General features: G+C 39.4%; 3 protein-coding genes across 4 annotated transcripts; 2 read left to right on the top strand and 1 right to left on the bottom strand.

The window, feature by feature from the left end:
• The first annotated feature begins 40,030 nt into the window (after positions 1-40,030).
• LOC149922522 (uncharacterized) lies at positions 40,031-113,656 on the top strand. Its single transcript, XM_090163884.1, has 7 exons — positions 40,031-40,246; positions 104,022-104,062; positions 104,777-105,058; positions 108,084-108,338; positions 108,616-108,657; positions 111,602-111,683; positions 111,737-113,656. Exons 1-7 carry the CDS (start codon positions 40,177-40,179, stop codon positions 112,060-112,062), a joined length of 1,098 nt encoding a protein of 365 aa, XP_090020010.1. The 5' UTR covers positions 40,031-40,176; the 3' UTR covers positions 112,063-113,656.
• Positions 113,657-125,401: 11,745 nt separating this feature from the next.
• LOC149922521 (uncharacterized) lies at positions 125,402-127,256 on the top strand. Its single transcript, XM_090162299.1, has 3 exons — positions 125,402-125,849; positions 125,915-126,191; positions 126,620-127,256. The coding sequence occupies exons 1-3, from the start codon at positions 125,402-125,404 to the stop codon at positions 127,254-127,256; spliced, it is 1,362 nt and encodes a 453-aa protein (XP_090018425.1).
• Positions 127,257-132,967: 5,711 nt separating this feature from the next.
• LOC149922520 (speckle-type POZ protein-like) lies at positions 132,968-134,405 on the bottom strand. 2 transcript variants are annotated; one of them, XM_090163679.1, is made up of 2 exons: positions 134,252-134,405; positions 132,968-134,162 (listed from the first exon to the last, which is right to left on the bottom strand). In XM_090163679.1, the coding sequence occupies exon 2, from the start codon at positions 134,026-134,028 to the stop codon at positions 133,033-133,035; it is 996 nt and encodes a 331-aa protein (XP_090019805.1). In that variant the 5' UTR covers positions 134,029-134,162; positions 134,252-134,405; the 3' UTR covers positions 132,968-133,032. The 2 variants fall into 2 exon arrangements, with proteins under 2 accessions (XP_090019805.1, XP_090019806.1); XM_090163680.1 differs by lacking the exon at positions 134,252-134,405 and having other exon boundaries at positions 132,968-133,694; positions 133,756-133,814.
• Positions 134,406-144,179: the final 9,774 nt, after the last annotated feature.

Below are 144,179 nucleotides of genomic sequence, written 5' to 3'. Positions count from 1 at the left end.
GTCATGACGCGACTAGCGACTCTCACCTCTTTTGTAACTCAAACCTTAAGCACGTGATTATTTTGAGGTATCACAAAAAGAGCGGTCAGTTATCACAAAACCAAATAAAATTGCGTTGTTTTTTCTCTACTTTAGACTGTGAGTAGACGAATTAGCAGACGGAAATCCAGTAGTTTAGCGAACGTCTCGCGTTGGCCGAGCAGGTTCTATGGTAACCGAATGTCTTATTTTTAAAATTACAGTTTAGTAACTTGTGCAAAAATTACCAAAATTAAAATAACGTAGACGACGAATTTTTCTAGTGCACAAGATTTATTTAAAACATAAATATTTAATTTGTGTAATTAAATATTTATGTGTATGATTTGAGCGCCCCTAGCGGATTTTTTTTAAATAGTTTTTACATTGAAGCGAATATAAAAACGAGCGTGGCGCTGAACACGTTATAGTACAGTTTATAGGGGGAAAATCCTTGCTCGCGGAATTTCAACGAATGTGTTGGCCACTGTAGCGTGAACAGCGCGTGATCAAAGTTGACAATGGTTTACCAGTGCGGCGCTGATGGCGTAACTTTCGTTACCAGCCAAATGAAAAGCATGGACTAAAGGCACGGTTCTTTAAAAGTTCTAATCGGACCACACGACAAAATTTCAAAACCCGTTCTAGTTTGTTATCCGATTTCTATATTGGCTTCACGAAATGCAGTTGCAGCGTCAGCTGTCAGTTATTTCTTTGCATTATTCTAACCCATAAGTTAACTTCTATTTACATTAGAATAAGATATAACAGGTTCAAATCTTTTGTTAAAAAAATCTGAGCATGTGGGAATTTTTGTTTTAAAATTTGTACTTTAAAAATCTTCGATCAGGGGTGAAATAATTTTCGGGTTTTTGACATGGTAACGCTGCTCATGAGTCATGACTCCTGACATAAGTTAGTGTCGAAAATTTGGAGCGCTCCCGACACAAAGACGGGGCAAGCCTTGGGCATTTTGTTCCACTCTTAGGCTTAGCGAAATCATCAATTTACTCCGAAGATTATAATTATTGTTAATAGTTAGTAGTATTTATTAATTTTGATTAACATAAAAGTAGTATTAAAGGTAATATACCGTAGTGTCTGTTTTAAACGGTGTCCGTTTGAAAATAGTCCTCGGCTATTTAGGTCCGTTTGCCGATAGGCCTGGTAGCGGCTATTTTGGATCGGCAAACGGGTACGGGCTTAAATAGCCGAGGACTATTTTCGCACGGAAACGGTTCAAAAATAGACACGGCTGTAATAAATACGCGGTTATGAATGAGAACAGAAAATGTTTCGATGCGAGTTTACAAAGCCCAGAAATTCCCGCGACCTGGGGCGCCAGCAGCGTAAGTTAAAGTTATACGATTTTAATGTTCCAGTTTTGATGTTAAGGAATGTAAATAGTGACGTAGACTGGAGCTTAGGTGGTGAGGCTCTAATTTAAAACCAAGCTTAATTAATTATTATTTATTATTTTATTGAAACACCTATTGTATTAAGTAAAAACGTTGACTAAATTTTACTATATGGGAATGGTTGCAGTAGAACACGTGACGGACATAGACGCAAAGAGTGTTCAAACTATACTAAGCTTTCTGGGGACCATAGTTCGACTGTAGTAGAACTCGTGAAGATGACATTGTTTGAATTATTTCGTTTGGACTGTACTACAATAATATTGAATTATTTTCTAATATTTTAGACGTTTTTTGACAAATCATTTTCGAGTTCTTCCAACATACTTCGGGATCCGGGGAAAAAGTGGGGCTTTATTGAAAGAACAAGTGCCGTGAATTATATGAAATTATTAAGTTATTAAATTCTTCCTATATTTTAGGCTGGAACTCCTATTAGTGACATAGAAAAAAAGCTGCCGCCTCGCCCATGTCTGATAATTATAGGTAATAACAAAAGTGAGATAATTACTTAAGAGTGTGACACTCCCTGTACTTTCCTACGCTAAAGGTCTAATGAATGTTCGACTCGAGATCGACCACATCAACGGGAAATATCAAGGAAATCGGTATGAACCCTGCGTCAGTTTTAGGCAGTGATGGGCATTTTTCAAAACTTCGTGATAACTCTCACTCCACCTCATTTCCGTTTCTAAAATTTTAAACTCAAATTCATCTCCTCTAACCACCGTAAACTAATTTTGTATCTCATCTCCTCTACCGAATTTCGCTAATTAAACTAACCTCGCGCACACTCCCTTTAGTTTTATTAAAAAATCTGATCTCCTCTCTCACTCTTTTCCGTTTATGGAAGTCGTAAAATCCCTCCTTTCAATCTCCTCTCTCTGAAACGCGTACTTTGTGAAACTCCTCTCACGCTCCTCTCCTTTTGAAGTTTCGCGCATCTCACCTCCTCTCAAATTCTCGCCCTGTTCTCACAGGGGTAGAACAACGACCATCACTGGCTGGTGACCACATGCATTAGATTTACTGTCTCGAACTTCTTTATAGCCTTCTAACGTCAGCATATTATGTGCTCTTCTTCCTATTTAATTACCACTTCAAAAGAAGTTATGGTTTACCTTATAATAGTTGTAAGATTTGAACGTTATTTCATTAAAGTAGGTACATTGGTCCCAGTGGCGTAGCTAGACCTTTTGCCGCCCCCTTAATACATAGAAATAGTTTTCAAAGATAGTTTAAAATGGAGTATTGACCGTCGCTTCAGTTACCATGAAGTGAAAAGGGCCGCCCCCTTTGCTACGCTACTGATTGGTCCATGAAAATTGTGTTAGACTGTCCGGGAAAACCTGGAAAAGTCGGGGAATTTTAAAATGTAAACTTTGTGGCAACTCGGATTAACATTTTGAGGGAATAATCTTTTCTTGTATAATAAGTCCTTTCTTTGAATGCGGGCTAACTCTAATAATAATAATAAATTATTGAGGGCAAGGTTTAACTAATTTTCTTTTCAATATTATAGAAACTAAGATGCAACGCCAAGATAAATCCAGAGAATCCGAAAGAGGTTATAAACGTAAAGATCCTTGTTTTGATAAACAAAATATCCCAATATGATTGGATATGAATTAAAAATAAAATCCGGTAGTTATTTTGGGAAATTGGCTCATGAATAAATGATTTTTTCGAAATTGTATCCAATATTTTGTAATATTTGTAGAATTTAGGTTTTTTATCACAACGGAAAGTCCGTTTTTCAAAAGAAGTTTTTACATAATTAATCTGTAAGTGAAAATTTTGTTTTTATCTGTTAAAAAAACAGTTTGTTACTGTAAAACTTTATTTCGGAAATGTCTGTAAAGAAATCAAAACATTTCTGGAATGATGGTTTGCCAGATATTTTCTGTAATTCATACAACATAAATTTCTCTCAGTGCAGGTTGGTGACGGCCCATCGCAACTTATTACCCTAGGTCCTAATGTTCTTTTCCATTTCAGCGAGATAATGACCTTGAGAGCTAAGCAAAACCCCTAAATATACATATTAAGAAACGACTGACATAGGGTTATTATTGAGTTCCAGAGTAGCATCTATGGGCTCGTTAATTAACATCTGTATAGCCTCTAAAGATCATAATGTTGGATTTTTCCTTGCTAAATTCAAACCTCTATTCAGGGCAAAAGTAGAGCAAACATCCAGGATACATTGCATTTTCTTGACGGAGTTAGCCAAAAGGACTACATCATCAGCATATAGAAGGCAAGTTATTTGTATATCATTTAGGGGGAGATGAGTTCCAGGAATTTCCGCTCCAACATTCAGATTCTCAACTGCCCTCACCAAATCATCAATGAAAACAATAAACAATACAGAGGATAGAGGACAGCCTCGATGAAGTCCCCCCCTACTTAAAATGGTTTGGGATAAATAGCCATTGAAATTATACACATATACCCACAACTAAAATAAATGTTAGAGAGCTGTCCTACGAATGTTCCTGGTATTCCCTTATCCGGAAGCACCTGCCACAAACTATCACGATTCACACTATCGTATGCTTTTTTGAAGTCTAGGAATGCTATTTACAAAGTTCGCCCTATTTTCTTAGATATTTCAATAAAGCATGTAAGGATGAAGAGGTTATCTGCAATTCTACGATCTGTTCTGAAACCGCACTGAGCTTCTCTGAGTAAATTATTCGATTCAAGATAATCGACTAGACGATTTTTGAGGAGCAATGCGTAAAGTTTGTAGAGAACTGAGGTCACCGCTATGAGACGATATTAAGTGAGGTCTGTGTCATCTTTGCCTTTTCCTTTATAAAGTAGGGTCACCCGAGTATCAGACCATGAAGCTGGGATATAATCCCCTTTTCGGATTTCATTGAATATGGAGAGTAGGACACGACGGGCCCGAGGCCCCATGGCACGTAAACATTCACCGTGTATACCATCTAGCCCAGCAGATTTTCCATTTTTAATTCTTTTTAGAGACACTTCAAGTTCGCCGACTGAAAAGTCTTCTAGCAACTTGTCGTCTCCTCGCTGAGGCGTAGGTTCTTCATGAGGTACAGGTGTAGGTTTACTGCGTGTATGTGTGTGATCCACTGAGGGAGTCTGTGAAGTCGGAGGGATGGTAGGACTTATTGCAGGGTTGGAAGGGCGGTGGTACAATGAGTATAGAGGAATTCTTGTATATATTCCTCAATACGTTTCGCTACTTCCGTCTTTGCAAATAATACCGATCCGTCCATTGCTTTCACTCCTTTAAATTTTGATATTATACTCTTTCCTTCTTTTCGTAGTCTTTTTATATAATTCCAAAATTTCTTTCTTTTCTCTTTTACCGCTTCCTGGATTTCTTTCTCAATCTTTCTACTGAAAGTCTTTATTTTCCTGCTGATGATATTTTTTACCTGTATTTTGGCCTGTTTATACTTTGCTTCAACATCCTGATGAGTTGTCGATTGGCTTCTTTGCGCAGCGAAATTGCAACCGAGATTTCCTTAGGTGGGTCTGTAACTTTGCTAGTACTGTCTTGTGAGGGAGTGTTATTTCTATTCGTCGGGCTATGTTCTATGAATATTGCATGATGATCACTACCAACACTAAAATCTTCCATCTCTTCGACTTCCATACAGGCTATGTATTCAAAATATAAGTCGCTAAATAGGACATAGTCAATGGTGGTTTCTGATCGATGATCATGTCTAGTAACTACACCTTGAGAAATATTGCCAATAATCAATGAGTTCGTTTCTACAAATTCCTTAAACAGTCGTCCATTTGCATCTTCAGAGTCGAATTCGTCAAGGTGGGCATTAAAATCTCCCAATATGCAGACCTGATTACCAGCATTGATCTCAGTTAATATGCCGTGATTAAGACAATCATAAATGGCCTTATTCCATGAGATAGAAGAGGCTTTATTACCGGAGGCACAATAAACTAGTGCGTTACAAATGTGAGGCTCACTTTCTAACATGAACCATAAATGCTCCTTGCAGTGTTTGACCTTGGTATATGATTCACTCCGTGATAACATCACTCCCAAACCACCACCTTTCTTCTCTCCTTCAGTACGGTTTAGACTAATCCACTGATTTCCACAAACGATATCCGGTTCTGTACCCTCACGCAGTTTTGTTTCCAAAACACCAATAAAGCGCAACCGCTTTGTCAACATAACTTTTTCCAACTCATGCCACTTCTGCTCACTACCTCCCTGCATGTTTAGGAAGCCAAACCGAAAAAGCTGTTGCCATTGTTCCTTCAGTTTTACATTTCTGCGTTTGCCTCTTTTTCGCTTCTTCCGATTAAAACCTCTAGGGGCTTGTATAGTGCCTTTGCCAGTATGATTTTCCTCTTCGAATATCACATTCTAATGGAACCCCCCACATGGCCTACGCACTGCTTTCTAAATAAATTCATCGGTGCACTACGCGGCGATCGTCTCTATGAAACCGAAGCAAACTTTGTTAGAAATACCGAGGGACAAGCTATTTTTCCGCTTGCCGGAGCCAGCGATTCCATTGGTAGGTAACATATAATTGCATAACATTAGCTTACAAGAGTGACAGAATCAGATAGCAAAGCCTAAGCCTTCCTAAATAGCCCTAAATACAGTAAACTATTTTTTTAATAATAAAGATAAGTTACAACAATTATTCAAAAGATAATCTATCATCTCGTAAAATAACAAATAAATGCTGTATTTACCTTTCGAAAAATATGAATCCGAAAACCACATTCTGGATAGTTGCAGCCTTCTCTCGCTTTGTACTTACAGCTAAAACCGTTAAAGAAAGTGGAAAAGAATACTAATGAATCAACAACACCTGTAAATGATTATTTGCATCAGTGCCTACGCCATTCACAAAGTAGACCTGATCACTAGATAAAATAAGCTTCGTGCGCGCGTCGTAGATGGTGTTATTGTGGTTTTAACTAAGAATCTAATCGGTGGGCTGCCAGCCATTCGATTAAGCGTTCTAGTTTGTTATCCGATTTCTATGGAGGCAGTGGGCAGTTCCAGTGTTCAGCGATTTGGTATCTAGGTAAAAGATAAAAGATACTAGGTAAAAAGATATTTGTATCTAAGGTTAAAGTATCTAGCGTATCTGTTGATTGTTAGTGGAAAGATACTTTTATCTAGTTCAGCTATTATTATCTAAAGGTGCTATACTGTTTATCTTCTGATACGTATTCGAGAGTTATATTCGCGTATCGGATATTTCCTCGAACACCTATTATCTTAAAATATAGTACCCAGTAAAAAGTGATTTTTTCTAAAGGTAAAAATATCTGTATCTAGGTAATAGGTACAGTTTAGATATAAATAACGATTCCTATGTAATTTGAGTAGCGACACGAAATTTAACAGAACATTTCAAAGAAGAGCAGGCATAGACAGAATATCAACAAAGCTAACTCAAGACGTTAAATCGACCGATAGGTAGATCCCAGCTTATGGAATTGGGTGAAAACTCGGAACAACTCCTTCCGCGTATAGTTAGCAAGTTCTCTCCCCACTGGATAAAGGGGTTTTCCCCTGAGATCTTTGGTTTGCCCTTCCATAAAAACTTGTTGAGGTTAACGGTAAAAGTTAGTGTAGGGAGCTGTTGGCTCGAACGCGTGGCATGCAGGGCTTGTCACCACCCTCCTACGCATTGTAACCCGGCCACCTGAATTAATGGCTTCAAAAGTCGCTTGATGACTTAGGCCTAAGGTGGTGCCTTGGGTATTAGCTTAGCTGATTATTATTATTATTATTCAGAAAGCCAGTGGGTGAAAATTTGCGTGAAGTGAAGTCCAACTTCCCAGTGGCGTAGCTAAGGGGGGCGGTCCACCCCGGGTGCCACCCGTTTGGGCGAGATTTGGGGGTGACACCCGACCGTGAAAACACAAACTATAGAGACTAGTAAGTAGCCCACCATGATATCCGCCCCGGGTGTCACCCATGCTAGCTACGCCACTGCAACTTCCCCCCTCAGGCCCGCCATTATTGAGAGTGCGGGGCCCTAAGTAGTGAGAAGGGGCCCCTTCTCTCAACGAAATTTAAGGAAAAAAGAGGGGGCGCACCAATAAGTGCAGCTAAGTACGGGGGGAACCAAAAAACCCCGCTAAGTGCGGGATACCAAAAAGTGTAGCTAACTGCGGGATCTCAAAACATGTCGCTAAGTAAGAGCAAGTGGCGTAGACCAGGGGTGTTCCGGGTCCAGACTTCGGCCACCCCCTTTGACGGATTTACGCTGGCCCCCAATAAGTGCCGCTGAGTGCGGGGCTCTAGGTGGTCACATTTGTCGCCATTCCCTAGCGCCGACCTTTTTTCCCTACGTCATATCGTCGACTGCTTCGTCGTCTTCCTTTATGATAGGATAGCGGAAAGATGGAGAAACACTGAACTCAGCGGTAGTCACCATACTTTCCGTATTAATAGTACCGACACATTTATGCGAAATACTAATTAAATTACATTCATCACTGCAAACGACGATGTCCGTCATGTTAAGAGTAGGTGTTTCTTTTAAAGTCTGACCAGGGGTGGATTGGGCAGGTGGGCTGGTGAGCGTTATCTCACGGGGCCGCGACCAAAATTACCCTTTAGTTCGACTTGGGACCGCAAGCCTTCAGTACCCACTTCACGAAAAAGACGCCTGTCCGCCCCTGAGTCTGACTCTTGTACGCTATAAACGTTAATATTGCTCAGTGTTTCTCTCAGAAACGTTTCCTCGGGGGAAGGCAACTAGGCTCAGGGTGGTTTTTACCAGACAAACGTGTGTGTGATGTCCATTGGCAAGCTCTTAACGCCCGGGAGGTAGACATTTCCCCCGGAGAGATGCCTGAAAGAAACCCAGATAATGCTTATTCAAACTAAATACATAATTACCTTCGTTTTCACTCTTTGTACCTGGTATATCTTTTTATCGATGCTTTAAAATATAACTACCAAAACAAGAAAGATACAGATAAGGAAAGTCGCAGATATAGTCCCTCAAAAAAAAGAGATACCAAAGGGCAATAATTTAGATACATAAGATACATTATTTGCAAACAGATACGGAAAAAAAGGGTATGTGTAAGAGCCAAGGATAAATAGTTTGGGATAAAGGTACCAGAGCGCCGCACGTTTTGTGAATGACACTATTCATGAGGGTGAGCCGCCTAACACGTCTACGAGCGGCAAGGGTAGTCCAGTTGAAATTTGTCAGGACTCGAGACACGCTGATGCTCCACGAGAAGCCCACATTGGCCACAAAGCGCAGGGCACGCCGTTGAATCATTTCGATAGAATGAATGTTTCTGGTATTGTCGGAAGACCATATTGCCGAGCAGTACTCTATTATTATTAGTAAAAGTTGGGTGGTTGGGTTAGACCCAACCTAGCACTTCGACCAGAGGTCCATTGTGCAGCCCTAGCCAATTAAACATGGAAAAGCCCAGTCTTAGAAACGAAGCGCAAGATTTGCTTCGCCGGGATGTTGGAAAGATCGCTCGTTTCCAACCTATGCATACCAAGGTACTCAAACCTTTGAGCCGCGTAAGAATCACAGACACAAAGGACATGAGAGGAAGTTTCCTCCTCTGCAAGGCATGCCCTGCACATAGGACCCTCACTGATACCAATCAGATGCAGATGTCTATTAAGCTGGCACTGACCTAAACGTAGGCCCGTAACCACCCTTATACTACTCTTAGAGAGCGAAAGCAACTCTATTCATAGAAGGCCCAGGAATAAACTCCTTGGCCTGCCTCTGACCCTCCGTCTCAAGCCAAAGCCTGACCTGCCTCTCAGTCATAGCGCCATGCACATGGCTGCGAACCAGGCCATTGGGTATTGGAATAGCAGGTTCAGCACCTAAGAACCTAGCCTCCGCACCCTCCTTGGCCAGAGTGTCGGCCATCTCATTTCCATGATGCCCTTTATGACCAGGCACCCAATATAGTTGAACCCTATTATGGGTGCCCAGTGCCGAAAGGAGTTCCAAACAGCTAAGAACGAGCTTAGAAGTAATACTAAACTGATTAAGAGCCCTAAGGGCAGCCTGACTGTCCGAGAAAATCTGAATAGTCTTGCCCCGATACTTCTTTTTAAGACAGAAGTCTACACAGAAGCAGATGGCTGAAATCGCAGCCTGAAAAACCGTAGCAAAAACGCCGAGGCTCTCAGAGAAGCCAAACTTCTTGGTGTGACAATAAACTCCAGCACCCACCCCCGAGTGAGTCTCGGAGCCATCCATGAACCAAACAATTTCGCCCTTGGTTCCAAACACTGTGTCGCCAGACCAGTCTAAACGACTTGGAAAGTAAACACTAAACTGCTTTTCAAAGTGTATCTTTGTAGCCATGTTGTCAGAACCCATCAATAAGATCGGTAAGTGACCAGAATATTGCCTAAACAATTTGGTGTGGCTGAACTCCCAATAAGCAGGCCTCCACCAACCATTATGCAGTAACCGATGGGCACTCATAATTGCAGCTTCCTATATATAAAGATGAAGCGGTAGAATATTCAGGAGCACCTCCAGAGAAACGCTTGGGGCCGTTCTCATAGCTCCTGTAATGCTGACACAGGCCAGCCTTTGCACAGTGCGCAGTTCAGCCTGAACTGACTTAAGCACTACCCTCGGCCACCAAACCACAGCTGCATACGCCAGCATGGGCCTGATTATCATGGTATAGATCCAATACACAACCTTTGGGCTAAGACCCCAAGACTTGCTTATGGTACCCCTTACTCTCCAGAATAACATTTTTGCCTTCCTGATACGGAGGTCAAGATGTGGCTTCCATGTTAGTCTACTGTCGAGAATAACACCGAGGTATTTTACCTCAGTCGATTTGACCAGGATGGTCCAAAAGAAAAAAATATATAATTGAACAAGTCCTGCACCTTCCTTCGAGTGAAAGGAATCAGGCTCGTCTTGTCAGGACAACATCCCTACACCAGCATTCCACAGAGATGAGAGCTTTTCTCATCATAGTCGAAATGGTAACTGGGAACGTCCCAGTAATTATCACTGCGACATCATCAGCATAACCAAAGCCGCGACAGCCATCCCTCTTTATCCTCACCAAGAGTTCGTCCACAACCAGGCACCACAGCAGGGGTGAAAGAACACCCCCCTGAGGGCAGCCCTGGCTTGGTGGTGACCCTTAGCGATTCTCCAAGCAGGGAAGCCTTCGCGACCCGATCAGTTAACATAGAGTCGATCCAAAGACACAATGTGTCATTGATAGAAATAGTTCGGGATAAGGGTACCAGAGCGCCACACGTTTTGTGAATGACACTATTCATGAAGGTGAGCCGCCTAACACGTCTACGAGCGGCAAGGGTAGTCCAGTTGAAATTTGTCAGGACTCGAGACACGCTGTTGCTCCACGAGAAGCCCACATTGGCCACAAAGCGCAGGGCACGCAGTTGAATCATTTCGATAGAATGAATGTTTCTGGTATTGTTGGGAGACCATATTGCCGAGCAGTACTCTAAGATGGGGATAACGTAGGTTTTGACCCCTAGAGTTTTGGTGGCGAAGGAGCAATGCGCAGGGTGCCGCCGAATAAACCCAAGAGCTCTCGCAGCCTGAGAGGTAACTCGATCTATGTGAGTGCTCCATTCCAGAGTGTCAGTGATAACCACGCCGAGGTAGCCCGCTTGAGCGGGGATCCATCAAGGGTGTAAACGGAATTAGTTACAGGCCAGCCTTGTCTACGGAGAGACAGGACTGCACACTTGAAAGCATTGAGTGGAAGCATCCAAGCTATGCTCCAATTATGGATTCTATCCAGGTCGTCTTGGAGGGAAGAGCAGTCCTGCAGCGAGAAATAACCCTTGAAAGAGCCACATCATCAGCAAAGACGTACATTTTCGATACAATAGTATCACCGATATCATTGATATATATAACAAAAAGGAGTGGGCCAAGTACTGATCCCTGGGGGACGCCGGACGAAGCAGGAAGCCAAGCAGAGGCGCCACCCAGGGCCGTAGCTAGAGAAAATGGCGCCCCCTAATATAATAATATGGACCAATTTTGGTGCCCCTATACCCTATCACGCGCACGGCACCCGGGGCGGCCGCTACGGCGCTGGCGCCACCGGACAAGACGACACGGAAAGAGCGGCCCTCTAAGTAGGCAGAGAGCCAAGCAACGGTCTTCCCACGAACACCATACGAATGGAGTTTTGCCTTCAGGACTTCATGAGGCACTGAATCGAAGGCCTTAGGGAAGTCGAGGAATACTACGTCTACTCGACCGGCACTGTCGAGATCAGAGGACCAGTCCTCAATACAACAGATAATCTAAGTTTCAGAGCTGAACCCACTCCGGAAGCCATGTTGATTCGGCTGTGGTAGGGTCCTATACGCTATGATTTTCACGATTCATCTTTTCTTCCCTTGCAAACCCTTTTTTAAGAACCATGACAAAAAGGTTGACAGTATATAAAATGTTTTGTATAGCGCTTAATTGGAATGACAACGATAAGAAGTGAAAGGGTTTAAACATGACAACATGTGTTACCAGAGTGTCTTGTAGAACCAATGTATTTAGTTTTAATTTTGGATTTTAGTAGGTAAATTTAATGTTTCTAGGCTGGTCGTAGTTTAGTTTAATATGTATATGGAGTACCTTATCCAAGGTCTCTTGTTAGTTTTAATCCGCATTCGTTATATATTATTAGGTCAAAACTATTCGCTCGCTTTGGGACGAAAAGAGTACACTTTTTACCCCAGACTACCAACTTCTTCCATACAAAAACAGCCAAACTGCATTTTGAAGTTGATCGCTATTTGCTAAAAATTACTCCAAAACTAGCGAATACTTTTCGCCTAACAAAACCTTTACAAAAAAATTCAAGGTCAATCTTGAAAATGGCACCGCAAAAGTGATCGACACTGCAGTGAAGTTTTCAAATAATGTTTTACCTCTTGTGCGCGAGAAAATTTGGGTGTCTCTTTTAATTTTTAATTATATAATTATAAATAGTTTTTTGGTTAGTATAACTTCATTAGTCAGGGCGAAAATGTAGAAGAATGAGGGTTATTGACCAAATTAGGCCAACTCTAGTTTTTAAACTGTTTTAAAGGTAATTTTGCTTGAGGAATCTAAATTGGTTTGTTGCCACTCTAGCAAATGGCCAGAATCCCTTTAAAAGTAACCACCATCTTATTTGTTTAAGGTTTTCCGCTGTTATAGACGTAACTTTACGTCTGACACTGTTTTGAGTTATAGAGCTAGTCATTGCCTATCCAGGTGGCCTATCGAACCGTGTATTATACTTAATGGTGCGTTGAATACGGCTTCCTTAACGGAATATTTTTAGGCCCAAATTGTAGAGCATTGTAATATGGTTTATAATTAATTTGGTATAGAATTATCGTTGCGTCACCTAGCGGCGCAAACCCTGCTATGGCGTTTTTAAATGGTCATCCGGGATTTTTTGCAATTTTTAAATATTTACATACTCAATTTCTAATCTTTTCAATGAATAGTGTAGATTTCTGATTAATAGTCCAATTATGAGGACAGGTTTCAGTTGAGCCGATGTGATTTCTTAATTTTGTGGTTTTCCGTTTCTTATTTCTAGCTGTTTTCTGCCTGGCGTTTCCGTGACAATCACCCGGCCGCTTTAAATTAATTTACTTTATTTATTTACAAAAAAAACTTTTGGTTCTGTCCGTTGTTATATTGATTGTCTGACTTGGTATATTATCCGAACTTAAAGCTATAGTGCATGTAGTTATATTATAAGTTTTTATTACTATAGTCAATACAGGGTTAATTAATACACTCTAAAAATTGAGCGTGCTTTTTGGGTTCAAAATTAATCAAGGTCATTCATTTTTGAACAAGCCATTATCGAGTCGTTCACAATTAAATATGATCATTCAAATTTATTATCCTATAGGATATTAATGTTATAGTTTTCTTTACAAATATGTCAAATAATAAGAGCATATGTATAATTTTCGGTGTGGATGCCTCTAGTGATTTAGTGAAATCAACCGCCCAGTCATAGGATTAAAGAATTTGCTAGTTCGTGGGATAAAGTAGGAAAGATTAAAATTTTAAATGACAATATCATAGATAAATCGATATCTATCCAATATCAACATGTTTGCTATTCATCTTGGACTTATAGAAATCCCGGCCACCTGAATTAATGGCTTTAAAAGTCGCTTGATTACTTAGGCCTATGGTGGTGCCTTGGGTATTAGCCTAGCTGATTATTAGGGCGCAAAGAGATTATGAAAAAATTAAAAAGCACAGAAACGTCGTCGAGGGTTTTTTGATTCACCAATAAATTAATTGCCTTCTAGAACCCGAAAGTGCTTCGACAATAAGCTTTGGGTTTTTGTCAATTGAATATTCTGGGCACGAAACATTCAGATGTAATGGGTGATAAATTTATTAAAATTATAACGATCAGCGAATCTGCATAAGTACGAGCTCGTTTGACTATTCTTTATAATGCAAAAGACGCCTTCGTTCATGATATGAAATATCATTCGACTTTGTTTCGATCAATATCTGGGAAACTCTAAAAGATTCAAGACGCGAAAAGAGAGCTAAAAAACCAAATCTAAACTACTACCAGGGCTGCGTCAAAATTCTAAGAGGGAATTCTTCTCTTGAGAAGAGTTCTTCGTGAGAATTTTTATCCCCGTGAGAACTCGCAAAAAAGCGCCAAATGTAAAAAGATTCTTCCAAAGATGGCGGCTTACGAGAATGCCACGAACGTTGTAAACTAAGCCTTGACAATAAATATTATTTTTACACGAATTCAAAACAATATATGATGGAAGAAAACATTTTATTTATAATTTAAAAGTAAATATTTCATCGGAAAATCATTTTCTTCCACAAAAATATCATACTGTTTATTTTTTTTCAGTATCAAGTAAACTGACTAGAATATTACCGCCATTTTTATTTACAATTACCCCCTTTTTGAAAAACACAGTATTTTGGAAATAAAATATTGGATCACTACCAAGCAAGTCCAAATGGTCATTTATCATAATGTAATTTTGACTAATTGTACTTGGTCTGAAATGGTATCTTTAGCCCAAATTAAAGAAAGTAACTTACATTTCTTACTAGAGGCTGATCAATTAACTCTTCTTAATGCTTTTGATATTGGACAACGATAAAGTAGCTGCAGTCTTAGTGGTTTTGCTTCAGACACCGATATTCAACCGTTGCTGGTTTGTTTTTAAGAATCTATATCAAAATCCACCATAATAATAAAATATAATGCTGAATCTTTATCGTTTGCCGAAATATACACGCGATTAGGGAAACGTAGAGCTAATACCTTAATTGGTTGGTTAGCATTTAGAGGCACTGACAATACCGGCAGTATCGCACCCGAAGGTATAAAACAGCAATTTCACGCATTTATCAAATCCCCAAACCCCAAAACTACGATGAATAATTGGACGTCACCAAAAAAGGATTAAAGCCCGTCTATTGTTGTAACCCGCCGGCTTCTCAAGCTCTTGAATTACGAAAGTGTGGATGCAAATCTCCAACTAAGTGTTGCTCCACAATGTCGTGTTCGTGTTTTAAAAATGCAATTCAATGTACTGACATGTGTTCTCGCGGAGACAAATGACAAAACAGAGAAATTGACAAAATATATGAAATTGATGAGGAAATTTAACTTTAATGGAAAATCAATTGAAAACCACTTTAGTTACGTAATAAAATAACAGAGAGCGAAACTAGTCGTCATTTTAATAATTTTAACAAAAGTCATTTTATTACGTAGCTAAAGTGGTTTTTTTTTTGTTTATCCATTACCAAATACGTCAGAAGTCGTCCATTTTTAATCAATTTAACTTTGTAAATGGATCGAATAACCTGTTAAATGTTGAAAATTCAAATATAAACAAATGAAATTAGTTTTTATAATTCTAATAAAATTTGTAAATATTTATAGATTATAAATGCCTTTTTTATGGAAAAATCGCAAGTAGTTGTCTCAGAATTTGCACTGCTAGGTGGCGCAAAGATAAAATGTATCTATGAATAGATAATGAAATGCCGTCCAGCTTGTAAAACTAGAAATAAGTAAAGTAGAAAACTAAAATCTCAAAAAGACCGCCGTAGGGCGAATCTCACCTATAGGTGGCGCCGCGAGTATTCAACGCACCATTACGTATAACACACCGTAGCCTCCGTTATTTAAAAAAAATAAACTTTGTTCTATGTAGTATACGTTTTTTGCCAATAGTATTAAAATAATTATAAAAGACTTTCCTACTCTATGGTTTAAATATAGAACCTGCACAATTTTGGTTATGTAGACGAAATAAGAATTTCTTTGACCAATGCGAACCAAACCTGCAATTTGAACACAAGGCTAAAGCGCTCCATCTATCGGAAAATATTTGAAACTTCGAACAGGGGGGTGAGAGAGAACTCATAGTACTCTACTCAAGGTAGAGCGTACCCGGGCCTTGATAAATAACGGAGGCTGCGAATACACCGTTCGATAGGCAAGGACTCGCTCTATAACTAAAGTTCAAAACAGTAAATTTAGGTCTATAATAGCAAAATATCTTAAAACAGTAAGATGGCGGTCATTTTAAAGGGGTTCTGGTCATTTGCTAGAGCGGCAACAAACAAATTTGGATTCCTCGAAAATAAACTACCCTTTAATCAGTTTAAAAACTAGAGTTGGCGTAATTTGTTGCTTTTGGACATTTGGACCCTGACTACATGGTAGTTCGAGTGATGGAGTCGCTTTAGTAAGTTAAGGCAATAGTTGAAAATGAGTTGAAATTAAGTAATGGTTCATCTATCGGGTGCTCAAAAACGGCGGAAGAGGAAGAATCGGCTTCATTAGGAAGAGATCGAGCCAAAGAACTCAATTAAGTAGTTCTTCCGATCACCGAAAGTTCAAGAAGTCGTTTCTAATACCGATACATATCATCAATCGGAAACTATTCGTAACACCAATTCGGGAAAAGAGATAACACCAGCCATCGTCAACTTGCCAACTGATTTTGAAAGTAAAAGTGCTAACCTCCTTTCATATTCGCAAATTTTGTGTGATGTTGAAGACGGAATGGAGGATGACTCTCCTAGCGAATACCGGGCTAATCAGATATTGGGGATATTGAAGACCTGCGATTTCTATGGAGACTGGAGATCTGAAGACTGGAGATCTGAAGACTGGAGATCTGAAGACTGGAGATCCGAAGACTGGAGGCCCAACCTTCTAGTGGAGAGTGGAGGACCGAAGATTGGAGGCCCAACCTTTCAGTGGAGGCTGGAGGACCGAGGACCGAGGACCGGAGATTGGAGGCCCAACCTTCTAGTGGAGGCTGGAGGACCGGAGATTGGAGGCCCAACCTTCTAGTGGAGGCAGGGCCGGCTCAAGAAATTTTATACACCCGGGCAAGGGGGATTTTTGGCGCCCCTTTTATTTTGAGACTAAATTAAACTACCCCCCCCCCCCCGGTAAAAAAACTTAACCATGTCCATGTTATAAATTTACCGTTTTCATAAAAATAAATAATCCCTTTAATCACTTTCTCAATACTTTCTGTAAATAAGCAAAATACTAGTCTCAAATCCATGGGTTTAAAAAGAAACTTAGATCGTGAAAATATTCTTAACCCCAAACGTACTTCAATACCTAGGGTCCCTCCTACAGGCTACCACTTCTAAAAGCATATGTAACATAATTACTCATAAGTATGCCACTAGCATTATTTCTTAACTAACGGTTTGTTTCACAGATATTGCGTCATACATACCCTTCGTAATATTTGATATCATATTTTATGTCATATTTGACGTCATCGAATCTCAAATGCCGATAATACCGTCGCCCAAATAGCTTTACGTCTGATAAACCGACGGCCATTATTTTAGTAAACAAACCGGTTTGAACAACCAAGGCTTGGGAGCTAAAATATAGTGTCAAATTCTGCTAATGTAATTATTTTGCCAATTAATTAAGTTCTCGGAGACTCACGTTCTAAAATAAATTTGCATTGTCAAATAAAAGAAGCAGGTTTATTGGAAAAAATAGTTGAAATTCAGGTTGAGCTTTTCCGGGGCATCTACAAGGTTGGAGTCTTTGCAGATTTTTTTGAGCCTAGGCCTAACCGGGCCTAACTCTTCTAGGCTTGGTATGGGATTTAATAACGCTGGTGGAATATCCCACTTCGACTACTTATTTCATTTTCGGAAAGTGATCTCTGAACCGAACCGTATTGGTCATTTTCCTTTTATTTTTCTAAACTACTCAGTATTTAACTTCATCCGCACAAACCGAGCGAGTTTATAAATTTCAATAAAGCTACATTGGGCTGACTAAAATTCCGACGCAAAAAATTCCTTCTCAATTTAGAGGTTTTCCATTGGCTTAAATAAATATGTTAGTAGCCAATAGTGTGATTCCCAAAATTACTAGGATGAATAAAAAGGTTAAAATCTAACGTAGTCCACCTTTTTACTGGTTCGTGGTGAAACAAACCGTTAGTGAACATTTTTGAATGGAATAAAGGTACAGTGGCATACTACTGAGCAATTATGTTACATATGCTTAAAGGTACGTCTCTAAAATATTCATATAAAGACAGGATATAAGCCAAATTCTCTTAAACCAAAGAATAACAAACTTTGTTAGTCCTGATGAACTAGCTCTATAGTCTGTATGAAACGTTTGGCCGGTTTTGGGCCTATTTGATAGAATGCTTTATTGCTTTAACAACTTAATTAAAACAGTTTTTGGCGGGATTTTTTAAGGCTTACACTTAAGAACTTTTTTTAAGCTGTCGCTTTCTTTTCTGCTTCAACGGCTTCTCTTAATTTCCTTTTTTTATAATCTTAATTCAATTCAACGTGTCTCTAATTAATATCTATCTAACTAAAACTATTTAACTGAAACTAATAAATGGCTTTCTGCGCGTGCGCGTAAAATAGAAGTTACTAACGCTAACCACGGACACACGACAGATTAAGGGGGAAGAATACAGTAAAAGCCTCTTTTTCGTTCAACGTTTAACAATTACATAATTGAATTATATTTTTATTATTAGGCTGAACCTTCCTCTAGTGCTTAAAATAATTTTGATAATTCTGTTCCTGTTTCTCGGCCTTTTGGAGTCGCACCGGGATCTCCGGTGCCAGCTGTGCCCGTTTTATGTGGACCGCGGTGTTCCCGTCGTTCCCCTTTAGGAGCTCTCTCCAAAGGGTATGACTCTTTACCTACGTAGGTAGGGTGTCGGCTGGAGTTGCTATAGCATCCACTCTTAATGCCACGGCTGTGTGCGAAGTGAGGATTGGTCCACCCATTGCTGCACCTTCTGCTGGGTTGAGTGGTTTGCGTCAAAGGTGCAACCATCAGTAGTAGGGTACTACTACCCGGGGGGTTAACCACTTCCCGTAATCGGTGTTCACCCTACCTGTAATCTTCGGTAATCTTTTGAACTCATTTGTAATCCCGTAATCATTTGTAATTTTCGTACTCATCTGTAATCACGCGTATTAATTGGAATTGCCCCGTACTTAATTACTCATCTGTAACAATTTTAAAGATTTGGGTTGCCTGTTTACTCATCGTAATCATTATGTTCTCATCCTAATCATTCTGTACTCATCGTAATCGGTCTGTACTCATCGTAATCATGTGAACTCATTTGTACTCATTATTGATTACGTAATTGGTGTACAGGCAAGTTCTTACTGGCTAGCCCCTCGCTGGATTTGTCACCTGTCCGGGCTTGGGGACGCTGGCGTAGGGCACTATGATGATAGGCTTCCGGTGGTATGGCCCCTGTTGCTAGGTACACCGGGCTAAAAATTCTGCCACCCTTCTTTTCTTCATATTATATACCCTGGTTTATAATGAAAATACCAGGAAAATGCTTTATCCGTCAAAACTATGCACCGTAATTTTATGGTTTATTTACTATTGTAAAAAAATAGTCGCAAAAAACGTTCATCGACGATGTTGGACATTTTGGTTGGTTAAACAGTTTGTATTTCCAATTAGCTAAAGATTTTTCAAATTATGTTATGCTTTCATTAAAATTTTTATAAACAAATCCGATTCTTGGTAAACCAAAAAGGCTCACAACTCAATTTCGGCGCCCCTCTCAAACCGGCGCCCCGGGCAGTTGCCCGGGTTGCCCGGCCCTTGAGCCGCCCCTGAGTGGAGGCTGGAGGACCGGATATTGGAGACCAACATTCCAGTGGATGCTGGAGGACCGGAGACTGGAGACCAAAAGTGTTGCCGACCTATGGTGTCGGCTCGACGTCAAGTAGCTCTTTTTTGAACAGATGTCACTATCGTCGACATCAAAACATGATAGTGAAGCTACATTTTCACCCAAAATGCGATACTTATAGGTACAGTAATTTTAACAAATATTTTTTACATGAAATAGCTTGTCCTAATTGTTTTTTGATGTCTGTCGAAATTTATTACTACAAACAGAAACGGTGCATCTTGTTCCTCCGATTGGCATTTTGATAGTGTTACGTTTCCGATCTCTAGATTTGTTTTTGTTAATTTGGTAAGCTTACACATTTCAGATAATCAACACATAATTATGCTACTGATTTCCTTAATTCAATAAAGTAATTTCGTTGCACGAGACTAAAAAACAGGAAATAAGGAATTTCCTTAGAAATTTCAAATAAGCCTTAGTCCACCTTCATACAACATTTGGAAAAACATTTTCCCTGATTATTACAGTTTTTGATAGTTTTCTTTGATATTTCCAGGCTTAGGATCACAAATTTTTTATGACATATCTGTTTATTTTAATTGTCTATATCTTGAAGTAATTGCCCCTTGCATGAAGTGGCTAACTAATCTAACCTTTGCATGATCCCAGTTTAGTTGCTTTGACCCATTCCACTAACGATGTAAGAGTCAGTGAAGTGGTGTCGCGTAACTATCTCCACCCTGACAAATTTCCATGATTTATACCAAAACTTTCTAGTTTCCTTTTTTTTTTGCCTTAATCTAATTCCCTGATTTTTCAGGTTTTAAAGATGATTTATACCTCGAACCCTGGATTAAAAAATAGACAGCTTTTCTATTGCAGATTTTTGTAACTAACTAATAGAGTAGTAGCACTCCGTAGCTTTGGCCATGGCCGCCATTTTGGTCGCAAATTTTTTATCTATAGGAAAGAGCATGGGTGACGTACTAGGACGTCACAGTGCCATTACTCTATTCAGAAAACATCTTCCCTTTTGCAAAACGCGGTTTTCGTCATATTAACAATTTTGCGACGTGTAGTGAAATAGCTAACGAGCTAATCTGAGATCAGCAACTCCTCCGAAGCTGCCAGTTCATTTTCTAAATACCACTTTATCGCCCCTCTGCCCCTTTAAAGTCGGCTTATAGCAAACCGGATAAACTTTCTAATGAAACGAAGCGAGGCTCTCGTAAATTTTGCACTCTAGTTTAGATACTTTTATCATTCCAAATCAATGACAATAACGCTTCATAGTTTTATTTTAGAACTACCAGATCTACCGAAACCAATAGTTAAGCCAAAGGCAGGGGAATAATAAAGTCCTCCGAAATCAGCGCGTATTTTCATAAATGTTTAAGATTTGTTTGTAAAATAAATATGTCCGAGAATCGATATCGTACTTTCCTTGACACAAATCAAAACGATTCTATCAAAGCGCAAACGCTCCCCACAAAGAGCCAAATACGGCAGAAAACGTCTTTTGCTTTGCAGAACACACGCTTTCGTCAAGTTGACAGTTTTTTTAATAAAATAACTAACGGTCTAATCCGAAAACGGACAGCACAGACTTTAAGAACTCATAACGTACGCTTAGACAAAAAATCCTAACGACTCTGTTAAAGACCAAACGAATTTAAAATCGCAGAAAACGTCGTTTCAGAATGACGTTGACGAAAGAATAACGAACCTTATTATATAGATGTTAGCAGGAATCCATACCTCTACTTGGAATGCTTATCACGGCAGATTTTCTTCTCGATGTGGCTAACGGTTTTTTTGACGTCACTATGTTAACTTAACAAACAACAACGTGAGAGGGGAGCGCGCGCAGAGGGGATTTTTTCTCTCGAAGGCGGGGCCAAAGCCGTCAAAGTGATCTTACCATCCGCGATACGGCAGGATAAGCATTCTCGATTCTGGACCATTTTGTACCATATTGACCACTACCATCGCTAACTGACCATTTGGGACCATATTGATCACCCCCATCGCAAACTGACCATTTTTAACCATATTGACCACTCAAATCGCAAACTGACCATTTTGACCATATCGACCACTCCCATAGCAAACAGACCATTTTGACCATATTGACCACTCCCATAGCAAACTGACCATTTTGACCATATTGACCACTCCTGATCAAACTGGCCAGTTTTGGTCATTTTACCCAATTTTAACTTTGAATGACCACTTTTACGCATGTTTGACATGGGCATCACAAAAGTCAAAATTTCAAAATTTTGCAAAGGGTGCCCATGAAATTAGCATATAAAATCCCATAAAGAATTTCTGGCTCGACCAAAGTGAAAATTTCGAAAGGTCATAAAACTTGACCTTTTGACTCTGTTCAAAAATCCGCCCGGCTGATACCTTCCTGGGGCATGGTCTAAAGGTTGCCATAACTTTTTATCGGATCCCCGACTTACAGTCCAAGACCTTCCATTGTTAGCTGTGACCGGCACTTAACTCAAATGTTCCGAGTTGTCTCGCCTGGCTAATGTACCAGAAAGACAAAAGGTGCCGTTGAGCAGGAATATTTCCCACTGCCGGCTTCCACAGCACCGCTTGCTGAAAATGAGTCATTCTGCCAAGGACAGTAGATTTTAAACGTCTTCATATTCACGGGGAGTTAGATGTAAACAAACCGCGGCCATTGTTAAGACGTGGTTCACCATGGAAAGTATTATTGTAGTTAGTTTTTACCATTTTGATGTTAAATTAAAAATAAAACTATGAGCGTAAATAAAAAAATGCCAATTTGTTTTGAACACTTAAGCCTCGTTAAGAACCGCTAAAATTAGGTGACCGCCATTTTTTTGTTTACAACTAACTCTCCTTGCGCTTAGGTCGTTTTAGGTGATATATTCCAACAGAGGTCGCCAATACACTTTCTCGTCCCTGTATCTACGGTCCTTGATTCTGCTAAGTCAATCGTTTTTCGAGATTTCACCTACTACATTTACACAGCGCTTCTTCGTATTCCACAGCAGAAAGAAGGAGCGCACCATAAACCGAAATAGAAGCGCTGACTGGTGACTACAACATTCAGTGGCGCACCCAGGATTTTTTTATGTAGGGGGCCCTGATTGGTCTAGTAAACTAAGTTGAAATAATTTGAAGACATTTAATGAAAGACAAAGCCTAAAATCTTTATAAAAGTTTATTAGATGGTAAAGTCTAGTTTTCGTTTCTTTTTACAAAGTTCTTGGACAACTTCGCTGATGGAGACATTAATCTCTCTTTGTATATACAACATAGCCAATCCATTTAATCGATATTGAGTCATGGTTGATCTTAAATAAGTCTTTAAAAGATGTAACGTTGAAAATGACCTTTCACTAACGCAAGATGTTACCGGAAGTGTTACAAATATTTTAAGTAAGCTATATATGTTAGGATATATAATTTTATCGCATTTCGATAACGACTCAATAGCGTTTTTGCACGGATTGCTTGAAACAGGGTTTTCAAATTTTTTGTGCCATAATTTAATTTCTGCTATTAAAACCGCTGAATTCGTAGTAGACAAATTACGTTCGTAAAAAAACGCAAAGCTGAAGATATTTATTTATTTCACTTTCTGCTAAGATATTTCCTTTAGGGAGAAAAGTGAAAAAGTTTTTTAAAATGCTCCGGTGTCGCGTGAAACGTTCGTGGAGTTGACTTAATATTTGGTCCAAAAATGGTAAAAAAGTAGTCCCCCTAAAATATTCTTATTGTTTCGATGTAGTCCTTGGCTTTTTAATATCGAAATTGAAGTTATTAGCTTTTAAACACGCTTCATCGTAAATTTCTGTAAACGAAGATTCCGGTGATTCACGAAGAATACTTATTTGATCCACAACGTCATCAACAAAACTTAGGGCATTTAACAGGTCACTATCAGATTTTTGCATTATTTTAGACAATGGTTATGTATACGCAAATACTTTTTGTATGGTATATAAAGATATTATAAAGCTAAATTCGTACAAAGAATTAATCTAAAGTTTTGAGTTAGAGGTCGAGTCTTTATCGTCCCAAGAAGACTTTAATGCTTCAAGACTATGTATTACAGCATCATACAACTCTACCATAGTAATAATTGCTTTGTGTCTTTCTACCCACCTAGTCGGGCACACTCGACGTAGTTTCTGCCTCTTAGTTTCAGGTGTACATTTATCAATATTCCGAATAAATTTGGGGTATTAAAAAAATTGTACACCTTTTCAATTATGCCGATGCAATTTCGTATTTGGGTCACCGAAACGGCATTTCCGATTGCCAAATTGAAACTGTGGGACGCGCAGTGAACATACATGTACAACGCTTGTGGGTAAATTGCTGATATGTGAGACTGAACACCTTAAAGTGGGGTGGCGGAGTGGTTAGCACTTTCGCCTCTCAGCAACAGGAGCCGGGTTCGATCCCAGCTTGTGGCGCCGGGTGAAAACTCGGAACAACTCCTTCTGCGTTGAGTTTGCAAGTTCTCTCCCCACTGGTTTAAGGGGTTTTCCCCCGAGTTCTTCAGTTTCCCCTTCCATAAAAACTTGTCTAGGTTAACGGTAATAGTTAGTGTAGGGAGCTGTTGGCTCGATCTCGTGGCATGCAGGGCTTGCCACCACCCTCCTACGCATTGTAACCCGGCCACCTGAATTAAGGGCTTCAAAAGTCGCATGATGACTTAGGTATTAGCCTAGCTGGTTATTATTATTATTATTATTATTATTATTATTATAACTTTCCACTCATTGCCGCTGCTCAGTCGTACCCTTGGTTTTGAATGTTCCAGCTGATGTACGTTGTGTTTTTACCAAGGGGCAGATTACTTTGTTACAGGGTGTCCTAATAATCATGATTAAAAATTTAATCATGATTTAATCTTTGTACAGCCAATTCAATTTTAATCTAATCTTTATTATGATTTAATCCTACCAGGGTGTCCTAATAATCATTGGAGTGAGCTGCCCCTTGGTTTTTACCACATTACTTTAAATGTTCGATAAGGTTTTCGTCACCCGCATCGACTCTCACTCTTAACAAAGCTCGAAAATTACCTTCATTGGCAACTGGTTCGTTTTCAATTGAAAATTTACCATAATCACGATGACCTCTTAGGGAAATATTTTGCCGACCGCATAAAATTACTGTTTTAATTATCGGTTCTAATCGTTTTCTATTAGTTGCTGCTTGAGATGCACTGCTTAAATCAATTTGTCGATCAATTGAAGTACAGTGTCCTACTCGTATACCGCGAAGCTTTTCGTACGTCAAAACGGCCGTTATATGATATTGCGTGATTATTAAATTTTTCAATAGCTCTTTTCCATTTGTTATAACCTTGCGTAACTAACTGACCTGGATCTTCGGATTTGTTTTATTCCAACATGAATAAGAGCAAAAAAAAACGCAGTATCTACAATACGCATTGTTTTCAACTTTGGAATACAATAGCCATTCAAATTTTTTAAACCAACTATATTGAAAACTTCGATTATGACTCGCAGCGGACGTTTTTTTATCAGTCTTAATGATAATGATAATTTCAACTTGATTTTTCAAGCAAAAAATACCTCGGATAACAAATTTTCCTTCACGTTGAAGACTCTGAAGAGTACCAAGTCCAGGCTTGGAAATAAGGTTTATTTCTAAACTGGTCTATTTGGCCAGTGACTCCCAACTCTCGAATTATTTCAGTGGTCACGTAGACCAGTTGGTTAATAATACGGTAGATAATTTTGAATTAATAAACTGGACACTGGACCAGTAAACCCCTAGCTTTTGAATAAAAAAACTGGTCCGAACAATTAATAAACTGGTCTTTGACCCAGTGACCACCCCTTATTTCCAAGCCTTGTACCAACTACCGAACCGATAACGAGTCGAATTTCGTACTTTTTCTATAATTGTAATAAAACAGAGTACGTGACGGTGACTTTATTTTGTATTGAGTTTAAACAAAACTAACTTTTCCTTTTATTTACTTTAATGTATTGAGTAATTTCATCTTTATAACTAACAAATATTGCACTCTAGTAATTTACTAGTGCCCAATTTAAAAACAAATGAGCTAGCCATAAAACATAAGAGGTTCGGTAAATATATTATTTTGAAAAAGATAATATATTTACTGGACTTCATATGGTTTATGCTTCTTCGTTTCTTTATAATCAGTTACTAGAGTTTAATATCTGTTAGTTATAAAAATGAAATTACTCAATACATTTAAGTTAAATATAGGCTCTATCGGATAAACTCTATCCATAAATTAGTTTTGTTTAAACTCAGAATATTCTACGTCACTTTCCCTGCGTTACCACATTTTTTTAAAACAAAAGCGAAAATGTCCAGCAGGGACGGAAATAAGCGCAGAGTCCACCGGAATCGAAAAGCGTAGACGAACTCGTAGAAGAAATTCGATAATAAGGAAAAAGAAATCATAATTTTTTCGGGTAAATTTAAAAAAACGATCATTGCCCGATATCATGGTCTCACTTCGGGAGGATATCGGACAATGATCGGTATTTTTCTGAAAAATTACGAGTTTGTACTCTAACTTTCGAATTTCGTCCATATGGGAATACGACCTTTCAATTTTTTCATTTCGTTTAGGGGAGGCCTAATGTTTTATAGGCTTCTCATTTTCAAGGCCTCTCGTACTCTTTCCCTTCAGGGATTTATTGAAATGCAAAGCACCCACAAAATGTGGCCGCCTACCTCACCTTAGAAATAAATACGCCCCTTGGTGTACAGCATTTTCAGAAGTGGCTAGCCCCTCGAATCATAGGCCCTTATTGCGCTTACCATATACTGTTGCAACAATGCAATGGTAAAATGCGGGAGTTGGTCCGCTAGTTTGTTAGTTTAATTTTCTATCACAGGTTTAATCCCAAAAAGTCCTTTTCTAATGAAAGTTGGTTTGTTTTGCTTCGCATTCTTTTAATCTTCAGCTTCTCCAGAAAAAACTGCAACGTCTGTCATTGTTTTTTTCTGTTTTTAAAAATTTAACATCACAGCCAGAATCTGCGAATCTTGTCCCTCCACTTGACATTTTGGAAGTGTTACGTTTTTAATCTCTAGATTTATGATCAACTAGCAATTATGAGTTTCGACTTGCTAGTACGCTAAGCCTTATTTGTAACTCGAAGGCTTAAATGAAATCGGATTATAAACTATTTTTTTTCGCCAAATGAAGTGTCATTTTAGTTGCGTATGGCAATAAACAAAAAGCATAGGCTAATTAAAAATATATTTAACTCGGCAAAATTTAGTTTTATTTTAAATTTTCATCGGCTAGAATATTTGAAAACGTAAAGTTCGCGTTCTATCCCATTGAAAATATTCAAGTGTCGTCGTGTGATCTCAATATGTGACGTCATGGAAGGTAGTCCAACGCCGCCGTCGCCGATATTTACTATGACCAAAAGTAAATATTGAAATAAAGTCTATAATAGTGCCTTCAGATTTTACCTTCCACCATGCTTGATATCCTTTTTAAAGAGCTGTCGATCACGTGTTTTTTAAACCAATAGAAAAGCACTTTATTCGACATATTTTCCCGCGAAAAGTAGTGTATTCCGGGGAATTTTGGGATACATTGTTTCGGTCGTCGCTTTCGACGTCTCGAATCGTCCGCTTCTGTTACAGAAACGCTAGCCTAGTATTTTACTTCGCACTCGGTTTTGTTTGGACCTCGTTTAAAGATTTTAATTAAGTGATTATGCCGGGAGTAGTGGCGTACTCCTGTAATCCCAAGCGTCTGGGAGGCAGAGTTTGTGGATGGCCGTTTGAGGAAGACCACCAATCTCCCAACGGGTGGTCGGAATACTTCCGCCACGGGTGTCCTCACCCCTGTCCCCACGTATCCCCCCGTTGGCGTGGCCGTTACACATATTTCGCCCTACTTAATCAAATGGACGAGAGGACTGAATAGTTCTTTCTATAAAGTAAAATGGCCTTCTTGTTTTAATGTAGCTCTTACGTCACTCCATTTACCTTCTCCAACACTACGAGCGCGCGCTCGCATCACGAGGAGCTTCCTATTTTCTAACGCTCGTGCAAATCGCGCGTGCTAAGATAATTCCACCAAAGCTCAGTCTTGTGACGTAAGAGCAACATGTTATACTTCTACTTTTAACAAGTTGGGTAAGCGTAAAACATTTATAGAAAGAACTATTGTCCCACACGTCACAATCGACTAAAAAAAATTAAGTGATTAGTTTAATACAGTGAATAACAAGTTGGCGAGCCAAAATATACCTCTCCTCGGAAGAATGGTCCCTAGTGGTATTAATTTCTCGACACGACCCCCAAAGATATATCCGCAATTCAGAGTTATTTACGAAAAACATATTTTCGGTTCAAACCCTGCCCGGTATAAAATTTTAATTTTAATTTAAATAATTGAGATGAAACAATCGAGTTTAATTTATTCAGAATATTATAAATTAAGTAGTTACAACAGCGAGTTAGACTTACTAAAACAATGCACAATTGAATTTAACCCTTTTTACAGTACATGTTTATCAGTTGAATAGACGCTAAAAGAAATTATTCGCTCCAAAATAAAAACCGTCAAAAGGAAGGGTTTTTAAATTAAAAACGCGTGAATCTCGATGATATCGCCCATTTTTTCGTAGCACGTGTAATTATTTATTCTGATAATAAAATAGAATCACGTGGGCTTAGCAATATTTATCCGCATTTGTCTTAGCCAATAAGATTATCCCTTCCGAGCAAGCACGCGCCAATTTACACAATATAACCGTTGAATTTTTTCAAATCAATTTCTTTTAAGATCTATATAATACTAAGCAAATTTTAATGAAAGAAATATCTACAGATGGTATTTGTATTTTTCTCGCTTACGAAATACTTGCCGCATCTTTAACGCTCATTTTATTTCAACGCTCGTAGACTTCCAGTTGACGTTGTGACACATACCACATGAAAAAGACCAATGCCGTCAATTTCCAATATCATATAATGACTCGCACACCCAGGAAATCATTGACTGCGTTAGAAATCGTAGATATCCAAATATCCACACCAAATATATTTACAAGAAGCAAAAACCTTACCATCAACAAAGCACAGAGAGCCACTTGACTAACCACCAGCTCTTAAAGCAATTAACGTTAAATTATCGTCTTTGAATTAACACAACTATATATAGGTCGTTAATAATACCCGTAAATAAATAACAAAAAAACTAACAAAGTGGACCACCCACAGGGTCTACCCTTTAACCCTCTAATCTCGGCTGACTGCGCTAAAACAAGATTTAACCTTTAAAATTTCATTCGTAAAAAAACCAGATTAGGCCTTCATAAATTCATTAATAAAAAAAGACTTTATTACCTATTATGCTTACGATGCGTGTCTTAATTTCAGTGAACCTAAGCAGCTATCGGTGGTTCTGTGGTAGAGCGCTCGACTGCCAAGCCGAAGGGCCTGGGTTCGAAACCTGGGTGGCGCATTTGTTTCTAATCAATAGAGAAACGCTAAATTAGAATTTCTTCGATGCAATAATTTCAATTTCAATTCTATTTCAATTAAACCAAAATTTCGTACTCTATTAAATACGCTTCCGATAAAGCTGAAGGTCTAATTTTCAATGAAGCGTAACAAGTGTCGGTGGTTCTGTGGTAGAACGTCCGCCTGTCAAGCAGGAGGTCGCGGGTTCAAATCCCGCCCGATGCGATCGCAAATTGATACTAAGACGAATACCGTGTACAACTGGTGGAAACCCTGCCATTGGACGTTGAGAGGTAGCATTACACTCAGCACTCGGTCCGTCCCAAAGTCATTAGGAAGAAGTTGGAGAGAAAACGCCCATATAAACACAACAGACTCAAGATGCACAACCATCAGAACACAAACACAACAAACTCAACACTCACAACCTACGCATAAACATTACAAAAACGTAATACACCGAACCGTTACGACGGTGAGCGAAAAAACACCATCCAAACCAAACCGCAAATGCATCCGTTAACGCTCACCGTCACACGGTGGTTTTGCCAACCCTTCGAGAAACTGCGAACGCAGAGATCTCGAGAAACTGCGCACGCAGTGATTACACTTTGCACCGAAAATGCGAACGCGTTCGCAGGCCTGACAGACAGACAGACACGGTAATTGTATAACCCCTCCTAGGGGACATAGGAGAGGTAAAAATGCCACGTAATTAAGCAACCTTTACCGCCGATTGCAGTTTTAAACGCCCCGAAAATTCAATCTACACAGTATAATTTTTATTTGAGGGATGAATTTGAAATGATAGCAAAGGCTTCAGTCAGTAAACAAACCCAAACCGAAATTTTAGGTGTTATGTTTCCATCCTCTATTGTATTTTAAGCATAGTTTATCTAGTATTTGCTAAAGACTTTCATCCATCAACAACGACTCGCAAATAGCTTTATAGGTTACATCCAGTTCGAAAAAATCATCTTCATAATTCTCCAACAATGCTTCAATACTTAACCCTTGGCTAATCATTTTTTATGAAACCAATTAATATGTTCCTTTTCTGGCTTAGAATTCAATGTCAACTAATTAAAAACCATGAAAAAAGTCTAATTTTAATGTCATTTAAAATTCTTACCTTTTAAAGTTTTAAATCCGTTTAAATATTCGTTTTCTTGTAATATACTCCACATGACATAAATTTGTGGCTTTCGCGATATCACGTCATATTAGGCTTACTAAAAGCACTGATTAAAGTTACATGTGTATCTATTTTAAAAAATCGTATTATTGTTTTTAAAATGTCGTATTTTAGGTTCAATCATATATCTACTTTATATACTTTATTTTGGAAAATAAATTATCAAATTATCGCAAGCGAAAGTTTAATATCCGCGTATTTTAAAGCGAACTATTTTTACCGCGGCGGAGTACATCGATACACTTAATGTTCCTGAAAAGTGGCGAGGGGGAAGACATCACTAAACCCAAGAATTTTTTACCCCTCAAATAATATGACACCGAACCGCCGCCGCCGCCGATAAATTTTGTGTTTCCTCCATAGTGACGCGGATCAACAACGACGTAAGGATGTAGCTATTTCTCTTTAAATTGACAATTCGGAAGAGCGTATCGGGTCGACTTGAGTATTGTTTCTGTAGTATGTTTTAACGCTGAGTCGAATGAGATCCACCGTGGCGCGTCGCTAGGACTATTGGTTACGGAGTTATGACCAAAACTACACTCCAAACGTGGTTTTTTCGAAATTTCACTAAATATTCGGGGCAACGGCCCCCTCTGGCCCCCTTTCCCCCCAAAAATACTATGTTGTCCATCCCGCATCGCTGCGGAATCATAGGATCCTCAAAGTAGACACCAAACTGGAATTTTTAGGCCACATTGCAAGTTGAGACAAATTTTTCCGCTGAGCTACCCTTTTTTACCCGTACTAGTGGTGCCGCTACACTAACTAGACTCGTTTCGGTCAGAAATTAACTTCAAACCAAAGCCGTTTTCATTTGAAACCCGGAAAATACTTCATCCAAAGACTAAGCGAGTATTTTAAATAATAAATTTAATTGACTTTGAGATGTACGGTCAACAACGGAATAAACGTTACCTGTCAAATAAGCGAGCCCAACCTGTCATAGATAAATTGGATGTCCGAGGCTTGTTCATTCGTGGTCTCGGTAGCGCGATGGTAGTGGCTTTGGAACGGTTATCCAAAGATTGTAGGTTCGATTCCTGCCTGGCTAGGTGATGTGAGTTTTCTCAGTCGCTCACTCCTTCCCCCTAAAAAACCAAATCAACCCGGTACCTAATCGGCTCCCAAAAACTTACGTCTTCCTAGTTCCTACGCGATTGGAGAACACGCCGGTGATTTTATCATAATGCCCGCGTATCGCCCTACAGGCCACATAAGCCTTCTAATGTTGACTTGTTTTCCGAAACGGGATGGTACGCTTAAGACCTCTAACGGAAGGGGAGGAGCTACCTCAAATTCAACCCGAATTTGGCAAACGATCCTATGGCCCTTTAACTAAGTTATATATTATGATTATACCGATAAAACTAGCCGTCGAAACCTTTTCAATTTTTGGCGTAGTTAATCTGGAAATAGCGTAATTACAAATGGTTTCAAAACTCGTAATTAAAACAACTATATCCGGTAGATGTTATTCCAATATCGCCAAGAAAACGGGGTTGGTGCACCGCTCTAATTTTAGCCCGAGGATTGAGTTTACGGAGATGATTATATAGCGCAATTTCCGGAATAGTTGAAGGAGTCGGATAATTAATATTTCAGATTCCAAGCGTTCCATCCTGCCCCATTCGGAAATGAGTCGCCACTGCTCACCAACCACGAATTTCCTCTTCAAATTACCAAAAGTAAGCCTCTCATATTTATTGCCGTTTATGTCTAAACTTGGATAAACCGATCCCATCTTATAATGGCGACTAGAGCGGGATAACCTTAGATTCAATGCTGAACTATTCAATTGAAAAGATCTTAAGGAGTCAGGATTCATTCAGTTCATTTATTAGTATTTTTTAGAAATTTCATATTGAGAATTAGGGGCAGAACCGTCCCTTGGGTAGGGCGAGAGGGGCAGGGGCCCAGGGCGCCAAAATGTTAGATTCGCAAAATCGATGATTTTCATTTAAATTAGATATTGAAAATTTAAAAATTTCTACTTAAGGTTCTGGGGGCGCCATTTTGGTTTTTGGCCCAGGTTGGACTAGGTACGGCTCTGATTAGGGGGCTAAGTTATTTGACGACGTTTAAGAACTGTCACCTGCTAAATTGTGGTTCAGCAACGAATCTAGAGATGGCGGTAGTGTAATTACGAATTTTCGTCTGCTATGACAGGAATTTGCGGTATATCTGTAGTATATTTCTACCAGCCTCTAGAATTATTATATTTTTCAAACGATGCGGACATTATCTAACTTTATAGATCACTACACGCAAATAGAGACGACGTTTAAAGGTAATATAAAATAGGAATTTCGATGGCGGATCGAGGAATTTCACTATTTTGGCGATAGGAGCGCTGTTGATTGATTGTCTGAGTCTTTTCCGTGGGCATTCCTTCTACAGCTCAATGGCCAGAATAATTCGTAGAAAGAAGATTCTGCTAAGCAACAGTTACTAACTGTGTAAACTTGGCAAAAGTTCCAACCGTAATTATGGCGGTTTTGGGGGAGTGTGAAATGGGTCCAACGAAAACAATTTCTAAAATCAGTTTTCCCTAAAGTGTACGGGATTTTTACAAATGTTGGACCAAACTGCCATCCGTTACGGGCAATCCTACATCAAACTCTTTATCATGGTGAAATGGAATGTTGATATGACTTGCATCTAGCTTAGGATGTCCGACGAAACCTCAGATTTTCCGAATATACCTTTCGTGTCCATTTTCATGAGCTAAACTAAAACCGCGTTCACACTAGACACTTTGGAAACGTTTTAAAACTGTTTCGAAACATCAAATTAAACATTTTCGGTGTCAACTGTATTAATAGGCATACGATAAATACATTCGACACCAAAATTTTACAATTTGAACTTTCTCAACCGTTTTAAAACGTTTCCAAAGTCTCTAGTGTGAACGCGGCTTATTTCCATTATTTTAACAAGCAGGTCCTGGCTCTCGAAAATGTTACTTCTTGCCGATTTCTTGAGAGGATTATTTATTTAAGTGTCTGAGAAAAAACCAAGCAAGAAGTTTAGAAAATAACACACATTTCATTATTTTATTTTCAAAATTAAAACTAAATGCTTTTCATAAAATTAGAAACATGATGTATCTCCTCTGAAACTCAGCCCACTGGCGGCGCTGCTGGTTTCAGCAAGGAGCGAGTATAACAGACTAACCTTAAAAGCATAGAATTTCTTCTGCCAAAACACGCGGAAACGTACAGGGTTCATACAAACATTTAAATCAGTGAAAACCTGGAAATATCAGTGAAATTTATTTAAAGCAAAAAATAAAATTTTCCTGAAAAATCAGGGAAATCAGGGAAAATAATTATGTGAACTCCAAATTATGTGCAATTTGTTTTAGTATTACTGAAATTATTACTTAGTATTGAATTCATACGTTTAATCTTGACTATATTATATTAGAAAGTGTAACAGTAATGCTTTTAACATTTTAGAGACCTCTGTTGTTTTAAAAAATACACCTGGAAAATATTCAAAAATACTCTGGAAAACCTGGAAATATCAGGGAAAATGGTTTTTGAAATATTGTATGAACCCTGACGTCGAATAGTCCATAATGAACATAAAACAAGCCAGTCCAGCCGTAATATAAGATCCGCATCGTAGGTGTTAAGCTACTTCCGCAAGCATGTCCAAAACACTAGCTATATTCAAAATTTTATATCGCAAGGAGGAACCAAGTATCGTGTAAAAGCGCTTACAGATTCATTTAGTAGCATACTAACTTATATTATTTTACTAATGAGTGTACGTTACACAGCTTCACTTACAATTGTTATTATACTTATGGATATTTTTACTTATGATTGTACGTTAAATACACGGCTTACAGCTTTATTTAGTGTCATACTTATGGATATGGTTACTTATGATTGTACGTTAAATACACGGCTTACAGCTTTATTTAGTGTCATACTTATGGATATGGTTACTTATGATTGTACGTTAAATACACGGCTTACAGCTTTATTTAGTGTCTTACTTATGGACCAATAGTCGATATACAGGGTGTTTTTTTGCTCGAAAAAGTGATTTTGTTCAAACACTATGTTTTCTAGAAAGTTGAAATTTGTACTGTACATTATATGCCGGGGGACACTTTCTACCAAAATTGCATCTAAATCGAAAAATATTTAGATAATTAGACTCATCGGTACCGCGCAGGGAATCTGGCATGCAACTAACTAAACCGAAAATAGAAGCTAAAAATTTTAAAACTCGTTTCGTAGTAATGAAATAGGGGTTTGTGGTGCAAAAATATTATCGGAATATCGGAAATGTAACCGGAATAATAAATATTGAGAAATATCATAAATATCGAGACATATCATAAATATCGAGACATATCATAAATATCAAGAAATATCATAAATATCGAGACATATCATAAATATCGAGACATATCATAAATATCAAGAAATATCATAAATATCGAGAAATATCATAAATATCGAGAAATATCATAAATATCGAGACATATCATAAATATCGAGACATATCATAAATATCAAGAAATATCATAAATATCGAGACATATCATAAATATCGAGACATATCATAAATATCGAGACATATCATAAATATCAAGAAATATCATAAATATCGAGAAATATCATAAATATCGAGACATATCATAAATATCGAGACATATCATAAATATCGAGAAATATCATAAATATCGAGAAATATCATAAATATCGAGAAATATCGAGAAATAGCATAAATATCGAGAAATAGCATAAATATCGAAAAATATCATAAATATCGAGAAATATCCTAAATATCGAGAAATATCATAAATATCGAGAAATATCCTAAATATCGAGAAATATCATAAATATCGAGAAATATCATAAATATCGAGAAATATCATAAATATCGAGAAATATCATAAATATCGAGAAATATCATAAATATCGAGAAATATCATAAATATCGAGAAATATCATAAATATCGAGAAATATCATAAATATCGAGAAATATCATAAATATCGAGAAATATCATAAATATCGAGAAATATCATAAATATCGAGAAATATCATAAATATCGAGAAATATCATAAATATCGAGAAATATCGAGAAATAGCATAAATATCGAAAAATATCATAAATATCATAAATATCGAGAAATATCATAAATATTGAGTATATATATCTCAACTAAAAAGACATTTTACTGCTTTAATTATTCAGTGTAATTGTTATCCGCATATTAAGGCGTATTTAAGTTAACGTATCAAGAAAGTTTAAAAAAAAAATCAACTAGATAGCTACTTTTACACGACTGGTTAAATTGGTTCAATACCGTTCGCACGAGCCTTAGAAAACAGCTAGTATATTATTCAGCGGGGAAAGCGACGCCGACTTAGTAAGCGAGTACGGAATTCCTACGTCCTTTTTGCCAATGCTGTAGTATAGTCCAATAAATTTCTTCTTCTTCGTGTATCTTGGTGTATAGCGAAAGCCAACCCTATATTTCTTTGAAAGAAGCACGATATATATTTTTAAAAATTGATTTTGTCCGCGGCGCGATAAGTCAGTGTCGCTCTCCACTGGGCCGAGAAGGGAAATTTTCCCAATTGGATAGCGGGCCTGGAAGGAGAATGGGGCGCTCGAAATGGGAATGCGCCCCTTTCGGATAGGCGGCTTTTGGCCCCCAGTGAAAAATGACGCTTTCTATGGGCGAACGGCGAGAAAAGCAGGGACTGACAGCGCATTGAAATCGAAACTGCGGCGAGCTTTGCTAGAATGCGCGTCAGCTTGCGAGGAATGGACGTTCGTTGCTACGTCCGAACGCGCATACCTCCTGACACGCACGCTGGGAATTCCCAACGGTTCGATTCGACCCTTTACCGCTAGTATATAAAATACTCTCTTAACCATAAGTTTCCATCTAATGCTATTTTCTTCGTACATTTCCCGATATTTTTTTTTTAATTTTTAAAACAAGGGCCACAGAATAGTTTGAATATTGAGGGTGGAGCAATATAATCACGTGTTTTGAGAAGTGGGTACCTACGCCTGAGTCGCGTCACGGAAGGAGATTAGATTCCTGAAATTCGTCCGGAATTTTTCAAACGATTTTGTTTACCTTTAAAGGGGAACGGCCAAGCTTTTCCAAATATGGCCTTATTTCCGTATCAAAAGATTAACAAGACGTTCAATATACTAAAACGTACCTTTTTTTGTCTTGAACAAATAGCTTATGGCCCAAAAATTTTAAACTAAAAATAACGCCAGGTGTTTGGGTTTGAATTTTCGCCGCCATCTTAGGGGCTGCCGCCAGCGCCCCTAACCCCGTATGAGCGATTTGCGAACTATCCTAACTTTTAAAATCGCGCAATTTAGGCTTAAGTCTCTTACAACTGGAACGCACCGCGCGTGCAAAACATATTTTTTGCGTCTTTAGCTTTTACGTTGTTTTTCTGTTCACAGACTTCTCACCAGGTGCTGCGGCGGACGCGCGCTTTTCGATTTCCCGAAATTTCTTTACTTTATTCAAAATTAACCACTCAATATTTTTTGATGCGGTTTTCGCCATAAATTTTAGTTTTTAATGGGCTATAGGGCTATATAACTGGTTAAAGCTTGGTCATTCCCCTTTAAGAAAAATGGTGAAATGGAATGCCGTCATTATATGATATATACAATTACATATGATTCACTCTTCCTCGAAAATTAGGCGTCGAACTTCTCACCTGTATTGCGGACATAAATTCAAATTTGGTGGTCGCCATGGCGTCCGGGTGTAATTTAGAATGACTGGAAGTCGCTAGATAGTTGACAGAGAGTTTGTGCAATTCGGTAAGTACACGGTCATTCGATATATGTTTCACTTTTAAGGCCTACATAAATTCTTCGCGTGTTAAGAGTTTTCTTGTCGAGGGGCAGGTCACTTCCATTTTGGGTGCGTCTTAATCATAGTAAAATGATTAAATCAGGGTAATAGTGATTAAATCAGGGTAATCAAGATTAAAAAATCTAATGAAGATTAGAAAATCTAATCACGATTTAAACGAGATTTAATCATTCTAATCATGATCTAATCTTTTTAATCAGGATTTAATCATTTAAACGAGATTCAATCTTTTTAATCAGGATTTAATCATTTAAACGAGATTCAATCTTTTTAATTAGATTTAATCATTTTAATTAGATTTAATAATTTTAATTAGATTTAATCATTTTAATTAGATTTAATCATTTTAATTAGATTTAATCATTTTAATTAGATTTAATCATTTTAATTAGATTTAATCATTTTAATTAGATTTAATCATTTTAATTAGATTTAATCATTTTAATTAGATTTAATCATTTTAATTAGATTTAATCATTTTAATTAGATTTAATCATTTTAATTAGATTTAATCATTTAAACGAGATTCAATCTTTTTAATTAGATTTAATCATTTTAATTAGATTTAATCATTTTAATTAGATTTAATCATTTTAATTAGATTTAATCATTTTAATTAGATTTAATCATTTTAATTAGATTTAATCATTTTAATTAGATTTAATCATTTTAATTAGATTTAATCATTTTAATTAGATTTAATCATTTTAATTAGATTTAATCATTTTAATTAGATTTAATCATTTTAATTAGATTTAATCATTTTAATTATATTTAATCATTTTAATTAGATTTAATCATTTTAATTAGATTTAATCAATATAATCGGTCGAATCGATAATTTATCATTAAAATCAAAACTAAAGTACCATTTAATCATACTAATCACGATATAATTTTTTAATCAGGATTTAATCATTTTAAACAGATTTAATTATTTAATCATTTAATCATTTAATCATGATTAAATCAGATTTAAACATTCTAATCATGATTAAACGTGATTTAATCAACTTAATCGTGATTAATTGAATTTAATCAAAATAATCACGATTAAATCGGATTTAATCTTTTGAGGGGTGCGTCGTTAATCAAGGAAGTGTGATAAAATACGCGAAAAATGAGATTAGTCCATAATCAAGGAAGTGACCTCCCCTCGTTTCTTGTATATTTCCGATTTCTCAAAAGCGAATAACAAAGTGAAACACGTAATTTCGCATGCTGGAATGGGTGAGAATTTCCCGCCAAACCGCGAATGTATACACCGCATCGCGGCATAAAATATGTTAAATGATAATTAATGCTCAGTTATAAACTCCATTTCCAATGTAATAGTGAAAATCCGCGGAAAAACCACGAAGGTGGGTGTTACGAGGGATAATATAAACAGTATATGGAAATTCATACTTATCTCCTAAGAATTGTCTTATGTACTTCTGGTGTTATCATAAGCCGATAATAAGGTCCCCATAAGCAAAGGCCTAGGCCAAATATTTGACGTAGGTATTCAAAATCTGCACATCCTAGTGGCTACGTCATTTAATAAATAAATAAATTTCGCGAAATGCATGATGAATGCGCATAAGCCGTGTGCGAACGTTTTTAAACTTACGAGGAGACTATCCGAGGTGATAATCACCGATTTGTTGTAAACTAGGTGGGTATGTAGGCCTTATGGTAACATGAAATTTCACCAAGGGAAAAATTGCAATGGGCTTTAGTTTTGCCATGGCAACCGAAAATGTTTTTGACAACACAGTCTGTATATTTTCTCATTGAAAATAACATGGGAATCTGAGCACTTCTAAGGGTACCACCCCCTGTGAAAAATTTTAAAAAAATTTCAATTTTCAAAACCAAAAAAAAATGGATCAAAATTGACAAATGAAATGAATTTTATGATATTTTGATGAATTTTGGTCAATTTGATCAAAATATGTAAAAATTGATCAATTGTTATTTTCAATGGGACAATATACAGACTGTGTTGTCAAAAACATTTTCGGTTGCCATGGCAAAACTAAAGCCCATTGCAACTTTTCCCTTGGTGAAATTTCATGTTACCATGAGGTCTACATACCCACCTAGTTTACAACAAATCGGTGATTATCACCTCGGGTAGTCTCCTCGTTAGAACCACGCGGGAGAGATCTCCGCCGCGACCCCTTAGCACCGGAGCCAAGGCTTATTCCCAAATTTATCGCTTTAAAACTTAAAATTAACACTTATCTTTGCAAAATGATTCGTCAGATCCTAAAACTGGCTATTATAAATAAGAGGTATTTATTTTTAAAATTTGAGATTTATACGCGTTTTGTGTGGCATTTATCAACCCAAACGTGGCTGCTTTACCAAGTAAGATAATATTTTAGGTGTAGAAATTTGGAAAAGAAGATGTCGCTACTGCCCTATCGTTAATTTTCTTCGCGCATGGACATAGCCGTTACCATAGGGATCTATGCTAGAACTTTATTTATGGAGACCTTTAATAGGCTTATGGCGTTACTGACTGCCAAGCCGGCGACACTACGCGTTACGAGAGAATAACATAAACAGAATATGGAGATGACCACTTATCTCGAAATATATATCTTATTTACTTGTGGCGTTGCGTAATACCAAGCCGGCGGTCGGGTTATCGAGTCGCGGTGGCCCGCTACCTCCGGAGTGGGGCTTTCCAGTATAGTCCCATCAGACATTTATCCCCCCCCTTGCGCGCGCTCACTACCCCCCCCCTCCGCCCTCCTGTTATTGCGCGTTTCCCTACATTATCGATTAAAGCGCGGAATGTGTGTTGAGCTGTGCGGAGAAGCCGATTTCGGTCTCATTCGACGAGAAGCCAGTACCACGCGAAGGGGCGCGCTCAGTGATCCTCCACCAACCGACGGAGAAAGAGTTGTTTCTTCCGAAACGGACAATTACTAATTACTAGATTTAAGTCGTATAACTGAAAGACGCGAAAATGAAAGGTCGAGTCATTTGTTTGTTAACGTCGCTTCTCCTGACGCCCATAGTCCTTCCTAGTCCCATTGGTAAGTTCTCTTCTCGCTTGTTTGACTAAACGACGTATTTGAGTTGTACAGTAATCTTACGCCTGAAACACGTACCTTCGTGGGCTACCGCTCTTTTTCAAAACACGTCGGGATAAAATAGTGCGAGGCGTAATACAAACTACTTTTTACAGGATGCAAAAACTATTCGTTAGTTTTGGAGTATTTTTTAGGAAATAGCGAGCAATTTCAAAATACAGTTTGGCGGTTATTGTGTGGAAGAACTACAGAAGTTGACAGTTTGGGGTAAAAGGTGTATTCTTTTTGTCCCAAAGCGAGCGAATAGTTTTGGCCTATAGTGTTTTAAAAGGTTATGCAAACATTTGAAGGAGTTGTAGAGGGATGAGTTGAGAAGTATGCCTGTTTTTCCCCCATTTTCCAACGATGAGTTAATAGAGCGCCAAAGAGCTTCAAAGTGTGGCCTACTAGCCGCTGGAAGTAGGATGCAACCAACGCAAAACCAAGCAGCAGGGACTTTAAATAACGTTTAAGTTTACTTTTTTACGCTGGTTACCTCGATTTGTTTACCAAGTCCTTTTTTAACGATCACACGAACCCAAACCTTAATGGTCGCGTTTCTCCGCTGGTTGGTTTTGCGCTTGTTGCAGCCTACTTCCAGGGGCTAGTAGGCCACACTTTGAAGCTCTCTGGCGCTCTTTTAACTCATCGTAGGAAAATGGGGGAAAACAGGCATACTTCTCAACTCACCCCCTACAACTCCTTAAAATTTTTGCATAACCTTTTGAAACACCCTGTATAGATATTAGAACCGGAAAATATTATTTATAAATGGTTCAATATCCTTATCTAGTCGAAATTTCGAAATTTTGTTATTGTTCCCTGATTTGGCGGGAAATTCGCTTCCATTGGAAACTGCCTGGTGTTTTCACGTGTGGATGTCGGAACTTCTTTATTAAACTCTAATACCAAATAACTAAGTTGGGACTTTTACTAGTTGTTAATTTCACATACCACCAAAAGTAAATGATATTTATCTTATTAGAAGTATCCCTTTTTCAATTCCACTCTATCTATCTTTATAGCGCAGTACACTTCCTTTATTCATAGTGGGGTGGTGGCGTGGTTGGCACTTTCACCTCGCAGCACGAGGAGCCGGGTTCGATCCCAGCTTGTGGCGCTGGGTGTAAACTCCGAACCACTCCTTCCGCGTTGAGTTTGCAAGTTCTCTCCCCACTTGTTAAAAGGGGGTTTTCCCAGAGTTCTGCGGTTTCCCCTTACCATTAAAACTTGTCGTGGCTAACGGTAATAGTTAGCGTAGGGAGCTGTTGACTCGCGTGGCTTGAAGGGCTGGTCACCACCCTCCTTCGCATTGTAACCCGGCCACCTGATTTAAAGGCATTAAAAGTCTCTTGATGCCTTGGTTATAAGCCTAGCTGATTATTATGTAATGTCCTACAATTTTTTAATAATACCTTTGACAGAAGGACATAATATATCAATTACGAGAGAAGTAACGATATCCATATCCTTCTAATTTTTATACGTTTGAAACATGTACCTATGATTTTAAAAAAAAATTCGGATTAAAAAAATCAATATATTGATTTTATAAAACTATTTCATGGGGAATATGTGTTTTGTGTATGAGTAAAGATCTCTTAAAGGCCTAGGTTTTTTCTGCCTGTCCCCCTTTAAATTAACTTAGTGGAGCACAAATACCCTGGTGGTAGGCCAACCGCTGAACATGTTGGCCTAATTTAAAGGGAGACAGGCGGAAGAAAACCTAGGCCTTTTCTACGAAGGCTTCTGTGATACTTTTCACCTAAGAGTGATATTATAAACTTCTGATAACACGCTATCTTTGCCTATTACGTCTTAGGCACATTCGAAGGTACATTTATTAAAACCAGAATAGAGAGACAGAAATTATCGGCGTTTTCAGGTCATTAAATATAACTCGAATAATTTATGAGGTGTGATTTCGTTGCGTAAATAAATTAGAGACATTTCGGACTATTTACGAAAGGGTTATCTCCAGTCATAACGGCTCTCACGGGGCCCGCAATTATTGTTTTACCTTGGACCATACGGCATCTGGACACTAAGTGTACTTTTTCCGTCCTGGGGTAAACCACGGCCAACTTTGATCACGCGCTGTTCGCGCTACTACGGCCAACACATTCGTCGAAATTCCGCGAGCAAGGATTTTCCCCCTATAAACTGTACTATAATGTGTAGGAGGTCAGCGCCACGCTCGGTGGTTATATTGTCTGCAATGTAAAAACTATACTAAAAATAATAATCCGCTAGGGGCGCTGACGTCATACACATCTTTTGCTCATAGGTTAACACAGAAACGTCAAGGAATGAGATGGCCGCTGTAGCGCGAGAGATGCGCGAGAAATCAAAGTTGGCCGTGGGTAAACGAACTACTTCCCCGAACCTGGAATTTTTATCTTGAAGTACCCTTTATATTAAAAATTAACGAACACTCTTGTCAGAAGTATATAAAAGGGGGATGTATGAAAGGTCTAATACCCGCATGGAGAAACAGCAGGCCTTTCTTATGGCGCAGCGGCATTCTATAGTCTTACTACAGAAAGAAAAAAAATCTAGTTTAAAATTAAAATTAAAAATCTTTTTATCACGTTCAAATTATAAATTTAATAATGTTTAATCACAAAAATTAAGTTTAATTTTTGTTAGATTTGATGCTTTTATTTATACCAGATGGCGCCAATTTTAAAAAAGGGGAAAGCCTGTGTAACGTTTCCGGCCACTAGATGGGGTAAAGACTACCTCAGCATCGTGCTGTATTGAATAGAGTAAAGCTCAAATAACCAAAGCTAGTAAGAAACTTCACGCTTGTGAACAGCGTCTTTTATATAATTTATATCTCGGGCACTAAATGAGCACATATAAAATTAAAAGTTGAAACACGTTTAGAAGTGTTGAAACTGTAACGAAATATAAAAATGCAGAATCTATAAAGCGCTACAAATAATGAAAACCAGGGCTAAAGTGTGACTTAAAACGAAAATTTTAAATATTTATTTTATTAAATAATTTTAATGAGAAAAGTGCTCTGAACAAATTTTAAGTTATTAGGTAATCAACAAAATAATACATTTATCTTACGTCATTCTCATTAAACTTTGATTTAATAACTGACGAAATGTGTGGTTTTAGTTGGTTTCGTCATGTTTAAGATTTATTAAAGTAGTAATTATAGAGTCAAAATATTATTCGGAATAAATTTGAAGATGCATCTCATAGTTTGGCCTCCATAAACTAATCAGTAAATAAAACGAGGGGGTAGCCACTTAAGTAATCAGGTATACGAATCTTAGGTAATCACGATAATTCACTTAGAATAATCACCGGAAATCACCGAAAAATTGTGAGTTATCAGTGGAAATCACCGAGAAATTATGAGAAATCACTTGTAATCACCGATTATTTTATATCCAGACTATAAATAAAAATTCAATTCAGGAAAAAAACACAAAAAAAGAAAGAATTAATATTTATCTACATTTTTGATAATTTAACATTTCCCCTTTTCAGACTGTTAGCGCCATCTGGTAAAGCTTCGTGTATTTAATCACCGACCTCTAATGGCGTTATTCCCGTGAAAGGATCTCCTCATTTGTCAAATGTGTATTGTCCTCTTTCATTGTCCGCGGATTACGTCATCTGGACACTGAAATTTGCAAATCGATTATTAGGCCTTGTGTTTTCATTAATTTCGCTTAGATTAGGTTAGGGTGGTATTAGATTACATTAAGGAGGGTTATCACTATGGGGGAAACGCCGCGACAGCGAGTTTCGACGCAAAAATATTATATTAGGCATAAAGACTAGTTTTCACTAGGACAAAAACGCCCCGCCAAAAAAAGATTGCATTAAACCTAACGTGAATTTTTGGTGTCGACCCTCGCCGTTGTTGCCTTTTTGTCAAAATGAAAAGCAGCCGTTAGCCCTAACATGCGTTTTTTTGCGTCGACGCTCGCCGTTGTTGCGTTTTTGTCCCAATGAAAAGCAGCCGTTAGCCCTCACGTGCATTTGCGTCGATGGTCACCGTTGTTGCCTTTTGTCCCAATGAAAAGCAGCCGTTAGCATTTTTTGCGTCGATGCTCGCAGACCCTTGAAAAGCGGTGCTCGTCCGCCAAAGTCATACAGATCCACGATAGAACTCGATTTGACTAAGCTTCTCTTAAAGGGGGTCATTTTAGGCTTCTGATACCGTTGAATTAGTCTAACAATTGCAGAGTTTATTTTTCAACTTTTATCGAAGGAAACGGCAATTCAATTTAGAATTTAATCAAATAGAGAGGTGTATATTTTGCAAGGAGAATATCTTTTCTCTATCGGTAGGGGCAGTAGCTTTGCTGATGGATCTCGAGATCCTTTGTTAAGAATTTCAAAGACGTTGGCGCGCCTTTCATTTACTCGGCTATTCGTTATTGCAATACTCAAATTATTCGAGAACTTTTTTCTTATTCAAAACGCAAATACGCCTAGAGGTAAATATATATTGGCGTTGAACTGGAATTGATATGAGAGATTTCCTCAAACGTTTGTGGAATTTTATTATCGCGACACAATAGACCAATACGCATTATGAGAATGGAATGGATTCTTTCACAAGAGTAAAGCCATTAAAGGGTGGATGTTTAAATACCCGAAGTATTACTAGATGGCGCCAGCAGTCTGAAACGTTGAATTTTTAAATTATCTTAAATTATTGAAAAATTTAATTTTCTTCGTGCTTCTTTTAAGGTCGAACTTTTCACTAGTTCAACATTTTTTTTTATAGTTTTACATAAAAACTCGTTTAAAATAGTTTTAGAAGTGCTGTTTCCTCCCTAAGAAATTAGATATAATTTATTAATTTATTTCCAATACGTTTGAGTATTGAAATCGAACACGGAAATGCTCCCCCCTAAATGTTTGTTTTAGTGAATGCTGGATCGCGTGTCATGAAGGGCTTGTCACCACCCTCCTAAGCGGTGTGCTCGGCTACCCGATTTAATGGCATTAAAAGTCGCTCGATGATTTGGTCCTAGGGTATTGGCCTAGCTGATTATTATAATATAAGAGATTAATTATAAATTCTAATATTAGCCAATGAAGAAATCGCATATAGCTGTAGAGCTCGACATTGCCGGCGTTTGGGGGGGTAAGCGGGGCAAAAGTACCCCGGGCCCGGTCAGGGCCGGTCCTAGGGAAAGGCGAGTGAGGCGACTGCCTAGGGCCCCGCGCTTCGCAGTGCTTTCCGGGGGCCCCGCTTTTAGTGTAAAACTATTTTTGGGCCCCTATTTCATATCTTGCTGCCTAGGACCCCGCACAGCGTAACGCCGGGCCCAGGCCCGGGTGCCTAACTAAAATTTTCTGACTCTTTCCAAAAAACCAAATTTTGGAGTAAAAAAATTTGGGGGGCGGGCCGGGGCCTGAGAACGTTTACCTGGGGCCCGATATTCCTAGCGCCGGGCCTGGAGCTCGACCGTCTCTCATTATTGATTCTAGACGCGTGTCCCAGATAAAGAAAGCCTGTAAACATTCTTTAATTTTCGCGTCGAAAATTCAGCGGAGTTAAGCTCGCTTTCGAGACGATCCACTTAAAGAGGACAGAGCGGAAATCGTAGACAACGCTAAAACCGCTTTTAAAAGAAACACATCCGGGCTCCGGCTATTTTCGACAACAGCTTTTCGTCTTAAAATCAATGGCTATTCCTTCTGAGGGGCTGGATTAGAGAGGAGAATCAAGTGCGGAACGCTGTTCGCAGAGAAGCCTCTTGGTAGGCGATCCGTGTACTGGTACACCCGAGGAAGGTCCCAAAGCGAGAGGTCCCTTTCCCAAAATACCATTATCGACGAAACGCACCTTTCCATCGATTCCCAGAGCCGTACTTGCCGTAATCGGCGTGCACTCTTACTGAAACTACTACGGTAATCGCTCTGTAATCCTACCGTTATTATCATCGTCACTGATTCTTAAACCTTATTATTTATTGCTATTTATGATTAATTAAATTAATTAAATAACTAACACTTCTTTTATTAAAGGGCTCACTTCGCTCGATATAAATTGTTCATTGGAACTTTAATGTAATTAATTATAGACGTTTTTTGAAAGATCTAAAGAAAATCTAGACTCGTACGTTCTTTGTAACCTAAAATATTTCTTCATTTGTAGAATATCTATTTACACTTAATTTTCTACATGGGAAATGTAGGGATGTTCGAATTTTCATAGAATAAATACTGAATTTTGTAGAGATCATCTACCAAGACGAAAACTATAATTCAAGTTTATTTAGCGTTATAAACTCGTTTTAAGTTTCAAATATTATTCAAATCGATGGTTTAAAATAATTTATCATTGTTGCGTCGAATTTATTTTAACTTTTGAGAGCGTCATTTGTTACATACAACGATAGCCAAATTCGACCCTAATTATTTGGTCGATAACTTACTTCAGAGTTAATATATATTTAATAGTCTGTCATATTTGGTAGCCCAAATTCTAAATCCAAAACATAATTATTATAAATTTGGAAAACAATAATTTCAACTTTGAAGAAAGTTCATTTTAAAAACCGTCCGATTTTCTGTTTTAATGTCATATTTAGCATGTTTGGTATTGGTTGTAACAACGTTTTCCTTTATCTTTCGCTAAAAAGTCTATAAATAGTTCGATTTCACTTTTAGATCAGTTAAGGGGTTTTCCCTCGAGCTCTTCGGTTTCCCCTTCCATAAAAACTTGCTGAGGTTAACGGTAATAGTTTGTGTAGGGAGCTGTTGGCTAGCGTGGCATGCAGGGCTTGCCACCACCCTCCTACGCATTGTAACCCGGCCACCTGAATTAATGGCTTCAAAAGTCGCTTGATGACTTAGGCCTAAGGTGGTGACTTGGGTATTAGCCTGCCTAGCTGATTATTTCGTGCAGCTCTAATTAACGCTGAATTTAGCTTCTTAATTATCAATATCTATAAATCACAATTAGCAAAAACGTTCGTATATTGTATATTCTCAATTATCGTTTCAAAGATTTTTTAAACGATTTCCCCAAAGATGAGGTACATTGTTTCAATTTAAATTTCAAATTTCCATTTGGCGTAGAAAATAGTTCTTGCTTCTGTAAACGGGTAGACTCGTACGTTCTCAGTTACATAAATAATTTCTTTGTATTATGAAATAATTTTTAAAACCTGGTATGTAATTAACTAAAACACGAGCTGATTTTCAAATTAATGGAAATTCTATTGAAATTTAGTAATCGAAGCACAAAAATTAGTTTTTAGTGTGGTTATGCAAGCATACGTTTCGGGTGGCATGTGCCCCCTTTGCCCCCCCTGGCTACGCCACTGAAAGGTATATAAATTGACGTATTGCTTAACTCGCAACCTTTTTCGAAAAATCTAGCAACACGGAAAAATTAAATCTAGGCTACAAGTAGTGATCGATCACTCGTAAGTGCTTCAGGCCAAGGACTAATATTGAAAGCTTGTTTTATTAAGTTTTTGGAGCGCGAGCAATATTTTTGTCACCTTTCGTTATGCAAATAAAGCATTTAGTCCCCGGTGAGTCGGCAGCTTTTGTTTATTTGTAAATTCCAATTGAACCCCGCCGGCGGGTCACTTTCGCCGAACATCCGCCCGAATGGCGCTATTGAAATATTTGTTACAAACTTTCCGACTCTCCAAATAGGTAATTTAGAAAGGGAACGTTACTACGGCTTCTCTCTTAAGCTTTTAAGTTTAAAGTTTGGTAAAAACGCTACGACTGTCGGCGCGAAAATATTGTATTAACCTTGGTTTCCACTAGCGCGAGTAACGGCGCGGCACTTAACTTTGGAACCAGCGTTGCCAGACTTGAAAAACGAAATTATTGTATTCTTGCTTAAAAATTATTGATTCTTGGGATAAATTATTGCAATTCTCACACGGCCAATTTTAGCGTTAGCCGCGCGAAATTCAAAAATAAAATAGTGTAATTATTGGAATTTGAACTATCTACGTTATACTTATTTTACACTATAACACTGAAGTATAAGTATTGCAAAATTTATTGCACATATTTAAAAAATTACAAATTTAAATTTTTAAAATAGGAATGCGAGTCTTAGAATAAAATATCTCTACAGAATCAGATTCTTCAGACAATAATTCAACTGTAATTTGTTTTAAGAAAGAGTTTGAATACCAATTCCAAAATGAAAACTTACCGTTATTAGAAGTCGCCATTCTTTTTAGAAAATAATAATTGGTATAATGTTACCCATGTATCCCTAAACTGCTTTCAACGTGATTCTCAACCACTAACCTAAGATTACTAGACTTGTCCAAACATGGAGGAAGCAACTACTATCATGGAGAAGAATAGCAGGCGCGCGAACAGCGGCCCAATTTGTGCCTAGTAGAGTGTCGCCACCTTTTAATGAATGGAACAACTACAACTTTATAAAAATTCCGTAATGACTGTCTTAAAATAGGAGTCGCTAAAAGCCTACGAACCAGGCTGAACGCCTGCCGCCTCTAGCCGATTTTCGTGCCGCACTTCGAACAATCGGCCTGTGCTAGAGGTATCGTAGTTTCTTTCTCCATTGTCCAAAGAACTCCAAACCCAATGATAAGTGATAAGCAGATAACGATAGGATTTGGCACGGTACATAGAATATCCATGGGCGCACTGAACATGGGAACTGAGACCAGGGTGGGAAATAAGGATTCTTTTGAAAGTGAACATGTTACCATAGTCTATGGGCGAGGCCCGGGATTACGGCCGAAGCCGAAGTTCTCCGAACTGCCATAACCAAATAAAAAACTGACGAGACTGGAAAAAACCATCTTAAACTAAAATTATTGAAATTATGGTACACAACTTTAAAATTATTGTAAATAAGCGTACAATATTGTACAAGCCTAAAATTATGGTATGACCAAAATTTTGGGCTAAAATTATTGTTTTGTACAATAATTATGGTACGTCTGGCAACGCTGTTTGGAACGTACAATCGTTTTGACGCGCGTAAAAAAACTCAGTGTGACGCGCCCTAATGGAAACTTAGCATTAGGACTAACGGGATTTTTTTTTGCGTCGACGTTAATGTCGTTATTGCCAGCTTAAAGGAACTGAGACTTCACAAGATAACGGGAAGGGAAATTTCATCCTTTTTCAGAATAAAATCTATTCATAATTTCAGTTCCGTTACTCAATTATGATATTTTACCATAAATCTACAAGTATATTCCAGTGTATCAATTAGTGTGAAATAACTGATAACGATGAGTGGCGTGACGTATATTATGATGCCATACACCAATAAAAAAGAGCCCTTGGCAGAAAAATTCGCATCTTAGTTCTGAAGTCTTCCAGTAATGAGCGGTTATTCTAAAAAGGGCTCTGAAGTCCAAATATATCACATGGATCGGAAAATAATAAAATTTCCACAAATCCCAAATTCTAAAATTGATCTCTTAATCTGAAACCAAAAAAATCCAAAATATTATACGCAAAAGAGGTAAATATTCAACCCCTCGCAGTGTTGGACATGAGTCACGGAATTTGACTACTAAAATAAATGATATTTTTCCCGGACTAAATTGCCAAATTTCCCTAACCATTTTTGTAGAATAAATTTATGTTTTGAGGTAAAATCTTGAAAAATGTTAATTATGTATTTTTAATACATTTTTCAAAAATTTATTTGCCGGATTTGTTTTTGGGGTCATTTTAAAATTCCCTTACTATTTTAGACCATTTTAAATTTCCCTGACTATTTCCTGACCATTGGGAATCATTTTCAAATTCCCTGACTTTTCCCTGACCTTTTGGAAACATTTTCAAATTCCCTGACTTTTCCAGGTTTTCCAGGTATTCCAGGTCGTGTACGAACCCTGTTTTAATTCTGACGAGTAATGCAAAATGTTGGCTGCCCTTATTGTTTTTATACCACCGTTTTTACCCCCACTAGTCAGTGACTACTAAAATAAATTAAGATAGCAGGCTCACTAGTCAGGCTGACTACTAAAAAAAATATCCTTATGTCCAAGCGCCTCTACTCGAAATGGGAATCGTCTGCCATCTATCGGTGGCAATACGTACTAAAATAGGAAATATCCAAAATATTAAGGATCCAGAATTCCGTTGCAGAGTGTATTTAGACAAACTATGACTTTTATTATATTTTCCATATAAATAATAAGGTCAAAGGTTATTCTAATTTATGGTTGAAGAGCTAAACAGCGACCAAAGCATCAGATTTCACGACCAGGTGTGACTTGATCAACTTGTTTCCAAGCCCTGGATGGAGCCGACGGAGCCTGGAAAATGGCCAAATTCTATTGATCATAATTTCCCAGAAAAGGGAACGGTTACTGGAAAGTTAATAAAATTTTTAAACGTCTGTTTGATCCTTTAATACTAATATTGTTGACCAAACTTAGAGTTCAATTACCCGTTGAATATAATAACCCATCAAAGCCGGGGAATAGAGTTAGGTGCAGATTTAGAGGCTTAGAGCGGCACCAGGCCCAGTGGTGCTGTCGAATATTGAATCCCCGCAAATGATAAATATTCTAATTAGTTCTTACTTTGTTCCGTGCCTTTCTAATACCTCCCGTTTTCGTAATCGAAACATTGTTTACTTAGGACTAATAATAATAATTATAATTAAACTATTTGTTTATGTAAAAACGGCCGTTTGGGAATGAAAACGTTCGCTTAAAGGGACTGGAAAGTGGTGTATCTCCAAAAAAATCCGGACCCTGCTTTATTTTATTTTTTCACTGCTTGAGGAATTTGGCTCTGACGGAGATGTTTTGAAAATAGTGAGGAGCGACCCGAGAGAGACTAGTGAGAGGTATTCATACGCGAACTAAGATATTTCGGGCCTTCGTGGACGTGGTTTTGGTTCTAGTTAAACATTTGTTATTTTTTAAACTAAATCTCAATAAGGATTAATGAAATTTTAAAACTTCCTACGAGCTCAGCTAACACTGACCAAGACCACGCTGGATTTCGTCATACAAAAATCCCAACACAGCGGTGCCTGTTTACGTCTTCGCAAATTTCTTTGATGACGTCACGGATGACGTTATTCAAAAGTCCACTTTCCAGCCCCTTTAAGAGTGAAAATTGCCAAATTTAGAATAGCAACGACCTTTTTGATTACCGAGTACCAAAAAATTGCACATTCGGGTACACGATTATTCGAATAAGCTGCTCTCTAAACTCGTCGAGTATTATTTTATCCTCGTTTCTTCAAAGTTCAAAGAGGGGTTTTTACAACTATGGGGGGGGATAAACGGTACCTACTAAGTTGCGGAAACTGGTTCATTTAAATTAAAGGAATATTTTCCAGCATTGAAAGTTACTTTATACTCCTTTTAAATTTTAATTTCATAATTAGTTGAATAAAACCAGCTCTTAATCAAGTACTTGATAACCCGACTCCTTAAAAATATGACTCGAGGTTTTTTATAGATACTCGACTCGAATAAGAGTAAGTTTCGCCTTAATCAAGTACTCGATTACTCGACTCGACTTCAATGTTAATCGACTCGAACCCTCTATGAAAAAAATTTTATACTCCATAACCGACTTGATTGTCTTAAACCACTAATCGCACTGACCTATCTTTTTGGATTAAGAACACTCGTTTGAGATTAGAAAAGACCATTTGAAATTAGAAACGTCGGATTAAGAGTAGAAAGGCCCGTTTGAGATTGGGAAAACCTCGTTTGAATATGGGAACACCCGTTTGAGATTAGAAACGACCATTTGAAATTAGAAAAGACCCGTAGAAATTAGACACGACTATTAGAAGCGTCGTATTAAGAGTAGAAACTCCCGTTTGGGAAACACCTGTTTGAGATTGGAAAACACCCGACTGAGAGTAGAGACGATCCTTTGAGATTGGGAAACATCCATTTGAGATTAAAAACTATAGACTGAGAATAGAAACGCCCGTTTAAGAATGGTAAAACCCCGTTTGAATTTGGGAAAAAACCCGACAATTTGAAATTAGAAACGTCCGACTGAGAGTAGAAAAGATTGTTTTAAGATTGGAAAAACTCCGTTTGAGGTTAAAAAGACCATTTGAAATTAGAAACTCCAAACTGAGACTAGAAACAACCAATTTAGAAGGAGAAAACCCCGTTTGAGATTATTAAACACCCGTTTTAAATTGGGAAAAACCCATTTGAATTTGGAAATACTCGTTAATTGGAAATTAGAAACGCGCGACTGAGAGTAGAGACGATCGTTTGAGATTGGGAAACACCCGTTTGAGTCTCGGAAACGCCCTTTTAGATTAGAAAAGACCATTTGAAATTAGAAACCCCGGACTGCGACTAGAAATGCCCGTTTGGGAATGGTAAAACCCCGTTTGAGTCTCGGAAACGCCCTTTTAGATTAGAAAAGACCATTTGAAATTAGAAACCCCGGACTGCGACTAGAAATGCCCGTTTGGGAATGGTAAAACCCCGTTTGAGTCTCGGAAACGCCCTTTTAGATTAGAAAAGACCATTTGAAATTAGAAACCCCGGACTGCGACTAGAAATGCCCGTTTGGGAATGGTAAAACCCCGTTTGAGTCTCGGAAACGCCCTTTTAGATTAGAAAAGACCATTTGAAATTAGAAACCCCGGACTGCGACTAGAAATGCCCGTTTGGGAATGGTAAAACCCCGTTTGAGTCTCGGAAACGCCCTTTTAGATTAGAAAAGACCATTTGAAATTAGAAACCCCGGACTGCGACTAGAAATGCCCGTTTGGGAATGGTAAAACCCCGTTTGAGTCTCGGAAACGCCCTTTTAGATTAGAAAAGACCATTTGAAATTAGAAACCCCGGACTGCGACTAGAAATGCCCGTTTGGGAATGGTAAAACCCCGTTTGAGTCTCGGAAACGCCCTTTTAGATTAGAAAAGACCATTTGAAATTAGAAACCCCGGACTGCGACTAGAAATGCCCGTTTGGGAATGGTAAAACCCCGTTTGAGTCTCGGAAACGCCCTTTTAGATTAGAAAAGACCATTTGAAATTAGAAACCCCGGACTGCGACTAGAAATGCCCGTTTGGGAATGGTAAAACCCCGTTTGAGTCTCGGAAACGCCCTTTTAGATTAGAAAAGACCATTTGAAATTAGAAACCCCGGACTGCGACTAGAAATGCCCGTTTGGGAATGGTAAAACCCCGTTTGAGTCTCGGAAACGCCCTTTTAGATTAGAAAAGACCATTTGAAATTAGAAACCCCGGACTGCGACTAGAAATGCCCGTTTGGGAATGGTAAAACCCCGTTTGAGTCTCGGAAACGCCCTTTTAGATTAGAAAAGACCATTTGAAATTAGAAACCCCGGACTGCGACTAGAAATGCCCGTTTGGGAATGGTAAAACCCCGTTTGAGTCTCGGAAACGCCCTTTTAGATTAGAAAAGACCATTTGAAATTAGAAACCCCGGACTGCGACTAGAAATGCCCGTTTGGGAATGGTAAAACCCCGTTTGAGTCTCGGAAACGCCCTTTTAGATTAGAAAAGACCATTTGAAATTAGAAACCCCGGACTGCGACTAGAAATGCCCGTTTGGGAATGGTAAAACCCCGTTTGAGTCTCGGAAACGCCCTTTTAGATTAGAAAAGACCATTTGAAATTAGAAACCCCGGACTGCGACTAGAAATGCCCGTTTGGGAATGGTAAAACCCCGTTTGAGTCTCGGAAACGCCCTTTTAGATTAGAAAAGACCATTTGAAATTAGAAACCCCGGACTGCGACTAGAAATGCCCGTTTGGGAATGGTAAAACCCCGTTTGAGTCTCGGAAACGCCCTTTTAGATTAGAAAAGACCATTTGAAATTAGAAACCCCGGACTGCGACTAGAAATGCCCGTTTGGGAATGGTAAAACCCCGTTTGAGTCTCGGAAACGCCCTTTTAGATTAGAAAAGACCATTTGAAATTAGAAACCCCGGACTGCGACTAGAAATGCCCGTTTGGGAATGGTAAAACCCCGTTTGAGTCTCGGAAACGCCCTTTTAGATTAGAAAAGACCATTTGAAATTAGAAACCCCGGACTGCGACTAGAAATGCCCGTTTGGGAATGGTAAAACCCCGTTTGAGTCTCGGAAACGCCCTTTTAGATTAGAAAAGACCATTTGAAATTAGAAACCCCGGACTGCGACTAGAAATGCCCGTTTGGGAATGGTAAAACCCCGTTTGAGTCTCGGAAACGCCCTTTTAGATTAGAAAAGACCATTTGAAATTAGAAACCCCGGACTGCGACTAGAAATGCCCGTTTGGGAATGGTAAAACCCCGTTTGAGTCTCGGAAACGCCCTTTTAGATTAGAAAAGACCATTTGAAATTAGAAACCCCGGACTGCGACTAGAAATGCCCGTTTGGGAATGGTAAAACCCCGTTTGAGTCTCGGAAACGCCCTTTTAGATTAGAAAAGACCATTTGAAATTAGAAACCCCGGACTGCGACTAGAAATGCCCGTTTGGGAATGGTAAAACCCCGTTTGAGTCTCGGAAACGCCCTTTTAGATTAGAAAAGACCATTTGAAATTAGAAACCCCGGACTGCGACTAGAAATGCCCGTTTGGGAATGGTAAAACCCCGTTTGAGTCTCGGAAACGCCCTTTTAGATTAGAAAAGACCATTTGAAATTAGAAACCCCGGACTGCGACTAGAAATGCCCGTTTGGGAATGGTAAAACCCCGTTTGAGTCTCGGAAACGCCCTTTTAGATTAGAAAAGACCATTTGAAATTAGAAACCCCGGACTGCGACTAGAAATGCCCGTTTGGGAATGGTAAAACCCCGTTTGAGTCTCGGAAACGCCCTTTTAGATTAGAAAAGACCATTTGAAATTAGAAACCCCGGACTGCGACTAGAAATGCCCGTTTGGGAATGGTAAAACCCCGTTTGAGTCTCGGAAACGCCCTTTTAGATTAGAAAAGACCATTTGAAATTAGAAACCCCGGACTGCGACTAGAAATGCCCGTTTGGGAATGGTAAAACCCCGTTTGAGTCTCGGAAACGCCCTTTTAGATTAGAAAAGACCATTTGAAATTAGAAACCCCGGACTGCGACTAGAAATGCCCGTTTGGGAATGGTAAAACCCCGTTTGAGTCTCGGAAACGCCCTTTTAGATTAGAAAAGACCATTTGAAATTAGAAACCCCGGACTGCGACTAGAAATGCCCGTTTGGGAATGGTAAAACCCCGTTTGAGTCTCGGAAACGCCCTTTTAGATTAGAAAAGACCATTTGAAATTAGAAACCCCGGACTGCGACTAGAAATGCCCGTTTGGGAATGGTAAAACCCCGTTTGAGTCTCGGAAACGCCCTTTTAGATTAGAAAAGACCATTTGAAATTAGAAACCCCGGACTGCGACTAGAAATGCCCGTTTGGGAATGGTAAAACCCCGTTTGAGTCTCGGAAACGCCCTTTTAGATTAGAAAAGACCATTTGAAATTAGAAACCCCGGACTGCGACTAGAAATGCCCGTTTCGGAATGGTAAAACCCCGTTTGAGTCTCGGAAACGCCCTTTTAGATTAGAAAAGACCATTTGAAATTAGAAACCCCGGACTGCGACTAGAAATGCCCGTTTGGGAATGGTAAAACCCCGTTTGAGTCTCGGAAACGCCCTTTTAGATTAGAAAAGACCATTTGAAATTAGAAACCCCGGACTGCGACTAGAAATGCCCGTTTGGGAATGGTAAAACCCCGTTTGAGTCTCGGAAACGCCCTTTTAGATTAGAAAAGACCATTTGAAATTAGAAACCCCGGACTGCGACTAGAAATGCCCGTTTGGGAATGGTAAAACCCCGTTTGAGTCTCGGAAACGCCCTTTTAGATTAGAAAAGACCATTTGAAATTAGAAACCCCGGACTGCGACTAGAAATGCCCGTTTGGGAATGGTAAAACCCCGTTTGAGTCTCGGAAACGCCCTTTTAGATTAGAAAAGACCATTTGAAATTAGAAACCCCGGACTGCGACTAGAAATGCCCGTTTGGGAATGGTAAAACCCCGTTTGAGTCTCGGAAACGCCCTTTTAGATTAGAAAAGACCATTTGAAATTAGAAACCCCGGACTGCGACTAGAAATGCCCGTTTGGGAATGGTAAAACCCCGTTTGAGTCTCGGAAACGCCCTTTTAGATTAGAAAAGACCATTTGAAATTAGAAACCCCGGACTGCGACTAGAAATGCCCGTTTGGGAATGGTAAAACCCCGTTTGAGTCTCGGAAACGCCCTTTTAGATTAGAAAAGACCATTTGAAATTAGAAACCCCGGACTGCGACTAGAAATGCCCGTTTGGGAATGGTAAAACCCCGTTTGAGTCTCGGAAACGCCCTTTTAGATTAGAAAAGACCATTTGAAATTAGAAACCCCGGACTGCGACTAGAAATGCCCGTTTGGGAATGGTAAAACCCCGTTTGAGTCTCGGAAACGCCCTTTTAGATTAGAAAAGACCATTTGAAATTAGAAACCCCGGACTGCGACTAGAAATGCCCGTTTGGGAATGGTAAAACCCCGTTTGAGTCTCGGAAACGCCCTTTTAGATTAGAAAAGACCATTTGAAATTAGAAACCCCGGACTGCGACTAGAAATGCCCGTTTGGGAATGGTAAAACCCCGTTTGAGTCTCGGAAACGCCCTTTTAGATTAGAAAAGACCATTTGAAATTAGAAACCCCGGACTGCGACTAGAAATGCCCGTTTGGGAATGGTAAAACCCCGTTTGAGTCTCGGAAACGCCCTTTTAGATTAGAAAAGACCATTTGAAATTAGAAACCCCGGACTGCGACTAGAAATGCCCGTTTGGGAATGGTAAAACCCCGTTTGAGTCTCGGAAACGCCCTTTTAGATTAGAAAAGACCATTTGAAATTAGAAACCCCGGACTGCGACTAGAAATGCCCGTTTGGGAATGGTAAAACCCCGTTTGAGTCTCGGAAACGCCCTTTTAGATTAGAAAAGACCATTTGAAATTAGAAACCCCGGACTGCGACTAGAAATGCCCGTTTGGGAATGGTAAAACCCCGTTTGAGTCTCGGAAACGCCCTTTTAGATTAGAAAAGACCATTTGAAATTAGAAACCCCGGACTGCGACTAGAAATGCCCGTTTGGGAATGGTAAAACCCCGTTTGAGTCTCGGAAACGCCCTTTTAGATTAGAAAAGACCATTTGAAATTAGAAACCCCGGACTGCGACTAGAAATGCCCGTTTGGGAATGGTAAAACCCCGTTTGAGTCTCGGAAACGCCCTTTTAGATTAGAAAAGACCATTTGAAATTAGAAACCCCGGACTGCGACTAGAAATGCCCGTTTGGGAATGGTAAAACCCCGTTTGAGTCTCGGAAACGCCCTTTTAGATTAGAAAAGACCATTTGAAATTAGAAACCCCGGACTGCGACTAGAAATGCCCGTTTGGGAATGGTAAAACCCCGTTTGAGTCTCGGAAACGCCCTTTTAGATTAGAAAAGACCATTTGAAATTAGAAACCCCGGACTGCGACTAGAAATGCCCGTTTGGGAATGGTAAAACCCCGTTTGAGTCTCGGAAACGCCCTTTTAGATTAGAAAAGACCATTTGAAATTAGAAACCCCGGACTGCGACTAGAAATGCCCGTTTGGGAATGGTAAAACCCCGTTTGAGTCTCGGAAACGCCCTTTTAGATTAGAAAAGACCATTTTAAATTAGAAACCCCGGACTGCGACTAGAAATGCCCGTTTGGGAATGGTAAAACCCCGTTTGAGTCTCGGAAACGCCCTTTTAGATTAGAAAAGACCATTTGAAATTAGAAACCCCGGACTGCGACTAGAAATGCCCGTTTCGGAATGGTAAAACCCCGTTTGAGTCTCGGAAACGCCCTTTTAGATTAGAAAAGACCATTTGAAATTAGAAACCCCGGACTGCGACTAGAAATGCCCGTTTCGGAATGGTAAAACCCCGTTTGAGTCTCGGAAACGCCCTTTTAGATTAGAAAAGACCATTTGAAATTAGAAACCCCGGACTGCGACTAGAAATGCCCGTTTGGGAATGGTAAAACCCCGTTTGAGTCTCGGAAACGCCCTTTTAGATTAGAAAAGACCATTTGAAATTAGAAACCCCGGACTGCGACTAGAAATGCCCGTTTGGGAATGGTAAAACCCCGTTTGAGTCTCGGAAACGCCCTTTTAGATTAGAAAAGACCATTTGAAATTAGAAACCCCGGACTGCGACTAGAAATGCCCGTTTGGGAATGGTAAAACCCCGTTTGAGTCTCGGAAACGCCCTTTTAGATTAGAAAAGACCATTTGAAATTAGAAACCCCGGACTGCGACTAGAAATGCCCGTTTGGGAATGGTAAAACCCCGTTTGAGTCTCGGAAACGCCCTTTTAGATTAGAAAAGACCATTTGAAATTAGAAACCCCGGACTGCGACTAGAAATGCCCGTTTGGGAATGGTAAAACCCCGTTTGAGTCTCGGAAACGCCCTTTTAGATTAGAAAAGACCATTTGAAATTAGAAACCCCGGACTGCGACTAGAAATGCCCGTTTGGGAATGGTAAAACCCCGTTTGAGTCTCGGAAACGCCCTTTTAGATTAGAAAAGACCATTTGAAATTAGAAACCCCGGACTGCGACTAGAAATGCCCGTTTGGGAATGGTAAAACCCCGTTTGAGTCTCGGAAACGCCCTTTTAGATTAGAAAAGACCATTTGAAATTAGAAACCCCGGACTGCGACTAGAAATGCCCGTTTGGGAATGGTAAAACCCCGTTTGAGTCTCGGAAACGCCCTTTTAGATTAGAAAAGACCATTTGAAATTAGAAACCCCGGACTGCGACTAGAAATGCCCGTTTGGGAATGGTAAAACCCCGTTTGAGTCTCGGAAACGCCCTTTTAGATTAGAAAAGACCATTTGAAATTAGAAACCCCGGACTGCGACTAGAAATGCCCGTTTGGGAATGGTAAAACCCCGTTTGAGTCTCGGAAACGCCCTTTTAGATTAGAAAAGACCATTTGAAATTAGAAACCCCGGACTGCGACTAGAAATGCCCGTTTGGGAATGGTAAAACCCCGTTTGAGTCTCGGAAACGCCCTTTTAGATTAGAAAAGACCATTTGAAATTAGAAACCCCGGACTGCGACTAGAAATGCCCGTTTGGGAATGGTAAAACCCCGTTTGAGTCTCGGAAACGCCCTTTTAGATTAGAAAAGACCATTTGAAATTAGAAACCCCGGACTGCGACTAGAAATGCCCGTTTGGGAATGGTAAAACCCCGTTTGAGTCTCGGAAACGCCCTTTTAGATTAGAAAAGACCATTTGAAATTAGAAACCCCGGACTGCGACTAGAAATGCCCGTTTGGGAATGGTAAAACCCCGTTTGAGTCTCGGAAACGCCCTTTTAGATTAGAAAAGACCATTTGAAATTAGAAACCCCGGACTGCGACTAGAAATGCCCGTTTGGGAATGGTAAAACCCCGTTTGAGTCTCGGAAACGCCCTTTTAGATTAGAAAAGACCATTTGAAATTAGAAACCCCGGACTGCGACTAGAAATGCCCGTTTGGGAATGGTAAAACCCCGTTTGAGTCTCGGAAACGCCCTTTTAGATTAGAAAAGACCATTTGAAATTAGAAACCCCGGACTGCGACTAGAAATGCCCGTTTGGGAATGGTAAAACCCCGTTTGAGTCTCGGAAACGCCCTTTTAGATTAGAAAAGACCATTTGAAATTAGAAACCCCGGACTGCGACTAGAAATGCCCGTTTGGGAATGGTAAAACCCCGTTTGAGTCTCGGAAACGCCCTTTTAGATTAGAAAAGACCATTTGAAATTAGAAACCCCGGACTGCGACTAGAAATGCCCGTTTGGGAATGGTAAAACCCCGTTTGAGTCTCGGAAACGCCCTTTTAGATTAGAAAAGACCATTTGAAATTAGAAACCCCGGACTGCGACTAGAAATGCCCGTTTGGGAATGGTAAAACCCCGTTTGAGTCTCGGAAACGCCCTTTTAGATTAGAAAAGACCATTTGAAATTAGAAACCCCGGACTGCGACTAGAAATGCCCGTTTGGGAATGGTAAAACCCCGTTTGAGTCTCGGAAACGCCCTTTTAGATTAGAAAAGACCATTTGAAATTAGAAACCCCGGACTGCGACTAGAAATGCCCGTTTCGGAATGGTAAAACCCCGTTTGAGTCTCGGAAACGCCCTTTTAGATTAGAAAAGACCATTTGAAATTAGAAACCCCGGACTGCGACTAGAAATGCCCGTTTCGGAATGGTAAAACCCCGTTTGAGTCTCGGAAACGCCCTTTTAGATTAGAAAAGACCATTTGAAATTAGAAACCCCGGACTGCGACTAGAAATGCCCGTTTGGGAATGGTAAAACCCCGTTTGAGTCTCGGAAACGCCCTTTTAGATTAGAAAAGACCATTTGAAATTAGAAACCCCGGACTGCGACTAGAAATGCCCGTTTGGGAATGGTAAAACCCCGTTTGAGTCTCGGAAACGCCCTTTTAGATTAGAAAAGACCATTTGAAATTAGAAACCCCGGACTGCGACTAGAAATGCCCGTTTGGGAATGGTAAAACCCCGTTTGAGTCTCGGAAACGCCCTTTTAGATTAGAAAAGACCATTTGAAATTAGAAACCCCGGACTGCGACTAGAAATGCCCGTTTGGGAATGGTAAAACCCCGTTTGAGTCTCGGAAACGCCCTTTTAGATTAGAAAAGACCATTTGAAATTAGAAACCCCGGACTGCGACTAGAAATGCCCGTTTGGGAATGGTAAAACCCCGTTTGAGTCTCGGAAACGCCCTTTTAGATTAGAAAAGACCATTTGAAATTAGAAACCCCGGACTGCGACTAGAAATGCCCGTTTGGGAATGGTAAAACCCCGTTTGAGTCTCGGAAACGCCCTTTTAGATTAGAAAAGACCATTTGAAATTAGAAACCCCGGACTGCGACTAGAAATGCCCGTTTGGGAATGGTAAAACCCCGTTTGAGTCTCGGAAACGCCCTTTTAGATTAGAAAAGACCATTTGAAATTAGAAACCCCGGACTGCGACTAGAAATGCCCGTTTCGGAATGGTAAAACCCCGTTTGAGTCTCGGAAACGCCCTTTTAGATTAGAAAAGACCATTTGAAATTAGAAACCCCGGACTGCGACTAGAAATGCCCGTTTCGGAATGGTAAAACCCCGTTTGAGTCTCGGAAACGCCCTTTTAGATTAGAAAAGACCATTTGAAATTAGAAACCCCGGACTGCGACTAGAAATGCCCGTTTGGGAATGGTAAAACCCCGTTTGAGTCTCGGAAACGCCCTTTTAGATTAGAAAAGACCATTTGAAATTAGAAACCCCGGACTGCGACTAGAAATGCCCGTTTGGGAATGGTAAAACCCCGTTTGAGTCTCGGAAACGCCCTTTTAGATTAGAAAAGACCATTTGAAATTAGAAACCCCGGACTGCGACTAGAAATGCCCGTTTGGGAATGGTAAAACCCCGTTTGAGTCTCGGAAACGCCCTTTTAGATTAGAAAAGACCATTTGAAATTAGAAACCCCGGACTGCGACTAGAAATGCCCGTTTGGGAATGGTAAAACCCCGTTTGAGTCTCGGAAACGCCCTTTTAGATTAGAAAAGACCATTTGAAATTAGAAACCCCGGACTGCGACTAGAAATGCCCGTTTGGGAATGGTAAAACCCCGTTTGAGTCTCGGAAACGCCCTTTTAGATTAGAAAAGACCATTTGAAATTAGAAACCCCGGACTGCGACTAGAAATGCCCGTTTGGGAATGGTAAAACCCCGTTTGAGTCTCGGAAACGCCCTTTTAGATTAGAAAAGACCATTTGAAATTAGAAACCCCGGACTGCGACTAGAAATGCCCGTTTGGGAATGGTAAAACCCCGTTTGAGTCTCGGAAACGCCCTTTTAGATTAGAAAAGACCATTTGAAATTAGAAACCCCGGACTGCGACTAGAAATGCCCGTTTGGGAATGGTAAAACCCCGTTTGAGTCTCGGAAACGCCCTTTTAGATTAGAAAAGACCATTTGAAATTAGAAACCCCGGACTGCGACTAGAAATGCCCGTTTCGGAATGGTAAAACCCCGTTTGAGTCTCGGAAACGCCCTTTTAGATTAGAAAAGACCATTTGAAATTAGAAACCCCGGACTGCGACTAGAAATGCCCGTTTCGGAATGGTAAAACCCCGTTTGAGTCTCGGAAACGCCCTTTTAGATTAGAAAAGACCATTTGAAATTAGAAACCCCGGACTGCGACTAGAAATGCCCGTTTGGGAATGGTAAAACCCCGTTTGAGTCTCGGAAACGCCCTTTTAGATTAGAAAAGACCATTTGAAATTAGAAACCCCGGACTGCGACTAGAAATGCCCGTTTGGGAATGGTAAAACCCCGTTTGAGTCTCGGAAACGCCCTTTTAGATTAGAAAAGACCATTTGAAATTAGAAACCCCGGACTGCGACTAGAAATGCCCGTTTGGGAATGGTAAAACCCCGTTTGAGTCTCGGAAACGCCCTTTTAGATTAGAAAAGACCATTTGAAATTAGAAACCCCGGACTGCGACTAGAAATGCCCGTTTGGGAATGGTAAAACCCCGTTTGAGTCTCGGAAACGCCCTTTTAGATTAGAAAAGACCATTTGAAATTAGAAACCCCGGACTGCGACTAGAAATGCCCGTTTGGGAATGGTAAAACCCCGTTTGAGTCTCGGAAACGCCCTTTTAGATTAGAAAAGACCATTTTAAATTAGAAACCCCGGACTGCGACTAGAAATGCCCGTTTGGGAATGGTAAAACCCCGTTTGAGTCTCGGAAACGCCCTTTTAGATTAGAAAAGACCATTTGAAATTAGAAACCCCGGACTGCGACTAGAAATGCCCGTTTGGGAATGGTAAAACCCCGTTTGAGTCTCGGAAACGCCCTTTTAGATTAGAAAAGACCATTTGAAATTAGAAACCCCGGACTGCGACTAGAAATGCCCGTTTCGGAATGGTAAAACCCCGTTTGAGTCTCGGAAACGCCCTTTTAGATTAGAAAAGACCATTTGAAATTAGAAACCCCGGACTGCGACTAGAAATGCCCGTTTGGGAATGGTAAAACCCCGTTTGAGTCTCGGAAACGCCCTTTTAGATTAGAAAAGACCATTTTAAATTAGAAACCCCGGACTGCGACTAGAAATGCCCGTTTGGGAATGGTAAAACCCCGTTTGAGTCTCGGAAACGCCCTTTTAGATTAGAAAAGACCATTTTAAATTAGAAACCCCGGACTGCGACTAGAAATGCCCGTTTGGGAATGGTAAAACCCCGTTTGAGTCTCGGAAACGCCCTTTTAGATTAGAAAAGACCATTTGAAATTAGAAACCCCGGACTGCGACTAGAAATGCCCGTTTGGGAATGGTAAAACCCCGTTTGAGTCTCGGAAACGCCCTTTTAGATTAGAAAAGACCATTTGAAATTAGAAACCCCGGACTGCGACTAGAAATGCCCGTTTGGGAATGGTAAAACCCCGTTTGAGTCTCGGAAACGCCCTTTTAGATTAGAAAAGACCATTTTAAATTAGAAACCCCGGACTGCGACTAGAAATGCCCGTTTGGGAATGGTAAAACCCCGTTTGAGTCTCGGAAACGCCCTTTTAGATTAGAAAAGACCATTTGAAATTAGAAACCCCGGACTGCGACTAGAAATGCCCGTTTGGGAATGGTAAAACCCCGTTTGAGTCTCGGAAACGCCCTTTTAGATTAGAAAAGACCATTTGAAATTAGAAACCCCGGACTGCGACTAGAAATGCCCGTTTGGGAATGGTAAAACCCCGTTTGAGTCTCGGAAACGCCCTTTTAGATTAGAAAAGACCATTTGAAATTAGAAACCCCGGACTGCGACTAGAAATGCCCGTTTCGGAATGGTAAAACCCCGTTTGAGTCTCGGAAACGCCCTTTTAGATTAGAAAAGACCATTTGAAATTAGAAACCCCGGACTGCGACTAGAAATGCCCGTTTGGGAATGGTAAAACCCCGTTTGAGTCTCGGAAACGCCCTTTTAGATTAGAAAAGACCATTTTAAATTAGAAACCCCGGACTGCGACTAGAAATGCCCGTTTGGGAATGGTAAAACCCCGTTTGAGTCTCGGAAACGCCCTTTTAGATTAGAAAAGACCATTTGAAATTAGAAACCCCGGACTGCGACTAGAAATGCCCGTTTGGGAATGGTAAAACCCCGTTTGAGTCTCGGAAACGCCCTTTTAGATTAGAAAAGACCATTTGAAATTAGAAACCCCGGACTGCGACTAGAAATGCCCGTTTGGGAATGGTAAAACCCCGTTTGAGTCTCGGAAACGCCCTTTTAGATTAGAAAAGACCATTTGAAATTAGAAACCCCGGACTGCGACTAGAAATGCCCGTTTGGGAATGGTAAAACCCCGTTTGAGTCTCGGAAACGCCCTTTTAGATTAGAAAAGACCATTTTAAATTAGAAACCCCGGACTGCGACTAGAAATGCCCGTTTGGGAATGGTAAAACCCCGTTTGAGTCTCGGAAACGCCCTTTTAGATTAGAAAAGACCATTTTAAATTAGAAACCCCGGACTGCGACTAGAAATGCCCGTTTGGGAATGGTAAAACCCCGTTTGAGTCTCGGAAACGCCCTTTTAGATTAGAAAAGACCATTTGAAATTAGAAACCCCGGACTGCGACTAGAAATGCCCGTTTGGGAATGGTAAAACCCCGTTTGAGTCTCGGAAACGCCCTTTTAGATTAGAAAAGACCATTTGAAATTAGAAACCCCGGACTGCGACTAGAAATGCCCATTTGGGAATGGTAAAACCCCGTTTGAGTCTCGGAAACGCCCTTTTAGATTAGAAAAGACCATTTGAAATTAGAAACCCCGGACTGCGACTAGAAATGCCCGTTTGGGAATGGTAAAACCCCGTTTGAGTCTCGGAAACGCCCTTTTAGATTAGAAAAGACCATTTGAAATTAGAAACCCCGGACTGCGACTAGAAATGCCCGTTTGGGAATGGTAAAACCCCGTTTGAGTCTCGGAAACGCCCTTTTAGATTAGAAAAGACCATTTTAAATTAGAAACCCCGGACTGCGACTAGAAATGCCCGTTTGGGAATGGTAAAACCCCGTTTGAGTCTCGGAAACGCCCTTTTAGATTAGAAAAGACCATTTGAAATTAGAAACCCCGGACTGCGACTAGAAATGCCCGTTTGGGAATGGTAAAACCCCGTTTGAGTCTCGGAAACGCCCTTTTAGATTAGAAAAGACCATTTTAAATTAGAAACCCCGGACTGCGACTAGAAATGCCCGTTTGGGAATGGTAAAACCCCGTTTGAGTCTCGGAAACGCCCTTTTAGATTAGAAAAGACCATTTTAAATTAGAAACCCCGGACTGCGACTAGAAATGCCCGTTTGGGAATGGTAAACCCCGTTTGAGTCTCGGAAACGCCCTTTTAGATTAGAAAAGACCATTTTAAATTAGAAACCCCGGACTGCGACTATAAATGCCCGTTTGGGAATGGTAAAACCCCGTTTGAGTCTCGGAAACGCCCTTTTAGATTAGAAAAGACCATTTGAAATTAGAAACCCCGGACTGCGACTAGAAATGCCCGTTTGGGAATGGTAAAACCCCGTTTGAGTCTCGGAAACGCCCTTTTAGATTAGAAAAGACCATTTTAAATTAGAAACCCCGGACTGCGACTAGAAGTGCCCGTTTGGGAATGGTAAAACCCCGTTTGAGTCTCGGAAACGCCCTTTTAGATTAGAAAAGACCATTTTAAATTAGAAACCCCGGACTGCGACTAGAAATGCCCGTTTGGGAATGGTAAAACCCCGTTTGAGTCTCGGAAACGCCCTTTTAGATTAGAAAAGACCATTTTAAATTAGAAACCCCGGACTGCGACTAGAAATGCCCGTTTGGGAATGGTAAAACCCCGTTTGAGTCTCGGAAACGCCCTTTTAGATTAGAAAAGACCATTTTAAATTAGAAACCCCGGACTGCGACTAGAAATGCCCGTTTGGGAATGGTAAAACCCCGTTTGAGTCTCGGAAACGCCCTTTTAGATTAGAAAAGACCATTTTAAATTAGAAACCCCGGACTGCGACTAGAAATGCCCGTTTGGGAATGGTAAAACCCCGTTTGAGTCTCGGAAACGCCCTTTTAGATTAGAAAAGACCATTTGAAATTAGAAACCCCGGACTGCGACTAGAAATGCCCGTTTGGGAATGGTAAAACCCCGTTTGAGTCTCGGAAACGCCCTTTTAGATTAGAAAAGACCATTTGAAATTAGAAACCCCGGACTGCGACTAGAAATGCCCGTTTGGGAATGGTAAAACCCCGTTTGAGTCTCGGAAACGCCCTTTTAGATTAGAAAAGACCATTTGAAATTAGAAACCCCGGACTGCGACTAGAAATGCCCGTTTGGGAATGGTAAAACCCCGTTTGAGTCTCGGAAACGCCCTTTTAGATTAGAAAAGACCATTTGAAATTAGAAACCCCGGACTGCGACTAGAAATGCCCGTTTGGGAATGGTAAAACCCCGTTTGAGTCTCGGAAACGCCCTTTTAGATTAGAAAAGACCATTTTAAATTAGAAACCCCGGACTGCGACTAGAAATGCCCGTTTGGGAATGGTAAAACCCCGTTTGAGTCTCGGAAACGCCCTTTTAGATTAGAAAAGACCATTTTAAATTAGAAACCCCGGACTGCGACTAGAAATGCCCGTTTGGGAATGGTAAAACCCCGTTTGAGTCTCGGAAACGCCCTTTTAGATTAGAAAAGACCATTTTAAATTAGAAACCCCGGACTGCGACTAGAAATGCCCGTTTGGGAATGGTAAAACCCCGTTTGAGTCTCGGAAACGCCCTTTTAGATTAGAAAAGACCATTTTAAATTAGAAACCCCGGACTGCGACTAGAAATGCCCGTTTGGGAATGGTAAAACCCCGTTTGAGTCTCGGAAACGCCCTTTTAGATTAGAAAAGACCATTTTAAATTAGAAACCCCGGACTGCGACTAGAAATGCCCGTTTGGGAATGGTAAAACCCCGTTTGAGTCTCGGAAACGCCCTTTTAGATTAGAAAAGACCATTTGAAATTAGAAACCCCGGACTGCGACTAGAAATGCCCGTTTGGGAATGGTAAAACCCCGTTTGAGTCTCGGAAACGCCCTTTTAGATTAGAAAAGACCATTTTAAATTAGAAACCCCGGACTGCGACTAGAAATGCCCGTTTGGGAATGGTAAAACCCCGTTTGAGTCTCGGAAACGCCCTTTTAGATTAGAAAAGACCATTTTAAATTAGAAACCCCGGACTGCGACTAGAAATGCCCGTTTGGGAATAGTAAAACCCCGTTTGAGTCTCGGAAACGCCCTTTTAGATTAGAAAAGACCATTTGAAATTAGAAACCCCGGACTGCGACTAGAAATGCCCGTTTGGGAATGGTAAAACCCCGTTTGAGTCTCGGAAACGCCCTTTTAGATTAGAAAAGACCATTTTAAATTAGAAACCCCGGACTGCGACTAGAAATGCCCGTTTGGGAATGGTAAAACCCCGTTTGAGTCTCGGAAACGCCCTTTTAGATTAGAAAAGACCATTTTAAATTAGAAACCCCGGACTGCGACTAGAAATGCCCGTTTGGGAATGGTAAAACCCCGTTTGAGTCTCGGAAACGCCCTTTTAGATTAGAAAAGACCATTTTAAATTAGAAACCCCGGACTGCGACTAGAAATGCCCGTTTGGGAATGGTAAAACCCCGTTTGAGTCTCGGAAACGCCCTTTTAGATTAGAAAAGACCATTTTAAATTAGAAACCCCGGACTGCGACTAGAAATGCCCGTTTGGGAATGGTAAAACCCCGTTTGAGTCTCGGAAACGCCCTTTTAGATTAGAAAAGACCATTTTAAATTAGAAACCCCGGACTGCGACTAGAAATGCCCGTTTGGGAATGGTAAAACCCCGTTTGAGTCTCGGAAACGCCCTTTTAGATTAGAAAAGACCATTTGAAATTAGAAACCCCGGACTGCGACTAGAAATGCCCGTTTGGGAATGGTAAAACCCCGTTTGAGTCTCGGAAACGCCCTTTTAGATTAGAAAAGACCATTTTAAATTAGAAACCCCGGACTGCGACTAGAAATGCCCGTTTGGGAATGGTAAAACCCCGTTTGAGTCTCGGAAACGCCCTTTTAGATTAGAAAAGACCATTTTAAATTAGAAACCCCGGACTGCGACTAGAAATGCCCGTTTGGGAATGGTAAAACCCCGTTTGAGTCTCGGAAACGCCCTTTTAGATTAGAAAAGACCATTTTAAATTAGAAACCCCGGACTGCGACTAGAAATGCCCGTTTGGGAATGGTAAAACCCCGTTTGAGTCTCGGAAACGCCCTTTTAGATTAGAAAAGACCATTTTAAATTAGAAACCCCGGACTGCGACTAGAAATGCCCGTTTGGGAATGGTAAAACCCCGTTTGAGTCTCGGAAACGCCCTTTTAGATTAGAAAAGACCATTTGAAATTAGAAACCCCGGACTGCGACTAGAAATGCCCGTTTGGGAATGGTAAAACCCCGTTTGAGTCTCGGAAACGCCCTTTTAGATTAGAAAAGACCATTTTAAATTAGAAACCCCGGACTGCGACTAGAAATGCCCGTTTGGGAATGGTAAAACCCCGTTTGAGTCTCGGAAACGCCCTTTTAGATTAGAAAAGACCATTTTAAATTAGAAACCCCGGACTGCGACTAGAAATGCCCGTTTGGGAATGGTAAAACCCCGTTTGAGTCTCGGAAACGCCCTTTTAGATTAGAAAAGACCATTTTAAATTAGAAACCCCGGACTGCGACTAGAAATGCCCGTTTGGGAATGGTAAAACCCCGTTTGAGTCTCGGAAACGCCCTTTTAGATTAGAAAAGACCATTTTAAATTAGAAACCCCGGACTGCGACTAGAAATGCCCGTTTGGGAATGGTAAAACCCCGTTTGAGTCTCGGAAACGCCCTTTTAGATTAGAAAAGACCATTTTAAATTAGAAACCCCGGACTGCGACTAGAAATGCCCGTTTGGGAATGGTAAAACCCCGTTTGAGTCTCGGAAACGCCCTTTTAGATTAGAAAAGACCATTTTAAATTAGAAACCCCGGACTGCGACTAGAAATGCCCGTTTGGGAATGGTAAAACCCCGTTTGAGTCTCGGAAACGCCCTTTTAGATTAGAAAAGACCATTTTAAATTAGAAACCCCGGACTGCGACTAGAAATGCCCGTTTGGGAATGGTAAAACCCCGTTTGAGTCTCGGAAACGCCCTTTTAGATTAGAAAAGACCATTTTAAATTAGAAACCCCGGACTGCGACTAGAAATGCCCGTTTGGGAATGGTAAAACCCCGTTTGAGTCTCGGAAACGCCCTTTTAGATTAGAAAAGACCATTTTAAATTAGAAACCCCGGACTGCGACTAGAAATGCCCGTTTGGGAATGGTAAAACCCCGTTTGAGTCTCGGAAACGCCCTTTTAGATTAGAAAAGACCATTTTAAATTAGAAACCCCGGACTGCGACTAGAAATGCCCGTTTGGGAATGGTAAAACCCCGTTTGAGTCTCGGAAACGCCCTTTTAGATTAGAAAAGACCATTTTAAATTAGAAACCCCGGACTGCGACTAGAAATGCCCGTTTGGGAATGGTAAAACCCCGTTTGAGTCTCGGAAACGCCCTTTTAGATTAGAAAAGACCATTTGAAATTAGAAACCCCGGACTGCGACTAGAAATGCCCGTTTGGGAATGGTAAAACCCCGTTTGAGTCTCGGAAACGCCCTTTTAGATTAGAAAAGACCATTTGAAAAAAGAAACCCGGACTGAGAATGGGAAATCCCCGTTTGAGATTGGGAAAAACTGAGGGCTGTTCACTTTCTATAATCGGTGACTCTACTAAGGTTATTACGTAACTGATTAATAAAAGGCTGAGCTCAGTTTCTTTTGCCTGCAATCGGAGTACAGAATTTTAGGAAGCGGTTAGCTCCTCAGAAAAACTCCCTATCAAGAAACGCCGGACTGGGAGTAGAAATGCCCGTTTGATAGTAGAAATTACCATTTGAAATTAGGAAAATTTTGAGAAAGGAAACGCCGAATTCAGGTCTGATACCGAGTCACTTTTCTCACTTAAAATCCCTTTTTTTTAAATCTGTCACTAAAAGTCACTTTTCTCAAAATTAGTTACTATTTATCACTTTTTTAAAATTTTTAGATTTCCTTATAATTGAACGTTAGAAAACTATCTTACAACCCCCTTTTTTTTACAAATAATAAATCAAAATCAAACTCCGTTCGCTTTTTTTTTTAATTAGCAAATAAGCCGTTGAAAAAAGCTATTAGTGATAAAAACTTTGTAGAAGTGGAATTAGCCCAAGCCATGCTTGTAGGTGTTATGAAAGTTGAAAAGAAATCGGCTGACTCCATTCAAAAGAAAATAGATAAAACAAATAATCTAGCCTAATTTCGTCTTTTCTAAAACAAAGGTGATATAACTTCTATGGTTATATAGTAACTATTTTGGTTGTGTAACTAGTCAAAAACGCCAATAAAACAGTATTTTCTATACCATTTTTGGTAGATTTTCAGTCAATTTTTTAAAATTTTTAGTCACTAAACTAACTAAATTCTACTCGCATTGAGGGTAAAAATTCAAGTTTGAGTAGAAATCGACCTTCGAAACACCTCAGTGACTATTCCTGTCAGCCATCATAGCGCGGCTCGGTGTATATTTCCGGTTGAGAGCGCCTTTGGCCGCCGAGACAAGGGTTCCTTTAACGGTACGATGAACCCAAATAGGATCTTCCTATGCAGGTGTTGCGAAGGCCGCCGAAGGAAAACGGGAAAGGTCATCGTGTGAGTGTCCTTACGAGAGTCCGGCGCCATTCCGAAACGACCGCCACTTGAGCTCTCTCCCCCCACTACTGAGCTGCCTTCTCGCGGTACTTGCCTCGAATAGAAATTTCCAAGTAATTACTTTACAAGCACGCGTAATATATATTGAGTCTACGTACTTATATACACCCGGTGACTAGAACTGACCGAATATTTTATCACCCGAACTGAAATAGACGCTAAAATTTAAAATATTTCCCAAGACAAACTGAAATCGACTATAAAATCTCATTTGATATTTTAGCTTCGATTTCAGTTTGGGCATTGAAGTCATCTTCCAAACTGAAATCGACGCAAAAATATCAAATACTTCCTCGCCCGAACCGAAATCGAATCTTAAATCTCAAATAGTTTTAACGTCCAAAGTGAAATCAACGTTACAATATCAAAGGTCTTATGGCGCAAACTGACATCAACGCTAAAAGCTCAAATATGTTTTAAGAGGAGGTAGTCACTCGTAGCACCTAATTATTGATTTTCGAAATATTCATTGATTACTTATAATTTTTCTGTGATTGCCAGTGATTTCTCACCATATTTCGGTGTTTTCCAGTTATTTTCTTAAGGGATTATTCGTTATTACCTACTATATAAATTATTATATCCTACTCGTGGAATTTTTACTTCCAAACTGAAACCGTCGGTAAATTTTCAAATATTTTTAACGCATAAACTGAAACCGTCGGTAAACTCCCAAATATTTTTAACGCATAAACTGAAACCGTCGATAAATTCCCAAATATTTTTAACGCATAAACTGAAACCGTCGATAAATTCCCAAATATTTTTAACGCCCTAACTGAAATCTACGATAAAATATCAAATGTTTATCAAATAGTTTAACAACCAAACTGAAATCGACGTTAAATTCTAAAATATTTATCCCATCGACTTAATATGTTGATGTAAAGTGTTTTTCGCAGTCGATATTATGTTCTAATATAGACTTATTTTCATAATACACATTCAATTCTTGTTTGTTTGATTTCTTTTAAACAGAAACCAATGCACCGAAGTGATTAGAAAGCGTTATACTTCGCAAAACTGAAAACATTTTCCTTGAGATAATTATAGCCTCAATTACTATTTCTATGTCCCCAAAGGTTCCGGTTTTGGCTCTTGACATTTTCGGCGTTGTAGGCTGTATTAACATTTTAAAATTTCTTGCACTTCTAGACAGAATTAATATCCCTACTAGACCCTTCTTTAAATCAGGGTTCATTCAACTATTGGAAAACCGATTTCCCAGATATTTCCAGATTTTTCAATTGATATTTCCTTAATTTTTCCAAATGCAAAAGCACACGCTGTTTTTTCAATAACCTCAATAAAAACTAAGGTTATATTATACTATTTATTATTGTTATTACTCATGTCATGATTGACATTTAAATTCAATGGTTTCAATTTTAGTAATAAAGTAATAAAGGCCAAACTTAAATAGGAAAACAAATTGATGTTAATTTGTAATCTTTAGGACAAACTTTTAATTTCCTAGGTTTTCTAGGTCAGAATGAACCCTGAAATTCCAAGCTAAGTCGATCGGCTTATGTCCAGTTCATGTCATGTTATTAATATTATTGATTCATTGTAATAATTTCGGGATATTTAATAAGAGTAAGTTAGATATCTCCGGTTTTCAGGAGTGTTTAATTAACTCATTTGGTTTATTAGAAGTTTAATTTAGTTTTTTAAGCTATCCCACCGACCAAACAATGGATGGATTAAATATTAGATAGACTAAACAGAGCACTCTAAAAGTTTGAACAATAACGGCGGGAGTCACGTGAACATTTTAGACGTTTTACGGCCAACTTAGATCGAAGTTGGCCGTGACACGTCATAATATATTTGTAGTGTTTAAATAACAATATTGATAATTTTCCAACTCAACAAATCGAGACAGAGTTATGAGAATTTATTATTTATCCAGCAGCGTACTTGTTAAAAAGCGTAAATACTTGTTTGAATTGAAAAACGCCTTGGCCTTGTACAATTAAGACGAATTTGGCGAAATAAGTACGAGTACACAAAGAGAGAAATTAGCCGTACACCCGGGCACACGAAGAAACGAATAATTGTACTTCGACAATACTCATATATAACGCCTGTTTTAGTACTGTTCGTTCAAACGCCGTTTTAAATTCTTCGTGTACCCTGGGGCCTGGGTTAGCGAAAGGTGTGCAAAATGTTAAAATTCGACGCTGCGAAATTTTGACCGGCGGCGGCGATCCGGTGATTTCCCATCGTTGGTGCGATCGGCATGCGCCGGCTTTTTTGTCGGCGGAGGCGTAGAACCCAAATTTAACGGCGGCGTCGACGGGGCGCGGCGTTTGTATAGAATTTCGTAGAAAATAAACTGTCTTTTATTTGCACTACCAAAGTAATATTTGAAATTTGATAAAGAAATAACTACATTTTTGTTAAAGCTGCAAAGAGACTGATATTAACGGAAAATCTGGTAGCCCTGTTAGAAAACAACCATTGGCGTTGGCGGCGCGCCGGCGACTACATCGGCGGCGTCGGGGTATATTGCAAACGTACTTGATTGCGTTAGCCGGCCAACTGAAAGCTTAACCGATTTTAGAGAATGTTCCTCCTTGAACGCCGAGGCACTCCCTACCATCGATGGGCACCGCTAATCTCATTGTGAGCGCTTTTGTTATTATCAGTGAAATTGAGCGGCAAAAGGTTTTTTTGAAAGAGTGCGAAACGAAATGAGATGAGCGCCAATTTCAGAGCACAAACAAGAGCGGAAAGAGAGGAGCGCCAATTTCAGAGCACAAAAAAGAGCGGAAAGAGAGGAGCGCCAATTTCAGAGCACAAAAGAGAGCGGAAAGAGAATAGCGACAATTTCAGAGCACAAAAAAGAGCGGAAAGAGAATAGCGACAATTTCAGAGCACAAAAGAGAGCGGAAAGAGAATAGCGACAATTTCAGAGCACAAAAAAGAGCGGAAAGAGAATAGCGCCAATTTCAGAGCACAAAAGAGAGCGGAAAGAGAATAGCGACAATTTCAGAGCACAAAAAAGAGCGGAAAGAGAATAGCGACAATTTCAGAGCACAAAAGAGAGCGGAAAGAGAGGAGCGCCAATTTCAGAGCACAAAAAAGAGCGGAAAGAGAATAGCGACAATTTCAGAGCACAAAAAAGAGCGGAAAGAGAATAGCGACAATTTCAGAGCACAAAAGAGAGCGGAAAGAGAATAGCGACAATTTCAGAGCACAAAAAAGAGCGGAAAGAGAATAGCGACAATTTCAGAGCACAAAAGAGAGCGGAAAGAGAATAGCGACAATTTCAGAGCACAAAAAAGAGCGGAAAGAGAATAGCGCCAATTTCAGAGCACAAAAGAGAGCGGAAAGAGAATAGCGACAATTTCAGAGCACAAAAAAGAGCGGAAAGAGAATAGCGACAATTTCAGAGCACAAAAGAGAGCGGAAAGAGAGGAGCGCCAATTTCAGAGCACAAAAAAGAGCGGAAAGAGAATAGCGACAATTTCAGAGCACAAAAGAGAGCGGAAAGAGAGGAGCGCCAATTTCAGAGCACAAAAAAGAGCGGAAAGAGAATAGCGACAATTTCAGAGCACAAACAAGAGCGGAAAGAGAGGAGCGCCAATTTCAGAGCAAAAAAAGAGCGGAAAGAGAATAGCGACAATTTCAGAGCACAAACAAGAGCGGAAAGAGAGGAGCGCCAATTTCAGAGCACAAACAAGAGCGGAAAGAGAGGAGCGCCAATTTCAGAGCACAAAAGAGAGCGGAAAGAGAATAGCGACAATTTCAGAGCACAAAAAAGAGCGGAAAGAGAATAGCGACAATTTCAGAGCACAAAAGAGAGCGGAAAGAGAATAGCGACAATTTCAGAGCACAAAAAAGAGCGGAAAGAGAATAGCGCCAATTTCAGAGCACAAAAGAGAGCGGAAAGAGAATAGCGACAATTTCAGAGCACAAAAAAGAGCGGAAAGAGAATAGCGACAATTTCAGAGCACAAAAGAGAGCGGAAAGAGAGGAGCGCCAATTTCAGAGCACAAAAAAGAGCGGAAAGAGAATAGCGACAATTTCAGAGCACAAACAAGAGCGGAAAGAGAGGAGCGCCAATTTCAGAGCAAAAAAGAGCGGAAAGAGAATAGCGACAATTTCAGAGCACAAACAAGAGCGGAAAGAGAGGAGCGCCAATTTCAGAGCAAAAAAAAGAGCGGAAAGAGAGGAGCGCCAATTTCAGAGCACAAAAAAGAGCGGAAAGAGAGGAGCGCCAATTTCAGAGCACAAACAAGAGCGGAAAGAGAGGAGCGCCAATTTCAGAGCACAAAAGAGAGCGGAAAGAGAGGAGCGCCAATTTCAGAGCACAAAAAAGAGCGGAAAGAGAGGAGCGCCAATTTCAGAGCACAAACAAGAGCGGAAAGAGAGGAGCGCTAATTTCAGAGCACAAAAAAGAGCGGAAAGAGAGGAGCGCCAATTTCAGAGCACAAACAAGAGCGGAAAGAGAATAGCGACAATTTCAGAGCACAAACAAGAGCGGAAAGAGAATAGCGACAATTTCAGAGCACAAAAAAGAGCGGAAAGAGAGGAGCGCCAATTTCAGAGCACAAAAAAGAGCGGAAAGAGAATAGCGACAATTTCAGAGCACAAAAAAGAGCGGAAAGAGAGGAGCGCCAATTTCAGAGCAAAAAAAGAGCGGAAAGAGAATAGCGACAATTTCAGAGCACAAAAAAGCGCGGAAAGAGAATAGCGACAATTTCAGAGCACAAAAAAGAGCGGAAAGAGAATAGCGCCAATTTCAGAGCACAAAAGAGAGCGGAAAGAGAATAGCGACAATTTCAGAGTACAAAAGAGAGCGGAAAGAGAGGAGCGCCAATTTCAGAGCACAAACAAGAGCGGAAAGAGAGGAGCGCCAATTTCAGAGCACAAACAAGAGCGGAAAGAGAGGAGCGCCAATTTCAGAGCACAAAAAAGAGCGGAAAGAGAATAGCGACAATTTCAGAGCACAAAAGAGAGCGGAAAGAGAATAGCGACAATTTCAGAGCACAAAAAAGAGCGGAAAGAGAATAGCGCCAATTTCAGAGCACAAAAGAGAGCGGAAAGAGAATAGCGACAATTTCGGAGCACAAAAAAGAGCGGAAAGAGAATAGCGACAATTTCAGAGCACAAAAGAGAGCGGAAAGAGAATAGCGCCAATTTCAGAGCACAAAAAAGAGCGGAAAGAGAATAGCGCCAATTTCAGAGCACAAAAGAGAGCGGAAAGAGAATAGCGACAATTTCAGAGCACAAAAAAGAGCGGAAAGAGAATAGCGACAATTTCAGAGCACAAAAGAGAGCGGAAAGAGAGGAGCGCCAATTTCAGAGCACAAAAAAGAGCGGAAAGAGAATAGCGACAATTTCAGAGCACAAACAAGAGCGGAAAGAGAGGAGCGCCAATTTCAGAGCAAAAAAAGAGCGGAAAGAGAATAGCGACAATTTCAGAGCACAAACAAGAGCGGAAAGAGAGGAGCGCCAATTTCAGAGCAAAAAAAGAGCGGAAAGAGAGGAGCGCCAATTTCAGAGCACAAAAAAGAGCGGAAAGAGAGGAGCGCCAATTTCAGAGCACAAACAAGAGCGGAAAGAGAGGAGCGCCAATTTCAGAGCACAAAAGAGAGTGGAAAGAGAGGAGCGCCAATTTCAGAGCACAAAAAAGAGCGGAAAGAGAGGAGCGCCAATTTCAGAGCACAAACAAGAGCGGAAAGAGAGGAGCGCTAATTTCAGAGCACAAAAAAGAGCGGAAAGAGAGGAGCGCCAATTTCAGAGCACAAACAAGAGCGGAAAGAGAATAGCGACAATTTCAGAGCACAAACAAGAGCGGAAAGAGAGGAGCGCCAATTTCAGAGCACAAAAAAGAGCGGAAAGAGAATAGCGACAATTTCAGAGCACAAACAAGAGCGGAAAGAGAGGAGCGCCAATTTCAGAGCAAAAAAAAAGAGCGGAAAGAGAGGAGCGCCAATTTCAGAGCACAAAAAAGAGCGGAAAGAGAGGAGCGCCAATTTCAGAGCACAAACAAGAGCGGAAAGAGAGGAGCGACAATTTCAGAGCACAAACAAGAGCGGAAAGAGAGGAGCGCTAATTTCAGAGCACAAAAAAGAGCGGAAAGAGAGGAGCGCCAATTTCAGAGCACAAACAAGAGCGGAAAGAGAATAGCGACAATTTCAGAGCACAAAAAAGAGCGGAAAGAGAGGAGCGCCAATTTCAGAGCACAAAAAAGAGCGGAAAGAGAATAGCGACAATTTCAGAGCGCAAAAAAGAGCGGAAAGAGAGGAGCGCCAATTTCAGAGCAAAAAAAGAGCGGAAAGAGAATAGCGACAATTTCAGAGCACAAAAAAGCGCGGAAAGAGAATAGCGACAATTTCAGAGCACAAAAAAGAGCGGAAAGAGAATAGCGCCAATTTCAGAGCACAAAAGAGAGCGGAAAGAGAATAGCGACAATTTCAGAGTACAAAAGAGAGCGGAAAGAGAGGAGCGACAATTTCAGAGCACAAACAAGAGCGGAAAGAGAGGAGCGCTAATTTCAGAGCACAAAAAAGAGCGGAAAGAGAGGAGCGCCAATTTCAGAGCACAAACAAGAGCGGAAAGAGAATAGCGACAATTTCAGAGCACAAAAAAGAGCGGAAAGAGAGGAGCGCCAATTTCAGAGCACAAAAAAGAGCGGAAAGAGAATAGCGACAATTTCAGAGCGCAAAAAAGAGCGGAAAGAGAGGAGCGCCAATTTCAGAGCAAAAAAAGAGCGGAAAGAGAATAGCGACAATTTCAGAGCACAAAAAAGCGCGGAAAGAGAATAGCGACAATTTCAGAGCACAAAAAAGAGCGGAAAGAGAATAGCGCCAATTTCAGAGCACAAAAGAGAGCGGAAAGAGAATAGCGACAATTTCAGAGTACAAAAGAGAGCGGAAAGAGAGGAGCGACAATTTCAGAGCACAAAAAAGAGCGGAAAGAGAAGAGCGCTTATTCTACCGCTCAAAGAAAAACGAAAAGAGAGGAGCCCTTATTATACCGCTCGAAAAATAGCGAAAAGAGAGCAGAGCTTATTTTACCGCTCGAAAAAGAGCGAAAAGAGAGGAGCGCTTATTTTACCGCTCAAAAAAAGAGCGAAAAGAGAGAGGGCCGATTTTACCACTCAAAAAGTCGGGAGCGTGAGCGGATATTTGCTAGTGAGTGCGAGCGGTGCGTGAGCTGAGCGGCTCTTTGACGAAAATGCACTGATCCCGACGTTGTTGTTAAAACTTCTAGAGCGCCTTGCTTAACCTCTCTAATAGATTTAAGAAACCTTATTTGGTTCTCTGATGATGATCGATGTTCTTGGAAAATCGAATTAATTCACGCAAATAGATGGTAAAAAAGGAGTTAAATGAGGTACGTTGAACTAAATCTTAAAGCAAGTGTCGGCTCTCTTTTCAACAAATGTCGCGTCGACATAAAAACAAGATGCTTAAGCTACATAAAAGTACTCCTCACCTTGATTGTAAATTTGACAATAACTTAAATTATAGTAATTTTTAACAATATATTTTATGTGGAATATACAATTTAGGTTAAAGTACATTAAGTAGAGTATAAGTTGTCTAATTGTAATACTCTACAATGCTTCTCTGACAATGTTATCGTTTCGCTACTTTGAATTTTAGCTTTCTGTGCTACCATAAGTTAATGATACCTCTAAGTAGACAAATGGCTATGCTGCCTATGTCGGATATGCTTGTCCAAATCGACCTATGTCTCTCCGTTGCGCGTATCAAAGTGGCCTTAACATACACTTGGAACTGCCGAAGCTGACGTTTCTTTAATTCCGTTTGGTGCAAGGCTAGCTTGAACTTCCCCAAAAGAGATAAATTTCGGTATTCCCTTAGAAAATTCGTTCCCCCCCGCAGAGGCAAAAGAACGTTTTTTGCTATTGGTTTATTTCTCTCAGCCCAATATAGTTTCATTCTCGGCCGCACAGCGGCGCTGGGTCCGAGATATTTTTCAAATCTTTCATTTTCGCGGGAATCGGAGAGACAAGATTTGACATCACATTTTCTGGACAAAGATTCCACCTTGAAAGGGCTTATTTGTCTACTTAGAGGTATCATTAACTTATGGTGCTACGTAAAGGTCGTTTTTTTCAAAGAATCGGCTCAATTAATTGCCATTGCTAATAACAATGGCCTTATCACAATACAGGTGGCAATGATAAAGCCGACAGTTGCTTTAAGACTATCAGGTGTCTCGTGGAATGTACCTCTGTAGTCAGACTGTAAGTCCCGCTCACAAAGTTCTGCTACAAAACAATAGAATATTTATCAATGATTAGATCTGTAATTATAATTTTTTTTAAACTTTTGTTGAAGGCTACTGGTAGGGGGTAGGTACATTTGTTTGAATTTCAATCGTCCGAACGGTGGAACAAATGTTCGAATTTCATTCGTCCGAACCTCCGAAACAACAAATGTTTCAATTGTTCGAATTGGACAACTTGTTTGTTTCATTCGTCCGAATCGGTAGCATCGCTTGTCCGAATTCTGTCGCTAAATTAGTATTTCTTATTGCTGTTTTTTATAATGTCTAATCATTTTATCCTATTATGTCCATTTTTCCTTTGGCGGATATAGTAATATGGGAATTGCGTTGAATGTTGTGGATATTTTAGGTTAGGTTAGGCTTACGTTAATGTTACTATTTTCTTATATTAACAATATTTAAAAAAAAACAATTTATAATGTTCGAAAAAACGGACAAACGATTATTCGAACAAATGAAATTCGCCAGTAAAGTTAACATAAATTGAACGACTAAATCACAAACAAAAGTTGTGATAAATTTTTCGGGCAAATGAAATACGTTTTCGGACATACGATCCTGTTTTCCGGCATTTGGACAAATGATCATTCGGTTCGGACATTTGTACCACCGTTCGGACGAATGAAATTCGAACAAATGTACCCAAATTACTGGTAGACTTAAGTCTAACAATGTTTACAGAATTTTATAATCCATTGGATTTTTTCCTGGATTTGTTCATTTTGGGCTAGATTTTTAAAAAATCCACGCTTTTTTTTTAAATCAACGTATTTGTTTTTTTTGGGGGGATTGGTTTCAAGAACTGTTGGATTTGTTGGTTTTTCTCTTGGATTTTCTTCATTCGTGAATTTTATAGATAATTTAGTGAATTTGCGGATTTTTCGATGGATTTTGTAGATTTGTAAAAAAAAAAACAGGATTTAAAAAAAAAGGTATGTTTTCGGGATTTCGTTCTTCATAGACTGGTGAAGATCAAAGTGTTGTACATTTTTCCATATGTTGTTAAACGTGTCTTGTCGCCATGTATTCCATGCCCGAGTTATTCTGGTATGTAAATCTCCTGTTATATTAATTCCTACGCCACATATATATCTCCTTTACTATGACTACCGGAATCCAGGATCGGCTCAGACTACGAAATGCACAGTTAACAAAGGGATAGCTTTAACCCGTCTGTAAATTGGACGTCGGAGGCCTCGGTACTCGATTGGGTCCGAAGATCAAAGGTCGCGAGGTCAAATCCGTCCCGATGGGAATTGACTTTTCTCATGCAGTCCTTCTGGTAGGGACGCGTTGGGGTATCCTATGTAAGAAATAAATCTCTTATTGGAATAAGGTGGCGAAAATGGTTCAATCTGAAGTCGCCAGTTGAAACCATGGAAGAGAAAGAGACCCTGACAGATAGGAGCAGCCCATTCCCTCCAGGGCGCCAACGCGAAAGACATTGTCTCGCGCCCAAATGTTGCTGCTACGAGTAAAAATAGCAAAAGCTGTCTAATTTTTCCATGGCTAATTACCTCGAAGCCCGGGACGTTTAAGATTGAGTTTCCGAAATGACACTGAAGCTGGCCCAAATTAGCTCCCCCACCCCTGTTTCCCGCGTGCAAAGGGCGGCCGAGTCGCTGAAATGACATTCCCATTTTGGAAAATAGCCCATTTCCCGCGCTCAGTAATGGAGAGGAGGTGTGATCGTAGTCGGGGTAATTAATGGGTCGAATTCGTTCTACCCCTCTCACCCTCTCACCGCTCCAAGGAGTTGATTTTCAAATAAGTTCTCTCCATCTCCCCCCTCCTCCCCCGACAATCTTTGGCCTGTTTTTCTTCGGGAAAGTCTAGCAGACTGTATAGACTCACTATTAATTACTTTCGTCAAGGATGGAATGAACGAGCTTAAAGGGGGTTCGTTTGAGATTAAAAGCTTTAACAATGGTTCTTTAATTGTTCCCCAAACTTTCGATTCAACAATTTTCTATCGTTTAAAACGGGAAATACTTACACTTGGAATGTCTAAGCAACATGATTCCTGAAGAGACGGACGATTCGCCATTAACCCTTGGCTCGAATAGATGTTCGTTTCCCATATTTGATCTATTTAAATTACCCGTAACCTTCATTATGACAACGAATCGTTGTTTCTTAAAACTTTTCTAGAAAGTTTATTTTCCGAGTGAACGTCACCCATTTTTTTGCGCCGGTGCCGGTTTCTTAGCGACGGCGGCCAGCCAATGAATTTGAAAATATTTACTTAGAGATCTGAAAAAACTTGATTTGCAAAACTTCAACGGTTCATTGTATAAATTGGCGCGCTGGTTCGGAAAGGATAATCTTATTGGCTAAGACAAATGCAGATAAATCTTGCTGACGATGATAAAATACGCGAATAAGTAGGTTAGTCACTTATGGCACGACCAACTTTGATCACGCGCTGTTCACGCTACAGTGGCCAACACATTCGTCGAAATTCCGCGAGCAAGGATTTTCCCCCTATAAACTGTACTATAATGTGTAGGAGGTCAGCGTCACGCTCGGTTGATATATTGGCTTCAATGTAAAAGCTATTCTAAAAATAATAATCCGCTACGGCCTCTGACGTCATACACATCTTTTGCCCATAGGTTAACACAGAAACGTCAACGAATGAGATGGCCGCTGTAGCGCGAGAGATGCGCGAGACATCAAAGTTGGCCGTGCTTATGGAAAGGGATAAAAAAGTTAAACCCTAAACAAATTTGAAGAAATTTAAAAACTTGCAAATAGCTCATACCAATAAGTCTTCGAGCAAACATAAATACACGAAACTCGGACCAAATAGATCTTCGAGTGAAAAACTAAATGAAATTAAATAAAATACTTAACATTTCATAGCAGACGACTTTTTAATATGAATGTTTTAACTGAAACGTTCATCTTTTGTATCGAGATAATTTTGAATGAGCAGACACCTTTCACATATTACATTTAAAACTCAGTCGGTAGGCGGCGATACTTCTGACCAAAGTTTATACTACGCACGAAGTCTATCCCCTTATTCGGCTTTCCGTTGCTACTCAACTCTATTTAAAAAATTTAATGTTTAGGCTTAGTCTCTCTTTTTGGTGTAACAGACGCGAGCCAGATTTCCCGCACGGTACTGACGAGTCCCAATAGGACGAAACCGGTCTACCGTTGGAAATTCTGGCTATTTTATTTAATTTAATTTAATGGTTCACTCGAATATCTATTTGGTCCGAGTTTCACGTCTTTTTGTTTGCTCGAAGACCTATCGGTACGAGCTATTTGTAAGTTTTTAAATTTCTTCAAATTTGTTTAGGGTTTAGCTTTTTTATCCCTTTTCTTTATGAACTAATCTACTTATTAGGGTATTTTACCATCCTTTGCAATGCAGTCCATAGCCGTGGTTCCTTTTAACTTAACAGCTAAGATAACCTACGTGCAGATAGTATATTTTGAAATATATAACCTGCAAAGCAATCTTTACGGAAGAACCCTTAAATTTTTCAAATTTCCCTGTACAGTGGCGCCAAACATTTTTAAAGCCAAAGGCAAGAGCGGCCAGAGCTGCAAGCGTTGGTGTTCCCCACCAAATACCTGAGGTTATATTCCCTTTAAATATATTCGATTTTATGATCAGAAAGCGTGATATTATCGCGATTCAAGCGTTCTAAATTAAAAAACCCTTCCTTTTGACGGTTTTTATCGAATAAATTCTTTTAGCGTCTATTACGTTTTACATTCCACACAGTTAACAATAAATTTAATCGCCATAACGTATGATTAAAATTTTTAACTTTCAAATAGAAATCGAAAGCCACCAACGCAACGGTCAAAATATTAAAAGAAAATGGACAAAAATTAAATTTGAAAAAAAAAACGCGGTACTTCGACACAAATGCCTTCGAGATGAAGAAGAAACAAACTTTCTAACACAGGGTCGCCATTCCGACTCAAAATAGTCGAAATAACGATGTTCGGGGTTTTTGAAATGTTTCAGCCTTTGAGTCGGCTTTTGGTCGTGAGGCTGAAATCGACTTTTCGCTCACAATTCGATCCTTAAATATTTATCGTTGGGTAATTTAAGCCTCGTATTTTGAAATGTATATTAACCCTTAGCTTTAGAATCAACGAGGTACATTTTAAAACCGAAAGGTAAGACACTCTTCGAACTCGGTGTACACTGCCGTACCTTTGACAGTGCTAAATGGAACTCGCGAACTCTTGAAAATATGTACCTTTAACAGTGCTAAATGCATGAACATGGTGTACAGATTATCTGAGACTCTTACCCCTCGTTTAAAACCTTGGCAAAGCTATAGTTTCTATTCCTTTTCTACATTTTCTATAGCGCTAAATTGGAGATGATTCGATACAATGAGAATCGACGTCATTCGTCAATGAAACCCGTTTGCCATTCCTTCCGGAATAGTTTCCTTACGTTTATAGCTAATTTTTGACCTTATCGGTAATGGTCTAGTTGAGTGGTTTCATTAATTCTTCGATGGATACAATGTGGAAGACTATAAATCTATAATTATGTCTCATAAATGGGTCACTCAGTTCAAATAAATAGTTAAAGACTATAGCTACGTGTCGAATTGACGTCATACCCAAAGAGATAAGCGTCTCTAGCGAGATAACTACCCAACTTAAAAGCTAATTATAACACAGCCTCATAAAAATTTAACTCGTGGAAGAAATTTTACGTGAAAATGTAGATAATAGACAGGTAAAGCGAGCACCCGAAAGCGTAAGTAGGGGAACTGTAGGTCGTGCAGGATGTACAGACACGTTTACACTTCTACAAGTTCACTCTACGCGTTTTTAGGTGCTGGCTTAAAGGGAATATAGTCTCAGATATTTGGTGTGGAACGCCAATATTTGCAGCTCTGGCCGCTCTTGCTGTAAAAATGTTTGGCGCCACTGTACAGTGCACACGATAATTTAAAAAATTGAAGGGGTCTTCCACAAAAATTGCTTTGCAGGTTATATTCCCTTTAAACTCTCTATTCTAGGTACAGTCTACAGATGTGTAAATTGTTTAGTAACGCTCGCGGTTGCTTATCCTAGTGCCTCTCTTGCAACACATTTAAACAACATTATTTTGATCAAAAAGCGCTGACTTATAAGGTGGAAAAGTCTGAAGAAGCCTTTATAGATTAGTGGAAGATGATGCATTCGTAGAAAATTCTGCTGTAAAATTTCTTTTTTTATCGGTTCGTGGTCATAATAAAAGGTAGTTCTATGGAATTTGGGAGTACAGTGACCCTCGTAACACCAGCAAAATACCAGGATAATTGAGCAACATAGTGGATTAGATAGTCAAATATTTTTTTCAGTATTTATATAGGCAATTTCTGAAAGCTCTTGGCTCAAAATAGACTATAAAATATTTGGGTTTATGGCGAACATTGCACGACACAATCGATAAAAATTGTACGTCTTAGTCACGCGGAAATTCTTCTATACGTTTCACTCGGATGTATAAATTATGCATTATACATGTTATTATCAAGGATCTGTTTAGGTAACTAAGAATGAACGAGTCTCTCAAACGGTAACTTTCTATTTTCACAATTGCATCGCGCCATCTAGTATACAGGTCCTTTTATCTTTCCAGAAGATGTCCATAATTAGTTGCGGAAAGTTCGATTTAACTTTCATTTTAGTTTGTACAAACTTTAATTAAAGCTCAATTTAACTAAATAGCAAAACAGTTGGCATATTATCAATTATATATTATATAATTATATTATAAATCATATAAATTCTTCTATTGAAAGGGCTTTGAAATTTCTGTTTTGGTCTATACATAGTTTGCACCATGGAAACCGAGAGGGGATATCAAAAATTTAAACCATTTCGCGCGTAGCTACTAAAAAGATAGCCATTTTGTTGGTCACAACGAAGCGATAAAACGTACGTAAATTAGATTTATGCTTAAATTTTTTTAAATTAATATTGCTATGGGCCCTAAATAAAAACAGACGAGATTTTAAACCCGGGTTATTTAAACGAAAAAGCAAATGGCGACTGGAATATCTATGAAAAGAAGTTGGCAAAGTTAATCAAATTAGGCCTTGGTGATGATCGAATAAAATAACAATTTTCGATCTCCCTTACTAATTGAACTACTCGAACAATTTATAACAAGATAACCAATTTTAACGTGAATCTAAATTCTTTGTCATTTTAAAATAATTAAAATCCGCAAATAGACGATTGAAACTGTTAACCATCGCGTTTTACTGATAAATCTACACCAGCAAAATGGCGGCATTGTACGGTTCATTCTTGCTTAAATAACATATTTATTCTTGGTGCATATATCTATACTTGCAACTGGGTCATTGGTGACGTAGGGATGCAATCTATGTATAGTATTCCAATTGCAGTGCTATAGAATTTTCATAGTGTTTTTTGGTACTTAAGGGAAAATATAAAAAACAAATGGGGTTAGTTTGTATATTTTAAAAACTACATAATGTGTATGGTTTTCCCCAAGAGTACTCTATAATTCATTTTACAGAAAAAACCGTTAACTTAGAGGTTTTTTTCTATACTATTGCGATAGAAAGTCTAAGGTTCTCATCATCCTAATAGAGTTATTTTTAAATATTTCTATATTAAAGGCGATGAAAGTTTTGGGTTATTTTATAGGCCTTGTTTTGTAAGTGCCGTACGGGCAAACGAACGTGATTGCATTGGGGTTCAATAAACTTATGTTTGTAAAAATAATTTATTTATTGCGGAAACACTGATAGAGCAGAGTAGAGACCGATTTTCTCTATGGTAAAACAGGGCCGTACGTAGAAAAAATTGTTCCCGGGGCGAGTGAAAATTTGGCGCGCCTAGACCCAAACGAGCCAGTGGTACCCTGCCTAGCTACGACCCTGAGTAAAAACGCCGCGAGGGTGAGTCTCGACGACGAAAATTTATTAGGTCTAAGGGCTGATTTTCAATAGGGCAAAAAAGGCCGTGAGAGTAAGCCTTGACGCAAAAAATGTATTAGGCCTACGGACATGATTTTCACACTGGCAAAAAGGCCGTGAGTGAGCCTTTACGCAAAAAATGTATTAGGCCTAAGGGCATGATTTTCACTATGGCAAAAAGGCCGTGAGAGTGAGCCTTGACGCAAAAAAATGTATTAGGCCTACGGGCTGATTTTCACTAAGGCAAAAAGGCCTTGAGAGTGAGCCTTGACGCAAAAAAATGTATTAGGCCTAAGGGCTGATTATCACTAAGGCAAAAAAGGCCGTGAGAGTGAGACTTGACGCAAAAAAATTATTAGGCCTAAGGGCTGATTATCATTAAGGCAAAAAGGCCGTGAGTGAGCCTTTACGCAAAAAAATGTATTAGGCCTAAAGGCATGATTTTCACTAAGGCAAAAAGGCCGTGAGTGAGCCTTGACGCAAAAAATGTCTTAGGCCTATGGGCTGATTTTCACTAAGGCAAAAAGGCCGTGACTGAGCCTTTACGCAAAAAATTTATTAGGCCTATGGGCAGATTTTCACTAAGGCCGTGAGAGTGAGCCTTGACGCAAAAAAGTTATTAGGCCTAAGGTCTGATTTTAACTAAGGCAAAAAGGCCGTGAGAGTGAGCCTTGACGCAAAAAAATATTAGGCCTAGCGGGAATTTTTTACGTCAACGCTCGCGTTTTCGACCCAGTGAAAACCAGCCTTAAAGGGGTATTTTCTGCATCTGCGCTCACCGTAACGGTGTTTTTATCATAATGAAAACCAGCCTTAAATGAATATCTTAAAAGTAGGATTGATAACTACACGGGCGTATATGGACTAGACGGCGAGCCTTTATAATTGAATGGAAGTTCCTCTGAACGCGATCTCTTTTAAATAGAACTAGGCGCGATAGAAGCGACCTCTAGTTGGGGAACGTGTAATTAGCAAAGGCGCTTACATATTAGACGAGTAGATAAATGGATCGAGGTCGAACAATACGTGTTCGAAGCCGGAGTCTGTCGCTACCGCGTCGCGGCGAACGTTAAGCCTTCCACTTGACAATTCAAGGCTTCGTGTGTGCGCGTGTAGAAGTCGCCACTAGCGTTTTCTTTAACGGACCGAGAAAACTTTCCGAGTCGGGTCACGAACGGAAGAGCCCGGTAGGGGGCGTGACAGTAGCTCCGCCGTCGTGTTAGAGCAGGGAAATTAAAAAAATTTAAAAATACGTTAGAATTTCCTATTTCTATGCTTGCTCTCCTGTAAGCGTGTAAAGTGAGTGTAACGGTTTTTTTTACTTTCCTGGACATTTTTTATTGGCTAGAAAACGACCGCACCCATCTTCCGACGACAAAGTGTCTTTTTTCTGTTTAGTTATAACGTTCAATTGACCTTTCGGAAAATACAACCGCCTTCCGAATTTGGCCATGTATTTCGTTGGTTTGCATTATATTCAAACATTACGTTGAACAAGTCTCGACGGTTACATAAAAAAATAAAAAAACTAAGCGAAAAGCGACTCGTCATGACTTCTTCCGCCATCTATTGGTGGCAACGCGTACTAAAAAAGAGAATATTCAAAGTAATAAAGTCGTCAGAAAACGTTGTGGAGTATAATAATGAGGTATATTGATTGGACTTTTATCTGAATTATAATGCCCATATTAAATTAGAGACAAAGGTTACTGTAATATTTGTAACTACGTCGACATTTCCAAGGAGCGAAACAACAAAAAAACCTCTGATTTGAGTAGCGAATAGACGCTGGCATAAACTCTAATTATGTCTTATTCAACTTGTTAAAAGGTCCCACGTGCCTCTTGATATGTTAGTATAAAATGGCTCGAGCGATTTCGCGCGACCTCCCTAAAATAATAAAAATGCGCGTGACTTTTAGGCTAAAATATCAAGGAGCGCGTGGAACTTTTTAACAAGTTGAACAAGACATATTTAATTTATGCTAGCGCCTATTAGCGATTGGCGGATTTTGAAAAAACGTTTTAGCCCGAGACACTACACCTACATTTATTATTCATTTATTTATCCGCTTTTTAACAAAAATAAGGCGGGATATTTTCACCCACAAGATTAATTTTAAAGGGCGGCTATTGAAGCATCAGCGACCTGTTTCCAAGGCTATTCGCGACCCTAAACGAGTCTAGGTGGCGTAACGGCGCTAGCTTCTCCGAGGTTGCGCCTAAGATCTAGCGTCTGCTACAGACAAATTAAAAAGTCATCAGGTTTTTTTCTTAAAAGAACTTAGCAAAATATAAGCAAACGATGCAAAAATTATATTAAAAATAACGATGAGGAAAAACTAATAGCGTCTGCTTTAGCCGCTACCTATCTACATGTCTACATGTAGCTTTCAATGGTGAACCAAAGGGGGCGTAGCGATAGTTTTCAGGCACTTCCCTCCTAGGAAAAAGGGATCGTGTAACAGGGTTGGACATAAGTCATGGCATTTGACTACTAAATTTAAATAAAATCTGCGGGCTCACTAGTCAAGGGCGTATTTAAGGGGGGTTTGGGGGTTCTAAACCCCCCTCCCGAAATGCTGATGACTGGGGGGGTGCCTAATAAAAATCAGTGAAACTTCCGTCAGCACCCCCCCCCCTTGAAATTTTCCCTCAAAACCCCCCCTGAAATAAAATCCTGGATACGCCCTTGTCACTAGTCAATTTGACTAGTGAAAAATTTACCTAAATATTCATAAATAATGGCGAATATGGCGTATCATAAATTCATCATTCATCAATCCCATTTTATTTTTAAAAAATTACAACATACTTGTAGAGCTTGTAGAAAATGAAGAGTCCAGACAGTCCACTGCACCTCATACAAGTTTTGATTCAGAAACTATATCTCAAATTAATGCGTCATTTGATGATATTATCAATGAAAATATTTTAAACTAGTCAAAGATTAGAAAATCGAGAAAAAATTGTGATCGGCCAAAGTCATGTAACTCAACTGGAGTTACTCAAGTGATAATAAACTCCTAAATTAATTCTGACGGGTAAAGCAAAATGTTTTTCCCTTCGATGCTCACCATCTCAACGTTTTTGTCCTTTTAAAATTAGAATAACTTGCACCTCCAGGTTCTACGTATTAATACTTCCCAGATAATCGCTGAATGGACTTTATTGAAGCGCCTATTGTGTCTTGGATCAAGGTTATTATATTATACGCTATAAATGGCTTTGGATGGAACGGACACTGGCTTTAAAGTGGCTTCAAACCTCGTTGGCGTTTGAAAAATGTATTGACTGGATTATGAATTCCGAAACTCCGCGGAAAACTAAATTGAGTGTGTGTGTAGCTAGGCGAGGAATTTTCAGCGATAGTTAATTTTAGCTTGAGATCAAGGCCAAATGAAAACTAAAACACTTTCGTAACTAAAGCTGACTTTACTTCGGCGAAATAATGACAAATTATTGAAGCGGAATGTAAAATTGACTCCCCAATGCTTTTTCCTACATATAAAAAATAATTGGTGCCCAAAATGGCGACCATGGCTCAAGGTTAGGAGTGCTACTACTCAGTATATCACCATTAAGGTAACTTGATAGCAAAAGCGACATAATACCCAAACGTGTGTCAACTCTACCATGGCGCGCTTTAAAATATTTACTGAGAGCTAGTCTCACAATAGACTGCATAACCTACAAGTAGGAATAGTACTAGCAACAATAAATTTAGTCAGGAACAGGGCCGTATTTCCGCCTAGGCACACCTAGGCCTAGGCCGAGGGGCCCATCCTTGGAAGGGACCCCTCAGTGACCTTAAGTACCCTTAACGAAGGCATGAACCTATAATATCAATCTTAGTTAAGATTTTAGAAATTGCTATAGGTTGAACTGCGTTGAAGATTTGGTTTTACAATTACCAAAATTTACTATATTTCTAAAAAGTGGCCCAGACTCCTTATCTGCCTAGGGGCCCAGGATCTCTGGTCAGGAATCCATACCTTTACTTGGAATGCTTTTTGCGGCAGATTTTCGTCTCGATGTGACTGATAGTTTTTTTGACGTCACTATGTTTACTTAACAAACAACAACGTGAGAGGTGAGCGCGCGCAAAGGGGTTTTTTTTAACGTAGGCGGGGCCAAGGCCGTCACAGTGATCTTACCATACGCGATACGGCAGGATAAGCATTCCAAGTAGAGGTATGGATTCCTGATATAGTCTATGGTCCCTGGCGCGATTTTATCTCTTCGATTTACTCGCCCGTAGACGTATGATCTAAAACGCCTCACTCGGCGGCGCTGCAGTGGAGGAAATTTCAAATTTCGTTAACGTATTTTTGACCCCCACGCCCACTCCCTTTCCTCATTTCGCGACAAACTCTCATTAAATATCATAACGGACTGACACACTTTTGGGTATATGTTGCTTTTCATTCTACCAACAAAGAGATAAAAACATCAAGCTTGCAATTGAAGAATAGGCAATTTCTTATTCGTAGAAGTTTAATTATCCTGTTAATCATCTTAATTATGGATTTGGGTACATTTGTTCGAATTTCATTCGTCCGAACGGTGGTACAAATGTCCGAATGATCATTTGTCCGAATGCCGGAAAACAGGATCGTATGTCCGAAAACGTATTTGATTTGCCCGAAAAATTTATCACAACTTTTGTTGGTGATTTAGTCGTTCAATTTATGTTAACTTTACTGGTGAATTTCATTTGTTCGAATAATCGTTTGTCCGTTAATATAAGAAAATAGTAACATTAACGTGAACCTAACCTAACCTAAAACAGCAATAAGAAATACTAATTTAGCGACAGAATTCGGACAAGTGATGCTACCGATTCGGACAAATGAAACAAACAAGTTGTCCAATTCGAACAATTGAAACATTTGTTATTTCGGCGGTTCGGACGAATGAAATTTGAACATTTGTTCCACCGTTCGGACGATTGAAATTCGAACAAATGTACCTACCCCTAATTATATAGTGTCTTATTTTATCAAGTTTGTATCATACAGAAAAAAATTTGGCTTAAAAATATCTGCATCGCGAGATCAGTTCAACAGACGCTTCCATAGATGGTGTCAGTAGGCGAAAACTCGTCCCGGTACACATGTGCACTGCGTGTCGAACACTTTTTACAGGCGTTAGTAGGTCAAATTTCCCAATTTTAAGGGATGACCCAAATTTAGATAATTTTCCAGCTCTATTTTCAGCCGAATAAATGAATATTTAATTGAAATTCAATCCTGTCGGCGATAATCTCCACGTTGAAGATCAAAACTAACGCTCCGGCATATTGACATAAGAGAGTGTATTTGTGTGTTTAAATCATAAGGCTCAATCTAGGACGTCGCGAACAAAACATTTTTGCTATTTCACTCTTATCGCGCCCAAGGGGGGAGTCACGATAAGAATCAGCTCCTCCCCCCTCTCCCCAAAAAAAGGAAGAAAGAAAGGAGAGCTTCCCTTTTATACACGCTCTGAGGAGCAGCCTACGTTTAAGGAGAGGAAAAGCGTCATATTTTCTGGCTGTGGGCCAAAGCAAAGCAAAGCCCTTTTAAGAACGAGAAGACCCCGGAGGAACGGATCAAGAGAAAGGCTGGCCTGTATACGGGCCCCGAATTAGGCTCTTGTTTCTTTTGTGCCTCGCAGTGAAAAGATACGGCAAGGGGCATTGCGTCAAGCTAGCGTTTTCTCTCGTTGCGTAATCTCGGGCCGTGGATCTCTTTTTCATGTCGGAGACTTAGAAGCCGGCTTTCCTAATCTCTAGATGAAACAGAGTCCGTCATCTGTTGTCGTTAACGTTTCACTATTCAAGGGACACAAAAAAGTTGGCCTTTCATTTTAGACGACCCCAATTGTTATTGCTTTTTTTCCTCGATACCGTTAATTTGCCATTGAATTAAGCCCTATTGAATGAGGCTAAGATCGCTGGAACGGATAAAACATTGCGATATCGCGTTTAAACTTAGCTAATGAAAAAGATTTAGATCTTTGTTTATTCAAATTGGTTCCACGAGCATTATACCAGCGTTAATTTTCCATTGAATTAATTAAGCTTTGGTGAATGAAAAAATAGGTTTGAATAATGACAGAATTTGATTGAACGTGTCTATTATCACGAGGTACTTTGGGAAGAACAATTTTCAAGTGATTCTGTGGCTTTTTAAGCTACGACCTGCTAAATGCCCAGGTCAATAGTGTGTTTAAAACTAGATTGTTGAAACTCGGGGGTTAGGTACATGTAGACCTTATAGTAGTATGAAAATTACCAAAGAGAAAAGTTGCAATGGGCTTTAGTTTTCACATGGCAACCGAAAATGTTTTTGATCTCTCAAAACGAAAAATCTCCATTTAAAAAGCATGGCATTTTCTCGGTTTCACAGGGTACTTGCTTACTTAAAAATTTTGAAAAAATTAAATTTTCAAAACTTACCCAAAAAGATGAATTTGACCTATTTTGGGTAAAATTGATCAAGAATTTTGGGTAAAATTGATAAATTTTTGTTAAATTTTAACAAAATTTGGGTAACCGAGAAAATATCATGCTTTTTTAAATGGAGAGGTCAAAAACATTTTCGGTTGCCATGGGAAAACTAAAGCCCATTGCAACTTTTCCCTTTGGCAATTTTCATACTACCATAAGGTCTACCGAACCCTCGAGTTTCAACAAAATCCGTGATAATCACCTCGGGTAGTCTCCTTGTAAGTATTCTTTAAGATTGACTTCTAAACTAAAATTTTTATAAATATTTCTAGATTTTTTAATGATTATAAAAATTAAAAACTAAGTCATATTGCTTTAGATCTATAGAAAATTACATTATTCTGTATAATAGACGCTTCAATAAATCATCCTCCAAGGAAATCGCCAAGAAGTAATATTTCCGAGATCCAGGACCTACAAGTCACTGTTTATATAGTGCTTGTTAAAATAATGTACATTTTTCACCTTGATACGGCAGCCACAAGCGTTCCCTTTTAACCAGGCTGTTGTTTTGACAAATTAACGCTTGGCCAAAACAGGACGTTCAGTTTAAAGGTGAAAAGTTTCCATTATTTCAACAAGCACTATATAAACAATTCCTTGCCGGTCCTGAATATCGGAAATGTTACTTCTTGGTGATTTCCTTGGAGGATGTTTTATTTAAGCGCCCATTCTATTGATTTGCTTTAGAAATATTTCGTGAGGATACAAAAGGTTAAAGAGTGATTAAAACTCCCGTTTTACTAAATCTATTTAGAGCTCCAAGCCTGGGCTCTGTCTATTTAACATTCTATAGATTCCATAGAAATGTTGGTAATTTTTCTAAAGAATTTTGATTTCAATAGAATTTCTATAGAAATTTTGTGTAAGAGCAGGTACAGAAAATTTCTTATGAGTCTTTTTACTACAGTTATTTATAACTCCAAGCCTGGGCTCTGTCAATTTGGACATTTGTTTTTTTTTATTTCTATAGTTTCCATAGAAATGTGCTTAATTTTTCTATATAATTCGGAATTTCGGATTCAATAGAATTTCTATAGAAATTTTGTGTAAGAGCAGGTACAGAAAATTTCTTATGAGTCTTTTTACTACAGTTATTTATAACTCCAAGCCTGGGCTCTGTCAATTTGGACATTTGTTTTTTTTTTATTTCTATAGATTCCATAGAAATGTGCTTAATTTTTCTATATAATTCGGAATTTCTGATTCAATAGAATTTCTATAGAAATTTTGTGTAAGAGCAAGTACAGAAATTTTCTTACGAGTCTTTTTATTACATATAGCCTATTTAGAATTCCAAGCCTGGGCTCTGTCAGTTAGGACGACTTTTCAACATTTCTATAGATTCCATAGAAAAATGGGTAGTTTTTCTATAGAATTCTGATTCAATAGAATTTCTATAGAAATTTTGTGTAAGAGCAAGTACAGAAATTTTCTTACGAGTCTTTTTATTACATATAGCCTATTTAGAATTCCAAGCCTGGGCTCTGTCAGTTAGGACGACTTTTCAACATTTCTATAGATTCTATAGAAAAATGGGAAGTTTTTCTATAGAATTCTGATTCAATAGAATTTCTATAGAAATTTTGTGTAAGAGCAGGTAGAGAAAAGTTCTCTTTTCAACTAAATCTATTTAGAATTCCAAGTCTGAGCTATCTCTATTTCAGCAGCGTTTTCCTTTTCTACGCGTAACAGTCGATGGTTCGACTTTAAGGCGCATCGATTTCGGCTTAATTTGCTGACTGCGGTGGAGCGAGCGTTAAGATAACCACACTTCTTCTTTCTTCCGCGAGCAAGGTCGCCATTAATGGCCACCGCTGTCTCCGTCCATTCTCAGATAACCACGCTAATGGTCCAAGAGTTTGGTCAAGTCTAAAGCCTGACCGCTTTCGAAAGAAACTAATTTAAACTAATGAGCGAATTATTTTAGAGAACGAATTTATTTTGAATCTTTTTCCAAGCAATACGCGTCTATACCAGGGCTGGGGAAAAACCGGCTTTTCCTAAAAATCAAAAAGCCAGCATGGTTTTTAACCCGATAAAACCTTGGATTTAACCCGATAAAACCTTGGTTTTAACATGTTAAAACCAGGATGAAAACAGCGGTAAAGCAATCTTATATCAGGCAATAATGAAAAATTTTCCCCAGTGTATATGTATAAAGCAGACAACGGATGATAAAATTGGCGAATAAGTAGATAAGTCCATTATGAAAAGGGATAATAAAGCTAGACCCTAAATAAATTTGAAGAAATTAAAAAACTTACTAATAGCTTGTACCGATAGGTCTTCGAGCGAACAAAAAACGCGAAACTCGGACCAAATAGATCTTCGAGTGAATAATTAAATTAAATTAAATTAAATTAAATAGCCAGAAAATCCAACGGTAGACCGGTTTCGTCCTATTTGGGACTCGTCAGTACCGTGCGGGAAATCTGGCTCGCGACTATAACACCGAATAGAGAAACTAAGCCTAAATATAAAAAATTTCAAAACGAGTTGCGTAGCAACGGAAAGCCGAATAGGGGGAGAGTGGTGGAGATTAGTATATACGTAAAGTTAAGTTAAAAGGAACCACCTATGGACTGCATTGTAAAGGATGATCCTTTACAATGCAGTCCATAGGTGGTTCCTTTTAACTTAAAGCAGACAACGCCAATTAGAAAATAGTAAACAAAATCTTATATCAAGCCTTAATTTGTATTTCTCGTGTTGATGCTTTCAGCAGACGATTCAAAATTCAAATTTGAAAGTTTTAGTTTCGTACTTTCGTTTTTGAATGACTTTTGTTATTTATATTTAATTCGAAATAAAAGCACTGTATCGTCGTAGTTTGTCAATAGTCAGTATTTTTAATTTGCACCTAATTACGGCAAAAATACCGGTAATCAAACTGTTATTATTAATTGGGCACTTATTACTTAATTTTAATCGTAATTATTTTTAATTAAACCAAAGAATATATTAAGCATTTTGAAATCTGGGACACAAATTATTAATTGATTTGGGAATATCCTTACGTAAGTTACCTTACTATAAATACTTTATAATCGCCCAACAACTGGAAAGTACCAAACGAATGTAGAATGCAGGTAGGATTTCAGGATTATTAAATTAAAAAAATGCTTTGATATGAAATCATCTATTTCGTAAAAACAAAATATTTTAATAAATGTTTCATGTTTTTATGTAGTTATTTATATACTTAAAATACGCGGGAATTACGGTTGATTTTTGCCCGGTGGTGTGCTTTTCAATCGCATCGGTAGACGTAACCCAAAAATGGGTGCTGGATTTTGATTTCCGGGATTTCACGCTGGATTTCGGATTTCCTCACTTTTGCCCCGGATATCGCGATTTCACTTCGGATTTCGAGATTTCTCGACTGATTTCGGGATTTCACGTCGGATTTCGAGATTTCTCGACTGATTTCGGGATTTCACGTCGGATTTCGAGATTTCTCGACTGATTTCGGGATTTCACTTCGGATTTCGAGATTTCTCGACTGATTTCGGGATTTCACGTCGGATTTCGAGATTTCTCGACTGATTTCGGGATTTCACTTCGGATTTCGAGATTTCTCGACTGATTTCGGGATTTCACGTCGGATTTTGGGATTTCACTTCGGATTTCAAGATTTCTCGACTGATTTTGGGATTTCACTTCAGATTTCGAGACTTCTCGAGTGATTTAGCGATTTTGTTAATTTTCGATTATTTGTCGGATTTCCGGATTTCTTGCATAATTTCGAGATTATGAAGAAATCCAGGTGGATTTAGGTTTCTGTTATTCAGCTAGGCTAATACCCATGGCACCACCTTAGGCCCAAGTCATCAAGTGACTTTTGAAGCCTTTAATTCAGGTAGCCGGGTTACAATGCGTAGGAGGGTGGTGGCAAGCCCTGCATGCCACGCGAGCCAACAGCTGCCTACACTAACTATTACCGTTATTTCGAGATTTTGAAGAAATCGCCAGATTTTAAGAAATCCGGGTCGTATTTCTTAGAAAGTGTCCGACTACTCGGACGTACTGCCCTACGTTTCAGAAACGCATTATCTCAAAAAATAACATTTCGAGATAAATTTATTATTTTAATTCTTATTAAAAATAACCATACGAGAGTGTTTAATTAACTGAAAACTAGCTGTTAGAGGTTTCTTTTAATCTGAAATCTAAATATGACAACGACTATCGCCAAAGTTAAGTAAATCTCAGAATAATTTGACATAATGCGTTTTGTACGTTTATATTTGGCAGAAACGCATTATGTGGTATAATAATACTAAGTAACGGCCATTGTAACTGTTACCCTGGGACTGCAGCTGAAGAAATTAGAGTAGACGAGATTATACGAAATGAAGACTCCTATTGGTCAATAACGACATAATGCGTTTCTGCAATTTTCCGACGGTCTTTAATGCGTTTCTGCGGAGTATTTTCGAAACTTTAATGCGTTTTTGCATTTTTACATCTCGGAAACTAGACAGGATAGGATAAAACGGACTTCATATTTAGGATCAGCGCCCTAAAATTAGTATGAAGAGCATTCAAAGTCAAAAAAGGCCGATAATGCGTTTCTGAAACGTATGAAGCACAAACATATTAGGTATCTTTTACTTCGGAAGTAGGCTAGTAGTCATGGGCAAATATCCCGCGAAACTACGGAAGCATATGCCGAATCGCGGCTCAAAAAAAGTGTTTCACTCCGCCTGAAGGCGAAAATTTTTAAAATAGCGCTGCTTATTTATAAAGTATATTTTTCCTAATGCAAAAGTTTTAGTAAGTCGCCCCGGGCTATTGTACTTTGAAAAATCAGCTTGAACTGGAGAAGGTACCCTTTTCAAGCGAATAAGACTCTTATTCGAGATGGGTTTTGACTGTTTTGTAAGAAGCGAGTTAATAAAGGTTTCCATAAGTGCGGCAGCCAGGAGCAACAAACACAAGGAGAACGCTAGCTAGCCTTTAAACACGCTAACGAAGGGTTGTGTACAAATTTCATTGGACGAACCATTACACCGAACGTTTTACTGGCGGGGGGAAGGCAATTTGTGAAATTTCCCCTTCCGACGGCAGCAGGCGCTAAAGAGTCTAACCAATGAAAAATGTACGCGAGAAAATCCACGACTTTTGACGGGTTGCGTTCTCCTTGTGCGGGGTGCTGTGTTTGTTGCTCCTAGCTGACTGTTTACTATCTTGTTAAATTGTGACTGAGCGCCATTTCAAGAATGACCACGTATTTTTAGGCCTAATAACCGCTCTTTGTGAGCGCGTGCAGGTTGCCGTGTCACGCGGTAATTGGTTTTCAAGTCGCCTATTTCTCTCTCTAGACGCGCTTCACTTTCTGGGTACGACGTCAATTCTACGTCACTCTACACGTAGGTTTCAGTAATCATTTTGACTTACTGACGCGGCTATGAAATATAATCATGGCTGGCAGGGGCAAAAATGAATAAAAGACTCTACAGGAAGATGAACACTCGTCTATAAAATATGTATTACATACTTTTGTACACGCGATATTAAAGTTTCAGACTATTTGAGCTAAAAAGCGAATGAAATAAGGTGGCGTCTCTAAGTCATTTATCCTAATTATAGAAGCTGAAATAAACGGCGACCCTATAAGCCCGGGCAGGAGGGACTTCACAAAAGCCCTTTTCAAAGCGACGAAGCGTTCTTCCGTTTACCCTGGAGCGAAGCCTTCGGGGAAATACAGAATGATGTACGTTCTAGCTCGCGTTTAGGCTATTTTCGAGTCTATCTCGTTTCTGAAGACCTCAATGGATATAAATAAATTCTTGGTGTAGTTGGAAAGGTGCTTCAATAGTTGATTTTATAAAATAAAAAGTGGTCTTGCCCAACTTGTTAACATGTTGCTCTTACGTCACAAGACACAGCTTTATTAGTATATTTTGCGCACGAGCAATTTGCAGCGGCGGCGATCGGAAAACATTTCTGTGGGGGCACGGACCAGTATTTTTTTATCCAAAAATGCATATACTTAAAACTTAAGCAAGAAAATGTACAGCTCTAAATTTTTAAGAGTATGTATATTTTTTTAAAAGTGTTCTTTCTCATCCGTCATTGAATACATTGATAATAAAAGTTACGTCGATATCTTTAGAAAAATATCTGTGTACATGGATAGATAATTAAGCCTTTCTTGGCCACATACTTTACGAAGGTATTTTAGGTAAAATAGGGTACACGATGCGGCGATTTTCTGTTTGGACGAGTCTATCGAAATCAATTTTACGGTTATATCATCTTAATGCTACTCGCGTCTAATATCCAAGGCATCACCTTAGGCCTAAGTCATCAAGCGTTTTTTAAAGCCATTAAAAAGACTGAATTCGGACCTAAATAAAGGCAGTGAGATTATAAATATTCCCTGATTACTATTTTTCCTCAATTTTATTTCTGTGGGGGCTCTGTCCTCGTTTGTTTTTCCCTGTGGGTCCTAGAGCCCCAGAGTCCACACGGGATCGCCGTCACTGATAATAATCAGCTAGGCTAATACCCCAGGCAACACCTTAGGCCCAAGTTTCGATTAATTAATTGAGCATTAATAAATAGTGCATTAATTAATAAGGCATTAATTAATACTTTTGATTTTTAGTTGAACTCACCCTGAAACACTATCAAAAATGGTTTACATAACTATAAATCGAGTGCGTTTTTTATGTAAACTTAAATATTTTTTCCCAAATAACCGCTTACTAAAATAAAATTGGATTAATTAACGAATCAAAAAAATTCAAACGCGTTCCACAACTGTTTACATTATAGTTTCTTGATTGTATGAAAGGTGGCGCTGCATCTTGAATTCCATTTCCGTTTTCCACTTTAAGAGGAGGGTAAAAAGGGGGTTGATGATTACAAGTTCGGAACAATACCTCTGCTGTATATCCTTAGCGCGATATTAATTAGTCCGAGGACTACTAATCGGAAACTTTTAGTTTTCGCTTTATATTTGTCAACAATCGCAGTTGAGCTTCGGAAGGACGGGCGAGCTCTATTTGCCGCGACATAGCGGGCCATTGTTGTCCACCAAGAAGGGCAGACCAAGAATAGGTATATGTTAAATATTTGTACAGGCTAATACTGCAAGTTGTAGATCCCACTTAGCTAGTTCCGAGGGGCTAACCACTCTTAGAAAATCTGTACACCGGATTACGCTTAGATTAGCACTGCCAAAGGCAGGGACTTCAAAGATTACGCGTAATCCCATTAGTACAGTCAAAGGTACGGCTCTGTACACCGATTACGCGGAGTGATCAGCCCCTCGGCTAGTTCTAGCACATCGCATATCGCGATGGTAGCTCCGACCTGGATTCAAAAGAAGGAAGCTCTACTTGGCTTTTAAAAAAAAATGCCCTTGACAGTGTGCCTTTAAAGGAGGTGGCCGGCTAGGCTGAGTTACAAAGGACTGTGGTAATAAGCCCTTCATGCCACGCGAGCCAACACTAACTATTACCATAGCTATAACCGATGTGGTTGACGCGAATGCCTGTGAGGTTTTTCATTCCCCCAGTTTCTTGTTTAGAAGTATTTGCGGTTGTCTGTGACATATTTGACCGAGCGAGAACACAAAATCTTTTTCGTGTGTTTTGTATTGAGGTTACATTTTAGTAGTACCAGAAGTAAATGAAACGAAGTTATCAGACCGTTATATCTCTCATACTAAGTGAATTTTCCATATGGGATCTCCAATTAATCGACGTTTTCAAGTTTCGCGACTTCATAGCTAAAGTATCACCATCTAGCGACTAGTAGGTGTTAAAGTGGATACCCTCAATTCTTTGGTGAAATTTTTGGCTGGAACTGAAGCGGGTGGGCTGCCCCACGCTCACGAAAATGTCTTTTAAAATTTTGGCCATCTCCAGTTTTGTGGTGTAATATTGAAACATACGTTTTGAAAAATGTAAAATAAGAATGTATAGATAGGTACCTCTAAAATATATTGCATTTTACAAAATAGATGACTTAAAAGGAGACATCGATTTTTCAAACTCGGGGGTTCAGTAGACCTTCATGTTCCTTGAAAGCTCATAATGGAAAAGTTTCAATGGCCATTCGTTTTGCCATAGCAACCAGCAATTTTTTCCCATGCAATTTTACTTAGATAATGTTTAAATTTGAATAGTGAAAAACTTTTTGGTTGCCATTGCAAAACGAATGGCTATTGAAACTATTCCCTTTAGGAGCTTTCAAGGTATATGAAAGTCTACTTAACCCCGAGTTTGAAAACATTCGGGGAGAAACAACTCGGGATGTCTCCTTGTTAGTATAAAATCCTTTTTTTTAAATTTGATAATAATATATTCCCTCGATTGCCTAATGAATCAATGTTTTTGAAAGCATTTTCGTTATGACCATATATTAAAATCCGAGCCTGTGAAGAACAGGAAGCATTTTCGAAGGTCATCGATAGAGGGCGTTGCGATAGATTTCGGTCTCGAATGAATCAGTGTACATTAAATTCCAGAAGCGTATAATATACCTCTTACGATAGTAGAATTAATTTTCGTCGTAAAAGTAAAACAGTAAAAAAAACGTCAAACCGCGAAAGTATACACGTCACGTTTCAAACAAATATAACAGGATAGGAAGCTGGATACTTTTATCGTACGACGTACATTATATACTTTTGAAAATACTCATTTATGTAACTGGGATAAATATAATCTAAACAATCAAAATTCGTTCTTTAACCGAAATAGGCTTTTTAGTTCTAGACTTTTCCACAACTCTACTTTTGTAGTTGAATATATAAGTCGATTTCGAATCTGTTCTGTTCGTATAATGGTAAGGTCTATTGAACAATAAAAAATATATAATCCTGCTTCCAGGAAACTAGATTTGCATCAAGGATCAATAGTGCGTTTTGCAGTTTATGTATCTGAAAACTCTGAATATCTCCTTTGATATAGTGATGACGACTGCAGAATACAGATAGGAGAGCTATTCCCAGATAGCGCGTATGAAAAACCGATTCGCAAAACGAAATAAATAAGCCGATAACAGAGAAAATTTCCCAATATCTTCCAACATCCTATACGGACCTAGCTGCTCTCTGATAACGTTTTTTGGACAGCCAAAAAAGCCGTATATTTAACTTGTTAGGCGTTTTGGTGAAGATTTTACACGTGGTTAAAGATAATAAGAATAAAAATATACACAGGTGTCTTCAATTTTGTATTTTTATCATGGTTAAAGATATAATTTATACGGAAATGTAGTTGATCTTAGTAAATTTAAAGTATAATTTGAAACAGGACTTGGGCCTAGGGTGGTGCCTTGGTATTAGCCTAGCTGATTATTATTATTATTTTTGTTATATTAGCATTCTTATAATCCTTCTGCTATTGAAAAGTTAACAAAATTTCATGATCACGTGACACGAGCTAAACTATAGATTATAAAAGTCAGATACGCTCTAGGAATTATCCCAGCTTAGTGCTCGGATTTCGATTAATGAATAAAATAAGCTCGGCGATATTTAAATAATATTTATTTAAATAACCAATAGTTGAATAAAAATTGTAAAATGTTTAAATAATCGAAAGTGAATAAGCCTATTATTTATATAAAACAAACAATTATTTAAATAAATACCACTTTTATTCAAATAAATGCTTGGTTGCGTAAAAAACATAATTAAATAAGTTAAAATGATATTCTTTTTACCAACATTTTTTAAATAAATCGGAAAATTTGTGTATAATGAATAAACAATTCCGAGCACTAGCCCAGCTGATATTATTATTATTCCCCCATCATCCTAATGTTAGTCTTATTGAGAGTCATTTCTAGAAGTGTCGTAGGATAATTTGTTTTTAAGGTGGGTATTTTTGTAGAGGCGGATATCTCTTCGAGTATAACGTAAAATTACTTAACTCCACACGAATCTACTAGTAATTGATTAGGACTAATTTGTGTTGTTAATTTTCGGGAAAAATTAAATGCGGAAATATTCCGCCAATCGGAAAAATAAAAAATTGAAACATAAATTATGTTTTAAGGGTTTTTATTTTTTTAACTTTTTATCGATATAAAATGTCTAATAACAGTAAACATACTACAAAACATTTATAGTGTTACATTGTTAATTAGATTAAAGCTAGTGTAGGGATTTAGTTTTACTTCTAGATTCGAAAAAATGAGGCAAAAATTCCGCTTTACTTAAATTTGCAAATAATATTAGACCAATTATGGAATGAAAACTTTTTTTATTATCTTCGGAAAATTTTCCGACTTTCAACACTACTTATGGGTAAAATCTATATTGAAACGATCCGCGGGCAACATGGCCGAATATCCTCTGACAAGAGATGGGGAGGGAAAAACGTCACCGGCGAGCGCTTCAATATATTAAGTCGTTGGTTTTAGGGAACCAATCAGATACAGGACTGATTTAAAAGATTAACAAGACGTTCAATATACTAACACGTACCTTTTTTTTTGTCTTGAAAAAATAGCTTTTGGCCCAAAAAGTTGAAACGCAAAATAACGCCAGGTGTTTGGGTTTGAATTTTCGCCGCCATCTTAGGGGCTGCCGCCAGCGCCCCTAACCCCGTATGAGCGATTTGCGAACTATCCTAACTTTTAAAATCGCGCGATTTAGGCTTAAGTCTCTTATAACTGGAACGAGCCGCGCGTGCAAAACTTTTTTGCGTCTTCAGCAGCGCCCGCTTTTACGTTGTTTTTCTGTCTCACCGACTTCTCACCAGGTGTCGCGGAGGACGCGCGCTTTTCGATTTCCCCAAATTTCTTTATTTTATTAAAAATTAACCACTCAATATTTTTTGATGCGGTTTTCGCCATAAATTTTAGTTTTTAATGGGCTATAGGGCTATCTAACTGGTTTAAGCTTGACCGTTGCCGGGAGTAGTGGCTCACTCCTGTAATCCCAGGCGTCCGGGAGGCAGAGTTTGTGGATGGCCGTGTGAGGACGACCACCAATCCCCCAACGGGTGGTCGGAATACTTCCGCCACGGGTGTCCCCACCCCTGTCCCCACGTAGCCCCCCGTTGGCGTGGCCGTTACACATATCTCGCCCTGATTAATCAGATGGTGTCTTCGCCGGGCTCGCGGTCTTCTCAGACTCACATCAGCCCTTTCTTCTTTGAATAAAAAAAAAGCTTGACAACTACAAACTTGGTTACTAACATTTATTTTTATTTTTTTTAGAAATCACGGAACAATTTGAGGAAAGGAAGTCAACAGATGAGGTATGTACCCGTAGACCTAATGGACGCTTCAATAAAAGATCCTCGGTTTCTACTCCCCTCTCCAAATTCATCTGGGAAGGAGCTATTTCCGGTCGGTCGGTTAAACGGTTAGAATGGCTAGCCAAAAAGTCATATTTAAGCTAATTGGAGACGCGTTTTTGCCCTCATGAGAATTTTGCGTCAGATAAGAAACGCGTCGGCTCACGTGTATAAGGAACCTACTATGTTAATTTTCGATCATATATTTTAAGGTAAAATATATAATGTTACTAAAACTAAGTATAAGAAGATAATATTGTTATTATTATCATCCTCTTATGGTATAAATAATTAAAATTATATGTAATATTTTTATAATAACGGGCAATATTAAAGCTTCTCATGTAGGCAGAGTTAATTCATTTCGTATAAAATTATCTTTTGGAAAAAGATGAAAACTCATTAATTTATAACTAAACATATTACTTTTGCAGTACGGTATGCAACAAGCGTTTCCTTTTAACCAGGTAACTTTTTTGGCATGTTAAGGCTTAGCAAAAAACCGATGTTACGTTCGAGAAAGTTTCCAGCTTTCTAATATTTCAACAAGCACTATATAAATAATAACTGGCTGTCGGAAATATTACTTCTTGGCAATTTCTGGGAAGATGTTTTATTTAAGCGCCTATTTCCTCGTCACTTTCATTATGTATTGATCGTTGGATTTAATCGTAGGGATCGGACGTTCAAGCCGCGGCTTCGGAGCGCACGGGCTACCCTCAACTCTTTACCAAAAAGACGACGCGTCTGCTGTCGGAAGCCTTACACATGCTGAACCGGGTCAAGGACGTCAAGGAGCGCCGATGGCTGGAGTCCTTCGTCCACCGTCTCAGCAACCTGGCCTCGGAGCTAGACAGGAAGGCCGCGTCAAAGGTGGACAGTAACGGCACGACCAAAGACCTGGTAGCCTTCAGCAAAAGTCTGGCCGATAACACCAACCAGCTGAAGGACTTCGCGGTAAGACGCACTCGCTATTCATTATTAATTATAATAATTTCTGGGATAATTATTAATTAATAAGTGGAAGTTAGATATATCTGGTTTTTGGGAGGGTTTCATTAACTTCGGGTCATTTACCTTTGGTTTATAAGAAGTTTAATTTAGTTTTTTAAGCTATCCCACCGACAAAACAATGGATGGATTAAATATTAGAGACTAAACAGAGCACTCTAGAAGTTTGAACAATAACGTCGGGAGTCACGTGAACATTTTAGACGATTTACTTTCCCGTTTGCACTTTGGAGCAGTGTGAGAAATAAGGCACTATCACAAGCCAATCGCCAGTTTAAAAATTAGCTGGGCCAGTTTAAAAATTAAATGCTTGGGGTGTTAGTGGCCCTGATAACCACTTAATTAATTCAAAGTTTTTTCCCTTCAAGATTTTAGTTCATTAAAAACCATACTATATTAATCCCTAAAATTGTTTGGTCTTTGCTTCTATGTTGTGTGCTTGGCAAGCACACAGCATAGAAGCAAAGACCAAAAAATTTGAAATACCTATAATAACTAACCTACTAAGCCTATGCCCTAGCACATATTGTCAAGAATATATAATTTGACCATAATTTATAAAAGCCTGATTTCGAAGATTAAAAATGGCAAGTGGCCAGTGGATAGTTTTTTAATTAAACTACCTAGGCTCTACTGGCCACAGGTTCAATTTAAAAAAATCCTTATTTCTCAGCCTGCTTTGAAGTCCAATATTTAACCACTTCAAGACGACTCCATATCAGTGTAGCCAGATTGTGGGAAATTTCCCATATTGTGGGAATTTGTGGGGTTCATTTTAGCTCTTTGGGGAAAAGGAAATTTTTTTTCAAAAACGTTGATTTTGTGGGAATTTTCATGTCTGCGGGTATTTAACCTAGGTTTTTTAAATCTGACTATGAATAGAACGCTGAAAATAATCTAGAGCTGTGCATTTTCGTGTATCTTGGGATTTTATAAATAGTATAAAGGAGGCGTCTGCTAATACTTCAATCAAATATTCTAGGACTAAGAATCAAAATGTTTAAAAATTTAATTTTAAAAAGTTCATTTCCCAAAATTTTAACAGTTTTCATTTGGGGCCCGGGGCGGGGCTCAATAGGGGTGTGGTAATTCGTGGGAAATTTACTATCCAACAATGAAAATTTAGATTTTCGAACATTGGCAACACTGCGCCATATTTCTGTCGAACTTACGTGACACGTCATATATTTGTAGTGTTTAAATAAAAAAATTTCAACTCAACAAATCGAGACAGAGTTATGAGAATTTATTAATTATCTAGCAGCGTACTTGTTAAAAAGCGTAAATACTTGTTTGAATTGAAAAACGCCTTGGCCTTGTACAATTAAGACGAATTTGGCGAAATAAGTACGAGTATACAAAGAGAGACATTAGCCGTACACCCGGGCACATGAAGAAACGAATAATTGTACTTCGACAACACTCATACATAACGCAGATTTTAGTATTGCTCAAACGACGTTTTTAATTCTTCATGTACCCTGGCCCCCTGTGTTAGCGACAGGTGTGCAATTTGTTAAAATTCGATTTCAAACGTACTTGATCGCATTAGCCAGCGAACCGAAAGCGGGCTTAACTGATTTTAAAGAATGTTCCTCCCGAAATTGTTGTTTAAACTTCTAGAGCGCTTTGCTTAACGGCACTACCTACGTACATGTAATTAATCAAAGACCGTGCATGCTCGGAAAAAATAAATTTTCGGGTCTTTCGAATTCGCCTCAAATTCCCGCTAGGTACGCATATACGTCGAATCTACTGCTCCGGCCTTGTCTATAATAGCAACGCAATGTTAACTACCACTTTAATTAGTCAAAAAATGAACTTGTAAGTTTTTACGCAGTTATTTCTTCTAATATATCAGGTTTAATTATAACTAATCAAAATGTAATAGTTGGTTACTGGGCATTATCAAATAGGTCTCTTACTATTAACTCGCGTAACCCCTGTCATAATATTTTCGACCTTCTTTCCATAAGCGCCCAATGCCCATACTCCTAGCGCCAGAGATGGATAGCGGACGGCTCTAGAATTACAGTCCCGCGGCGGATAAATGTAATTTTCTAAAATTAATAAAATTAAATAACAGTTATTTTTAATCTTTTTTTTGGCTCGGGCTCGTCTTTTTTATATGCTGTACAACTTTTAAATGTTTTTGCCAATTAAATTATAATATTATTTAAGAAAAGGGCTCGAGTTTGCAGCTACTCTATAAAATTAATAATAATCAGTTAGGCTAATAGCCAAGGCACCACCATATGTCCAAGTCATAGAGTGACTTCTAATGCCTTACAATGACTGTGTAACAATGTCTAGGATGGTGGTGGCAAGCCCTTCATGCCGCACTTGCCAACAGCTCCCTACATTTAGTATTACCTAAACCCCTTAAACCAGAAAGAAGAAAACTAATCTTCTCAACGTCGAAGGAGTTGTTCACTCAGACTCAGTGCCACCTAGGAGCAACAAACACAACACCCCACACAAGGAGAACGCAACCCGTCAAAAGTCGTGGATTTTCTTGTGTACGTTTTTCATTGGCTAGACGCTTTAGCGCCTGCTGCCGTCGGAAGGGGAAAATTCGGAAATTTTCTTCCCCCCCCCCGCCCGTAAAACGTTCAGCGTAAAGGCTCGTGACGCTCGTCCAATGAAATTCGTACACAACCCGGCGTTAGCGTGTATAAAGGCTAGCTGCGTTCTCCTTGTGTTTGTTGCTCCTGGCTGCCACAAGCTGAGATCGAACCCGGCTCCTCTTGCTAACCACTCCACCTTCCCATCTGGGCTCGTTGAGTCGCGTGGTCTCCATCGCATTTAAGAACGTGTCAACCACCAAGGGATATGGAATACTGGGCCAGTCCAAGACTCTCTCTCTCTCTATACATTCTATACATTAGCACAATGGGGAGGCGGACACTTCTCTCGTTAGAGATATCTTATATACTTATGTAAACCAATCGTACGGCGTTCCATCCATCAGGTGCACGACGCGGAAGAGGCTGAGAAAGCGGGATATTTGAACAAGGAAGTGAGCGTAGGGGTCGCCTTGAAGGCGTCCGAACAACAGACTCGAGACGAGCTCGAGAGTCAACTTCGTAGCCAACCATCTTCCGAAGAACAGCGGCAAAAGCAACGGCTTCGAGAGAGCCTGAAGAGCAACAAAACCCCGAAAGGGGACGGCGACGATTCTTTATCCGAGCATCGAGAAACGAAACTGAAACAAGAGAAGGCGAAGGTGAGTCCTTACCTTTCAATCTAAGTTATTAAGCGACCTCTATGTACTTGAGCCGGAAGTTTATGGGCGATAAGATTTTTAGTAAACGGCGGAATCGTGCGTTTTCCGTTAACGGGGGATATTTTTCACGCGAATGTCCTACTTTATTTGTGACCTTGAGGAGCCCTCCCTTCCCGGATAAATAAATTGAGACGATTTTTCTAGTGACCGGATAAATAGTTTGTTTAATAATCATATTTTAAAAACTTATTAATATGTTGTATTTCTATCTTTATAGGAAGCCGAAAGAAAAAAGATTTTAAAAGAAATATATTCTTTGGTAAGATACCGTTTAACCATAAGCCTATAGCTGGAGTTCATAAGTGTGTTCGGTACCCGACCATGGACGCATTGACTTGTTTCTTTGCTTCTGATTGACGAAAGATTGCTCTCGGATCTGGACCGAATAAGGGGTTTTAAAAGACGTTAGGCTTAGCCTTTTCCGTTCAGATAAAAACAAATTCTATAAAGACCATTTAAATTAATGAAATGGTATGTTTCCATTTCTCCCAATCGCTTTTTATTAATTTCAAAATTAATTTATCCCATTTCTCCAAATGTAGTTTTCACAATTCCCATTTATCCCACGTCCGTATATACATTTATTTGTTCGAAACTTACCACGCTATTTAAAATTTCTGTGTCCAATTTATTTTGTTGGAATGATAAATCGTGGAGATATTAATTTTTAAAAATTAACGTTTTTATTTTCCGTTTGTGGTACAGTGGGGTACACGAAATTTAAATTTGTACCATTTCAGCTGATGGGATTTTTTACGATGGGATTGGGTAGCCTGCTGTGGGGCGGCGGGCCTCCGTATAAGGGCACGGCGGTCCTGTTTCCCGGCCTTTTGGAGTCACACTGGGATCTCCGGTGCCAGCTGTGCCGGGTTACTTGGACTGCTGTGTGCTCGTCGTTCCCCTTTAGGAGCTCTCTCCAAAGGGTTTGACTCTTTACCTACGTAGGTAGGGTGTCGGCTGGAGTTGCTATAGCATCCACTCTTAAACCCACTGCTGTGTGCGAAGTGGGAAATGGTCCACCCATTGCTGCACTTTCTGCTGGGTCGAGTGGCTTGCGTCAAAGGTGCGACCATCAGTAGTAGGGTACTGCTACCCACGCTGGATTTGTCACCTGTCCGGGCTAGGTGGACGCTGGCGTAGGGCACTATGATGATAGGCCTCCGGTGGTATGGTCTCTGCTACTAGGTACACTGGGCTATAAATTCTGACACACTGATGGGATTTCACTAGATACAATTAGATATGGCCCAGTGGTGGTTAATTAGAAAGAGGGGTGCCCGGCGCCTGAGCGAGGGGCAGTTCACTCCCATGATTAAATCTGCACTCTTGGTTGATTAAATCTGATTAAATTTTATGTCTGTAGCTTTGGCTGTATTAAATTTAATCCGATTAAATTTTTAACCTTGATTACTTCTGAACTGCCCCTCGCGCCTGGCAATTTATCGCGGTTGTTTAAATATCCAACGAATTTCAATTTTAAAATAACAAGAAAGGGAACCCCAAGTTTGTGGTTGGGGTACGTTCAAACAGGATAAATTCGGTGTAATAAATAAACATTTGAAGCATATTTAAAAGGGCTTGTTTTTGGTGAAATGGGATGGGAGGAAATGGCAATTGGGAGAACAATTTTGGATACAATGGGGGTAATCAATGAAATATGTGTTATCATCTTTGTTTTTCTTAATTTCTGGAAATTAAACGGCTCTAAAGAAGTAAACTTCATCCCAATTTTTTATAATGCAACAGTTTGCACTTTAGAATGCCGTATTATTTAATTTATTTCTGGAAAATTAAAAACTAGTGGAACAAAAATGCCAGAAATCATCACGGGCCTTTCGAAAGTTGAAATTTTTCCGTTGCCGAGGCAACGGGGTCCAGAACGTAGTGCATATAGAACTGTAGAACTAAAATGTCAGATATTAATTGAAATAATTATCCATGTACGGGGTTTTATTACTGGTAGCTATGTGTGGAGTGACGTAGAATTAACGTCATAGGCAAAAGATAAGCGAATCTAGCGAGATAAATACGAAACTTACAAGCAACTTATCAAGCGTCGGTCCTAATTAATCCTCTGCGCATACATCTCTTTGCATGCGGTCACTATGACGACGAGGAAAAGATAGCGTATTAGGCTCAATTCCTATTCTAAAAATCACCAAAATGTATGGTCAACATAATTTTAAACTATAAAACAAGTTGGCAAGCCAAAATATACCTCTCCTCGTAAGAGTTTCTAATTTTCAGTGAAGCGAAACATCCGTGGCTCTGTTCACCTGTCGTGCAGGAGGGCTCGGGTTCGAATCCCGCCCGATACTAACGCAAATACAAAACAATTTATACTACACCCAATGACAAAAAGAGGGCTCTTTTGGAAAAAGCTTTTCCCTAATTCCAAGAAACTGCGAACGCAGTGATTACACTTTGCTCCGAAAATGCGTTCGCGTTCGCAGCCCAGACAGACAGACAGACCCACAGACAGACAGACACGGTGATTGTAAAACCCCTCCTAGGAGACATAGTCCCCTCGGAGAGGTAATTATGGTTTAATCTTGAACAAATAACCGACTGGACCCGAATCTAGATTGGACACTTGGTTCTTTTAGAGCAGCGCCGCTAGTAGCGCCACGGGTCCGATTTTGGAAAGATTTCCAACCAAATAGTAAAACCTCGAAATAAGCCACCAACGTTGGCACGCAATCTAACGGTTTTACTCGCGTGTTATGTATTTGGATGGAAACATTTCGCGGTTCTCTCTGTAGGAGCGCTGGTGGGCGATGCCATTTAAAAAATTGATTTGTTTATGATTCGAATCGAGTAGTTTATTTGCTCAAGGTTTAATGAAATTAATGAATTTCAAACTATTACCAGAGATCCTGGCAGTTATAGAAATGCGAAACTCCGCCGAAAACCTGACAAAAAAATGCAAGCATCAGCGCCGCCCTTCGGCCGGAAGGAAGCGCCCGTTTCAAGCCGAGAGACGCAAAAATTGTAAACAACGGTAACAATCCTAGGATCTCTGCGATTACTCCCCACGTACAGGCGTCGCTGCGATCGGCAAAAATTGGAAAAAAAACTGGTTTGCTTAGGGTATAGGGAGTTTCGCATCTCTATAACTGCCAGGATCTCTGCTATTTCATTCCTACAATTGAGTTCATGCCAAGTTATTATTTTTAATTCTTGATTTAATTTTGTTTCATCAGTCGCAGAAGCTAAAAGAACTGGGAGGCGAAACCAAGTCAGTTTTGGACGTCATCAAAAGGTCGAAAAGTGGCGGAGTGCAAAGTAAGACGGCACTAAAGCAGATTGCGCTTTTATTAAAAAAATTAAAATGCTAGTTGGTACCGGCCATCATTTCTGGGACCAAGTCCACAAGGACGGCGCGGCCAAACGGAAGTGGTCGGATGAGTCGAGCACTTTGGCCCCTTCGAACAGCCAGCTGAGGGAAGCGGACGTGGTCCCGGCGACCAAAACGACCGTTTCTCTGACCGTCAACTCGAAAGAGTCTCAATCGGACGAGGACAGCGACGAATCCGTGGCCGACTCCGCCGCCGAGGACAACAGCGACGACCTCGAAAAGCAGCTGCAGGACGAGAAGCTCATCTTGGACACGGTCAAGGAGACTTCGCAACAGGCTCGTTACCGAGCGAAACCCGAAGAGTGACGGCCGTGAAGAGGCCGCGATTAAAACCGCGTTTTTGTCCCCCGAGAACTTCGTTAAGAGAACTTTCTATAGAAAGTATATATAAATAAATATATAACAAATATTATATAAATTCGGATAAATACATTCCCATCTCTTCGGGTACTCTACCGGGGATGTAAATAATAGTACCTTTAGTAAGGAATGATTGATATAATATATAAATTATTATAAATTATAATTATATAGTAAACCACGCGATTCGTGTGTCCAAAAAAATATTTCGACGTGAAAAGTATATTTAAAAAATTTTAGCACGATTCGAAATTTTTTGTCGCGTACGAAGACTTGACGATATTTAAGCAAAATACTTCTTTATCGTATTAATCGTATATCTACCGACTAGGTATGCGTAGCCACGTTATTTATATACGTAGATGTTTGGGTGTTATAAATACCTCTTTTACATTATATCACGCGTGAATGGAAAAGTATATTTTATTCTAAGACAGTTCTATCTGTATTACTTTTCGAGTGGAGTATGTATTCAGTTTAGAGATAATGAACCCTTCTTTTGACACCTTCCCAAACCGGAAAAATCCTTCGAAAAAACCATATAAATCTACTTTAATGGGACTTATATCAAAGATCATTCTTTGGTTGTTTTGCTTATTTTAAGTTACCTTTCAGTTGCTAGGCAGTATATCAATTTTGGGTGTCTAGCTAAGGTAACCTACGTGTGCATAGTATATTTAAAAATATAGAAATATTAAAAATATGAATATTTAGAGAATTAATGAGATATCGTTATTGCACTGTATATGATGGTTTGTTTACAAATTTAACAGATAAATGAGTAAGTGTTCTCACTAATTAAAAGTCGCTAGATGACTTGGGCCTAAGGTGGATATTAGCCTAGCTGATTATTATTATTATTATTATATCTCCTTAATATTCATTTTAAACCAAGGAACTACAGGTTTGCAGGTTTGCCACATAAGGTTCAAGAAATATCTAGCTAAAAATAGAAGGGTCTATTCGGATTATTTTAAAGAAGTTCAACCAAAACAGACTTACGCTTAATTTTATTAGCAGAATGTTGACGTTATCGACAGGAATTTAAGCTTAGCCCCAACTGAAAATCGTTTTTGAACTTTCCAGTTTTTTTCAGTTGATATTTTGACGTCAGTAAAACCATTGGCTGGACATAACCGATACAAAGGCTTCTAACTTAGTTTCACTATTATGAACTTATGATATTTTTTGGTTATTTAGCTTAAGGGAACCACATTGATTCTTCACCGTGCAGTTGATATTTTGAATTTGACTCGCTGTTTGCACACAAAACAAATTTAAAGCTGGTAAAAACGGCCAGTCAATTTAAATTATTTGGAAATCGCCTTGTCCCGTGTGTAATTGCTGGCAAATGCACTGTATAACTGTATAGCAATAAGATATAGGCTTACAATCCCAACCTAACAAATATCGATCTTTGGAAATCTGGTCATGTAATAATTTCGTACACATTACATATTTTGAGGAACTCTACACCGTGAACTGCGTATCATTTATCAAAGATTATGTAAATATCGAATAAAAACGATTGTAAAAGCTGTTCGAAAAGTCTATTGTATATTGACCCATTAGTATATTACCGTTCTTTACGCGAAGCGTTGCCAGATCCTGAATATCAAATTATAGTACCAAAGCTAGAAAATTATCGACTTCATAAAAAAACATCTTGAAGAATTGGCGAAATATTTTAGTTTTGTCGAAATATTGCTCTTAAACTAGGTCGATTTTATATTATGAAAAAACGCTTAAATCAAATTGAACCTGTTGAAAAGATTTAGTTAAACCAAAATAAAACTAATAGAACGCCAGTGAAATGATCGTACGACCCAAAAGTCATTGACAACGCCTCGTTATGGGATAAGCAATTTGCGTTAGTATCGTGTACAACACTAGAAAAGCAATAAATAACTGGAACCGCACTTTACGATAGACTAGACTTAATAGCGCCCACTATCTGCCAAAAGCTCTCAGTAAAATATTTTCCCAAAAAGGACATACTTAAAGAAATATCAAAGACTTATGTTCAAACGTTTTATAGGTTATGAAATTGCAAAAGGGCCGATAAAGGACCTTCATTACGCTTTGCCGAAATCGACTTTTCCGGTGCAGAAACCATTTTTGGAGATGAAAATGTCTCAGCTAGGTCTTTAAGAGTCATTAACTCTATTTCCAGGCGCATTAATCTCTATTTGATTCGGTAGGAGGAACTCCTTTTCAATAATGACTTTTGCTTCTTGCCGTTCACAAAGTGCGCCCGTCCATTCATTTTCTCAATTCAAGGATATTTCGCCAAGTTTTCTTAATTTTAAGAGATCGTAAATAATTTTCCAAGCAAAAATCAACACTGATACCAGAAGTGCATAGTGAAGACTACTAGTGGACTCGATAACTAACAATAAGTTTTTCCTAAAATAAATTAGCAATACGTCTATTGATATACTTTTCTTTTGTTGTGTACGATCTCATAAGAAGTACACATTGTAACTAAAATATATTTATTGATAAAATATCATATTAAGAAAGGTTACACACTGCGTGCCTGTCAATAGGTTGCCGGTGTTTATATACCGTTAGATTGTCACGTTTGTTTTTTATACGAAATATACACAACATCACTTCCTTCTTTTCGTATCGTTCGGGCACTTTACGGTGCCGTTGTGGCCTTGTTACTACGGTGGATTGAGCGTCGTTCATGGTCGTAATGTTTTGTGGTGCAGCCGTGGGAAGCCATACGAAGTCATCAGTTGGTACAAGTCCACTTGATCGCGAAGATGAATCGGCTCCCAATTGTCGTTTGCGTAGCTGATTTTGGTGTCTGCGCAAGAGGTGATCGCCGCTGGCTACCTGGAACGTGGCACGTCCGATGAATTTTGTAATCGTGCCCGAAATCCACTTAGGGCCGCGAGAATAGTTGCGAATGTGGACCTTGTCTCCCACCTGAAATTTGCGCCGGTGTGGTTCTGGCGCTTCGGAAGCATTGGATTGAAGACAAGGATTGCAAAGGTCCAGACGAGACGTTATGTTTCTTCCCATCATCAGCTCAGCTGGAATCTTGCCCAATAAATACGGAGCTCTTCTGTGAGCCATCAGGATCCGCTGGATTCTCTGTTCAAGCGTGCCCAGGCTGTACCTTTGCAGTCCCACGTTCAGGATATCGGTTTCTTCGCCACTTCCGCCCGACAGTTTTCTTATTTGCTGTTTTACCGTACTCACTGTCCACTCTGCTTGGCCGTTTGATTGAGGGTGATACGGCGCTATGGTGATGTGGCGTATTCCATTTCTCCGAACGAACTCCCCGAACTTTTCGCTGGTGAAGTAAGTCGCGTTGTCAGATACGAGAGTTCTTGGTATTCCAAATCAAGCCGTCATGGGTCTAAGTGAACGAATGGCACACTCGGTTGACGTGGTGGAAACGATATTCACCTCCATCCATTTTGAGTACGCGTCTACGACGATGAATATCAGCTTCCCTTCAATAGGCCCGGCGAAATCGCAATGCACTCTGGTCCATGGTTTCGTGGCTGCGGGCCATGGTGATAATTTCTTGGCTGGTTCGGCTGCTGTGGACTGACAAGAGTTGCATTGTGCGCAGAGTTGGGAGATGTCATTGTCCATTCCTGGCCACCAGAACGTGGATCTTCCTAAAGACTTCATTCTCACGATACCTTGATGCGGATTATGTAGCTGGTGAAGTATATCCTGTCTTAACGTTTCGAGTACAACGACTCTCTGACCAGACATGAAGACGCCATTCATAGTCGACAGTTAATAATAAGGCTTCATTTTTTCTTCCTTGCCCTCAGAGTGTCTCCATCCGTGAATGGTGAATGATAATACTCTTCTCAGAATGTGGTCGCTTTCCGTGGCCATCTTCATATCGCTGACAGTAAGTGGTCCACTATTGATCTTCTCGGTCAGAAGAACGTATTCGGTCGGTAGTGGTGTTGTGCTCAGTTCGTTCGGCAGCGGCAAGCGGCTCATTGCATCTGCGTTCGAGTGAAGGCTTCCTCGTTTGTATACGATTTGATAATCATATGCCGCCCACAGAAGTGTCCATCTCGGTATTCGTGCGTCCACTGTTTGTGGCACAGGTTTCTTTTCCGAAAGCAGACTGACCAGTGGCTGGTGATCCGGCAATAGTTTAAATCGCCTTCCGAGCAAGTAATCGCGAAATTTTACCACTCCGTATACCAGAGATAGGGCCTCCTTTTCAAGTTGGGAAACGTTTTTCTCGGCCGGTGTGAAGAAAAGGTTTTTCTACTGGGTGGGAGAGGGTTGATCTAAATTTGGAAGAGCTGATTTAAAATCCTAACGCCGACTGAAAAAACGTTAGAATTATTTTGATCAATTAACGAGACTCTTTTTTTAAAACGATAACAACTAAGTTTATTTCTTTACTACGACACAATACTTCGTGTCTTAAATTCCTCTAAACTTGCACTATACGGCGTGCTACAAACTTTTTTTTACTGAAAGCGCGGTCTATGCGTCGACCTACGCTCCTTAAATCTTTTCGTACATACTGTCACTGTGTATTCTTTTTCTTTTCTTAGGGGTCTCTTCGCTGAACACCTTTCTTACAATAAATTTTTGAAACTTTCCGTTGTACGGTGTTTTATTTTGGGGATTTTACCCAAACGCTTACTCTCGGCCCAGAGATCGGCGGGCTCTGGGCTCTAAAGAGTCCGAGATCTATTTTTGGGCGCGAGCTCGACTCTTCGGGAAAAAAAGAGAAGAGCGCGAGCGTGGGCTCCACTCTTCCGGAGAAAAGAGAAGAGCGCGAGCGTGGGCTCCATCCTTTGGGGAAAAAAGAGAAGAGCGCGAGCGCGGGCTCCATCCTTTGGGGAAAAAGAGAAGAGCGCGAGCGCGGGCTCCCCCTTTTAAACTAAAGGAGAAGAGCGTGAGCGCGGGCTCACCCTCTTGTACTAAAAGAGAAGATCGTGAGCGCAGGCTAACCCCTCTTGTACTAAAAGAGAAGAGCGCGAGCGTGGGCTCCATCCTTTGGGGGAAAAAGAGAAGAGCGCGAGCGCGGGCTCCATCCTTTGAGAAAAAAGAGAAGAGCGCGAGCGCGGGCTCCCCTTTTAAACTAAAGGAGAAGAGCGTGAGCGCGGGCTCACCCTCTTGTACTAAAAGAGAAGATCGTGAGCGCAGGCTCACCCTCTTGTACTAAAAGAGAAGATCGTGAGCGCGGGCTCACCCTCTTGTACTAAAAGAGAAGATCGTGAGCGCGGGCTCACCCTCTTGTACTAAAAGAGAAGATCGTGAGCGCGGGCTCGCCCTCTTGTACTAAAAGAGAAGATCGTGAGCGCGGGCTCACCCTCTTGTACTAAAAGAGAAGATCGTGAGCGCAGGCTCACCCTCTTGTACTAAAAGAGAAGATCGTGAGCGCGGGCTCACCCTCTTGTACTAAAAGAGAAGATCGTGAGCGCGGGCTCACCCTCTTGTACTAAAAGAGAAGATCGTGAGCGCGGGCTCACCCTCTTGTACTAAAAGAGAAGATCGTGAGCGCGGGCTCACCCTCTTGTACTAAAAGAGAAGATCGTGAGCGCGGGCTCACCCTCTTGTACTAAAAGAGAAGATCGTGAGCGCGGGCTCACCCTCTTGTACTAAAAGAGAAGATCGTGAGCGCGGGCTCACCCTCTTGTACTAAAAGAGAAGATCGTGAGCGCGGGCTCACCCTCTTGTACTAAAAGAGAAGATCGTGAGCGCGGGCTCACCCTCTTGTGCTAAAAGAGAAGATCGTGAGCGCGGGCTCACCCTCTTGTACTAAAAGAGAAGATCGTGAGCGCGGGCTCACCCTCTTGTACTAAAAGAGAAGATCGTGAGCGCGGGCTCACCCTCTTGTACTAAAAGAGAAGATCGTGAGCGCGGGCTCACCCTCTTGTACTAAAAGAGAAGATCGTGAGCGCGGGCTCACCCTCTTGTACTAAAAGAGAAGATCGTGAGCGCGGGCTCACCCTCTTGTACTAAAAGAGAAGATCGTGAGCGCGGGCTCACCCTCTTGTACTAAAAGAGAAGATCGTGAGCGCGGGCTCACCCTCTTGTACTAAAAGAGAAGATCGTGAGCGCGGGCTCACCCTCTTGTACTAAAAGAGAAGATCGTGAGCGCGGGCTCACCCTCTTGTACTAAAAGAGAAGATCGTGAGCGCGGGCTCACCCTCTTGTACTAAAAGAGAAGATCGTGAGCGCGGGCTCACCCTCTTGTGCTAAAAGAGAAGATCGTGAGCGCGGGCTCACCCTCTTGTACTAAAAGAGAAGATCGTGAGCGCGGGCTCACCCTCTTGTACTAAAAGAGAAGATCGTGAGCGCGGGCTCACCCTCTTGTACTAAAAGAGAAGATCGTGAGCGCGGGCTCACCCTCTTGTACTAAAAGAGAAGATCGTGAGCGCGGGCTCACCCTCTTGTACTAAAAGAGAAGATCGTGAGCGCGGGCTCACCCTCTTGTACTAAAAGAGAAGATCGTGAGCGCGGGCTCACCCTCTTGTACTAAAAGAGAAGATCGTGAGCGCGGGCTCGCCCTCTTGTACTAAAAGAGAAGATCGTGAGCGCGGGCTCGCCCTCTTGTACTAAAAGAGAAGATCGTGAGCGCGGGCTCGCCCTCTTGTACTAAAAGAGAAGAGTGCGAGCGCGGGCTCCCCCTCTTGTATTTAAAGAGAAGAGCGCGAGCGCGGGCTCGCCCTCTTGTACTAAAAGAGAAGAGCCCGAGCGCGGGCTCGAACTACTCACTGTGAAAGAGAAGAGCGCGAGCTCGGAAATTTAGTTTTGGACTATCTCTGTCTCGGCCTAGCTCTCTCCGATACAATGGAGAGAAACTGCGAGCTCGCATCTGCAAGGGGAGTTGAACCACAATATCCTGTTTTACCATCTTTCGCGGTGTTTACAACAAGGGTTGAAATGCAATACATTAAACTATTTCCTACCCTAGATACATTTAGGGGTTTACAAAGTTAAAATTTCGCTACACTGAATACAAACACTATCAAAGGTAATTCATCAGAAATATACATGCTCAAAAAATACCACAAAAGATATACAAACCCAAATCTTCTAATACATTAGAAAATCACAAACCAAATCAATACAATTTCGATTACAGTGAATAATAAGACATTCAAAATAACAAACAACATAATACACTCAAAACAAACACTAATGAAATTGAGGCCACTTAGACATATTTATTGATAAAATATCATATTAAGAAAGGTTATACACACTGCGTGCCTGTCAAAAGTTGCCGGTGTTTATATACCGTTAGACTGTCACGGGATACGTTAATCATGATAAGAAGTTTGTTTTTTATACGAAATATACACAACAGATATACTTTTCTCGCTGTATTTGTGTGTTTTACTCTTAGGTGGATAACTAACGCTAGATTACTCCAAATAAGGTTGACATTTTAGTACTACATTAATTCGTTTCTTTGCTGTTCAGTTTTTGTGTAATACCGAAACATAATTTTTCAACAATTGCAATTATTGAAAACACTTTACTCTAGATCGTTTCGAGTGATGTACGGAAATTCTAAAATCATCATCTGATATTTTTAACCATTCATCTTTCAACATTTCAAGTTATTGCCGATTAACTTTAATAACTAAATCATTAAGTTAAAAGATACCAAAATAATTTGAGTGCCTGTAAACTTCTTCGGCTCTTAGGAAGGCAATTGTAGCCAGACAACGACGGGCAGCAGACAGAAATATATCAAAATAATACATACGTTCGCCTTTAAATCTTTCGGTATAGCTATTAGCTATTTACCTCAGGGAAATTAATTTCCGATCAGGTTCGTCGTCAGGTGCAGTAACACAAGCGGGAAATTTTGAGCCGTAATAAGAAATGTTTTTTAGCATATTGTTAATAATAGCTTTTCAAGTTACAGACTATTTCGTAGATTTTATCGCCGTTTTGAGTTCGGTGGCTCTTGGGCCTTTCGTAGCTTATGGCAGCACCTTGCTAGATGGCAATTTAACTTACTGGCAGGGCCGTTTTAAGGCATGGGCTAAATGGGCTACAGCCCAGGGCCCCCAGCCAGTTTTGGGGCCCCGGAAAGACCAGCCATACAGCTTCTACTCTAGGGATAAGGGAAGGGTTTAGTTGGTTAAATATTATTTATGCTCATTTAATATTATGTATCTTTAAGTTACGTATAAAGTAATTTGACTCATCGCCACATCGCGTAACATACGGTACCTACAATATCTAAAACCTAACAGCGAGTCACTGTCAGTAAAAATCTTATTTGGAAATTAAAAGTTTTGGTTGATTATTGTGTAGTTGAATTTAGACAACGGACATACAAAGGCTGACCGTTGGGGATCGTAAAGGTCTTAAGAAATAATTTAGCCCAGGGCCACAAAAGCTCTTAAGGCGGGCCTGCTTACTGGATTACGTAACTCTACGAATAGTAAAATATTTTCCACTGAACTATACTTATGGAACAACAATGGTCACGTAAGTGCTGGAAAAGAAAACATTCAAAGGGTATATGACCATATAAGAAACCAATAATAGACTGAGCGTTTGAATTTGTGTCTCTTTATTTTTGTGATACCATCTGCGGTAGGTTTTTGAAAACAGATACGATTGAAAATTTGTAGAAACTGAAGAAATGGAAATTACATACTAAACAAGTTCACAAGTCAAAATATACCTAAGAGTTTGCCTGTGATATTTTTTATTTTCAATATAGTGACGTGGAAGTTAATGGCTCAGCGGTAAACAATACTCCTGCTAAACATATGACCCGGGATCGGTTACTGGCCACGACTTTATTATTCATTAAAATAATTATTAAATCTAATTTAATTTATAAATAATAAAACTATTATAGAATAAATTGACGTTAATACGTTTATAAAAACGTAAAGGAAAATGGACTTTCGCCAAATCTGATTTTCTAAATATCGTCGTATAGGAATATGTTTCGGTAGTTCTATGGTAGAACACTCGCCTGTCAAACAGGAGTGGCTTTGTTCTAATTCCGGGATCCGTATTTGTTTTTATTCAATAGACAAGCCGCAACATTTGAATTTCTTCTACGCAATAATTTAAATTGAGCACTAAATCTCGTTATCTTGAAATAAGAACCAAAATGTAAAACTCTATTAACTATTAAAAATTTCCTGACTTCCGGTAGGAGTAATACCCCTCAAAAATGAACGCCACTTGGGAAAATTTGGTTAATTTTGTGAAATAAAGGCCGTAATTATCTCTGTACGTTATACCGTTCAAAAGTTTCCTTCATTTGATGTTTAAAATATTGGTTTTCTATGGGGTTTTTGCCAGGCCCGGACTGGCCCTGGTGGCTAACCGGCGATCGCCGGTCAGATCGGGGCTAACTCAAATTGGGGGCCAAAGAGGAAGAATTTGACATTAATGGGAAATGGGGCCAACACGATTACATAGCCGGTGGGGCCAACTACTAGCTAGTCCGGCCCTGGTTTTTGCTGGAAAAAAATTCGAAACTTTACCAAGGTTTAATATTTTTAATATAGCATTTTATTCACCAAAATAATCCATTTTTACAGTAGTTTAAACATGATATACAGTTACATTCTCCGCACATAGCCGTATACTTCATTCCATTTTTCGGCGCGAGCATGCCTTATCACAGTTACTCGCCTTACAACACAAAGAAAATCAGTTTTAAAATATGATTGAGAGCAGGGCAGCAGGTGGAATATTGCAAAAATAAACTAATTGAAGTTTTGAAATTTCAATTTTCCAAACCCCATTCTTCAGCGCTTAATTAGTTCCCAACCATTCCTGGGTTTGTAAATACGAACCTAGTATATGCTGTTGCGCGGCTGATATTGTTGGTGGTAAAGCTTTTTAATCAAACTCGCTTTGTAAAATTTGTTTTGACACTAATTTAATGTATAAAACCTTGGTTTGTACAGTTTTAGAAAAAGTTCCTCGCCAGTTTTGAATATAGCGTTTCATAGGATAACCATGCAGCACTTTTTAACTAAATCTGGATTGTCCTTAAAAAATTTCAGGACTGGCAGTGTAACTGTTTTATAAATGCACGAAGTCGTATGGCAACCAGAATCACAAGTAACAAAACCATGCTTGTTTAATCCAATGTATGGATTCAATGAAATATGTATTTTTTAGCTCGAATTTAAAGAGCGCGCGCGATAATGTAACGCTTTTTCACGTATTTATTTTTAAGCGCTTTTAACTTTAATATTCTCCAACGGTTAGATTTGTCTTGGTTTTAAATGATAGTGGTTTAACTGATTTTTGAGCTCTCCTTTGTAAAACCCGCATTTGCATCCGCAAATGTAGGCTTTTTCCCTAACAGTCTTTCCCTTTACTTCAGAGAGTTATCTCGTTGTTTTGGGCCATCGCTGCTGGGGAAGGTAGGGATGACTCATCCTCGCTCGTGTCGTCCATCTTCGGAATTCTCCGAAAGTGGCGACCTCTGACCCGAAGGGTTAAGAGCGGGGTAAAGTTACCGGTGACGCTTACTATTGCACCACAGTGAGTCCGCAAATATTTCTTGGCGGGCTTTCTTCTCCAGCCAATTAGGTGGGAGAGTGGTAAAGTCATCAGAGGGGACAGCTATATAAGGGACGTCGGGACAATGGACTAGCTCTCTGGGTTACGGACTCCAACCTAACCAGTCAAATCTTTTCTATTCTCTCTTCTAGAGAAAGTTTAGTTGCCATGCTTTGTTATAGTTGGTAAATATATATATATATATATTATTAATAAAGGGTATTTTACAGTTTGACTCTCGTACATGGTTTAGACATAAGCCGACAATTTCCTGGCTTCACACCTTCAAATAAATGAAGTTTTATGGTCCGTCGAGCCTGATTTCGTCAACGTAATTACTTTTCCTAACTAATCGTTCGAACCGGCATTATATATTACCGTGAGCTACAGTGAATTTGACGAAGATTGCGGTATAGCAAGTATTCTACAGTGGCAACCCCTTTTTCAACCAGTAGCGGCGCTAAGGGTGGGCTGAAGTGGGCTTTAGCCCCCCTGCATTTCTGAGAGGGGCCACATATTTATATTAAAAGGGCCACATATTTATAATTAAGAGGCCACATATTTGAATTTATGAATTTTCTTTATCTCTAGAAATTTGTTTTATTGCCAAGAAAAATATTTCTGGAAAAAACTTTCAAAATCAATTTGTTTACTCAATAAGATAGTAGACCATAAACAGATAGATCCGGGAGGAAGGGAGCGGAAATTAAGATAAACTTGAATGGACAATAGAAAGAATAGAAAGGGAATTTAGGGAAATACCCCGGGCGTTCACGTGTCCCCTCCAGGTCGGACACAAGGTCATAGGGGGTCCAGTTAACGCGACGAGAGCCGCAACAATAAAACGACCTTGCTCCTCTCGCTTCCTGAAAAATTTATAAGGGGTCACTAAATTTGTAAAATGGAGTGTAGCTACACTCCATGGTTGTAAGGGCCACAAAATTCTTAGGGGCCACAAAATAATTAGCCCACCTGTGAAAAAACCTTAGCGCCGCTACGGTTTTCAACCCCATAATCGAAGAGAATTCGAGGTATCTACATCATGGATATCCTTGTAAACAGACGAAGAGCTCTCAAGGGACAACTGACCAGGATTGAAAGTGCATTAGGTCAAGCTGCCAACATTCTATCTGATGTCGCCTTGAGGTTGTACGTGGAAAAAGCATAAAAATTATCTAAGGATTTGCATGAAATTCATGAGGTTATATAGTCGCTAGTCTCGCTCCAGCTGGGGACTTTAACGTGCACGAAACTAAATACAATCCACTCATTGCCCGAAGTGAAGCTCTGAACATATTGCTCGTTACTGAATCTAATCAAAGAGCACCAAACGTCCCAGTTGGACCGGCCAGACCCTTCAGTGACGATCGATTAGCCAAATTAGAACTTCCAACATTTGGTGGAGGGTACATCGACTGGCTACCTTTCCATGATCTTTCCACGGCAACAGTCCATAAAAACGAATTGCTAACAGGAGCTCAGTAATTGAAGTATTTGAAGTCATCGTTACGAAATGAAACTGCGCTCCTTATACAATCCATTCCGGCTACCGATGCTAACTATTTGGAAGCTTTTGTAATCTTGACCAATCGCTTTCACAACACTCGAGAAATCATCGATGCACACGTTAAACGGCTTTTCAATAAACCTAAAGTAACCCAAGAATCATCAACGGCTTTGAGAACACTCATCGATACTACAGACGAATGTATAAGAGCGCTCAAGGTTCTTGAAGAACCAGTACGTCATTGGGATGCTATATTACTACATCTTGTCAAAGAAAAGTTAGATCAAGAGTCTCGCCGACAATGGGAGCTATCCCTGAGGGGGGTGGAAAGACCCACTTTCGAAGAATATTGAGAATTTTCCTCGAGCAACGGGGTAGAGCCTTAGCTACAGCTCCACCTACGAATACAACAACAAAAGCAAAGGTTCCTATTCCAGAGGGTCATCATGGTACTCAGCGAGATACTTATACGTTCTGCAGTGAAGGACATACAATCTACAGATGTCCCAAATTTTTGAACGAACGTTGGAACATGGCGAAGAAGAGTTCATTGTGTTTTAGTTGTTTACGAGCTGAACCTCAAAGCAAAAAATGCAAATCTGGTCATTGCAGAAAGGCATAACGCACTTCTTCATCCAGATTCTCAAGAGAGGAAATATCGAAGACAAAAGCAATATCCGGAATTGTTTCATGCTCTTCTCGTCAGACACGTGGAACATCTCCAGTTATTTTGGCGACAGCAATGGTTCAAGTCAAATTAACAGATGAACAACTTTATCCGGCCAGTGCGGTATTGCACTCGGGATCTCAAGCCAGTTTTATTAAGGAACAATTCACTCAGCAATTGAAGTTCAAAAAAACGCGCTTTAACGTTTCAGTTGGCGGAATTGACGTATATATATCACATATCAATAACTCATCGGAGGTGATGGTCGAATCCATAATTCTGAAGAAGGTCACGGACAAGCTACCGAACAATTCGTTTGACCCGGGAAATTTTCTGCATTTTAAAGGACTGAAACTCGCAGATCCAACATTTCACATCCCAGGACCAGTGGATATTTTACTAGGTACCTAGATACTTTGCAAGATGGCATTTGCAAAGGAAAAGAAGGTCTACCAGGCGCCTTTAACCCTTGTTTTGGCTGGGCAATTTCCAGTTCACTACTCGGAAGAAATCCGAACATAAAGGTTCACCATTGTACATTGGATAACCAATTAAAGCGACTTTGGTAGCGGTAGCTCGAAGACATCCATCCTCGTAGGATGTTGACTCCAACTGAAGTTCCATGTAAAGAACACTTCGAAGAAACTCATACACGTGATTCAACTGGAAGATTCACCGTACGACTGCCAATAAAAGACAACGCGTCAACTCTCGATGAATCCAAACAAATGGCTATTCGTCGTTTCTGGCTAATAGAGCGACGTTTTCGAACCAACTCTCATCTCTATGATGAATACCGAAAGTTGATGGATGAATACCTAGCATTTGGGTACATGAAACTCATACCAGTGAAGGATCGTAACAAGGACTCAAACCAAACGCATTATGTGCCTCATTACGCTGTTTTTAAAGAAGATAGTACGACTAAGAAGATTCGAGTAGTTTTTGACGGCACCGCAAAGTCTTCGACTGGTGTTTCTCTGAACGATACGGTCCTTGTGGGACCTAAACTAAAAGATGGTTTAGTCAACCTTCTGATTCGCTTTCGTCAGCATCGTATTGTTTTGAAGGCGGATATTGCAAAAAGTTCCGTCAAATTTGGGTACACCCAGAAGACGCGGATCTTCACCGAATTGTTCGGCGAGCCGATTCGAACGAACCATTGCAAGACTATCGATTGCTAACCGTAACATATGGAACGGCATCAGCACCATATTTAGCAACCAAAGTCTTGCAACAACTAGTTCAAGAAGTTAGGGAAGAACTACCGTTAGCTTCTGCGGCGTTGCAGAATGATTTCTACATGAACGATCTAATGTCTGGCGCAGAACCAACGGTAAACGCTTTAAAACTACAAGCGGAAATCATTGACGCAACCTCGCAAGCAGGGTTTGAGATTAGAAAGTGGGGGTCCAATGATGAATCATTATTGAACGTATTACCTGACAGCATTAAGGAAATTCAAAAGCCTTTAAGTATCGAAAATGACAAATCAATTACAACCCTTGGTCTTTATTGAACTCCATCAGCTGATCACCTTTCGTTCATCGTTACGTCACCAGATTCAAGATGTTTGATCACGAAACGAACAATCCTATCAGACACAGCGAAGATTTTCGATCCTTTAGGACTTCTGGCTCCCGTAACGATTCAAGCTAAATAATGCTATAAGAAATGTGGAAAATAAATTTAAATTGGAACGAACCACTTCCCCGATCACTCGAGGCAAAATGGAAATCGTTTCGAACCGATCTACCGGAAATCGAAAACATTATGGTTTAACGACACGTTGCTCAAGCTAATACAACTGAAATTAGTTTTCATGAATTTGGTGACGCTTCCGAGAATGCCTTTTCAGCTGCTTTATACATGAGGACAGTCAATAAAGATGGACTTATCAAAAGTCAATTGATCGCCACAAAAACTAGAGTACCTCCGTTAAATCAGATAACACTCCCGAGGTTGGAACTTTGTGGAGCACTACTTCTCGCTTCTCTGATAGAGCTTATCAGGGGGTCCTTGAAAACAGAAATAACAGACCACGTTCCAACGAAAGTAGTGGAAGGCTTGCCTGTACCAAATGAATGTTTAATTGGAGAAAAACGAGTATTTTCTTTGATTATTCGTTGCCAATCTACCCTACTGATGAAATACTCTTCACTAACCAAACTCATTCACGTTACTGAATATATTCTGCGCTTCATTTTCAATTTCTGTAAAGTGAAAGAGTCATGGGATACTGATCCACTTTCAAAAAAAGAAAACGAAAAGGCCTTATCTCATTGGATTCAAATCGCTCAAAATGAGAGCTTCAACGAGGAGATAAGTTGCCTGAAACGAAACGAGGAAATATCTTCGAAAATCAAAATAGTAACGTTGCGTCCATACCTTGATCAAGATGGAATCTTACGTGTTGGTGGTCAACTATGCCATTCGAATCTACCATACGATTAAATGCATTCAGCAATACTTGCAAGGAAAAGCAAACTCCTCACAGACCTCTTAATTCAACACGAACATGAAAAACATTTTCAAGGAGGAGCTCAATTACTAGCATCTGTTTTACAAAAACGCTATTGGATTCTTGGCATGCGCGATGCCATACGTTTCCATATCCGAAGATGCGGTTAAGCAGTTAATGGGAGATCTACCTTCAGCGAGAGTTATTCCAAGTCGAGCTTTTTTAAAGTGCGGCGTTGATTACGCAGGCCCATTTACTCTTAAAGCTATGAAGGGGCAAAGTCACAAAAGATTCAAGAGCTATATCGCTGCTTTACAACCAGAGCTGTTCATTTGGAACTTGTCAGCGACAAGACAACCCAAGCGTCCCTGGCCGCTCTGAAACGCTTTATCGCTCGACGTGGAAAATGCACTGACATTTACAGCGACTGTGGAACAAATTTCGTGGGAGCTGATAAGGAAATGAAATACTTAATCAAATTCACGGTGTCCACAAATAACAACCAAAAAGTGTCTCGATGGTTCGCTGATGAGGGAATTAATTGGCACTTTAACCCACCTGCCGCTCCACATTTTGGAGGCCTTTGGGAAGCAGGGGTGAAATCAATGAAATTTCATTTAAAACGAGTTCTTGGGAGAACCATTCTCATCTACGAAGATATGCAAACGCTTCTCTGTCAAATAGAAGCTTGTTTAAATTAACGGCCACTGACGGCTTTAAGTTCGGATCCGCATTTACACCGGGACATTTTTTAATCGGACAAGCGCTCACCACTACACCCGAACCAGATTTATCTTCAGAAAAGGTTGGCCGTCTTTCGCAGATTCCAAGCTCTCGGACGACGATAGCACGTATAGTGGTGAGACAGAAGTGTACGACTATTCCGATCCTGTCAGTGTTGGCACTGAAAAACGGACAGCCGAGGAGACGGAAATGGTTCCCGAGAAGAGGGTCCGTAGGGTGCCGGAACGATATGGCGAGTATGTCACCCATGATTAACCAGACAAACATTTATATATATTCCAAGTGTCGACTTAACTTCTTGGTTTGTTTAATTGATTGTTTAGTATTCTAGTTTGCTTTAATCTCTTTGTATACAAAAAACGCAGATCAAAACCCGAAATGAAATAGAAATGTATAATTATTATATACAAATAACGGAACTAACAGAGGATCGGGGTTCATATGCTTATGGTGTTAGGCGCAACCATCCTTTACCTTAAAGTATCAAAGTACAGTCATCCAAATGGCGTAAACTGTATCATTCTGAAAGATAACCCATCTTTAGAGGGGGCTCTAAACTTTTGTCAGGAAGGACCGAAAATGTGACGGAATGTCTTTTGCTTTTGGGCCTTAAGGGAAAGCCCCTTAATGGTAGCCCAAACGTGGTCTATATTGCCGCTGGGGCGCGATAGTAAAAAGGAAAAAGGAGCGGATATAAAAAGTGGCATTCGGGTTTTGGTTCGCGAACGATACGCGCGAACAAGAATAAAAAAAATTTGTAACAATCGGAGTAAAAATAAAAGTTGATTTGGAAAACCGTTCCTTTATTTATCCTTAATCTTTCTCAGTAAATAGAACCCGCGCTACAATACTCTTTATTCCCTGCGTTTTAAGGCGGAAGTAAGAGGTTTTGTGTTTCGAGAAAAATATACTAGATGGCATTAAAACTCGTCTCTTGGCAGTGTTGCCGAAATATATTTTCGGTCAAATATTACGCGCGAAACTTTGGAATTTACAACTTGAAATATTGATTGACAGGTGGGTGACAATATAGTCGATCTTTATCGACTAGCCAGAGCGACGGAGGGGCTTTTAGCGTGGAAGGGAAAACGATCGCATGTGGAGTTTGGGGATTGTAAGTAGACAAAATATACTGCTCAACGAACTTTCATGGGAGCCTTCTCGCGTATTATATTGTAGTATAAGCCGTTTCAAAACGGGCCCTCAGTGTTTATTCTCGACACGGGTCAAGTTTAAAAAAAATGACATTTTAAATAAAACTGAAATTAATAAAATAACTAAAATATTGAAAATATTTAAGATTATGATTTTATTCCACGTCTTAAGGGGCTGTTAATGTTATTGAAACCATATAAATAAAGTTTTAATATATTTAATGCAGATTAAATAAACAACTTTCTATCACTATTTCTAAAAAAACACAATTCCAAGCTAATTATTTAAGAATTAAACTTGACCGAATAATTTGTAAGCTTTATCTTAATTTAAATATTAGACCAGGTTTTAAATTTTGGTTCATTTTACACCCGAATTAGGGTATAAATATATTTTAACAAAAAGGTATATTAAAAAACGGTTGCTTCATATTTTACTGAAATCGTTTAAATTTTAAATCCACATATTTTTACCAATATTGTTTGAAATACACAAAAGTGACCACGATATATCAAGTAAACCAGAAATATAAATATAATGAAAACAAACATAGTCCGTTGATACCAATAGCTATAATTTAGTCCAAAGACAAAATATTCTACCTTAATTTTTTTAAACAATAACGGTACAAGAATGACAAAAAATCGACTTTTCTCTACAGAATAAGTTTTGGTGTGATATCACCATAGACAATAACACGCGCCAAAATATCTCGTTTCAATTTGTTTAGCTCCCTTGTTTCGTCCAACTGCCATTTAACGAAGCTTGGCGCCTAGTTACTTCTGCTGTGCTGTGGCCACGGAGTTGTGGAAAAAAAATCCTCCATTTCGGGGAAATCGATTGAAAGGGGATTTTCTTTTGTTATAATAATAATAATAATAATAATAAATAATATTTAACGGTAGCGACATCTTTGATCTTTCGATATAAACCACGAAAAAGCGGTGGGGTTACAGAAAAACATTACTTTTTAATAGTAAAATTTATATGAAAACTTTGATAAAGATTCAGTAAATACCCTGTTGGTTTCTCTTCTTTTCGAAGGTTCAACCATAGTAATCCGACCAGCAGTATTTGAGTTATTGTGACAAAAAGAAAGTTACGTTTAGTCATTTGTAATTAATTCATTTTTAGTATTAGCTTTATGTAATTGATTCCTGAAATACTTCAAACCTTTTACTTCAAAACACCGCAAACCGTTTATTTTTATCAGTTTTAATTGTTCTGTAACTAGTTCAAGAAAAAACCATGTTTTTCTGAACTTACCTCAGACTTCCCCCTTAACAATAAAATTTTTCCCGCTCGATAAGAGGCCGTCACAAGTACAGCATGTTGTGGTATCCATATCGCGTTCCTTTCGCGAGAGACAACGGAATGCTAAGTAGTTGTCATCGCCGGTGCTTTGTCAACGAGTCGATGTACATGTACATAAACGGAAGAGCCGATGACATCATTTTCGTCACTGACACTCTAAATATAACAAACTAAAACGATATTCGAATCCACCAATTTGCTGGTTGTGAAAAGCTAGCTTCCATAAAAATACTACATAGGGGACTCGGAGACTAGCCACTTTGTGAAATACGAGCTGGCGAGCTTGCCAGGGGACTGTTAAAGTTCGGGGTATTGTTATCGTATTTTATAATCCTCGACCTTTATAGTTGGTACTGTCTTTTTCAGCTTAAAGGGAGTGTAACTCTGGTTTTGAAAAAGGTTATACTCCCTTTAATTGCGGATTTTTCATTTATTACGTAAAATAGTGAGAAAAAATAAAAGGAATTTAATTGTTAACAGGAAACAGGCTCATTGGCGCATTTACCTTTCGAGATTTATTCGATTTAACTTAAAAATCTGATAAAATATCATTTCTTACTCAAGTAAAAACCAATATTTTAAACATCAGATGAAGGAAATGCACGTAAATTTTTAACGGTACAGTGCACAGAGATGATTCAAACACCATTAGATAGATAATTGTACGGCACGAAAGTCAATACAATACAATTAAATCACGACAGTAAATATTACGAATGAAACTGTAAATTTGACTGTTTCTATAAAAATTACAGTACTATTTTCGTAATCTGTGATATAGTGTTTTATTCTGTTAATCTCCCAGATATGCTTTACTGATAAATTGTTTTTTTAAGATAAACTTAAAATTTTACAGATCAGCAACACAGATTACCATTCGTAAAAAACTTAAATGAAAATATTTCCCAAAAGTGGTTTGAAATATTTATACCAATAATAATTGATTAATCTATATAACGATAACTAATTTCTCAATCCTACAAGCAGCGTTAAGTGTTAAAAGTTAATTTGATACAGTAAACGAAAGATTTATATGATAAAGTAAAATTCCTTTTATTTTCCTTTTGGAATTATAATTTTGTTATATTTATATATGCTTTCATCAATATGTAGAACATATATATAACTATATTGCCCTAGCTGTGAGCGGTCCATTGAAATTATAGTGAAATTCTTCACAGTTATTGCATGGCGTTTCGATATGCATCGAACATATTTTATACTCGAAAATCCGTCGAAACGACGTTCGGATAAATATTGCAAAGTCTTTCCTTCGCATTTTTTGGAATTGTGGAAAAGGTGTTGTCCAAAAACTGTTCTTTCTTCCATATAGTATGTGGGTTTGTATTGTGTGTTGACGTATGTTGGAGTGTTTGTAAGTGTGGTTTGTATGTGTCTTTCCTCCGGGGGGGGGGGTCGACGCTCCGAGCTCCATGTAATCGTAGTCTTGGTGTGTTAGCAAGTGTTCTTTTAGGGCGTATGTTCGGGTTTTTGAATTTCTACTCTCCGTCAGCTACTATAGTTATTGACTTTTGGGACTGAGCGAGCGCTAAGGGTTACGTCAAACGTATTAGCATCCAAAAGGCAGGGTTTCCACCAATTGTTCACGGTATAGGTCTTAATGTCAATTTGCGAAAGCGTCGGGTGGAAACTCGGGCCCTCCTGCTAGACAGGCGAGTGATCTACCATAGAACCACCGACGCTTACTTTATTTTTTGATTTTTTCAAATACCTTAGGACAAGTGTTCTTTGCGGAGTGCACAAGTACATAGGCATGGAATGGAGCAATAGCTCCAACTTCCACCAATTTGTTCTCACTGAAGTCCAACAGATCCTCCTCGTTCTCCTTTGGGTGTCCAAACATGGGAGATGATACGGAAATAATGCACTGTCCGAGACCTTCAACCTAACGTCGAGGCATCTATTCTTCCGGTAGAAGAATTTGACGTGATCAGTCCGTCAGATTCCGTCTGAATTCTGACTAAAGAAATGGTCTTGATAAATTCGAGGAGTGCGTCCCCAAGTCGGGCACAGGGAGGGGCCAAATGTGGTATTTGGGAGAAATTTACTGTGAATGGAATGATTATCGAAATCACGCTAGCCTGCTCCTTCCGTGTCGTGGGGAAAGACACGAACAGAAAAAAATAAACTTTTTGGGGCCGTTGTTGGAGGTGAAATTATCAAATCATAAACTATGGAAGCCACTTGTCACTGAATTAGCTGCGGCGAACATTTTACCCGCCATGTTGCCCTTTCATTTCACTTTTTTGCTGAGTTGGCAATTTCAGTTCCTCCTTACGAGACAAGTATTTTACAAAATTGGCAATATGCGGCAAACAAAATAGTTTTGCGGGTTAAATTTGGAAAGAAGTGTAATATCAACGCTAATTAGATTCTAAATGTGAGGTTTCAATTTCTTTAAGTTCTTACATGTATTGTGTGCCAATTTAAAACGCTTCATTCATGAAAATGAAATTCAACTTTACTAGCATCAAAACAAAAACCCAATCCAAACTACATAAAGTATATATAAAATAATGAAAATAAAGTGGTGATTCATTTTTCGAAATCGACAACTCGCAAAGCGGCGGATGTTCTTAAGAATTTGGCGTTGTGTTGGTTGGCGAATATCAGCAAGTCCAGAGCGTTTTCGTCGGTGAGTTGACCAATCAATGTTCGCTCGCTGAGCCGCTTCAGGCCTGGGATGCCTTGCATTTCTCCGATCTGAATCATTTTGCGAGCGGTGTCGCCGAGATTGGCCGGTGGGTTGTTCAAATAGATGTAATTGAGCAACGCCTCCAATTCCTGTCCATTCATGTCTTCACTAAGATCCACCAGGCCCTCTTCGTTCTCCTTCATTGGGTGTCCAAACATGGCCTTGAAATAGGGGGATCTGACGGACAGGATACACTTGTGGGCGTCAAACAAGCCGCCATCCGAGGCCTTCAACTTGACGTCGGGGCAGATCTTCTCTTCGTAGACCATCTTTACAATCTCCAATGCCGTTTCTGATGAGGTCATTCCGCTAGCTTCCGGCTGAATCCTTACTTTAGAAACCGGGCTTTTTAATTCGAAGTGAGCAGTGACCCTGCATTCCAAATTGAGATGTCCGTCCAACAACCATTCTTTGGCATTCCTAAGAAGAACTTCACGACTGGCAAATTTATCCCATCCTTGACCCTTTATCATGTCGGCGAAAAGTAAATGTTGGGAAGCCCCTGTGCACTTGGTGAGCACTTTCTTGCTACGCACATTAAGCAGTGATACATCAAAACTAACCTTTACATCCTTCACAACTTCGGTTAAATTATCAATATACAGAAATGCGCTGACAAATTCCTTTCTTAATTCAGTCTCACCCCGCGGAAAGATTTTCAAATGAAATTCGACCCCGTAATCTGTTCCCTTGGTGCAGATGAAATTTGGACTGCGAATGTAACTCCCGATCTTCGCGGGATAATCGAGAAAATTCTCGATCGTCCAAACCGCTCTGAAGTGAGTCGGTTCATTCTTAGTGCGAAGGAAGCATCCATGTTCGCTATTCGAAGCCATTTGCTCTCGATTCTCAGTTAAAAAAAGGCAATTTAATTTGCAGGCCGAGAAAGTCAGAAAAACAGGAACACAATTTCAAGCGCAAAAACCTCTTCTTTTCGATTAGATCAGTGTTCAGCGGTGGATACAATTATCTATACGAGTTGAAAAGATAAAAATAAAAAGCGTGAGTGAAAATACCTTGAATGACGAACTATTTCCTCTGATAACGATTATTACACACAATTCCTAAGGGAAGACGACCATTTTCCCGCCGAATTCTACATAACTCTATAACAGTTAGGTTAGAAGGGTCCATGATGTGTCAGTCGTAGAGGAAATGATGCCCTTGTTGGCCCATTGTGCATTTTGGTGATCGGGAAAATTCACGATTTGTTTCCGTCTTTTGGTTTTATTCCATAAATTACACCATAAATAATTTAATTATAAATAGTGAAACTAAACTCACTATTCGCTAAAGTTTCAATTTACTTCTTAATCAGTACGCTAGCCGAGCTCAAAAACTCGCTCGAAATAAATAGTTCGTAGCAGAATATTCTAAAATCTAAATCGTGTACATTTCAGCGATCTATCCCTAGAAAAGATAAGCAAGACAGTTTCTGATTACGATCATCTCAGTTTGCGCGGTTCGTTTCGATTATTAAAAATTTCGCGAAGGATAGCTGAACCCCCAGGGATTCGAATCACGCTCGAGATCCGATCTGGGGTTTTTATTAGTGATTGAACTAATTGCGTAGAATTGTAGCGAGTGTTTAAACTAGCGATATTTATATAATTTTATACCGATTCCCACGGTTATGTTTTTGTATGGATAATACAATATTTTTTGCCTGATTTGCTTATATTTTGATTAGTTTATTTAAAAAATTAGATGTCACGGACATTTAAGTACATACAATCCCCCCGGTGTACTAACTATATTTTATATATTAAATTTAAATTTGAACAAGTTTCCAATCATGCATTAACTTAACAATAATTTTTCGAGTTACCTGGTTTTGGAAATAAGGTAGCGAAAGGCGAACACGTTAATTTTAATTAATTTGGTCGAAAAATGAATTGTTCGAGTTACCTGGTTTTGGAAATAAGGTAGCGAAAGGCGAACACGTTCATTTAAATTACTTTTTAGACACGCCGAATTATTCGAGTTACCTGGTTTTGGAAATAAGGTAGCGAAAGGCGAACAAGTTAATTTGAATTAATTTTATCGAAAAATGAGTTGTTCGAGTTACCTGGTTTTGGAAATAAGGTAGCGAAAGGCGAACACGTTAATTTTAATTAATTTGGTCGAAAAATGAATTGTTCGAGTTACCTGGTTTTGGAAATAAGGTAGCGAAAGGCGAACACGTTCATTTAAATTACTTTTTAGACACGCCGAATTATTCGAGTTACCTGGTATTTGGAAATAAGGTAGCGAAACGCGAACGAGTTAATTTTAATTAGTTTTATCGAAAAATTCATTTTTGGAAATAAGGTAGCGACACGCAAACGAATTTTTTAGGGGTTAGATGGCGCCTGGGTCAATTGGCACGAAAATCAAATATCACAATGGCTGTGGGGTCCCGCGAATCACACTTAAAATTAAAATTTGTTAATGCAACCGAAAACCTAGTTCACAAATAATCAGAATATAATTTACAACAAAGTCGGTCTTAATTTAAAAAAGTTATTTTATGCTTATGGCTATTTAACGTTTAGCGTAGTGTTATAGTGTATAGTCTGTGTTCGCTGACGGATTCGCTGGAGTTGCCTGGCTCAGACTTGGAAATAGTGATATTTTTAACGGGGGCCGCTTAAAGCTGGTTTCACACTCGACGGAAAATATGCCGGAAAGACGATAATAAACGCCGAGCTGAAAATTGATTCCCATTCGATATACCGCTAACGTTCAACTTTACGCTGCTAATTTTCCGTCGAGTGTGAAACCAGCTTAAAGCTGGTTTCCCACTCGACGGAAAGTATGCCGGAAAGACGATAATAAACGCCGAGCTGATAATTGATTCCTATTGGATATACCGCTAACGTTCAACTTTACGCTGCTAATTTTCCGTCAAGTGTGAAACCAGCTTTAGTGTATTTTTATTGACTTTAACGCTAGATTTCGCTATCGACTAGATCGACTATGGTAGTAAAACAGTGTTTCTGAGACGGCGTAAAAAGAATTTTTCCGGATATTTTTATAAAATTTGGGGTCCAGGTGGCCCGCAACCCCCTTTCAAATGATTCATTTTAAGGGCCCCCAGATTTTTTTAAGAGCCATTGGCCCCAGGACTCCCACTATTTCCAAGTCTGTTTGAAACTCTTAAAGCAAGTGGCGGCTCGACGTGAAGTAGCTCTTTTTTCAATAGATGTCGCTAGAGTCGAATAAAAAAGGTGGTACTTATAATTGCCCCTCGCGTTGATTGGATCGTTTGTAAATTGGTCAATATCATAAATTACAGCAACTATAAACAATATTTTTACATGGATATAATTTAAGTTAAAGCCAACTAAATAGAATTGTCTAACTATATCATCCTTCCTATGGCTCTCTGACGACGTTATCATTTGGCTTTTTTAAATTTTAGCTTCCTTTGCCACGCTCTCCAGTAAAGTTGCGTTTTTCGAAGAATCTGAAAGATTCATGGCCATCTCTAATAACAGGGGCCTTTTCATAATTACAAATTCATTAAATGTTTATCTCTGATCTGGAATAAGTGGCTTTTCAAAAAGTGAGTCTTAAACTTTTCTAATGCGACAAAACTTGAAATTATACATGTTGCAAAAAGGGGGGTAGGACCGAGCACAACTTATGAAATTAATTTAAGAAAATTTTTCATAAACACTTTTTTTTACTTTTTTGATCAAAATCTATAATTTTAAGTCTAAAATTATTATAAAATTAATTTTAATTAAAATTATTAACTTTAAATCGGCAATCATATTATTAAGATCATAGGACGCATTTTGACACCGATTTCATCCAAATCGGTAAGTGGTTCAAAAGTTACGACTACTTCCGGTATAGCGCGCGCTTTCAAAGATGGCGGCGAAAGCCGGCTTCGGAGGCTTGGGGACTTTTGGCGGATGATATAGGACCATAAAACCTTTCATTTCTGAAATTTTCAGAAACAGCATATTTTTTTCCCTTCCAAATGCTTATCTACCCTGTACTAATAGTGCTTGCGGAAATTATGGAAACTTTTAACCTGTAAACAGAACGTTAATATGTCAAAAAAGCACCTATTTAAAAAGGATTCGGGAACGCCAATTACGCCATGGAGAACGCTTGCTGTTGCCGTAAAGGCATAGCTGCACACCAAGACTTGGTCTCGGGCTCGGTCTCACCAAACTTTTTGTCTGGACTTAGTCCTCGTCTCGGTATCTCAATAATTTCGCCAAAAACACGAAAGCTCGTCTCGGGCTCATAAGTTTTTTTCCTAAATACGAGAGCTCGACTCGGGCTCACAATTCCTCTCCCTCGACATTTGAGCTTGTCTCGGGCTCATACTTACTTCTGTTACTAACAAGGGCCCGTCTCAGTCTCATAAGAATTTGCATAACTCGCGAGGCTCATTCCAGACTTTTAATATAGTTTTTAAGTCTTAATATATTTACATATCGATATATAAATCATAAGTCAAACTAAACAGCCGGGCGGCTAGGCCTTGTACTCTCTCCACTACAACAATCTTCGAAAATTCTAGAAGGTAGTTTACTTTGGACCAATCAGAAAACAACTGGGTTAAATCACGTTATCCGAAATATCCACTTACGTAAATTCCGTACTAACCCAGTAGGCCAGACCCATAGATATAGGAAACGTATATAAAGGTCTAGATAAAATATTTCAAAGGGAGTGAATACGGAGGTGACAGCTAGCAGAAACGCGTAATTTCTGCAGGCTATCCTTATATATTTATGTTATATCAACATAGTTTTTACTTAAATAAATGTAAATGTATCGTTGTCGTGATATTTTGAACTGTTTTCTATAAGGAAACTAACAGAAGTTCCCAGAAGAAGTGATCATAACTAAGCCTTGGAGATATGCTATCTTGCTGTGTAGTGGGTTGCAAATGTCACTCTACATATGGTAATAGTATTGTTAAATTAATACAGGAGTTGAATAATATCAATCGCTACTGAGTAGAGTTTCATATTGTTTTCTTTAGCCAAAAAGTGATACTCGCACATTAACTTACTTAAAAAACCATAGAAATACAGCAAATGTAGGCATTCCTGTGTAGAATTTCGAAACATTATCATCATTCAGTACTTTTACAACAGACCAACTTTTTTTGCGATTGATATTATTCAACTCGTGTATTTCTTGCTTCAGTTTAACATTTTCTTCCACAAGTGGATCGGTCATGATTAGTGCGCCAAAGCCTAACCAAAATAAAGAAGTGAGATTATTTATATTTAACGAAAACAACTTAAAAATTACTTCGAAAGGATTTTTCATTATTTTCAATAAATACAGGTTGAAACTGGTTGTCTCCAACATAGTCATGAAATGAAAGTGATGATTGAAGAGATAAATTTTCCCAATTTCTATCAAATAACTCTTTTTCCAATTTTCTCTATAAAATATTACATTAATAATTAATTCGAGTCAATAATTTAGAGATGTAAAAGCAACCTTCTTTTTGATCCGATTTTCATATCTACTTTCTCGTGAGCGCTCTAAGACATTACAGCTCAAGTTTGCATCAGATGGGTTAATTATTTCAAAAGAATCGTTCTCTACACGGTTTTCAGATACAGCATTTTTATGGGTAACTTTATTTATAATAGGTTTCATAAAACGTGTTGGTACTCAGTCAACATCCGATGGTTCCCACCCTGGATACCCACTAGCAAAATGCCTGCTGCAAACTTTGTCATCCCAGGCAGCTTTCCACTCTATATATACGATTAAATAGTCTTTGCCACAATTTTCGCCGTTTTACTGGAATTCGATGAAATTTAATATTACTATCACCATAGGTAGAGCTTAATCCAAGGGTAGAGTGACTTTTGCAACCCACTACACAGCGAGATGGCATATCTCCAAGGCTTAGTTATAATCGCTTCTTCTGGGAAATTCTGTTAGTTTCCTTATAGAAAACAGTCCAAAATATCACGATAACGATACATTTACATTTATTTAAGTAAAAACTATGTTGATTATTATTATTATTAAATTCCCGCACAATAACAAACCATCGTCTGATAACTTGGCCCCCAAAGCCATACTGCGCAGGCGTGCATAAAATTACGAAAAGGGCTATTACATATATGAAAAATCCTCTCGCTACCTTAAATAATTTTTCAACCAAAAATTCTTAGTATTCATATTGTGATCTAACCTTACGCTAACCTAACTTACACGAAAACAAGAGAAGAATCAAGATATAATTTATTAAAAGAATATAATGGAAAATTTTATCCAGACCATCTTACCCCGTTTCCGGCCACGATGCAGATTTGAAACTGTAAAATCAACTGCGGATAAATAGGGGTAACGGTGCACCAATGAAGATCTTGATATATAAAATTATACAGAAACGAAGACTTTTAAATTGGGCGATACTAAAAGCGCCAGTGATTTAGTTACAAGGGACTAACGACTACAGTGCGGTTAAAGTACTATAAACTATATTTAAAATAAATAAATAAATAAATAATTGCTCGGACCAGTTTATTAACTGAAAAACTAAAGGTATCCTGTAAATTAATAATGAAATTTCCTAAACATTATGTAGATGTCCTGTTTCAAACAATTTTTTTTTTGGATCGCGAGTCCCATCTTTTATTCCCACTTCCGCGGCGGTTTATTTTTATTTTTTTGGAAATGGGCACCCGGCAGCTCCAGCGACTGAATCAGCGAGCAAATTTTCGAGGACTATAGGGTGAGAAAGTTTATTAGTTGGCGCTAAAGGTAGGTAGAGAAATGTTTAAAGGAAAAGTCCAGCTTCGGTAAAACTTGGGTCTATTTGAAAGATCATGTCTAAATATACTCAAAAATATCAGTCGTAAAATTGTATCCTTTTTTAATGACGAGAAATTAATTTTTAAACGAGCCAAATTTACCGCCAAGCGGTCTGCCATTTTTTGTTTCGGGGTGACGTTTTAGGACTTTGTCACTTTAATCACACGCTGTTCGCGCTATAACAGGCTTTAACAGCGCTCTGTTCCGCGCGCGCGCTTGCTCCGCGTGCGGTCTGCGGAGGGAAGGTGACTGATATTTTTGAGTTTATTTAAACATGATCTTTCAAATAGACCCAAGTTTTACCCAACCTGGACTTTTCCTTTAACTTCACATAGAGTTCAGTCTTTAAACACAATTAGTTTCGAGCTCTACTCTACTTCACTTTAACTTACACTGCCTAGAATTAGTTCATAAAGGAGGACACACGACGTTACCGTCCATAAATTTTAGTAAAAAAAACATTTCGATGTGATGGACGGTCGCTGTCGCATTTTTATTCTAAACTGATTTCTACCTTCGATAATTTGTTTTTTATCAAAAACTATTCTCCAAACACAGCATATTTTTTGGGTGACTATGCGTAGAGCATTGAATTGGGAATAGGCGTAATCGGGAGTCGTGGTTTCACGAAACAAATTCTGAAATTTCGAGTCGGCGCACGCAGCCGTCAACTTCATCATTATACGGGTGGCGCTATTTATTACTTTCAAAGTACATTAATACTATTAATTCAATTGTATAGTATATAGTTCCCACCGCAAACAGCGGATGGCGCCACCGACAAATGATAGCGTTCTCAATTTTGAAAAATTTGTTTCGCGGAAGGTATATTGAAATTGTCATTCTAGTAGGGCTGTGCAAAGTATTCGTCATTATTCGATTTGACCAATTTACTTGGTCATTTTTAGGCTAAAATATTCGCACCGACAAATCGAATTCTAGTTTTTAAAATTCTAGAATACCAAATAGTGAACTTTGAAAAACCGGCTATTCTATATAAAAAAATTAATTTGATTTCGTCGATTTTAATCCAAATTTATCAAATTATTTCGTATTTGAATCAAATTTCTACCGCCAGAGGGCACTAAGTTAGTATTGTAATCGTTTTACTCATTACCGATATTAGCGAAAGGCAGAAGCGACGTATTTTCTAAGCTTGGTAAAACCTACTAAATCATACGCGACTGTTTGTCGTTTATAATAAAGAGTCGTATTATAACTAACTAAATACTTTAATGATCTAAAAGCGTGTCTTACATGCATAGCATTCGTCAATCGTCTGACTGCCTTCTCCGTTGTGTCAGACGCCCCCCCTTTGCTCTTTTGGTGGCGCCCTCTGTGGTGATCCCAGCAAACATAAAGATACCCATAAACATCTCCCCCTTTTAATTGTCCTTCATAAAAAAAAAACTTTTCTTTGAACTGGTTTCATTTGCTTAGTCCAATACAAAATCCTTTTGCCACTCCGGTCGGCATCTATTTGAGCTCGGTCGCAACTTTGGACGCTGGGCATGGCCTGTTTGTATCCGTTCCCGAATATCCAATTCAATTGGTTGACTAAGCACCCCCGCATACGTAGGACTTCTAGTTCTGACTGATTCCGGTAAACTGTTCGCACAGTTATCCATATCTGCAGACGGAATTACCACTGGATGAGCAGTCGGGATATCTTTTCCAACATGCGCTAGTGCCGTTGAGCCCTGAAGGAACCCTTGATTTAATTGCTTGCTTCCTTCTATAGTATTTCCCTGCAGCGACTTCCCCGTTTCTATTGACTGTGGTTCTGGTAGCGCTGTAATAGCTGCTAATGCTGACTCGGTGCTGGAGGTTTGTGCTGTCTGTGGTCTGAAGGGTTGATTGGCGCCCTCTCTACGTGTATACTTGTTCACTCGATGATTCGTTGGTTGGTTGGTGAGCTTTATTTGTTTGGTCTCATGCGCCTGATGATATCGTACTTGATGCCCCATCTGTGTTTGTAAGGCTGGCGTTATTTGACCTTGATACTGAAGCCGGTAAATTACGCTATTATCTTTTTTATCAGACCTCGTAGTATCCCGTGCTGGTGGCAACGGTTGTCCTCCTGATTCTTTAAGAAATCTTCTATTCCTCCGTAGAATTGCGCCGTTTTCTGTTTTGACTAAGTACGACCTCGGTCCGACTTGTTTAATTACTTCCGCTGCCACCCACCGAGATTGCCTCTCACGTGGTTGTACGTGAACTTATCTACCTATGTTTATTCGTCCTAGGTCTTGTTTGCCCTTGTCGTATTGCTGTTTGATTTTCTGTTGTCTTTCCTTGATTAACTCTGGAATCCTCGGTATAACCACGGGCATTAACAACTGATTTGTAACCGGAAGCAGTCCCTGCGTCCGCCGTGCATAAAATTTCTGTACTGGACTCACACCGTCTTGTTGTGGTGTATTTCTCCATTCTAATAATGCCAGTTCCAATTCCTGTTTGCAGTACACCGCCTTTTTGACCAATCTTTTCGCTACCTTCACAGCCGCTTCAGCTTTCCCGTTCGACTGGCTGTGATATGGGGATGTGGTGATATGCACAAAACCCCATTGTCGAGCAAAGCGATCATACTCCTCACTAACAAAGTTGGGACCATTGTCCGTTATTACTACTTGGGGCACTCCATGCCGGGCAAAATGTTGTCGTGAGACTTGTATTAGCGCCGATGATGTTGTGGAGGTCAATCGATCAAGCTCCCAGTAGAAACTAAAATCGTCGACTGTCACAAGGTAGTTAATTCCATTGATGGTAAATACATCCTGTCCCACCATCTGCCACGGGCGCTGCGGAATTTCATACGGCTGTAAGGTCTCTAGTTTTTGTTTAGCCATGAAGGTGTTGCAGGCACTGCATTTACTGACATATCCTTTGATGTCCGCTGCCATTCCCGGCCAATAAATTACATCCTTGGCTTTCCTTATAGTAGCTTCTGCGCCAACATGACTGAAGTGTATTCGCGCCAATATCTCATGGCGAATTGAGTTTGGTATTATTATTCTTTGTCCTCGGTACAGTAGCCCTTCTTGGAACGTAATATCGCCCCTTTCTGACCAGTACTGCCTGACTTCTTGAGGTACTTCTTGTCTATTTATGGGCCAGCCCTTCAGCACTAACCGCGTCAGTGACTGACAGACTGGGTCTTCCTTTGTTGCTTGCCGCACATATTCTAGAGTTGCTGTGCTGACTGGCAAGTATTGAACTGGATTGATTTCTGATACTTCATTTAAAATCCGTTCGACTGCATAAACTATATCTTGATCTCGTGACTCTGGTGACTCCGGTAGGTAGGCTCTACTCAGCATATCCGCAACAAACAGAGTACTTCCCGGACGATACTGCAGTTCGAGGTGATAATTTTGGAGCTGTAAGATCATCCGTTGCAGTCGTTTTGGCGCACAGCGTAAAGGCTTCTGAAATATGGGTATCAGTGGTTTATGATCGGTGTGTATTGTGACTAATGGCCGTGCTCCGATATAGTGATCAAACCTTAAACAAGCAAACAGAATTGCTAAGCACTCTTTTTCTATCTGCGCGTAATTGCGCTCAGTTGGTGTTAGTGCTCTCGAGGCATATGCAATAGGTTTGCCTTCCTGCAGTAACACTGCTCCGAGGCCTGATTCTGAAGCGTCGCATTGAACGGTTGCTTCCTTAGCGATATCGTAATACGCCAATATGGGTGCGCTGCTCAACTGCTCTTTAATGCGATTGAAGGCCGCGGCTTGTGCTTGTTCCCAAGTAAAAATTACGTCCTTTTCCATCAGAATTCTCAGCGGTTCCGTGATTGCAGACATAGATGGTACAAAACGTGCTAAATAGTTAACACTACCCAATAGTCTTTGTACGGCTTTCCGATCCGTCGGTGGTGGCATTTTCATTATCGCTTCCACCTTTGCTGGGTCTGGATAAATGCCTCTGGTGGTAATCACGTGTCCCATGTATTTAACTTCGGCCACGGCCAGTCGTAATTTCTCCTTGTTAAGTATAAGATGTTTTTCTCTGGCACGAACCAATAGCGCGTGAAGATTACGATTGTGATCTTCTATATATTCCTGCGGTGTTTCTCCTCGACCCATTATTAAAATATCATCCGCTATATCTTCTACACCGTCCAGTCCCTCCAGCAGTTCCAATAATCGACGTTGGAACTCTTCCGGAGCGGAGGATATCCCAAATGGTA

The sequence above is a fragment of the Leiobunum rupestre genome, chromosome 11, assembly GCF_980474605.1.
Source record: "Leiobunum rupestre chromosome 11, qqLeiRupe1.1.hap1, whole genome shotgun sequence".
Taxonomy (NCBI): Eukaryota; Metazoa; Arthropoda; class Arachnida; order Opiliones; family Sclerosomatidae; genus Leiobunum; species Leiobunum rupestre.
The sequence above is the reverse complement of the archived record's forward strand: the minus strand, read 5'-3'. Positions and strand labels throughout refer to the sequence as shown.

Excerpts from the sequence above, each read along its gene's own strand:
- LOC149922522 (XM_090163884.1), top strand. The coding sequence starts at position 40,177 with ATGAAAGGTCGAGTCATTTGTTTGTTAACGTCGCTTCTCCTGACGCCC. Across the intron at positions 104,063-104,776 it reads AAAGGAAGTCAACAGATGAG|GGATCGGACGTTCAAGCCGC; the intron begins GTATGTACCCGT and ends ATTTAATCGTAG. Across the intron at positions 111,684-111,736 it reads GAAAAGTGGCGGAGTGCAAA|TTGGTACCGGCCATCATTTC; the intron begins GTAAGACGGCAC and ends TTAAAATGCTAG.
- LOC149922521 (XM_090162299.1), top strand. The coding sequence starts at position 125,402 with ATGTTGACTCCAACTGAAGTTCCATGTAAAGAACACTTCGAAGAAACT. Across the intron at positions 125,850-125,914 it reads CAACCTTCTGATTCGCTTTC|AAGACGCGGATCTTCACCGA; the intron begins GTCAGCATCGTA and ends GGGTACACCCAG. Across the intron at positions 126,192-126,619 it reads GACGCAACCTCGCAAGCAGG|TTTTCATGAATTTGGTGACG; the intron begins GTTTGAGATTAG and ends AACTGAAATTAG.
- LOC149922520 (XM_090163679.1), bottom strand. The coding sequence starts at position 134,028 with ATGGCTTCGAATAGCGAACATGGATGCTTCCTTCGCACTAAGAATGAA.